The sequence below is a fragment of the Bos mutus genome, chromosome 28 (genome assembly GCF_027580195.1).
Source record: "Bos mutus isolate GX-2022 chromosome 28, NWIPB_WYAK_1.1, whole genome shotgun sequence".
NCBI lineage: Eukaryota > Metazoa > Chordata > Mammalia > Artiodactyla > Bovidae > Bos > Bos mutus.
In genome coordinates, this window is record NC_091644.1 from 30,258,003 (window position 1) to 30,402,181 (window position 144,179).

General features: G+C 41.3%; 2 protein-coding genes across 4 annotated transcripts; one reads left to right on the forward strand and one right to left on the reverse strand.

The window, feature by feature from the left end:
* Nucleotides 1-13,063: 13,063 nt before the first annotated feature.
* On the forward strand, nt 13,064-99,413 carry SLC16A9 (solute carrier family 16 member 9). Of its 3 annotated transcripts, none has more exons than XM_070364575.1 (6): nt 13,064-13,430; nt 48,099-48,331; nt 66,255-66,398; nt 87,097-87,192; nt 93,337-94,254; nt 95,185-99,413. In XM_070364575.1, exons 2-6 carry the CDS (start codon nt 48,136-48,138, stop codon nt 95,370-95,372), a joined length of 1,542 nt encoding a protein of 513 aa, XP_070220676.1. In that variant the 5' UTR covers nt 13,064-13,430; nt 48,099-48,135; the 3' UTR covers nt 95,373-99,413. The 3 variants fall into 3 exon arrangements, with proteins under 3 accessions (XP_070220676.1, XP_070220678.1, XP_070220677.1); XM_070364576.1 differs by lacking the exon at nt 13,064-13,430 and adding an exon at nt 43,847-47,002; XM_070364577.1 differs by lacking the exon at nt 66,255-66,398 and having other exon boundaries at nt 13,065-13,430.
* On the reverse strand, nt 36,115-37,821 carry LOC106700755 (centromere protein W). The gene has a single exon (XM_070364513.1). It carries the CDS (start codon nt 37,502-37,504, stop codon nt 37,238-37,240), a length of 267 nt encoding a protein of 88 aa, XP_070220614.1. The 5' UTR covers nt 37,505-37,821; the 3' UTR covers nt 36,115-37,237.
* Nucleotides 99,414-144,179: the final 44,766 nt, after the last annotated feature.

Genomic DNA, 144,179 nt, shown 5'->3' on the forward strand with positions numbered 1-144,179 from the left:
CTGTGACATTGTACAGGAGACTGGGATCAAGAGCATCCCCATGGAAAAGAAATGCAAAAAAGCAAAGTGGCTGTCTGGGGAGGCCTTACAAATAGCTGTGAAAAGAAGAGAAGCAAAAAACAAAGGAGAAAAGGAAAGATATAAGCATCTGAATGCAGAGTTCCAAAGAATAGCAAGAAGAGATAAGAAAGCCTTCTTCAGCAATCAATGCAAAGAAATAGAGGAAAACAACAGAATGGGAAAGACTAGACATCACTTCAAGAAAATTAGAGATACCAAGGGAACATTTCATGCAAAGATGGGCTTGATAAAGGACAGAAATGGTATGGACCTAACCAGAAGCACAAGATATTAAGAAGAGATGGCAACAATACACAGAAGAACTGTATAAAAAAGATCTTCACAACCCAGATAATCATGATGGTGTGATCACTGACCTAGAGCCAGACATCCTGGAATATGAAGTCAAGTAGGCCTTAGAAAGCATCACTACGAACAAAGCTAGTGGAGGTGATGGAATTCCAGTTGAGCTATTCCAAATCCTGAAAGATGATGCTGTGAAAGTGCTGCACTCAATATGCCAGCAAATTTGGAAAACTCAGCAGTGGCCACAGGACTGGAAAAGGTCAGTTTTCATTCCAATCCCAAAGAAAGGCAATGCCAAGGAATGCTCAATCTACTGCACAATTGTGCTCATCTCACATGCTAGTAAAGTAATGCTCAAAATTCTCCAAGCCAGGCTTCAGCAATATGTGAACCGTGAACTTCCAGATGTTCAAGCTGGTTTTAGAAAAGGCAGAGGAACTAGAGATCAAATTGCCAACATCCGCTGGATCATAGAAAAAGCAAGAGAGTTCCAGAAAAACATCTACTTCTGCTTTATTGACTATGCCAAAGCCTTTGACTGTGTGGATCACTATAAACTGTGGAAAATTCTGAAAGAGATAGGAATACCAGACCACCTGATCTGCCTCTTGAGAAATTTGTATGCAGGTCAGGAAGCAACAGTTAGAACTGGACATGGAACAACAGACTGGTTCAAAACAGGAAAAGGAGTACATCAAGGCTGTATATTGTTACCCTGCTTATTTAACTTATATGCAGAGTACATCATGAGAAATGCTGGACAGGAAGAAGCACAAGCTGGAATCAAGATTGCCGGGAGAAATATCAATCACCTCAGATATGCAGATGACACCACCCTTATGGCAGACAGTTAAGAGGAAATCAAAAGTCTCTTGATGAAAGTGAAAGTGGAGAGTGGAAAAGTTGGCTTAAAGCTCAACATTCAGAAAACGAAGATCATGGCATCTGGTCCCATCACTTCATGGCAAATAGATGGGGAAACAGTGGAAACAGTGTCAGACTTTATTTTTCAGGGCTCCAAAATCACTATAGATGGTGATTGCAGCCATGAAATTAAAAGACGCTTACTCCTTGGAAGGAAAGTTATGACCAACCTAGATAGCATATTCAAAAGCAGAGACATTACTTTGCCAACAAAGGTTTGTCTAGTCAAGGCTATGGTTTTTCCAGTGGTCATGTATGGATGTGAGAGTTGGACTGTGAAGAGGACTGAGCACCGAAGAATTGATGCTTTTGAACTGTGGTGTTGGAGAAGACTCTTGAGAGTCCCTTGGACTTCAAGGAGATCCAACCAGTCCATTCTAAAGGAGATCAGCCCTGGGATTTCTTTGGAAGGAATGATACTAAAGCTGAAACTCCAGTACTTTGGCCACCTCATGGGAAGAGTTGACTCATTGGAAAAGACTCTGATGCTGGGAGGGATTGGGGGCAAGAGGAGAAGGGGATGACAGAGGATGAGATGGCTGGATGGCATCACTGACTCGATGGATGTGAGTCTGAGTGAACTCCAGGAGTTGGTGATGTACAGGGAGGCCTGGTGTGCTGCGATTCATGGGGTCGCAAAGAGTTGGACACAATTGAGTGACTGATCTGATCTGATGTTTTCATTTCTCTTGGGTATACATCAATTTGTGAAATTATTGGGTCAGACTGAACTGGACAGAACTGATGGTAACTCTTCCTTTAACCTTTTCAGAAACTGCCAGACTATTTTACAAAGCAGATGCCCCACAACTATAATCTTTGAGAAGGTTGTCTCCTGATCTCTAAAGGAAAGAGAACATTTTTGTCATCCTGATAATCCTCAGGATTTCAAATATTAAACAGGTAGGTTATGAAATAAAGGCTAAAGATGAAAGTATTTACTCTTTTCCTCTTCATTACAGTTTTAAAACCTTCATCGATTTTCTTTAAATCTCTATTTTATGCTGTCTGCCTATCAGAACTCATTATTTGGTCTCCTTAAGTACCCATTCCATATCAAAGAATTCATTACATAAGAAATCTATCACATTTCTTTCAAGTACCGTAGGTCAGATAATAAAGATCCAAGTTAATATGAGTTAATTTTTAATTGATGAAGATTAGATTTATTCAATTAATTTTCACTGGATACGTACTCTAAGCCAGGTATGTTTGAGGTGCTGGATATTTTCTGTGCTGTTTTCAATTCTAGGAGGTTCAACTTCATTCAGTTCAGTTCAGTCACTCAGTTGTGTCCAACTCTTTTCGACCCCATGGACTGAAGCACACCAGGCTTCCCTGTCCATCACCAACTCCCAGAGCGTACTGAAACTCATGTCCATCAAATCAGTGATGCCATCCAACCATCTCATCCTCTGTCGTCCCCTTCTCCTCCTGCCTTCAATCTTTCCCAGCATCAGGGTCTTTTCCAGTGAGTCAGTTCTTCGCATCAGGTGGCCAAAGTATTGGAGTTTCAGCTTTAGCATAAGTCCTTCCAATGAATGTTCAGGACTGATTTCCTTTAGGATCAACTGGTTTGATCTCCTTGCAGTCCAAGGGACTATCAAGAACCTTCTCCAACACCACAGTTCAAAAGCATTAGTTCTTTGTGCTCAGCCGAAGAATCAGACTTCTTTATATTCCAACTCTCATATCCATACATGAGTACTGGGAAAACCATAGCTTTGATTAGATGGACAGACCTTTGTTGGCAAAGTAATGTCTTTGCTTTTTAGTATGCTGTCTAGGTTGGTCATAGCTTTTCTTCCAAGGAGCAAGTGTCTTTTAATTGCATGGCTGCAGTCAGCCATCTGCAGTGATGAAATCAACTTCATTAGTCATATGGTTATGGTGCAAATGACTCTTAAATGTCATTTTCCATGAACAGTCTTTTTGCCAGTTGAGTTTTTACCCTTTGATATCTATGCTGCAAACTTCTTATAAAATATGCTCTTTGGCCACACTCAGTAAATCAAACATGTTGTAGATTATAATTATCAGCATGATAGGAGTTCCATTCTGTATTTCTTTTTCCACCCACAGCAATATTCATTTTTTGATTTCTTTGGAGCTATACTGTAACCCTGTCCGCTAAAGAACCTGTTGAAAAATAATCTTGACCAGCCAAAGAAAAGTTGAACTAAGAGTCTTGCCAAAAAACGGCATCTGAGTCAAACATCTTCAGTTCATTAAGACCATAGTTGACAGAAGATGGACTCAAGTTGTAGAGATATTCATGTGATGTGGAGTGAGGCTAACACTTGAGGAGCAATTAGGATCTACTTCTTAAAAAGGATCATTTTCAGACTTTGTTGGTCACTGGACTTTATTGATTTCCTGGGTTGGTTATCATACCTGCCTGTCACTACAGGAGCTCTTCTTGAGTGAATTTTAAGAACTCAAATGCGGGTTTTGATAAGACATCCTTAAAGGATATTATATATGACAACTATCTGTAATCATTGTAAATTTGCCACTAGGTAAAAATTTCCTCTTTTAACTATGTGTAGGGAAGGTAGGATCAGTTTCCCAGTTGAAATGGGGTCATGAATATAAACATTTATATGACACTTATTATGTGTTAGGAATACTTTATGTGGTTTAATGCACTGATCCTTTTTAACTATCATACGAGATAGGTATCATTCTCTGCACAGGGAGAAGGAAACTTGTCCAGGTTACAGAGCTAGTCAGTAGTCTGGCTTCAAGTTGTGCGCTCATATCCTCTACACTTTCCACCTCATCATTCAACCTCTTGGGGCCTCTGTTTCTTCATCTGAAAAATTATTAGATTAAATGCTACAGCAAGTATGATAGTCTATCTGCTAATCTTCAAGACCTCTTCCAGTTCTTAGACTCTGATTCAAATTCAGCTGTCTCTAAAGAAGCATTCTTGACTGTGTGTAACTAAGAGAAACAATGAAGACACAAAGTATGTTGTTGAAATACCCAGGAGCAGCCTTTTTGGCTCTCCAACAGGGTCAGGAGGAGCAGGTTCAATGGAAGGAAATGCCTGCAATTATTATTGTCCGTGATATTGAGAGCTAATTCAGCTTTCACTTGGTGAGCGCCAGGGTCTGTTTGATGAGTCCAAGCATTTATACTGTGGGTCATACCACACCAGATTTAGAAACATAGATTTTTCTTTACATACAGACTGATGGCTTTGGTTGTGGATATCTTGTTTGTTGATGTTAGTGTTGGCATGTCTCCATCTGAGCCAGCTGTACATCTGGTATTTTATCGATGTTTGCTTGTTGCTGCCAAAGGATCTGGCCCCTTCCTTCTAAGGTCTCTTTAACCTGATAATCAACCCAGATTCTTCTCAGTTAGGATAAGCCTGTAAAACCCTAGCATATACCTTGCAGGCACCACTACTCATTATGTGTGTGTGTGTTAGTCACTCAGCTGTGTCCGTCTTTTTGCAACCCCATGGACTGTAGCCCACCAGGCTCCTCTATCTATGGGGTTTCCCAGACAAGAATACTGGAGTGGGTTGCCATTCCCTTCTCCAGGGGATCTTCCCAACCCAGGGATCAAACCCAGGTCTCCCACAGTGCAGTCAGATTCTTTACTGTCTGGGCCACCAGTGAAGCCCACTACTCACTATACTGATATTGAATGTTTCCTGCTTTTTGTTTCTGTTGCATATATTCACTCATCTATGATCATATTATCCATACCAGAAGTCAGGAGAGTCAGACCAAAGAACTTTGAACCGTACCCAACTGCAAAAGGAATGTTGGAGATGTATTTTAACTTGAGGTTTCTTGAAAAATTTTTAATGTTTTATTGGAACAATGAAATACAGTGTTTGAAATTTGGACTATTCTAGAGGATTATGGTTTTTCCAGTAGTCATGTATGGATGTGAGAGTTGAACTATAAAGAAGGCTGAGTGCCAAAGAATTGGTGCTTTTGAACTGTGGTGTTGGAGAGGACTTTTGAGAATCCCATGGACTGCAAGGAGATCCAACCAGTCCATCCTAAAAGAGATCAGTCCTGGGTGTTCATTGGAAGGACTGATGTTGAAGCTGAAGCTTCAATACTTTGGCCACCTGATGCGAAGAACTGACTCATTTGAAAAGATCGTGGTGCTGGGAAAGATTGAAGGTGGGAAAAGGGGACAACAGAGGATGAGATGGCTGGATGGCATCACTGACTCGATGAACATGAGTCTGGGTAGACTCCAGGAGTTGGTGATGGACAGGGAGGCCTGGCGTGCTGCGGTCTATGGGGTCGCAAGAGTTGGACACAACTAAACGACTGAATTGAACTAAGAGGATCCTGCAGTGTGAGGCATAGTTCCTTAATTTTATAGCAATTCTTTACAAGCTCTTATGGGAAACCTAGAAGCCATTCCCAACCTTTCTTTCTACTCATCCCTGTATCCATCAGTCATGGCACTTAATTTCATAAGTGCATTAAGAATTTCACTTTGAATTCTTAATCTCTCAAATTGATCCCCTTATTTTGAAATTTTCTAGGTATTAAATTTTCAAATATGTATTTTTGCCTCAGCTATTAAAGCAGACTCTGACTACTTCTTTCCCAATCTGTCTTTTAACATGGTTTCTAAGAGTGATGGTTTTGAAACAAAGCCAACCATATTATTCCAGTGTTTAGAGTCCTTCAATGGTTCCTCTTTGCTTCCTGGAGAACCCCTTCATAATAGAGACACAGAGTCTAACCAACTGAAGAGGACATTTACTATGTTTAGGCTAGGTGGCATTCCAATTTGCTTTTGGAGTGTCCTCTCAAAGTGCCTCCTCTTCCTCTGAGTGATGGTTATATTGCCCACACCAGGCCAGTCACACTCTTTCTTCTGGGACTTAATCTTAACAAAATCCTGTAAGGCTGGAGAAAACAGACAGAGCTCATTCATTTCCTGCTGAGGCAATGTAGCCCCTGCCCTGTAGATCTCCAAGTACACCAGAGTTCTCCCCAGTTCTCTATTTATGTTGTCCTGCCAAGAGATAGGAGCTGTTGCTGATGATCAAAAGGCCTCTTCCTGTTTACCTCCCACTTCCTATAAGTACTCTGACCTTGAATCACTTGTGATTATCCATTGTATTTCCATAGTCCAGGAGCATTTTACACCATTAAGACTTTGCAAGTGTTCTTCCCTCAGTCCTGGAATGTCCCCTTCCCAACTCAAGCAGTGTTTCCTCCTCTCTGCTCTCTTAACAGAGCCTAAGTACCTCAGCTGAGGTACTTAGCACATTCTAGTGATTGTTCACCTGACGCTCTTCCCTCCTAGATTGCAAGACTCTTTGTTTTCATTTACTGCTGGCACAGCATAAATGATTAAGAGTTATTTGGATGAATGAACAAAGAAGAATTGACTGCATAGTTTGGAGTCCCTGTGTGGAGATTTATCTTCCAAGCAACAAGTGAGGCACATTTCCAGAATTCAAGAAATGGCTTGTAAGTTGCAGTTCACAGAATCAACATAAAATGCATGAAACTCCCCGTAATCTAAATTGCTGACAAGATTAAGGCACATTGATCAAAGTAGCAATGATAAGGTCACAGTCACGTGATAGATGCAGAGCTCAGTTAAGTGCCTGGTGGGCCTGGTCGTTCTCCTTTTGCCACTCTCCCCAGACCAACCCAATGTCTACCTTCTTTGCCCTGCTCTGTGGGCCAGAGGCTGACCCTGGATGGGCAGCATTTTCTGGACTCCCTCAGTGCCTGGCTTCTGCCTGGCTTTGGCCAATGATAGATGCCACCAAGAAATCTGAAAGCAAAGAAAGAGGTGGGAGTATTCTCTCCACACGCACCTGGACTCTCTGTCTCTGGCAATAAACCAAAATCTCTTCCAAATTCCAGCTCCTGCTGGGTGATCCCTGCTTTGCAGGTTCTGCTCTCCCAGGCATTGGTAACACTAGATCTTCCTTTTATTACTTAAAGCCCAGAATCAATAATCACTGCCCACTGTCCAGTCTGGGTGCCTCTTGTTTACTTGTAGGATACACTTGTAGGATTTCATGAGTGAATTTAAATGTGGGAAAGGGTCTTAAACTGTCCTGGAAACATGAGGGAATTTCCTCCTTTTCTTGGTTAATACCTTTGTAGAGAGTCAACTATGTCCCAAGCACCATACTTGACCCTTGGCTAGAGTAAGCTGTGAACTAGCAGAGTAAGGAGCCAAGCATGCATCCTGGACTTATCTACCTGTGTTTACCTGTCTCTGCCTCTGCTTTGGTGCCTCACCTTGGGCAGCTCACTTAACCTCAGGGGGCCTTAGTTCCCCAACTATAAAAGGAGTGAAAAGTAGTAGTTGCCCTATGAGATTCAATGAAATGATTGTAATAATTACTTAGAATTGAGCTTGGCAGAGTAAGGCAACTGAAGAATTTCAATTATCTGCTATAGCAAAAATATGCCCATACTTCGAGCATGCATTTGTTCCTTTGCTTGTTCGATCCTTTCTTCCTTCAACAAAAGCTCATTAAGTGAAGTTCTGTTCTGCTGCTGCCACTGTGTTCTAGAGAACAGTGATGAACAGGACTCTTCTGGTACCTGCTCTCAGGAGGTTATAGTTTTGCTACACAAACAAGACAGTGAGGACATTACAGATGCTGTCAGTCCAACACCGGGAGATACACTGAGGGTTTTGGAAATGGTATGCATAAAGATGTAGGTTCCTTTTGGTTATGGCCTTGAAACCATGCAACACAGGGCAGGAGGATGTAAAGTGGATATATATGTACACATACACACACACAGAAGGCATGTACATTCTATACAATTTTACATTTCTGATTTCCATTTTCATGAAACAGGGTAGTGGTTCAGAGCTTGGATGCCTGGATTTGAACCCCAGCCTACCCATCATTGGGCTTCCCAGGTGGCTCAGTGGTAAAGAATCCACCTGCAATGCAGGAGCTGCAGGAGACGTGGGTTTGATCCCTGGGTGCGAAGATCCCCTGGAGGAGGGGATGGCAACCCACTCCAGTATTCTTGCCTGGAGAATCCCAAGGGCAGAGGAGCCTGGGGGCTACAGTCCATAGGGTCACAAAGAGTCAGACATGACCGAAGTGATTGAGGACTCACACATGTACTGCTGCTGCTGCTGCTGCTAAGTCGCTTCAGTCGTGTCCGACTCTGTGCAACCCCATAGACGGCATTAACTGTGTGATTGGGGGCAAGTTATTTAACTGCTCTGTAGTTCATTTTTATCATTGACAAACTGTGGGTAATCATAAGAGCTCTTCCTTTTTAGGTTTACTGTGAGCCTCAGATGAGTTATTACCATTGAGAAGGCAGTCCTCCATTAGCTCATCCAAGCCTTGATGCATTTTTCTAAGGTAGATTGGGGAGAGCACAGGCTTAGCCATCAGCCAGACCAGGGCTTGAATCGGACTCCATCACTTACCTACTGAGTGACTCAGCAAGTAACTTAACAGCTCTGAATTCCAGTTTCCTCATCTACAAAGTGAAGATAAGGATACAAGACTACAATAGATTACTTTGAGGAGTCAATGAGATAGCATAGTTCTTGACGATTACCAGGCACTTAAAGAACAGTATTCACCTCTCTTTCCTCCTTCCTCTAAGATTTAAAATTGTTTAAGCCAGATAAATTATAAAAGAAAAGGCAAGAAAAAGATGAAACAGTACTCTGGAGGACTGCAAGAAGAAAGTGATATAGTATGTTCTTCAGGTAATTTTTGACATTTGAAATTGTGTCCTTTTCAGTAAAAGCTCTATAAGCATGAGGGGAAGGATTTATCCACTTCTATCTACTCTTTTCTGATCTTTTATCAGTTAGAGCATCAGTCCTCAACTTTTTTGGCACCAGGGGCCAGTTTTGTGGAAAACATTTTGTCTACAGACCCTAGGGTCGGGGGATGCTTTCGGGACCTGGTTTCCCAGATCATCAAGCATTAGATTAGATCCTGCTAGAGGGGGAGTGAGTGAAAGGGAGTTAATAGAATGATCTTTAGATCTCTGAGCTATAAACATGCTAAAGTCTATTTGTGTGCGTGTGTTATTTTTATGTGAAAGTGTAGTGTCTATGTAGCTGTGCTGAGTTGCTCTGTCGTGTCTGACTCTTTGTGACCCTATAGACTGTAGGCTGTCAGGCTTCTCTGTCCATGGGATTCTCCAAGCAAGGATGCTGAAGTGGGTTGCCATGCCCTCCTCCAGGGATCTTCCCGACCCACGTATTGAACCCGTGTCCCTTGAATCTCTTACGTCTCCTGCGCTGGCATGCAGGTTTTTTACTGCTAGCACCATCTGGGAAGCCCTATGTGGCTGTGCTGTCATTCATAAACAGGGGACGAACAAGACTTACAAAAGAAACCTGCCCTGATGTACTAACATAAGTCGGGAACAGAAGTCCAGTCAGCCAGGCAGGCGGTGGACCTGCGTCTCAGGGGCTACCCTCATCCTAACCCTTCCCTACCCACTGATACCTGCCTCTGCCGGCATCTGTATTTCTGGCTTCCTTGCTGGGCTGATTTTAGGTTAATTTCTCTATCTTACCCTCTAAAAGCTTAAGGCAACAGATAGTCTAAGAACTGGGGAGCTTAGAATATTACACCAACCACAGACTTCTTAACAAATGCTCTATAAGGACAACACAAGACAACAGATGTCTTCCTTCAGGGCACCACTTCTGTATCATTTTTCCTTAAATGCTTTCCCTTAGGTCTCTTTCTTCCCAAGGGAGGCTCATTTAAATCCAATTTATTTCACGATCCACCTTTTTCTCTCACTCCATCATGTTGAAAGTACACCAACTTCTAGGCCCAAGAGAAACTCAAAGGGCAGGGGCTGCACAGAGCAACAATGTTGAACTTGTCTGACCCTCACCTCTCAAGCAGATCTTGCATCTTCACTTCACTGGGAATAAAAACTCTGGGTGGTCAGGAGGTCATTTTGGTCTTTACCGACCGAAAGTTTTAGCAAGTAACATCATCCGCAAAATGGAGCTAACATACTTGACCACTTGAGATTGCTTTGAGGAGCAAAGGCGGTAACCCGTCTCTGTCTGCCACACCTGTTCCCCACCCCACCACTCTGACCTGGGGTTGATCAGGAACTCATCCCTGGCTTCTCTGGGTCAAATTCCATTCATAGGTAAAGTGTCGGGTTTAGACTAGATTTTTGAGTTCTCAGTATGTCTAAATGCTCTGCTGAGGTATGACTGAATAATAAACCTTCATCAGTGGCAATTTTCACATTCCAGCCAGGCAATAATCCCTTAAACCAGGTGGCTCCCCACCCCATCCCCTACCCCATATCCCCTGGAGCCAGCTTCTATGCTCCCAGTTTGCATTCTGCCCGCTTCATTCACAACATTATGAGTCTGGACCCTAAGCCATTTGAGTTTTTGACTCCTGGGATTTGGTTTTACACTAAAGTTGGAACCATGCTGCATGGAAGAATGAGCTAATTTTTGCTTCTTAGGTGATAGGTGTGGACTGGCTGAGCAGATAGGAGAATGCTGATTACATCCTCTCTTTAAAAGAAATCTGGGAACTTGGTGAAGATGAGAACAGGGACAGAGCAACTTCAGTAGCCAGCTGGTGAACAAAGAAATATTTTTCAAGCAGGGTCTCCTTGTCCCCCAAATATAATTTCATACATTTTGATCGGGCTTCCTTGGTAGCCTAACAACAAAATGCATTGATTGGTTCAACCAACTGTCAAGATGACATTTGCTCTAGTAGTTAGGGGGTATTTGAATCAAAGAAAAAACTTTCTAAAAATACCTTTTATTGAAATATATAGAGAAAAGTACAAAAATTATCAGTGTACAGGTCAACACATTATTACAAAGTGAATGTACTTGAGTGTGGTTGCAAACCAGGTCAAAAATAGAAGAGGATAAGAAGTCCCTATTGGATCCCCTCTCCTCAGAAATTTTGATGGTGTTGACATCACCACCTCTCCATTTTTCCTTCCAGAAACTTTCTAGGACCACCTTCCTATTATTCTTACTGTTACTCCCCGACTCCCCTCCTTAACCTTTCTTCATCTTTAAAGTGAAAGTTGCTCAGTCATGTCTAACTCATGGTGACCCCATAGACTGTAGCCCACCAGGCTCCCCTGTCCATGGAATTCTCCAGGCAAGAACACCTGTGTGGGTAGCTGTTCCCTTCTCCAAGGGATCTTCCCCACCCAGAAATCAAACCCAGGCCTCCCACATTGCAGGTGGATTCTTTACCATCTGGGCCACCAGGGAAGCCCAAGAATACTAGAGTGGGTAGCTTATCCCTTTTCCAGGGGATCTTCCTGACCCAGCAATCAAACCAGGGTCTCCTGCATTGCAAGCAGATTCTTTACCAGCTGACCTACCAAAGAGGACAAAACAAAGTAATAATTAACCATTAACTAATAACTGGTCATTCTCTTCCCCATTGGGGCTTCCCTTGGTAGCTTGGCTGATAAAGAATCTGCCTGCAATGCATGAGACACAGAAGATGTGGATTCGATCCCTGGGTTGAGAAGATTCCCTGGAGGAGGCCATGGCAACCCACCCCAGTATTCCTGCCTGGAGAATCCCATGGATAGAAGAACCTGGTGGGCTACAGTCTATGGGGTCACAAAGAGTAGGACAGGACTGAAGCAACTTAGCACGCAGGCATGCACTCTTCCCCATGACCTGAATAAAATTCAGTAAACTGCAGGGAAACGAATGGTGTGAGGCAAATAGATGGAATACTATTTTCCTGTCTGTAAGAACATTCACCAACGTGGCCAGGGTCCACAGGTTTTTTTGTTGGAACTTTCATCTCATAGACTCTTTGATGCAGAAAAGATGAAACAGGGAGGCTGAGGAAGCTTATGCAGCTTCATTTGGACTTCAGAAACCAACCCTTGGCAAGGTGTAGAGTCTTTGTCTAGGTCAAAACTGGAGGAGATTCAGTGTATAAAGGAAATTTGCATCTCAGTGGTGGATGGTCACAGCCCTCTTTGAGAAGCTAGTAGAATGTATGGTGTCCCTTCTCAGAAATACCTATATATACAGGAACACAAAAATTGCACATCGCTTTAGGAGGTTGCCACAGCTGGTAAGCACTAGATACCTACCTATGGACTGGCCCCAGTCTGCTGCGGCGACTGGAAATCTCAGCGCCATGCCTGTTACCTTTTAACTGAAGACAGGAGAGTATCTTTAGTGCAGCGCATCTACCTTATAGACAGAACGTGCTCAGACGCAGCCTCTCTGCTTCAGCACACTTTGTGCACTACAGGGGCGCCCCTCCTTTTCCTTGGAACTGTCACAAAGGACAGCACTTGGCATCCTCACTCCTCACTGCCCAGGAGCACCGACTCCTCAAAGTTCTGGTGCCCGTTTCTCTGGGATCGCTGCCAGCTCCGGCTAGGAGGGCGCCCGGCGGCCCAGGAGCCTGGGAGACCCGGGGGGCACTCGCACTCATCTCCACACTCGGGCTCGCTCCAAGTGCGCACGGTCCGGACCCGCCGGCGCGAGCACGCGGTGGGCGGCGGGGGCGCAGCGGCGCCGGGGGACGCGCGAATGTGCGCACCGAGAGGGCGCCTGGCCGGCGGTGCCCAGCTCTCCCGCGGCTTCCGTGGCTCCGGGCCGGGCCGGGGCCGCGGCCCCCACACCGCCCTCCCTCCGCCCGGCCGCACTGGCCGGGCTGGGCGCCGCGAGAGCAAGAGCAGCGCCCCTACCGCCCGCTTTTCCACCTCCATCTCCTCTGCCTCCTCCTCCTTCCCCCAGCCACCCGCTCAGTCACAACCGGTTCAGACTGGCCAGGGTGCCCCGCAAAAGAGAGAGACCGGGGGGAAACCACGAGAAATAACTTCCCAAGGAGAAGGAGGGCGAGAAGGTGGAGCCCACTGGAGGGGCCGGCTCCCTCCCTCCATGTGGCCGCCGCCGCCGCTGCCGCGGGGCTCGGCGCGGGCAGAGGGCGGCGGCTCCCGGGGCAGCCTGTAGCGGGACGAATTGCCCAATACTCCGGCAGGGGCCGGGGCCGGGGCCGAGCCCCCGGATAAATAGCCTCCCGGCAGGCCCGGAGCTGCCGGGGAGAGCGGCGGCCGCGGTTCTCCCCGCACCACCCGCCTGGGCAGTGCGCCCTGTGCTGCGCCCCGGAGACGCCGCTCGCTGCGGCCGGTACCCAGGTAAAAAGCTGGAGCTCGCGGGGAGGGTCCGGGGGTCGGCGGTCCCCCGTCTGCCTCCCAGAGGCTAGGAGAAACTCTTCGGTCTCCGAGCGGCCGGAGGCGGCGGGGGCGACGCTGTCATCTGGGGCCAAGCAGCTCGGAGCCGGTTTCTTGTTTGGAGTGTGTGCGGGGGAGCTGAGAGCGTCTTCGGGGTGTTCGCGCCCACCGCGTGACAAGTCCCAACCCTTTGGTAGGGTGCTGCCCTGCAGCGGGCCAGTTTCCCCAGCGCTCTGAGGGCGGTATTGTGCACGGAGTTGGACGGGAGAGAGGGAGAAAGGAGGTCCTGTGCCCTCGGATTGAGTTCGGGTTAGAGATCTGCGCCGGGACTGCTGGTGGCAGAGCAGGGTGGGAGTTGGGGGGGAAGCGACTCAGGTGAGCCCCTGTTTCCTAGGGGGCACGAGGCCTCCAAGTGCCCTGGTTGGGAGCTGGTGCACGCAGATGACCCCGGGAGGGTCTCACTGGGGCGCCCAAGGGTTCCAGGCGCGGCGCCAGCTTCAGCACCGCGGGGTCAGCTCGGGCGAGCGCAGGAGGCACGGGCGCCTCGGCCGCCTGGACACAGAGCCGGAACTTGCGAGGACCTGGTGTTTCACGCTCCATCTGTGGCTCACTCTAGGTAACCACCTCTAGCCTCAGGAGCTCCTAGAGGGTTCGGAGAGAAATAATAAACGCTTAAAAACTTGGTCATCAGAAGTAGATCAATGCTTCTTAGGTTGCCATGTCTAATCCAGCCCAAAGCAATCAATATATCCTGGAGGTAGGGTAGGATTTACACTAAATAGACATACTACTTACACAGTAAGTTATTTAATATCTTGTGTTTTTGGATCAGTGTCTTGGGTCACAGTTAGTTTGGATGTATTTTTTTTAATCTTGAATTATCTGGATAGTAGCTCAGGTTGCAGGTGAGTTCCTCCCAGCAAATCCTGTTAATTTGATATGTCCTAACAGTTTATCAGATTTGAGTTGGTTTCAGCTGTGAGAAATTGTTCTGGCTGGTTCAGGCAGAGGACTGAGGAAGCCCGACAAGATTCTGAAGTGAAAGCACCAATTATTCATTTCTAGGATCACACCTTCTTTTTAAATACCTTGTGGATCATAACAGGGTTATCCATGTCATTGCTAGAAAGAAATGTATTTCTTTTCAGGCCCTAGAAGTGGAAATTACATAATAAAAATTATTGCAATTTTGCAATAACTCATACTTGTAGCAGCACTGACTGCCCAAGAACACACTTCTCTGTTTCTTCCCTTTTGTGTGTGGGCAAGAGGGGGTAACAAGGACCCTTTTTCTCTGTGGGATGCCTATAGGGAAAGACAAAAGATACGCAGAGGTAGATCAGGACACTGGGAAGCCTTCTCTAGTTTCTGACTGAGACTCTGAAAAGATGGTGGTGATATGTGCATTGATTGGTGTCTGAATCTGTATCAAGGCAGAGCTTGGTGCTTTGGGTGTGGTTCTGGTCATAAAACTAGAGCAAGAGAATGACAATTAGATGTAGTTAGCTTTTCAAGCTTTATTTTCTCACCTGATATTTTGAGCCTGCAATTTTTTTAGTCTTTCTCTTGAGCGAGTCATTACTTGAACTTACTTCATACAATGCAATTGGGTATAGAAAGCCAGTGGGTAGGTACAAAAGAAACAGTGTCTTGCTTGCTTAATTATTGCTTTACGAGAAAGTATCACCTAATGACTTTAATTTTAATTAAAGTTGGCCAGAATGCATATATTTTGAGCTAGCTGGCCTTTTCTTTGGGAGGTTCTTTGTAGACATTCGAGTGTTCCCTGCAGATAATGAGCTTGAAGTGTGACTTAAAACTGAGTTCAAGGAAAGAACACATGACCGCTGCCTTCAAAGCATTTAGTCTGGTGGGAAAGATAGGCCTGTTTATAAATATCTATAGTACATGATAGTAAAAATGTAGTCATATGGCAGTGACATCAATAGTGTATGACTGAATGGCAGAGAGGTTCATTCAGGGTTAAGAAATGAGAAAAGTTATGTGGTGGGTGTGGCATCTGAGCTAAGACTTGAAGAAGGAAGAGGATTTCCTTGATGCAAAGGAGGGCTGCTGGAACAAGCATGTTGCATGGAGGTGTGCAAGTCTGGTGTGTTCAAAGGTAGCAGAGCAGTTTGGAATGGCTGGAGTCTGGAATTTTAGAGAAGACTGGGAGGTAGAACGGGGCTAGATTATAGAGATGACAAGCCATGGTAAGAAATTAAAGTGTGATTGAACATTATTATTGTATTTATACTAACAGGGTTAACATCCTTCACTGTAGTTTATTCCTTGAAGTTCAATTTTGTGAGCTTCCCCTAATAAGTAAATGAACAAGATCTTAATAGCATTTACTTTCTATAAATGTGAAAAAGTAATGTGTTTTCAAGTAGATTTCAATGCTTTATTCAAATCCAACAATGATTTCCCCTGAATTTGCAATCTTGTGATACAACAACTTTTAGTTTGATTAAAACTTTGGATAGGAAAATACCCCCACTTTCGTGGGTCAATATGCAGAGTAAAGTCGCTTTCTGTTCACTGTTTTGATTATTGACAGTAATAATAATTATTATTAATCTTTATTAAACATGACATATTAAGTGAGCTACATACCTTCTTTTATCTAGGGAGACATAATTTTAAACTTATTCTGAGAATTTCTTTTTGGCCTCATTGCACAGCATGTGGGATCTTAGTTCCCTGACCAGGGATCAGTCTGAAGCCCCTGGCATTGGAAGTGCAGAGTCTTAACCACTGGACCACCAGGGAAGTCACATTGATCTCTTGATCTTGAGAATTTTAATAAGGTCACTCACCTAAGTAAATGGTAGAACCAGGTATTGAACCCAGGAAGTTTGTCTTGATAGCCCATTCTTTGGGCAGGGGCATAATATATGTTAACTGTTATTCACAGTAATTAGAAATTGGGCCTGCTACCTGTAGGAGAAGTTTTTCTCTGTTTTTCCTTTGCATCCTCATTTCTATCATTTTAATTTTATTTTTTAATTTATATAATTGCCATATAAAATATTACTTTTAGGTGTACAACATGATGATTCTATATATATACTGCAAAATGGTGACACAGTAAGTTTAATTAACATGCACCACCGTAGTTCTAATTTCTTTATGTATCTGATGAGAACTTGAGGATTTCCCTGTAGCTCAAATGGTAAAGAATCTGCCTGCAAAGCAGGAGACCAGGGTTCAATCCCTGGGTCGGAAAGATCCTCCGGAGAAGGGAACGGCAATCCATTCCAGTATTCTCTCCTGGAGAATCCCATGGACAGAGAAGCCTGGTGGTCTACAATTCGTGGGGTTGAAAAGAGTCGGACACTAACACACACAACAGAATGAGAACTTTTAAAATTTACTCTTTTGGCTACTTTCAAATATATACCACAGTATGTTACAGTCACTATACTGTACATTGTCTGATTATTTTTACTTTATAGGTTCAGTGATGACCCATATTTCAGTGTTTTAACACATCTTCAAACTTGTTTCTTAAATTAATCAGTCTATTTTGGGCTGTGCTGGGTCTTCATTGCTGCGTGGGCTTTCTCTAGTTGCAGCAAGCAGGGGCTACTCTCTCGCTGCAGGCTTCTCATTGTCCTGGCTTTTTTTTTTTTTTTTTTTTTTTTTTACTTATTGCAGAAAAATGGGCAACAGGGGCTTCAGTAGTTTCCGCTTCTCAGGCTCTAGGGTACAGGTTCAATAGTTGTGGCGCATGGGCTTAGTTGCTCCAAAGCATGTGAGATCTTCCAGGATCAGGGATCAAACCTGTGTCTCCTGCATTAGCAGGCAGATTCTTTACCTCTGAGCCACCAAGGAAGCCTCATCTTCAAACTATTATATGATCTTGTGCTTTTATGACCCACTCAAAAGAAACTCTTAAGCTCTTTGAGAAGAGATGGGATATGAGATGAGAAAAACTTTAGTGAATCTCACAGCCTTAAATACAAAGACGCAGTTCAGTTCAGCCGCTCAGTCGTGTCCGACTCTTTGTGACCCCATGAATCGCAGCACGCCAGGGCTCCCTGTCCATCACCAACTCCCTGAGTTCACTCAAATTCATGTTCATCGAGTTGGTGATGCCATCCAGCCATCTAATCCTCTGTCGTCCCCTTCTCCTCCTGCCCTTAATCCCTCCCAGCATCAGAGTCTTTTCCAATGAGTCAACTCTTCGCATGAGGTGGCCAAAGTACTGGAGTTTCAGCTTTAGCATCATTTCTTCCAAAGAAATCCCAGGGCTGTTCTCCTTCAGAATGGACTGGTTGGATCTCCTTGCAGTCCAAGGGACTCTCAAGAGTCTTCTCCAACACCACAGTTCAAAAGCATCAATTCTTCAGTGCTCAGCCTTCTTCACAGTCCAATTCTCACATCCATACATGACCACTGGAAAAACCATAGCCTTGACTGGACGGACCTTTGTTGGCAAAGTAATATCTCTGCTTTTCAATATACTATCTAGGATGGTCATAACTTTTCTTCCAAGGAGTAAGCGTCTTTTAATTTCATGGCTGCAGTCACCATCTGCAGTGATTTTGGAGCCCAGAAAAATAAAGTCTGACACTGTTTGCACTGTTTCCCCATCTATTTCCCATGAAGTGGTGGGACCGGATGCCATGATCTTCGTTTTCTGAATGTTGAGTTTTAAGCCAACTATTTTACTCTCCACTTTCACTTTCATCAAGAGGCTTTTGAGTTCCTCTTCACTTTCTGCCATAAGGGTGGTGTCATCTGCATATCTGAGGTTATTGATATTTCTCCCAACAATCTTGAATCCAGCTTGTGTTTCTTCCAGCCCAGCATTTCTCATGATGTACTCTGCATATAAGTTAAATAAGCAGGGTGACAATATACAGCCTTGCCATACTCCTTTTCCTATTTGGAACCAGTCTGTTGTTCCATGTCCAGTTCTAACTGTTGCTTCCTGACCTGCATACAGATTTCTCAAGAGGCAGGTCAGGTGGTCTGGTAGTCCCATCTCTTTCAGAATTTTCCACAGTTTATTGTGATCCACACAGTCAAAGGCTTTGGCATAGTCAATAAAGCAGAAGTAGATGTTTTTCTGGAACTCTCTTGCTTTTTCCATGATCCAGCGGATGTTGGCAATTTGATCTCTGGTTCCTCTGCCTTTTCTAAAACCAGCTTGAACAGAGGAAGAAATTGAGGAATTATTAAGATTAGGGGCAGTAAGTTCTCTAGGTTCTCCCAGGGCTGACTGGCCTCTTAGAGCAGCAGACCAGGGTGGGAAGTGGGGAGGGCACAGGTGAAACTCCAAGGCAAGTCAGCCTTGGTCCTGTGAAAGGGTGAGGAGGGAGTGGAAGGAGCTGGGGAGAACATGCCCATTCATGAGGGCCGGAGCTACCCAGTTCCAGCCAATTGTTATGTAAGAACAAGAGCCCAGTGTTGCCAGATCTTCAAGAGAATCCAGAAATTCAGATTTTGATGGGAAAACATTGACAATTCATTCAACATGGCTAAAAATAAAAGAAAATAAGAATTGAGCAGGCCAAACAAAACACCTCTAGAGATCAGATTTGGCTTTTTTGCCACTAATTTGCTAGATGACTTCCAAGCTTTCTTCTGGTTTCAGACTTCCATGATCCTACACTCAGTCCATCTGATCTCTAACCCACTTCTTCTGTACTGACACATATTCCAGTACTCACCGGATCTAAAGCATGATAGCTTTGGAAGATCTCTTTGGTGAGTGCTGGACCATGATAGATTTATAAGGCCTTTAAGATCAAAGAATGCCCTTTTTCGATGGCCATGCTGTTGACATAATTCAGAGGCCCCGGCAGTTAATTGCTTGTGTTAATTATCCCTTTCAGGGACAGTTAGTTTGGTTTAATTCCGGGACCCAGAGCTGTTTCTCTAAATATTTTCCTTCCTGTTCTTTCTTCTCACTCAAACGTAAGAAGATAATGACAGCTGGAAAATAGATCCTGGTTTTCACTTGGACAAGGTGTATTTATAAGCTTAGTTTTTTCTTTTCTTTATTTTTTGCCATGCTACTCAGCTTGCAGGATCTTAGTTCCCTGATTAGGGATGGAACCCAGACCCCTGGTCTTGGAAGCTTGAAGTCCAAACCACTGGATCGCCAGGGAATTCCCAATAGGCTTGTCTTACAGTGCTTAGACAAATCTTCATCATCTTTACCTGAGCAAGAGTCTGCCCTGTAGTCTGTCTCTCTTCTTAATCTGGGGATGTTCTTCAATTGCAACAAGGTGAATAAGTTAAGAGTTTGGCTCTTATGTGTTAATATGGAAGTTTAGGGTTTTTTTTAAAAGCATATTTATATGGATCCCCAAAAATAAAAATGAGAACAAAAGTAGTGGACTTGCATGTGATTCCAATCTCCAATTCTTTTGAATAACTCATTCCTGGGGGAACAGTACAGTTAAATTCTATAATATAATATTTTTAAAGCAGAGTTTCATGAATGTGATGAGCTAAGATGTATTCTTTGCTTTATGCTAATAAGCTGCTTTACAAACAAGTGGGCCAGCCTCTACCTGAAAAGCTCAGAGCAGATACTGACAACAGGAAGGAAGCATCTGAGTAAAAGAAGCCTGGCGTTTTCAGAGAAATCACAGACCTTACTGTGACTGAGCTGACAGAGAGGACCAGAGGAAGGCTGTCAGTGACAGTTGTGAGCCACACTTTGTCCTTGTCCCTGCTCCAGTGGTGAGTTGACCCTCCCTTGCACCTATGGGAGTTTGTCAGCCAATCCTGGATGTTTATCATTTAAAACAAACCTGCAAGAATCAGGTAATTGTCTGATCATTAAAGACATACCATCTGATCTTATACTGGTAACAACTTTAAATTAAAAAAGTCGATTCTATGTTTACCCAAGTATTTGGCTAGCCTTTCAGGTTTAATGATGGAGGCAGGCTCTAAGCCCTTTGGAGGAAGGAACCAGATCCACCTTTGGTCCACAACACCTTCCAGATACATTCATTTTCTTCAAAATACATTCATTTTCTTCCAAATACACAAATACCTCCCAAATGTACTCAATTCTTTCTGTTGAATGAAAGCTGTATGGTTAATCATTTTGATATACAGGAGATTTAGGTCAGTAGGCTTTCTATGCATTCATTTATTCATTCATTTCATAAAGACCTGTTGAGCCTTTACTATGTGCCAAGCGCAATTCTTAGTGCTAGGGATGCAGGATAATCTTGTTGGTTACATACCTTAATGAATAATAACGTATTGTGATAAATGTTATAAGAACAAGATTGCCCAAATTATTGTGAAACCTTCGAGAAGGAATGACTAACTGTTGAAGGGTTTGGATGGCATCAAATAAGAGGAGACATTTAGGCTAAGTCAAGAATTGATGCTTTTGAACCGTGGTTTTGGAGAAGACTCTTGAGAGTCCCTTGGACTGCAAGGAGATCCCACCAGTCAATAAAGGAAATAGTCCTTAATATTCATTGGAAGGACTGATGCTGAAACTGAAGGTCCAATACTTTGGCCCCATGATGTGAAGAGCTGACTCATTGGAAAAGACCCTGATGCTGGGAAAGATTAAAGGCAGGAGGAGAAGGGGACAACAGAGGATGAGATGGTTGGATGGCATCACTGACTCAATGGACATGAGTTTGAGCAAACTCTGGGAGATGGTGAAAGACAGGGAAGCCTGATGTGCTGCAGTCCATGGGGTTGCAAAGAGTTGAACACGCCTGAGCAACTGAACAACTTGAAGCAGGAGTTTCAGAAAGGATTACAGCCTCTCCAGCAGCTGGTGGGGAGTGAAGAATCTAAGGCATGCAGAAGGAGAGGAGCGTGGCTTAAGGGATGAATTGTGACAGTGGTTTGGAGAGCCCAGGTTTTGGTAATCCTGCAGAGGTAGTTGGGGCTGAATTGTTGCAAATCTTTAGGGAAAATAGAAAGAATCAGGTAGCTAGCTGGGTATTGAAAGATCTAAATACCAAATGTCATATGAACAAAATACATATTTGTAAAACCAGTTTTTATTTTTTATTTATAATTTTTTATAATTAAAAAATTTTATTTATATATTTTTGGTTATGCTGAGTCTTTGTTGCTGCACGGGCTTTTCTCTGCAACTATGCAGACAGCAGGGCTACTCTCTAATTGTGGTGTTCAGGCTTCTCACTGTGGTGGCTTCTCTCGTTGCAGAGTGCAAACTGTAGGGCACATGGGCTTCAGTAGCTCCAGCTCCCAGGCTCTAGAGCACAGGCTCGATAGTTATGGCACACAGGATTAGTTGCTCCATGAAATGTGAGATCTTCCCAGATCAGGAATTGAACCTGTGTCTCCTGCATTGGCAGGTGGCTTCTTTACCCCTGAGCCACCTGGGAAACCCTATTTATAATTTTTGGATCACACTGTTCATTGATGCCTGGCTTGAATCTCCATGAGGGCAGGAATAATCATCTTTGATTTTGTTTTGCACTTAAAAGTTAAACATCACAGTAAGGACATTTTTTTTCTCTGGATGCGTAGAAGCCAGGAAACATTGAGTTGAAGAATGATTAGGAAATGAGAAAGTGAAGGGGAGGGAGGTACTCATTCAAGTTTTTCTAGAAAACCTTTAGAACATGCCACAACAGTAACAGTATTGGTAAACATTTGCTCTGTGCCAAGTATCAATGCCTAGTATTTCATAGAGATTATTTCGTATGTTCCTCATAAAATTCTATGACAAAGGAGTTCTTCCTATCCTATTTTCATTTTATAGATGAAGAAACTGAGGTTTTTTACCTTGCTTAAATTCACATGGCTAATGCTCTGCTATTAATTGTGGTCTAACCTCACCTAGGTACCCAGGTTGAACATGGACCCTTCTGGACTAGGGGCTTTCAGTGTTTTTGACTGTGACTCATAGTGAGATTTATTTTACAGCCTGACCCTGCCAGCAAACACAGGCGCACATGTAAACTGAAGCCAAGTCTCTCAAAGTAGTGCTCAACCCTTAGCAGCGTGCAGGAGGGCTTATATTTGCTACTGTAACCGATGTTATTCTAGTCTGAATTTCAGTTTTTTAAACATTGCTGCTCAGGACCGACGATGTACTACAGAGTTTGGACCACACCCCTCTAGCCCGCTAGCTACTTTATGTTGCTCCCTGAACTATATAGCTTAATATCTTTTTCTATTAACATCAGCAAACATTTATTCAGTGCCTACTGTTTGCAGAGATGTGGAAGGAACATAAAGAACATATGGTATCCCTTAACCCCAAGGAATTTTCAGTGTAGTGAAGGGAAAGACAATTAATGGCTAATGATAAGGCAGACCAGCAAAAAAAAAAAAAAGAAGAAGAAGAGAGGGGCAAGCCATGTAGAATGGCTTGTGGGTCATAGGGATAATGATGGATACTGGTGTGTGTGTGTGCTGCAAGAATGTTAAAAGACTTTTATGAAATAAATAGAAATGTTTTTGGTAAAGACTTTTAGGACTTAGGGCCAAAGGAGATCTGAAGACCACAGTATTCTATGTATTATTCTCAAAGGTCCTTGAAATGGTCAAGCTATCGTTATTATTATGTAGACATTAGTTTGTCCACTATAAGCCCTTGAAGGATGCTAGCATGTCCAGTTATGTTAAAGAGTATCCATTAAAAAAAGTTTAAGATAACTTCCCAAAGTAAAAGAATGCAAACTTACGAACCATTTATGAACCTCCATTAGGTGATCAATCCTAGGGTTAAATGGAGAGAGAGAGCCTTAAGTAGAATCTAGCAAAAATTCTGTGGACATTGGAGGTAGAAGGAGGGTTATTAATACTTTTCTAATTTATCTTACGTAGATTAAAAAGATAACATCTGAAAATCCTGGCACTGTGTCTGATACATAGAAAGTGTTCCGTTTAGTTCAGTTCAGTCGCTCAGTCGTGTCCGACTCTTTGCGACCCCATGAATCGCAGCACGCCAGGTCTCCCTGTCCATCACCATCTCCTGGAGTTCACTCAAACTCACGTCCATCGAGTCGGTGATGCCATCCAGCCATCTCATCCTCTGTCGTCCCCTTCTCCTCCTGCCCCCAATCCCTCCCAGCATCAGAGTCTTTTCCAATGAGTCAACTCTTCACATGAGGTGGCCAAAGTACAGGAGTTTCAGCTTCAGCATCAGTCCTTCCAATGAACACCCAGGACTGATCTCCTTTAGGATGGACTGGTTGGACCTCCTTGCAGTCTAAGGGGCTCTCAAGAGTCTTCTCCAACACCACAGTTCAAAAGCATCAATTCTTCAGTGCTCAGCTTTCTTTATAGTCCAACTCTCACATCCATACATGACCACAGGAAAAACCATAGCCTTGACTAGACGAACCTTTGTTGGCAAAGTAATGTCTCTGCTTTAGAATATGCTATCTAGATTGGTCATAACTTTCCTTCCAAGGAGTAAGCGTCTTTTAATTTCATGGCTGCAGTCACCATCTGCAGTGATTTTGGAGCCCAGAAAAATAAAAATAAAGTCTGACACTGTTTCCACTGTTTCCCCATCTATTTCCCATGAAGTGATGGGACCAGATGCCATGATCTTCGTTTTCTTAACGTTGAGCTTTAAGCCAACTTTTTTACTCTCCTCTTTCACTTTCATCAAGAGACTTTTCAGTTACTCTTCACTTTCTGCCATAAGGGTGGTGTCATCTGCATATCTGAGGTTATTGATATTTCTCCCGGCAATCTTGATTCCAGCTCGTGCTTCTTCCAGCCCAGCGTTTCTCATGATGTAGTCTGCATATAAGTTAAATAAGCAGGGTGAAAATATACAGTCTTGATGTACTCCTTTCCCTATTTGGAACCAGTCTGTTGTTCCATGTCCAGTTCTAACTGTTGCTTCCTTACCTGCATACAGGTTTCTCAAGAGGCAGATCAGGCGGTCTGGTATTCCCATCTCTTTCAGAATTTTCCACAGTTTATTGTGATCCACACAGTCAAAGGCTTTGGCATAGGCAATAAAGCAGAAATAGATGTTAGATCAGTTTAAATAACTAAAATCAGTCAAGTCTTTCAATTTAGGCTTGTCTGGCAAGAGGAGCAATTATGTAAGCTAGTGCAGTGGTCCACTCCTTTCTTTTAGAAGCTTCACATTGAGATCACCTGGAGCCCTTTAGCAATCTGGCCTCAAGCCCAGAGATCCTGTTTTCATGTGTCTAGAGAAGTCTCAGACATTGGTCATTTTTAAGCCCCTAAGGTACAGCCAGGTTTGAAATGAAAATTGTTAGTTGCTCAGTTGTGTCCGACTCTTTGCGACCCCATGGACTGTAGCCCACCAGGCTTCTCTGTTTTTGAGATTCTCCAGTCAAGAATACTGGAGTGGGTAGCTATTCCCTTCTCCAGGGGATCCTCCCGACCTGGGGATCAAACCCTGGTCTCCTGCACTGCAAGCAGATTCTTTACTGTCTGAGCCAACACAGCCAGGTTTGAAATCCCCTGAAAAGTATATGCTTTAATGATTAGAAACATGCTTGTGTGGAGATACAACCTTAAAATTGGATCCTTTGTTTGCTTTTTTAATGCTCACAGAGTCATCACCTTTTCTTAAGAACTAGTTTAGAAAACAAGATCTTAGGTATCTTTATGGTCACACCTCACGGCTTTCGGGATGTTAGTTCCCTGACTAGGGACTGAACCCTCACCCTTGGCAGGGAAAGTATGGAATCCTCACCACTGAACAACCAGGGTGTCCTCAAGATCTTTGGTACATTTGAAGTCAGAAAGGGGTATCTTTGAACTGGGGAAGAGTAGAAAACTGGGTATGAAGACTGTCAAGGTGAACTTGACTTCCTGCAGTGTTCAGGAGACAAAGGAATTGATTTTGTCCTGTTATCTTTGAGGATACATCTTCACCTCCATTCTACCAACAAGTACCCTGGTAACTGGAGTAGCATGCGGCAAAGAGGTGTGCATAAGTTACATAGCTCCCTGAGTTGATAGGAAAAAGAAGGAAGGAAATGAAAGAAAGGAATGAAAGTAAGCCTCTCTTTGACTTCAGTGGCTCTTTGTTTTGTCTTCCTTGGGCTGTGGGTGATCTGATGGCTCTTTGGGACCTAAGAGCAGACTGTCATTGTCACTGGGGTCTTTCCTCACCGAGACTTCTCTCTTCCCTTTTTTTAAAAAAGTTTATTTTATTGAAGTATTGGTGATATAGAGTGTTGTGTTCCTTTCTGTTGTACAGCAAAGTGCTTCAATTATACATATATATCTATTTTAATTTTTATTTTTGTATTGGTCCATGGGGTCACAAAGAGTCGTACATGCTGAGCATGCACACACACACACACACACATACACACACTTATTTATTTTTGGCTGCACTGGATCTTTGTTGCAGTGCTCGAGCTTCTCATTGTTGTGGCTTCTCTTGTTGCAGAGCGTGGGCTCTAGGCACATGGGCTTCAACATTTGGGGCACAAAGGCTCAGTAGTTACAGCTCCCAGACTCTAGAGCACAGGCTCAATAGTTGTGACACATGGGCTTAGTTGCTCCATGGCACGTGGGATCTTTCTGGATCAGGGATTGAACCTGTGTCTCCTACATTGGCAGCTGGATTCTTTACCACTGAGCCACCAGGGAAGCCCCTGCCTGGAGATTCTTGAAGCTGCTTTTCCCAGGTCTTTCCCTGCACTTGTAGTAGCAGGACGGCATTATGGGTGGTGAAGTGATGCTCTAGAGGCAGTGCACCCAGACTTGGCCATCTGGGACAGTGGGAGAGATGGGAAAAGATTCTTCCCTCTTCTATCTGGCAGTGTGTGTGTTTGCCCTCTCTGGAGCCGTCAGGGTGAAATTGCTCCTTCTCTGGCCAGAAACCAGCCAACAGGTTTTGGGCACTTGCCACATCAAAGGGTGGGATTAATAACGTTGCCACCGCCAGTGGGGACAGCGCCAGATGTCACAAGTGAAGAGGGAGCTTGCAACCATTCATTCCTTCTTTTTCCTTCTTCTACACTCCAGGGGGCTTTAGAAAAATGAAAGTCATGCTGTCCTGAGATGGTCCAATTATTCTGCTCTCTTGTTTGGTAAACTTTTGATTCTTTGGAGAGAGATGCTGACTTTTCTATAACTTTCAAGTCACTTAGGTGCATTAGCATGGTAGGCGTGTTTATTTATTTTTTGCATTGTTTGATATACTTTCTTATACCACGTTCTCTTCTTTTCATTAAAAAAAAACAGATAAATGGATGTAATCATCTTTTAAATTTTTTATTATAGACAGTGATCCTCTTCTGCATTTTTTCTGCAAGCATTTATAGAAAATCAAGAAACTAACTTTTGCCATGGTTATCACTGCTGTAAGAATTTTTGCTTTTGTTTCTATTTGAAACCAACATAGACCTGATGATCAGTAGAGATTTAGGTGTGGGGCTGAGTAAGCTTTGTCTTTGACAGGGTAAATGACAGAGTAGAGTCAAAGGACAGCCAAGTGCTGGATGCTGCATTGGGGTGGTGGGCTCCAGGCAGAGTTTCCACTTGCTCAGTTCACTATCGCCAACTGCTTATCTTCTTCTCTGTCTCCCTTACCTGTGTCTTTCTTCCACTGGGGTGGAAGATGGGACGGTTGGTCAGAAGGTGTTCTATCCTCTAGGACAGTGATGCTCAGCCTAGCTACACATTAGAGTGGCTGGAAGTGTTAGGCTCCACCCCAGAGCAGGCTGGTGGTGGGACCTGGCATCAGGGATATTTAAAAGCTTCCCAGATAGCTGCAGTCCATGGGGTCGCTGAGAGTCGGATACGACTGAGCGACTTCACTTTCACTTTTCACTTTGATGCATTGGAGAAGGAAATGGCAACCCACTCCAGTGTTCTTGCCTGGAGAATCCCAGGGATGGGGGAGCCTGGTGGGCTGCTGTCTATGGGGTCACACAGAGTTGGACACGACTGAAGTGACTTAGCAGCAGCAGCAGATGATTTTAGTGCAGTCATGGCCGAGAATCACTGTGGTTGGGCAGCAGTTTTCAAGGTGTATCTGTGGATAACCTGTATCAGAATCATTGGGTGGTTTTTTTTTTGGCTGCACTGCGAGGCTTGAAGGATCTTGGTCCCCTGTCCAGGAACTGAATCTGGGGCCATGGCATTGAAAGCTCTGAGTCCTAACACTGGAATGCTGGGAGTTCCCCATAGGGTGACTTTTTAAAAATGCAAATTCTGGAATTCCTAAACTTGAAACCAAATCAAGTTTTAACAGGAGTAAACACGGTTTTGAATCATTCCAAATGCAACCTGCCAGTATCCAGATCTTGGTTTCAAGGTCCTTAGTATTAAGAAATAACTAAAGATTAAGAAATAACTAAAGATCAAAAAGTCTTAGAAGCCCTAGAGTGAGAAATGATTCAGTAACTAGTTGATCTTGAATTCTGGTGTGAGTAACAAGGAACTACTTCTGAGAAAGTGGCTATCAAGTCCCCAGAAATCCTTTATAGGAATAAAATCATAGCTAATGCTTAGTAAAATGTTTTATTGTGTACCAGACACTGAGATTTGAACTTAAAATTTTTTTTATTGGAGTATAGTTGATTTACAATGTCGTGTTAGTTTCGGGTGTTCAGCAAGGTGGATCAGTTATACATATAGCTACTCTTTTTTTAGATACTGTTCCCATATAGGCTATTACAGAGTATTGAGTAGAGTTCCCTGTGCTATACAATAGGTCCTTATTTTTTATCTATTTTATATATAATACTGTCTATATGTCAATCCCAGTCTCCCAATTCATCCCTTCCCCTCTTCTCCCCATAACCTCAAGTTTATTTTCTACATCTGTAGCTCTATTTCCATTTTGTGGATAAGTTCATTTGTACTCTTTTTTAACATTCCGCATATAAGTCAACTTTGTACTTTAAACTCATTATTTACCATTTTCAGTTCAGTCACTCAGTTGTGTCCAACTCTTTGTGACCCCATGGACTGCAGCACGCCAGGCCTCCCTGTCCATCACCAACTCCCGGAGTTTACCCAAACTCATGTCCATTGAGTCAATGATGCCATCCAACCATCCCATCCTCTGTTGTCCCCTTCTCCTCCCGCCTTCATTCTTTCCCACCATCAGGGTTTTTTCAAATGAGTCAGTTCTTCAAATCAGGTGGCCAAAGTATTGGAGATTCAGCTTCAGCATTTTACAGATGGGGAAAACTGAGGCTCACAGACATTAAGTACTTAGCTCAAAAACATATGGTAAGTACTGTAGACTGGTTCAGAACCAGATATACATGTGATAACAAAGCTCATGTATGGCATCATGGATGACATCACCGATTTGAAGGACTTGAGTTTGAGCATGCTCCGGGAGTTGGTGGTGGACAGGGAAGCCTGGCGTGCTGCAGTCCGTGGGGTCGTGAAGAGTTGAACGCGACTGAGCGACTGAGCTGAACTGAATAAAGCTCATGACCTTAACCATTCCTCAGTTCCTTCTGCTGTGCAACCAGATACTGGCAAAACCTCTCTTCCTCTCTACCCTGTCTTTATGGTGAAACTAAGAGGAAAAAAAGGAAGCTATCAAACAAGTGAAAGTATTGACTTGCTCCTTATCATTTTCTGTACATTCTTCTATACGTACACAAAGCAGCCAGGGATCACTGACGTTTACTTTAGAAGCCCTGAACCTACATTTTATTTTCATTGCTTAGATTCTTCTTTTATGATGTGTAGTCATTCCTGCACTTGAACTGGAGCTTTGTTACTGCTTTATTTGAGGAGCTACAATGCAAACAGAATAAGCAAAGCATAATCTCCTGATTTTATTGCCCTTGTTTAAATCTGTACCTAGGTTAGAAATCTGGGTGTGATCAGAAGTGAACTTGATGCTCTGACTTAGGAAGTGACCGTGTCTGCATTAGTTAAGTTACATGAAAGAATCATGACCTGGAGGGGTCATCACAGAAAAAAGAAATCTGTGTGTGTGTGTTGGGAGGTGTGTAGGAGGGGAGGGAACCTCACGTTTATGAAAGACCTTAAACAGATATTGTTGATTTTATCTCCAAATCAGGTCATAGAGCAGTCATTGGAACCATATGTGTGTTTATAGCATTAATAATTTGTCTTTATAAAGTCAACTTTACTGAGGTATACTTTATATACAATAAAATCCAACAGGTCTAAGCATACAGTATGATGAATTTTGAGAAATATTGCAAATATTGAGAAATAATGCAAACAGTTGGGGTTTGCATTAATTTTTTGACAGCTTTATTAAAACATAATTCACAAACCTTATGATTCACCTATTTAAAGTGTACAAGTTGATGGTTTTCAGTGTATTCACAGACATGTACCACTATCACTGTAATTAATTCTGAAATATTTTCATCAGCCCCCAAAAGAAACCTTATACCTGTCAGCAGTCATTTCTCTTTTTCTCCCGACTCTTTTAGTCCTAGGCAATGACTCACCTACTTTCTGTAGACTTGCCTGTTCTGGAAGGTTCATAGAAATGGGAACCATGTAATATGTAGTCTTTGGTGATTGGCTGCTTTCCCTTAGTTCTTAATACAGTGTTTTTAAGGTTCATACATGTTGTAGCATGTGTAATACTTCATTCCTTGCTGAATAATATCATTGTGTATGGAAATAGACTCACAGAAATGGAGAACTTGTGTTGCCAAGGGTAAGGGTGGGGAAGGGATGGATTGGGAGTTTGGGACTATCTGATGCAAACGATTATACACAGGATGGTAAGCAACAAGGTCCTATTGTATAGCATAGGGAACTATATTCAATACCCTGTAATAACAATAATGGCAAAGAGTATGAAAAAGAATTACACATATACAGAAATGCTTCATTGTAAAACACTTCATTGTACAACAGCAACACTTCATTGTCAACCAACGATACTTCAATAAAATGATTTTTTTTAAATTAAAGAATAAAACAACCTACCTCCTCAGTTAACTTGGAGACCAAAAGCTAAATACAATTTATAGTAAAGAAAAAATTCCATTGTGTAGATATACCACATTTTATTTATTATCAGTTGTTGGATATTCAGGTTGTTTCTACTTTTTTGGCTGATAGCATTGATTTCTTTTAGGATTTTTTTTATAAGGACCATTTTTAAAGCCTGTTGAATTTGTTACAATATTCTTCTGCTTTATGTTTTGGTTTTTTGGCCGCAAGGCATGTGGACTCTTAGCTCCTGACCAGGAATTGAACTCAGATTGTCTGCATTGGAAGATGAAGTCTGAATCACTAGACCATTAGGGAAGTCCCCTAGCACTGATTTTTAAAGAGTAAACCTTTAATAGATACCTTGATTTTTAAATCCTCATTTAGGCTTTTTTTCCTTCACTAATATGCCAGGAGTATAAAGTAGCTTGGACTTGCCAGGTGGTGCTTGTGTTGAAGAACCTGCCTGCCAGTGCAGGAGACACAAGAGACCTGGGTTCGATCCCTGGATTGGGAAAATCCCCCATGGCAACTCCCATATTCTTGTCTGGAGAATTCATGGATAGAGGAGCCCTGGTGGGCTATAGTCCATAGGGTCACAAAAAGTCAGATACAACTGAAGCGACTGAGCACACATGCAGGAAGTCCTCCCTTGACTACTGAGACAGTCTGATTAAGGTCGAAACAACTGGATTTACAGTTGTACTAAAATTCTTGCTTGGAGTTAATTCTCTTTTATAGCTATTAATACTGTGGAAAATGCATATAGAATTGTGCTGCTGCTACTGCTAAGTCACTTCAGTCGTGTCCAACTCTGTGCGACCCCATAGACTGCAGCCCACCAGGCTCCCCCATCCCTGGGATTCTCCAGGCAAGAACACTGGAGTGGGTTGCCATTTCCTTCTCCAATGCATGAAAGTGAAAAGTGAAAGTGAAGTCGCTCAGTCGTGAATGACTCTTAGCGACCCCACGGACTGCAGCCTATCAGGCTCTTCTGTCCATGGGATTTTCCAGGCAAGAGTACTGGAGTGGGGTGCCATTGCCCTCTCCATATAGAATTGTAGATATAGAAATATATATACATATGTATATATGTGCATGTGTGGGCTCAGTCTCTGAGTTGTGTTTGACTCTGTGACCCTATGGATTGTAGCCCGCCAGACTCCTCTGTCCATGGGATTCTCCAGGCAAGAATACTAGAGTGAGTTTCCATTTCCTCCTCTAGGGGATTTTTCTACCTAGGGATCGAACACATGTCTCCTTCGTCTTTTGCACTGCAGGCAGATTCTTTACTGCTGAGCCATCAGGGAAGCCCTAATATATATGTGCGTGTATCTGTATAAAATAAGGATAACTCATATGGTTTTACAAGGAGTTTTAAAGTTAATTTACGAAGACAACATGTAGTTTTTCTTTTAAAAAATAATATTGATATATAACAAATTATTTTACTTTAGAAATCATAAACTGTGCTGTTTATGAAATGTCACTGGTAAGTGTCAAAACTGATCCAACGACTATTACTTTTGAAGGACTAACATTGGTGTTCAGTTGGTTCAGTTCAGTTGCTCAGTCGTGTCCGACTCTTTGCAACCCCATGAATCACAGCACGCCAGGCCTCCCTGTCCATCACCAACTCCTGGAGTTCACTCAGACTCACGTCCATCGAGTCAGTGATGCCATCCAGCCATCTCATCCTCTGGCATCCCCTTCTCCTCCTGCCCCCAATCCCTCCCAGCATCAGTCCTTTCCAGTGAGTCAACTCTTCGCATGAGATGGCCAAAGTACTGGAGTTTCAGCTTTAGCATCACTCCTTCCAAAGAAATCCCAGGGCTGATCTCCTTTAGAATGGACTGGGTGTATCTCCTTGCAGTCCAAAGGACTCTCAAGAAGTCCAATTTCTCCAACACCACAGTTCAAAAGCATCGATTCTTCGGCGCTCAGCTTTCTTCACAGTCCAGCTCTCACATCCATACATGACCACTGGAAAAAGCATAGCCTTGACTAGACGGACCTTTGTTGGCAAAGTAATGTCTCTGCTTTTCAATATGCTATCTAGGTTGGTCATAACTTTTCTTCCAAGGAGTAAATGTCTTTTAATTTCATGGCTGCAGTCACCATCTGCAGTGATTTTGAAGCCCAAACATTGGTGTTAGGGTTATTCTATTCAAAAATATATAAATCAATACATAGGAAGTTTACGTTTTTGACCCAGAAGAAACTTACATTATTTTAAAGCTTTATGCTACTCATAAATTATCAAAAATCAGTCATAATAGTTTTGACACTCTTGTAACTGCAGATGTTACACTTCTCACCCCTAAAACACATCATAGAACTAAAGTGCTTGAGAAATAGGAAATGAAAGTAGATGTGAAATGATAGGAGAAGTCAAGAACTAGGTACAGGCATCATTACTTATACATCTTTTTAAAAAATTTTAGTTAATAAGACTTTTAAAAATGGAGACAGGGCAGAGATGATGAAGGACAGCGGAGCCTGGCATGCTGCAGTCCATGGGGTTGCAAAGAGTCGGACATGATGGAACAACTGAACTACAACAAATAGTTGATTTACAATGTTGTATTGGTTTCGGTTGTACAGAAAAGTGATTCAGTTTTATACTGTATATATAATATATATGTATAAAATGTATATATATACACACATAAATATGTATGGAGCATTCAGAGTCAACAAAAGAGTCTGAAATGCAGTGCTTGGGTACAATCTCAAAAACAACAGAATGATCTGGGTTCCTTTCCAAGGCAAACCATTCATCATCATAGTAATCCAAGTCTATGCCCCAACCAGTAATGCTGAAGAAGCTGAAGTTGAATGTCTCTATGAAGACCTACAGCACTTTCACCAACTAACACCAAAAAACAGATGTCCATTTCATCATAGGGGATTAGAATGCAAAAGTAGGAAGTCAAGAGATACCTGGAGTAAAAGGCAAGTTTGGCCTTGGACAAAATGAAGCATGACAAAGGCTAACAGAGTTTTGTCAAGAGAACACACTGGTCATTGCAAACACTCTCTCCCAACAACACAAGAAACAACTCTGCACATGGACATCACCAGATGGTCAATACCAAAATCAGATTGATTCTATTTTTGCAGCCAAAAATGGAGAAACTCTATACAGTCAGCAAAACACAAGACCCAGAGCTGACTGTAACTCTGACCTTGAGCTCCTTAGCAAAATTCAGGCTAAATTGAAGAAAGGAGAGAAAGCCACTGGGCCATTCAGGTATATTATACAGTGGAAGTGGCAAATAGATTCAAGGGATTAGATCTTGTAGACAGAGTGCCTGAAGAACTAGTCAGGAGGCAGTGACAAAAACCATCCCAAGGAAAAAGAAATGCAAGAAGGCAAAGTGGTTGTGTGAGGAGGCTTTACAAATAGCTGAGGGAAGAAGAGAAGTGGAAGGCAAGGGGGAAGAACTGAATGCAGAGTTCCAGAGAATAGCCAGGTGGGATAAGAAGGCCTTCTTAAAGGAACAGTGCAAAGAAATAGAGGAAAATAATAGAATGGAAAGACTAGAGATCTCTTCAAGAAAATTGGCAATATCAAGGAAGCATTTCATGTGAGGATGGTCATGATAAAGGACAGAAATGGTAAAGACTTAACAGAAGCTGAAGAGATTAAGAAGTGGCAGAAACACACTAAAGAACTATACAAAAAAGGTCTTAATGACCCAAATAACCATGATGGTGTGGTCATTCACCTACAGCCAGATATCCTGGAGTGTGAATGACGTCAGGTGGGTCTTAGGAAACATTACTACGAACCAAGCTAGTGGAAGTGATGGAATTCCAGCTGAGCTATTTCAAGTCCTTAAAAATGATGTGTTGAAGTGCTGCACTCAATATGCCAGCAAATTTGGAAGACTCAGCAGTGGCCACGGGACTGTAAAAGGTCAGTTTTCATTCCTGTCGCAAAGCAGGGCAATGCCAGAGAATGTTCCAGCTATTATTCTTAAGGAGACTGAAATAAAACCAGACCACCTTACCTGTCTCCTGAGAAACCTGTATTCAGGTCAAGAAGCAATGGTTAGAACCCCACATTGAACAACAGACTGGTTCAAAACTGGGAAAGGAGTATACATTAAGGCTGTATATTGTCACCCTGCTTATTTAACTTATATGCAGAGTACATCATGCGAAATGCCAGGCAGAATGAATCCCAAGCTGGAATCAAGATTGCCAGGAGAAATATCAACAACATCAGATATGCAGATGATATCTTTCTGATGTCTAAAAGTGAAAAGGAACTAAAGATCTTCTTGATGAAAGTGAAAAAGGAGATTGAAAAAGCTGGCTTAAAAGTCAGCATTCAAAAAATTAAGATGATGGCATCCAGTCCCATCGCTTCATGGCAAATTGATGGCGAAAAGTGGAAGCAGTGACAGATTTCATTTTCTTGGTTCAAAAATCACTTTGAATGATGACTGCAGCCATGAAATTAAAAGACACTTACTCTTTGAAAGGAAAACTATGACAAAGCTAGATAGCATGTGACAAAGCAGAGTCATCACTTTGCTGACAAAAGTCCATCTAGTCAAAGCTATGGTTTTTCCAGTAGTCTTGTATGGACGGAATGTTGGGCCATAAAGAAGGTTGAGCATGGAGGAATGGATGCTTTAGAACTGTGGTGCTGGAGAAGACTCTTGAGAGTCCCTTGGACAGCGAGGCGATCAAACCAAGCAATCCTAAAGGAAATCAACCCTGAATATTCATTGGAAGGAGTGATACTGAAGCTGAAGCTCCAATAGTTTGCCCAGTTGATGGGAACAGCCAGTGCATTGGAAAAGACCCTGTTGTTGGTAAAGATTGAAGGCAAAAGTAGAAAGATGAGATGTTTAGATAGCTTCACTGACTCTGTGGACATGAGTTTGAGCAAACTCTGAGAGAGAGTGAAGGACAGGGTATCCTGATGTACTCCAGTCCATAGGGTCACAAAGAGTCGAACATGACTTAGTGACTGAACAACAACAATGAACTTTAGTATGTACAGTATTCTTGCCTGGAGAATTCCAAGGACGGGGAAGCCTGGTGGGCTGCCGTCTATGGGGTCTCACAGAGTTGGACACGACTGAAGCGACTTAGCAGCAGCAGCAGCAGCAGCAGTATATATTTCTTTGTCTGTATTTTAATAAGCATAATTCACAGTAATTCACAAAGAATTATTTGCTTACCTTCTTTTTTTATCACAGCACCCAAAGACTGATTTGTTTACCTACGATTTTACTAGAATTCCCAGTTCTCAGAATCCCTTTCTCCCAAACTGTGGTAGCAGGCAATAAATGATGTATGTTTGGGACAAAGGCACAGTGGGGAAAGAACAATATGAACACTAGAACAGCTCTGGCAGAGCAGGTCTGCTCTTGAGTTTATAAAACTTGTTACCTGTATTGGAGTCAGAACTAAAACACAATTTCTAGGAACTTCTAAAAATTTAATTCTTATTGGAGTATGGTTGCTTTACAATGTTGTGTGAATTTCTGCTTTGCAGCAAAATGAATCAGTTATACTCTAGGAGCTTTTGAATGTGTTTTCTTTTGACAGATAAAGATTCACATGTGATAAAATTCACCCACCTACTGTGTACTGTTGAATGGATCTTATTCAAGAGTTGTGCATACTATACCAAAATCTAATTTTAAAACATTTAAAAATAATTGTAGGACTACGCTGGTGGTTCAGTGGTTAAGACTCTGAGCCCCCACTGTAGGGGATGTGGGTTTGATCCCCGGTCAGGGAGGTTCCATATGACAAAAGGTTCGGCCAATGAATAAATAAAAATAATTGTAAAACATTTTTATCACTCCAAAGAAACCTTGTCCCTTTACCAGTCATTCTCCATTTCCACTCCTCAAACTTTTCCGGAGTGGCCACTGCCTTTGCATCCCCGCCAGCAACACGGGAGGCTGTCTGTGATCTACCTCCTTGCCCATCCTTTAGAGCTGCCCACATGACTGTGGCATTAACGTGACTGAGGAAAGGTCATGAAACCCAGGCTAATTCAGACTTTTGACACTCCTCACGGATGGATGCCTAGATGAAGATAAAATCAACCTGGAATAAACTGCTTTCCCCCAGGATGTAGCCCATGATTGTAGGCCCTCAATTAAAATAAAGTAATAATTCAGCACCACATAATTTGGTAGTGATTGAGATTCAAATAAAAATTTGCTGTTTTTGCCTACTTTTGTTCAAGTAGAAAATGTATCTAGGAATCCTTAGACAGATATTTAATGGTAACATTCAAAAAGGAGTTACTAGAGAAAAATTACTGAGGCAGCTATGACTGAAAATAAGACCAAACAGTTGTAAATCACTCTGTATTTGACAAAAATAGTGTAGAACATTTGTATACATTTCAGGGACAGGAAGCTTCTGTGTCAACATTAAGTGTTCATAAATGTCAAATACTCAATTCTGACATCCCATCCTATATCCAGGAGAATAGAAATTTTCAGCCAGTGTAGAGTTGAGGAAATAACAAAGACTTGGCATCACTTGAACAGAACTGAATGCCATCTAAGATGTTAGAGCTTAAAAGTTTTCCATGAGTGTAATGTAGACTTTCATCAACAGTCCTTTTCATTTTCTGAAGCAAATGTCTTGCAATTTACATAACTCTCCTTTTCCTTTAACAGAACAAATGATAACTTTAGGAGTACATGCTATCCTTTATACTAATGATAATCTAATTTTGTTGAATGGTGTGATTTTATTATGGTTCATTTTATTTATTGTTCTTCTTTTTTTTTTTCAACTAGCCAATGTTTTAATACACAATATTAACTACTTTATAAAAAGTGCTTTCATGATCTGTTACCACCTAAAATAATACATCATACAATTTTCAAATATGTGTTCTTTGACTTCTAACCTCTGCTCTTCTTTAGAATTACCTTTGCTGCAGCCAGTACATGCTCCTTTTTAATGACTCCACACTTACTCCCACAAGCATTTATCCGTGACTCTTCTGCTAATCGATGAACAAAGAGTAAACAGTTCAGATGCACCAGTAGGTCGCTACTCGTCTCCAAACGAAGGTGAGGCTTCTGTCGTTTGAAAATGCGCTTTAGAAAGCCGCGAGGAGCCTTGCGCCTTATCATCTTCCTCTGCGAGACCGTGGTGGAGAGTGCCATTCTCACCCTCGAGTTTTGGCAGCAGCCACCTCAACTTCCTGGGTCTTCCCTGCGCAGCACTGAAGCTCACGCCAGCGAGTACACCAAGAACCCCGACTCAGACGCTCCCACCATTGTTCTTCTTTCTTGTCCGAGGGAGGTTTATAATAATATGTGGGATAGATATATTTTTAAAGACCAACATTTTTTACTTTATCAGGCATTTTATTTAAATTTTAAAAAGTCATATAATTTTTAAGGATACTTTCCATTTACAGTTATTACAAAATATTGGTTATATTCCCTGTGGTGTACAGTACATCCCTGAGCTTATCTTACACCCAGTTGTTTGTACCTCCTCCCCCAACCCCTATATTGCCCTTCCTCCCCACTGCTGCTGCTGCTGCTGCTAAGTTGCTTCAGTCGTGTCCGACTCTGTGCGATCCCATAGACGGCAGCCTACCAGGCTCCCCCGTCCCTGGGATTCTCCAGGCAAGAACACAGGAGTGGGTTGCCATTTCCTTCTCCAATGCATGAAAGTGAAAAGTGAAAGGGAAGTCGCTCAGTCATGTCTGACTCTTAGCGACCCCATGGACTGCAGCCTACCAGGCTCCTCCATCCATGGGATTCTCCAGGCAAGAGTCCTGCCCACTGATAAGCACTATTAAAAGTTCTCTGTAAGTCTGCTTCCTTTTGCTGGGTTCACTAGGTGTATTTTTTAGATTCACATGTAAGTGGTATCATATAGTATTTGCCTTTCTCTGTCTGACTTATTTCTCTAAAACATAACACCCTCCAGGTCTATTCATGTCACTGCAAATGGTAAAATTTGGCAGTTTTTTGTGGCTGGATAGTATCTCATTGTATACATACTCCACATCTTCTTTCTCCAATTATCTGTTGATGGACTCAATTAGATTACTTCCACACCTTGGCAATTGTGAGTAATGCTGCTCTGAACATTGGGATGCATGCATCTTTTCAAATTAGTGTTTTTGTCTTTTTTGGACATATACCCAGTAGTAGAAATGCTGGCTCATATGCTAATCTTATTTTTATTTTTTTGAGAAACCTCAATACTGTTTTCCACAGTGACTGCACCAATTTGTGTTCCCACCAACAATGTACAAGGTTTCCTTTCCTCCACATCCTTGTCAACATTGTTATTTGTGTTCTTTTGGATGACAGCTATTCTGACATAAGTGAGGTGATGTTTAATTGTGGTTTTGATTTGCATTTCCCTGATAATTAGCAATATTGAGCACCCCTTCATGTGCCTGTTGGCCATCTGTATTTCCTCTTTGGAAAAATATTTATTTAGTCCTTCTGTCTAGTTTTTAATTGACTTGTTTTGTGTTTTTTTTGATGTTGAATTGTATGAGCTGTTTATATATGTTGAATACTAATCCCTGATCTGTCATATCATTTGTAGATATCTTCTCCCATTCAGTAGGTTGATGACTATCTTTAGTGTTATGTTTGGATTTCTTTTTCTTTTTTGTGTGTATATTTATTACAGATTTTTGGTTTGTGGTTACCATGAAGTTTTTAATATAGAAGTCTGTATTTATATGTGCCAGTTTTAAGTTACTGATCTCTTAGTTTCAAATTCATTGTAAAAACCCTGCATTTTTACTCTCCTCTCCTTATAATTACTGTCTTTGATATCATATTTTACTTTTAATTTTTTGTGTATTCCTTAACTGTTTCTTACGAATATAGATGATTTTTACTACTTTGGTCTTTTAACCTCTCTTGGGATTCCCTGGTGGCTCAGATGGTAAAGAGTCTGCCTGTAATGCAGGAGACCTGGATTTGATCCCTGAGTCAGGAAGATCCCCTGGAGAAGGAAATGGCAACCCAGTCCAGTATTCTTGCCTGAAAAATCCCATGGACGGAGGAGCCTGGCCAACTACAGTCCATGGGTCGCAAAGAGTTGGACTCGACTGAGCGACTTCACTTTCACTTTCACTAGATTGTAATGTGTAGATAATTTCCTACCTTTACTGTGTATTTCCTTCAGTGAGCTTTTTCATTTTGTGATTTTCTTGTTTCTAGTTCAGGCCTTTTCTTTTTCACCTAGAGAAGTTCTATGAACATATGTTGTAAAGCTGGTTTGGTGGTTCTGCACTCTTCTAGCTATTGCTTGTCTGTAAAATCTTTGATTTCCCTATCAAGTCTCTTCAAATTGTCTTTCAAAATAGCTTCTGATTTTGAGTTTTATAAGATGTCATCAGAGTCTGAAGTTAATACAGGTTAAAAGATTCCAAACTCTCAAAGAGTGTACTAGAATATACAACAATACATGTAGTATATAGAAGCATATTTTCATACAGTTATATGAACAAGAGTCCCAAACTTTGAGTATACTCATGGAACACTAGTCCAAATGTTCTGGTACTTATTGCTCTTGTTTCTTTTTTAATTTGGCTGCACTAAGTTTTAGTTGTGGCATGCAAGCTATTAGTTACAGCATGTAGGGTCTAGTTCCCTGACCAGGGAGTGAACCCCAGGCTCCCTGCATTGGGAGTGGGGAGTCTTAGCTTCTGGGCCACCAGGTAAGTCTTGATCTTGCTATATTTTTTGGGAAAAAAATCCACCATTTAGATTATATAATGGGTTATTAATGCCAGGATTTATTACAAAAAGTGTGAAAAGAATCCTTTCTTGGGGCTCTAAACTCAAGCTTCTTGGGATACTTTGCTCTTAAATTTCAGTGGAAACTGCTGTCTTTCTAATATTTTCCTCTGTAAGCCTTTGAAGATCCACTCTTTTCACTTTACACCAGAGCTGCTAAGCTTGTTCCTGATTCCAGACCCGTATTTGTCTTGATCCTCTTGCTGAGCCACCCTTTAGTGAGTTTCTACATTATTTTTTAGAACTGACCTGCTTTCCCACTTCCCTAGTTAAGACTCCACTGTCCAGTGCAGGGAGTGTGGGTTTGATCCCTGGCCCAGAAACTAAATTCCCACATGCCGTGCTTCACCCTATGCTGCTGCGGCTCAGTTGTGTCCAACTCTTTGTGACCCCATGGACTGTAGCCCCCCAGGCTCCTCTGCCCATGAAATTTTCCAGGCAAGAATACTGAAATGGGTTGCCATTTCCTACTCCAGGGGATCTTCCTGGCCCGGGGATCAAACCCACATCTCTTGCACCTCCTGCAGGTTGGGTTGGCAGGTGGGTTCTATACCACTAGCATCACCTGGGAGACCATATCGTTGGGAATGGCCAAAAAAAAGAAAAAGAACCATTCATGAGGCCTTCCACTCCCGCTCCTGCCTTGATTGCCTGCATTTCCCTATGACTCCTAAACATTTACTGCCCACCCAACCTCTGTGGCACTTCCCCATATACTCTTGTGGATGCTTCTTACCTTCCTAATGGGCGTATAAGCTCCTAGGTGGCAAGGCCTATGCCTTATATTTCGTCTGAGGTCCCTTGGTATCTATTGCAATATAATTTAAATTGAAAGTGATCAAAAAATTTCTGGAATGAGGATCCCATTTTTATAACACAGCATTTCTGTAAATATTAGGATAAACAGGCCTAGTGGAAATTGCAGTGACTTAATTTTTGGTTACCTTTTATTGGAATATAGCTGCTTTACAGCAAAGTGAATCCACCATATGTATACATAGATTCCCTCCTTTTTGGATTTTCTTCATTTAGTTGCTCCCAGAAAGCGCTGAGTAGAGTTCCCTGAGCTATACCGTGGGTTCTGATTAGTAATCTATTTTGTACACAGTACAAATAGTGTATATACGACAGTCTCAATCTCCCAATTTGCCCCACCTGCCTTTTCCCTCTCTTGGTGTCCATATGTTTGTTCTGTACATCCATGTCTCTATTTCTTTTTTTTTTTTTTCCACGTCTCTATTTCTGTTTTGCAAATAAAGTTCATCTATACCATTTTTCTAGGTTCCATATGTATGTATTAATATATAATATTTCAATTAATTTAAGCTGTTTATTCACAAGAATACCAGGGAAGACATTTTATCATATTGGATCATAAGCTATGAAGAAGAATTAGTAAGATGAAATTTTCAGAAAAAAATGGTAATTCCTATCTATATTTCCTTATTTTGTGGTCATAGACTGTACACCTAAGGTTAACCTTTGACCCAAACAGGATTAAGCTGGGTGTGGATAGTTAAAATAATCAACTTGAAATTACTGCACACTCACAGCACGTTTATTCTGTTGCACTTAAAAGAAACAAATGCCAGCTAACTTGAAATAATTTACTAGGTTAGCTCTGAGAATGAAATGGAAGGCTGGAGGAACCAGGCCTGGGTATCCCTTGGGAGCCAAGGTAGTAGGATTAGACAGAGGCTTTCTTTAATGCACTGCCACTAGGATCAATAAATCCCAGATATTTTTCTTTTATTAGAACTTGCACTCAAGTTCAGGATCCTGGGGAAGAGGTCCTACTGGCCTTGCTTGGTTCAGGTTCTACTTTATAGGTCAAGATCAAAGACCTCTTGATTAACAGTCCCACCAACCATCTATCCATGAGGAAAGACCCCCCAAGTGCTCCAAAGAAAATTGGTTACCATTACAACAAAGAGGAAAGGCTAGTCTAGTTGTGAAGTCACCTTATGGAATATAGAAAATCAGAAAAAGCAGGTGAGAGACATCGAAAGGATAGCAGATTACAGGAGAAAGATGTTGCCCTGACAGAAAATAAAAAATCACTAAATGGTATTTTTCACCATGTTCTGTTCAGACTACCTGTGTCTCAAATTCTGAGACAATGAACAGTCAGAAGCTCTTAGCCAACTCTTTAAAAAAGTTGTCATTCTAGTCCCGGTTGATACATATGGGAGCTTTGTATTTCAAAGATTTGCTCTCCCAAACATTTACTGTGAGAAGAATTTCTCTGGCTCTTGTCCTATGTGTTGAAATGTCACTCAAGGCAAGGCAAAGCAAAGCAAGGCATGGCCACAGGTATTTGGTGTATAAAGGCATTTCTGTCTACTTCAGTTTGAAAACTTGCAAGGGAGATACTCCTTACCTTTTCACTCCCCTTCCCTTTCCCTCCAGAAAACTCTGACTTTTTTTAAGATCATGGTGCTTTGCCTTTGTAAATGTGTACTTTTCCTGGACACCTGTACCTTGAAGATTTAAATGAAGGACAATCTCTTATACATTAAAAAAATTATTTATTTGTTTATTTATGACCGTGTGGCTCAGAGGGTAGAGCGTCTGCCTGCAATGCAGGAGACCTGGGTTCGATCCCTGGGTCAGGAAGATCCCCTGGAGAAGGAAAGAGCAACCCACTCCAGTACTCTTGCCTGGAAAATCCCATGGACAGAGAAGCCTGGTAGGCTACAGTCCATGGGATCGCAAAGAGTCGGACACGACTGAGCGATTGCTTGCTTGCTTGTGCTGGGTCTTCGTGGCTGCGTGGGCTTTTCTCTAGTTGCAGCAAGCGAGGACTACTCTTGAGTTGTTGTGTGCAGGCTTCTCATTGCAGTGGCTTATCTTGTTCTGGAGCAGGGACTCTCAGGTGCGTGGGCTTCGGTAGCTGTGGCTCCCAGGCTCAAGAGCACAGGCTCAGTACTTTTGGCCCACAGGTTTAGTTGCTCCTTGGCATGTGAAATCTTCCAGGATCAGGGATCAAACCTGTGTCTCCAGCATTTGCAGACAGATTATTTACCACTGAGCCGCCAGGGAAGCCCTGCATTTGGTTTTTTATACAACCTTTTGGCTTCATTAGGTATTTGGTTGTTGAAGTCATACATTACCTGGTTTATGGAATTAAGACTTATTTTTTCTTTAAAAGGTACTCTAAATAGGAATTGCAGACACCACTATGTTGTCTCTAGAAGGAACAGAATTTATTATTTACTTTTACAATAGAGTAGGTACTGGAGAGAATAGACTTCTCAGGTAGGGGCATATCTGAATACTTCAAAGGATTTTCATATTTGCAAGTATTCTGTCTGCTAACACAGTCATGTGGTCTGAAAGACTAAATTTTAGACTCTACAGTTTTGTGCACAAATTGTAATATTTCTTGGTTTTCAGTTATGAAATATTGAAAGTTAATTTGTACAAAAAGCTGTGGCAGGTGGTGACGTGATTTTTGCCCAGTACTTTGAATGTCAAAGTGAAGAAATTCACCGAGTCGCAGGTAAATTGATGGGTATAGCTATGGCTCTCTTGAAAAAGTGAAAGTGAAGTCGCTCAGTCGTGTCCAACTCTTTGCGACCCCATGGATTATAGCCTACCAGGCTCCTCTGTCCATAAGATTTTCCAGCCAAGAGTACTGGAGTGGGTTGCCATTTCCTTCTCCAGGGGATCTTCCTGACTCAGGGATCGAACCCAGTTCTCCTGCATTGTAGGCAGAGGCTTTATTGTCTGAGCCACCAGGAAGTCTCTTTTAAGGTAGCCAAATTCCTCACCATATAATTAGGGACATGCATGAATGGAAGAATGATATTCCTACTCTCTTCACCTATTTGTTGATGAAACTACAGCCAAGAGAATGGTTTGGCAAAATCTGTGGATGAAGAAGACTCTTTGAACCTGACTGTGAAACTGGCATGGTGAAGGGAGACAGAAGGTAAAGATGCCTGGGAGGCCCTGTTGAGGGCGGGAAGCTCAGGCCTTGGGCCTCCAAATCCATTACCATATAGACTACTTCAGAATTTATAAAGAATGAATGTTTTCAAATTTTTTAAAAATATAATTTTGATACCAAAACCCAGTCAAAACTAAAAACAAGAGACAAATCTCACTTACGACTTTAACCCTCCCCCAAAGAGACTGACATAATCAAAATAGAGCATGAACCAGGGAAGTTTTAGTCTACTAATTCAAGGATGATTCAATAGTAGAAAATAGAGATTTTATTAAAATTAAAAAGAGAAAAAAATCACAATCATCTCCATATGCACTGGAAATGCATTTGAGAAAAACATAATACACATTCTTTATAATAACACTTGAAAGTAGAAACTTTTGTCCTTAAGTTTGTGGAATATATCTATCTGAGCCTCAGAAGCAATACCATGGCACTTGAAGGCTTTTCCATTAAAGTTAGAAACTGGACAAAGATATATACTCTGATTATTTAACATTATTCTGTATGCCTTGTCTCACACAAAGGCAAAAAAAAAGATTAGACATATGAGAATCCAAAGTAAGGGGTTTGTAGATGGCTATATGACTGTATTATATTATCAGTTGTATATACCCAAGAAAATCATCGAAGAATCTAATTCAAACAAGAGATTTTATAGTAAGGTAGTAGAATCCAAAATTAACATACAGATAATAATAGCTTTTATACATACAAACAGAGGTAAAGAAATAAACCTAATTATAATGTTAGCAAAAAGAATAAACTATATAAAAATAAAAAGAAACATTGAGGAAAACTTTAATAAACACTAGAACACAAAATAGATTGGACAAATGCAAAGATATGAAATGGAAAGTAGACTCAACATCATAAAAGGAATTTTCCCCCTTAAATCAATTTATAATTTAATTCAGTCATAATGAAAGCACTATCAGATGTTAGAATCAAACTGATTCAGAAGTTCATATAAAAAAGTAAACAAACAAGTGAAAATCTCTCAGTCGTGTCCAGCTCTTTGCAACCCCATGGGCTATACAGCCCATGGAATTCTCCAGACTGGAATACTGGAGTGGGTAGCCTTTCTGTTCTCCAGGGGATCTTCCCAACTCAGGGATCAAACCCAGGTCTCCCACATTGCAGGCAGATTCTTTACCAGCTGAGCCACAAGGGAAGCCCAAGAATACTGGAGTGGGTAGCCTATCTCTTCTCCAACAGATCTTCCTGACCCAGGAATCAAACTGGGGTCTCCTGCATTGCAGGTGGATTCTTTACCAACTGAGCTATGAGGGAAGCCCAAACAAACAAGAGCCAAGACAATATTGAAAAGGTGTGCAGTGATAGACAGGAAAGAAAGTATTTGCACTGAAACTTGAAATATATTAAAAATGCTTAAGGAATAATTCTCTGGTGCTCAAGTGGTTAATTCTTTGCACTGTCACTGCTGTGGGTGCGGGTTCAAGCCCTGGTCAGGAAACTAAGATCCCGCAAGCCACATGGATGGGCCCAAAGAAAGAGAAAGACTTAATAGTTAAACAAATTTGATAATGATGGGTGACTAGACAGATCATTGGAACAGAAAGAAAAATCCAGAAACACCCATATATACCCAAGAATTAGATAAGAATTACAACTGACTTTTCACCTATGAGACAACACATATCATTCAGAGAATGCTGAGAAATGCAAGTTAAAGCCAACAAATTGACAAAAATCCTGAAGTTTCACCGCACACCCAAAGTTGCTGGGGCTCAGATAAATTGGTTTAATCCCTTGAAGTCAATTTGCTAATACTAATTACAATTACAAATCTATATTTGTAGTTGGCTCAGCAATTCTTTTTAGATATGTATAAAGATATATGTGAATGTGAGGTTATTTATTACAGCATTGTTTTTGTTTGGGAGCAGTGGTTAAAGAATTTAGAATTACTGGAACACAACGTAGCTGAAAGAAAGGAGTGAGGATGGTTATTACGCATTGATGTGAAAGATCTTCAAGGTATTTTTCAAGTGAGAAAAAGCAAGACACATACCAATATAAATATAACATGCTATTTTTTGTGTGTCTAAAAAAATTAGAGGGAATCTATATTTGAGTTAGCTTAGACCCGGGTTCGATCCCTGGGTTGGGAAGATCCCCTGGAGAAGGAAATGGCAATCCACTCCAGTACTATTGCCTGGAAAATCCCATAGACAGAGGAGCCTGGTAGGCAACAGTCCATGGGTTCGCAAAGAGTCGGACACGACTTAGCGACAGGGCTATAAGGCTATGTATTTATGTTAATTCTGTGTTAGTGCGTGCTAAGTTGCTTCAGTTCTAGAAAGATACAAGAGAAACAAGAAGCTTTGGTTACCTTTGAAGGGTATGGAAATTAGACAGGAACTAGGTAGAGGGAGACTGTATATCGTCTGTCATTTTTTTTTTTTCCATTTTGAACCAAATGAATGTTTTGTTGAAAAGAGGATATCTAAGACTATTTGCTTGTTTTTGCTTGTTATATTCATAAAGAAACTCTTGAAGGGGACTTCCGTGGTAGTCCAGTGGTTAAGAATCTACCTGCCAATGTGGGGGACACGGATTCCATCCCTGATCTGGGAAGATCCCACGTGCCATGGAGCAACTAAGCCCGTGTGCCATAACCACTAAGCCTGTGCTCTAGAGCCGGGGAGCAGGAGCCACAATTACTGCAACCCAAGTCTGGAGCCTGTACTCTGCAGCGAGAGAAGCTCCTGCACTGAGAAGCCTGCGCAAGGAAGACCAAGTGCAAAAAAATAAATGAATATGTTCTTTTGAAAGAAAGGAAACTCTGGAGGGATACTTGAGTTGGTGAACATTGTGCCGTGCTGCCTATCCTCCCTCCAGACTCCCTTTAGGAATGAAAGGTTTCTTGCCCCTGAAACTGAAGGGCTGCTGACAGATGGCTTCAGGTAACAGCCCCCAGGGGTAATGGTTGCCCCTTTTGAATAGAGTCACCACACCCGAGGTCACGCCCCCTTCCCAGGGGACCTGCAATTGGTGAGTTATCAACATGGGGCTGTGAAGGGCCAGCTCCTCTTGCCCCACTCAGGGCAACTCTGAGAGGTCAGCTGGCTTTGGAAATCTCCTTAGCCCTTAACTCGGTATGGTGGCTTGCCTTCTCTTGCTGCTCTCTGTTCTCTTCCATTGAGAACACTTTTAATAAACCTGCTCTTGCTAAGAGTCTTCTTCATGGGGAACTCAACATGCAACAAGAATCCAAAACAGTCATTTCCTGTGGCTGGCTTGGGGTGGGAACCTGGTGAGTGGGGATAAATTTGGGAAGGAGACTTTCCACTCTATGCCTTTTTAAAAAATTTTGAAGTGTAGTTGATTTACAGTGTCATGTTATACAGCACTGTGATTGAGTTGTACGTGTGTGTGTGTGTGTGTGTGTATATGTATGTATATATACACCTACATATGTATATACATACACACACATATATATATTCTTTTTAGATTCTTTCCCTTATAGGTTATTACAAAATATTGATTATAGTTCTCCATGCTATACAGTAGGTGCCTGTTGGTTATCTATTTTATATATAGGAATCGGACACAACTGATCGACTTCACTTTCCCTTTTCACTTTCATGCATTGGAGAAGGAAATGGCAACCCACTCCAGTGTTCTTGCCTGGAGAATCCCAGGGACGGGGGAGCCTGGTGGGCTGCTGTCTATGGGGTCGCACAGAGTCGGACATGACTGAAGCGACTTAGCAGTAGCAGCAGTGCATATGTGTTTATTCCGAACTCCTAATGTATCCTTTTTATAATATAAAAAACATTTTTTGGAAACATGTGGATATAGTACTTATTCAAATCAGAAATAAAAATTTTAAAGTTAACTTGATATGTCAGTGATCTCTTATCCTTTTCCTTGTGTATTTTTAGGGAACTTTTTAATATTTTAATTTAAGAGGAGCTATTTTAAATCTAAAATACCATGCCTTACCATACTCTAAATATGCTTTTTCTTTTTTCTTTTTTTCTTTTTTTTGCGTAGGACCCAGTGAGAGACGCCTGCTTGACTTCACGTTACAATGGAATTTAAAAAGCCACCTGATGGTGGCTGGGGCTGGGTGATTGTGGTTGTCTCCTTCTTTACTCAGTTTTTGTGTTATGGGTCACCGTTAGCTGTTGGTGTCTTGTACATAGAATGGCTGGATGCCTTTGGTGAAGGAAAAGGAAAAACGGCCTGGATTGGATCCCTTGCAAGTGGAGTTGGCTTGCTTGCGAGTAAGTGGATAACTTTGTGCTTCTCCTCACTCATTAATCGTTTAATTATGTAATTGTTTCCTGGCTCATTAACACTGTACAAGGCATAGGAGGCTACAGTTTTTTTTTAAAGTATAATACCTACTTTTCTGCTTTCACTGAGATTATAAACCTCTCCTTCACTGTTATAGTGTGTCTGACAGTCATGTCTGACTTTTTGCGACTCTATGGACTGTAGCCCACCAGGCTTCTCTGTCCATGGGAATTTCCAGGCCAGAACAGTACAGTGGGTTGCCATTTCCTTCTCCAGGAGATCTTCCTGACCCAGGGACCAAACCCAAGTCTCTCGCATTGCAGACAGATTCTTTAACATCTGAGCTACCAGGGAAGCCATCACAGTACTAAATCGTGTGAAAATACAGAAATTCCATAAGATATTGAAGAATTCATAACTTTATTCATTTATTTGCTGCTGTGTACTAGGCACTGATGCTGGATATGAAAGGATGAATGGCTAACACATCATTTATTTCTGTCTTAAAGAGGTTCAGTCTAGTAAGACACAAATACTTCCACAAGTAAGAAAGATACAAGGGTGTGAGGACAGTGATCCACGTCTGTCCGATGAATGCTGGTGACCAAAAGGCCAAATGTTTTGCATTAGTCCTGGAAACAGTTCCTCTGTGATTCATAGTTACTCCTCTCTGATTCAGATATACTGTGATCAAATTGCATGTCCTACATTTGTGTCACCTTCTTAAGAAAAATTTGACATGGCAAAGGATAGTCCCATCTCACATTGATGATGCCATTAAGGATTTAAATGCAGTGTTATGTATGTGATGCATTTTGTGTGACCTTTTTGTAATGTATCCAGAAGTAATATTCTTGATTAGCACTTATCAAGTATGGTACAATAGTGATTCTTAACATCTTTAGAGAGCGTAGTGGAGGGGCTTTTTTTTTTAAGGGTTATATGCACTTCAATTTCTAGAGTTGCAGTTTGAACTCCGCAGTATATTTAGTGATTGTCAGTCTAACTTACTTGGAACTGGTTAAGAACAGACATGCTAAAACGTAGCCCTGGAGTCTCTTTCTGTGCTTTGAACTTGACATGATGATTCATTGAGCAAATCACAATCTGTTCTTATGGGAAAATAAGGACAACGCATGTGGTGATTTATAAGATCTTTTTGCAGCTCTACAATGATTTCCAAAGAAAATGCAATGGCTATTCCTTCTTTTAAATTTGTTGTCTTTCCTGATCACTAAAGGGGACTTCTTAGAACAAAATAAAACATAAACAGTTGCTTCCAACTGATTCATTACCTTGTTAAATCAAAAACAAGACTTGAAAAACAATGCTGGATCATCTGGCCATGTCAGATAAGATAACTAAGCATAACTAAACAAATGAAAATAACACTCGTTATAAGCTTAAGAAAAACAGGAAACATTTGCCAAGATTTGTTTGAAAGAATTTTTCAAAATGTGGGCTGTTTGTAAAGCTGTCAGAGGACAAGTGAATGGTGGTTGATATGTTTGAGAGTATGATTTTTAGAAAATGATCTGGTGAGAAGAGAATTTTTAAATGTTTTCCAATTAGTCATCATTTCTATTAGCAAATTCAAAGTTAAATAGGAATGCAATTACTTGCCTTCCAGCCAGAGTCAAAGGGTAATTGAAATACTACCTCTATTAGCACATACCTGGAGAACAGCTCTTTTTCATGAAGTTTGTCCAGGTAGGACTTGAGGGTTTGAGGGTTCAGGGAAGCTAAGATCATCTTAGGGATGGGTAGGGTGGTCAGAGCTGACCTTGAGATTCTGAACTGTGGCTCTCCACTTTCTGCAGGTTCCCCAGTGAATGATTAGTTTGTCTCAGGGCCACGAGCAGCCCTCTTCACTTATAGGCAGGACCAGATACGTAATTTGCAAGCCCATGTGCGAAATGAAAATTCAGGACCTTCTGTTAAAAAAGTTAAGAATTTCCAGATAGCAAGAGCAGGGCAGCAGACCAAGTGCATGGCCTTTTTTAAAGCCAAGTCCTGTCCCGCTGGTTGGGCTGGAGAGAGAGCATCCCACTAAATGTCCAGGGAGTGAACAAGTACTGAGGGAAATGTTGGGCTGAAGTCAGAGTTAGTCTGAGCCCTGGCTCCACTACCCTGTAGCTGAGGGACCACATGCAAATCACTTATCTTCAGTGTCTACAGCTAGATGAGGAGACACTTAGACCAGCTAATCAAAACTTTTGAAGATAAGCGTAGACTGTGGAGACCAGAGGGTTCCAGAATGAGGAAGCAGTGAGAAGAAAATGCTGACAGGAGACCTAAGACTTACGGGGGTGTGTGTGTGTGTGTGTGTGTGTGTGCGTATGTGTGCATTTGCACGTGCCTGTGTGCACTTTAGTTAGTGGTCACTGAATATCCACGTTGTTGGCCTCTCTTGGCTCTTTATAGCACAAATTAGAGGACAAATCCTGAGAGCTATGGTAATACAATGTGAGCGAGAGGTGTTGAGCAGTGTTTGAGCCACATTCAGCTTCTACTTCGTCTACCACTTTGTCCTACGCAGAAACAAACAGATCGGTACTACCTTGGAAACAGGAAAAGTACACCTCACGATGTTTATCAGTGATTCTTTTTCTTTTAACTCTATTAACTTACTTACTCTTGGCTGTGCCGAGTCTTCGCTGCTGCACATGAGCTTTCTCTAGTTGGTGGAGAGTGGAGACTACTTTCCGACTTCTCATTGCAGTAGCTTCTCTTGCTGCGGAGCTCGGGCTCAGCAGTTGTGGGGCACAGGCTTAGTTGTCCCGTGGAATGTGAGATCTTCCTGGAACAGGGATAGAACCCATGTCCCTTGTCTTGGCAGGTGGATTCTGGACCAGTGGACCACCAGGAAGTCCTATCAGTGATACTAAAATAGGGAGATAATCAGAATCATTGGCAGAAAATTTCAGCATATAAACGCCTAGATTAGACCTTAGGTATTCTAATTCAGTTTATAATGGGGCCCACATACATGATTTTTTTTTCAAGAAGCTTCCAAAGTGATTTTCAAGTTGGAACTACCACTGGCTTAAGCCCTCTCCACTTAGATTTCATTCTGGCACTTTTTTGATGTTTTTCAAATATATGATTGCTGTTGACTTATTTAGAAAGAGAAACACTGTAGGTTTGTGCTTGAATGTGTCACTGTGCTCATTCTGTCTAAATCATGACAAATAAATTGTGTCCAGTGTCTGCAGTCTGGTGTTTGCATCCTTTTTGATAAAAATTAATATAATTTGTACATATATATGTGTGTGTATGCATATATGTATTTATATAAGTACATCTTTGATAGTTGTTCTTCAAATTTAGGAGCATATATGAATTACTTGAGCTTTAAAAAGCCCATTTCTTACTCATCAGTGCTGTGAGGGTGGAGATGGTCCCAAGAATCTTCATTTTTTATCATTAAAAAATATATATGTATTTATTTATTTATTTGGCTGCTCAGGTATTAGCTGAGGCACACTGGATCTCTGATCTTTGTTGCTACATGTGGGATCTGGTTCCCTGAGCAGGGATCAGGCCTGGGCTCCCTGCGTTGGGAGTGCAGAGTCTTAGCCACTAGACCACTAGGGAAGTCCTAGGAATCTTCATCCTAACTAGCTCCCCAGATGATTCTTCTGCAGCAAGTTATATCATAGCCAAGAAACACGAGTTGTTTTCTTTACCCAGTTTTGTCCAGAGAAGGTCTGGTAGGTGTCATCCTTGACCAATTTTGTGATCCAACCTCTGGAGATGACAGCTGAGCAAGTATATCTACACATGGACATCACCAGATGGCCAACACCAAAATCAGATTGATTATATTCTTTGCCGCCGAAGGTGGAGAAGCTCTATACAGTCAGCAAAAACAAGAACAGGAGCTGACTGTGGCTCAGATCATGAACTCCTTATTGCCAAATTCAGACTTAAATTGAAGAAAGTGGGGGAAACCACTAGACCATCCAGGTATGACCTAAATCAAATTCCTTATGACTACACAGTAGAAGTGAGAAAGAGATTTAAGGGACTAGATCTGGTAGACAGAGTACCTGATGAACTATGGACGGAGGTTCGTGACATTGTACAGGAGACAGGGATCAAGACCATCCCCAAGAAAAAGAAATGCAAAAAAGCAAAATGGCTGTCTAAGGGGGCCATACAAATAGCTGTGAAAAGAAGAGAAGTGAAAAGCAAAGGAGAAAAGGAAAGATATAAGCATCTAAATACAGAGTTCCAAAGAATAGCAAGATAAGACAGCCTTCCTCAGTGATCAGTGCAAAGAAATAGAGGAAAACAGTAGAATGGGAAACACTAGAAATCTCTTCAAGAAAATTAGAGATACCAAGGGAACATTTCATGCAAAGATGGGCTCAATAAAGGACAGAAATGGTATGGACCTAACAGAAGCCAAGGATATTAAGAAGAGGTGGCAAGAATACACAAAACTATACAAAAAAGATCTTTATGACCCAGATAATCACGGTGGTATGATCACTCACCTAGAGCCAGACATCCTGGAATGTGAAGTCCAGTGGGCCTTAGGAAGCATCACTACAAACAAAGCTAGTGGAGGTGATGGAATTGCAGTTGAGCTATTCCAAATCCTGAAAGATGATGCTGTGAAAGTGCTACACTCCATATGCCAGCAAATTTGGAAAACTCAGCAGTGGCCACAGGACTGGAAAAGGTCAGTTTTCATTCCAATCCCAAAGAAAGGCAATGCCAAAGAATGCTCAAACTACAGCACAATTGAACTCATCTCACATGCTAGGAAAGTAATGCTCAAAATTCTCCAAGCCAGGCTTCAGCAATACATTAACTGTGAACTTCCAGATGTTCAAGCTGGTTTTAGAAAAGGCAGAGGAACCAGAGATCAAATTGCTAAAATCTACTGGATCATGGAAAAAGCAAGAGAGTTCCAGAAAAACATCTGTTTCTTCTTTATTGACTATGCCACAGCCTTTGACTGTGTGGATCACAACAAACTGTGGAAAATTCTGAAAGAGATGGGAATACCAGACCACCTGACCTGCCTCTTGAGAAACCTGTATGCAGGTCAGGAAGCAACAGTTAGAACTGGACATGGAACAACAGACTGGTTCCAAATAGGAAAAAGAGTACATCAAGGCTGTATATTGTCATCCTGATTATTTAACTTATATGCAGAGTACGTCATGAGAAACGCTGGGCTTGAAGAAGCACAGCTGGAATCAGGATTGCCAGGAGAAATATCAATAACCTCAGATATGCAAAGGACATCACCCTTATGGCAGAAAGTGAAGAAGAACTAAAGAGCCTCTTGATGAAAGTGAAAGAGGGGAGTGAAAAAGTTGGCTTAAAGCTCAACATTCAGAAAACTAAGATTATGGCATCTGGTCCCACCACTTCATGGGAAATAGATGGGGAAACAGTGGAAACAGTGGCTGACTTTATTTTTCTGGGCTCCAAAATCATTGCAGATGGTGATTGCAGCCATGAAATTAAAAGACGCTTACTCCTTGAAAGGAAAGTTATGACCAACCTAGATAGCATATTCAAAAGCAGAGACATTACTTTGCCAACAAAAGTCTGTCTAGTCAAGGCTATGGTTTTTCCAGAAGTCATGTATGAATGTGAGACTTGGACTATAAACAAAGCTGAGCGCTGAAGAATTGATGCTTTTTGAACTGTGGTGTTGGATAAGTCTCTTGAGAGTCCCTTGGATTGCACAGAGATCCAACCAGTCCATCCTAAAGGAGACCAGTCCTGGGTGTTCATTGGAAGGACTAATGTTGAAGCTGAAGCTCCAATACTTTGGCCGCGTGATGCGAAGAGCTGACTCATTTGAAAAGACCCTGATGCTGGGAAGGATTGAGGGCAGGAGGAGAAGGGGATGACAGAGGATGAGATGGTTGGATGCCATCACTGACTCAATGGACCTGGGTTTGGGTGGACTCTGAGAGTTGGTGATGGACAGGGAGGCCTGGTGTGCTGTGGTTCATGGGGTTGCAGGGAGTTGGACACGACTGAGCGACTGGACTGAACTGAACTGAAGTATAGCAGGAGTACCTTTGCCAAGCAACATACAAATTCTACTTTTTAGAAAATTTTTGTTTAACTGTATTTATCTGGCTGTACCAAGTCTTAATTGTAGCACGTGGAATCTTTAGTTGTAGCGTGTGAACTCTTAGCTGTGGCTTGTGGGATCTAGTTCTGTCACCAAGGATCGAACCTTGGCCCCCCTGTATTGGGAGCATGGAGTCTTAGCCACTGAACCACCAGGGAAGACCCACAAATTCTGTTTTTCATCTGTTTGTCCCTTTAGTTTGGAAAGTGCCCCTTGTGTGTCTGGCAGTCACCTTTGCTTACTTGATCCTCGTAACAATACACGGTGTGTGTGTCTGTGTGTGTGTGTGAAAATCACTCAGTCATGTCTGACTCTTTGCAACCCCATGGACTATACAGTCCATGGAATTCTCTAGGCGAGAATACTGGACTGGGTAGCCTTCCCGTTCTCCAGGGGATCTTCCCAACCCAGGGATCGAACCCAGGTACAATACACTGAAGTAGGCATTATTGTCCTTAGGGTTTAGTGACCTGCCCAAGGTGAAGTACACTATCTAAGGGTTTTTTCTGACCTGTTAAGTCTGTTTCTTCATCTTTAAATGGGAGATAATCAAAGTACCTACTTCATAGGATTGCTTTGTAGAAAAACAGAGATGGTGCTTGGCAGCAGAAGACATCTTCTCTGCTATGAGTCGTTTATAATCTCAGGAAAGAGGGAAAAAGAGTAGTGATCCTGAGATATCACCACAAATACCAAGAATAGCAAGAACAAGACAGTCTGTATGGGCTGGGCAAGGCAGATGGGCAGAGAGAGGGCAGTCTATGCAGAGGCCATGTATGCAGAGCCCTGGTGTCTGCACTGCACGTGACATGGTCTGGTAGAGTAAATTTGGCTGGAGAAGGAGAGATTGTGTTAGGTATGACACAGATGTGTTAGGTATATAACATTGTGTTAGATGGGGGAGCCTGATGGGCTGCCGTCTTTGGGGTTGCACAGAGTCAGACACGACTGAAGCGACTTAGCAGCAGCAGGTATAGCCAATAGGTGTGACAGTTGGTGTCAACTTGGCTAGGCTACATTCTGTGGTTGTTGAAACACTCATGGAGGTGTGGCTGTGAAGGTGTTTTATAGATGTGCTCTAAGTCCATAGTCAGTTGACTCTAAGTCAGAGAGATTATCCTGAATAAACTAGATGGATCTGATTCAATTTGTTGAAAGACTTTATGAGCATAAGGGAGCTTTTCAGAAGAAGAAATTCTGCCTGCGGGCTGTGGCTTCATCCTGTGGGAGAGAGTTCCAACCTGCCCTTACTGATGCCTATCCCGTGGACACCATGCTTGCCTCACCAAGCCCCACAACCACATAAGCCACTTCGTTGCAATAAATCTCCTAACGTACGTCTACTTCTGGTTCAGTTTCTCTGGTCAGAATCTGAAGGATACAGAAGGAATGGAAGGTCAGTGAACTAAAGGGCAATCATGGCCTTATATATACATATTTTGTTGTTGTTGTTGTTGTTGCACTGGATCTTCCTTGCTGCACACAGACTTTCTCTAGTTGCAGAGCTTGGGGGCTACTCTCTAGTTGCCATGCATGGGCTTCTCATTGCAGTGGCTTCTCTTGCTGTGGAGCAAAGGCTCTAGGCGTGCAGGCTTCGATAGTTGTGGTTCGTGGGCTCTAGAGCTCAAGGGCTCCAGTAGCTGTGGCACATGGACTTAATTGCTGCTCCATGTGTGGAATGTTCCCGGACCAGGGATCAACCCCATGTCTGCTGCATTAGCAGGCTAATTCTTATCCACTGTACCACTGGGGAGGAAGCCCCTTTATTAATTTTTATTGGAGTATATTTGTATTACAATACTGTGTTAATTTCTGCTCTACATATATACAGTGGAATATTATTCAGTCTTTTATTAAATTGAGAGAAAGCACTCTTTGGTTAGATGTAATTCCTCAAATTCAAGGAGAAGGGTGGGGCCATTTGTCCAACAACAGAGATGCTGATGGAGCAGAGAGATCTTTTGTTCTGCAGTTTTGTACTCCAAATAGATTGAAGAGTCCCTTCCCTCTCATTTTTTGCCTTATGCTATGCTATGCTATGCTATGCTAAGTTGCTTCAGTCGTGTCCCACTCTGTGCGACCCCATAGACGGTAGCCCACCAGGCTCCGTCGTCCCTGGGATTCTCCAGGCAAGAATACTGGAGTGGGTTGCCATTTCCTTTTCCAGTGCATGAAAAGAGAAAAGTGAAAGTGAAGTTGCTCAGTCGTGTCCAACTCCTTAGTTCCTTTAAAGGTCTTCAAATTGCTAAGGAGTCAGTACATCTATCCCTGGGTTAATATAATGAGTCAGTATAGCCAACAGATTTGCTGCCTGAGTTGCAAATGTTGGCAGAGCTGAGTTTGAGTGTATCCATACAATTTTACCCCCAAGTACTGTAGACTCCTTTGTGTAGGGCTGAATTTCTGCCTCCTGTTACATTGGCCCGCTCCCAGCGTGCTAGGTGGGTCTACGGTTGATTGGTGCGAATCATGTAGGTTTTGCTGACTTGAAAAAAGCAAATGTGTGTAATATGCCAAACCAACCCACAGGCAAAGGTGATCAGTATACTTGACAGCAAGGATTTGAGTGGGTGTGGCTCCGTAGTGCCTTTCTCTTCCTCAGGAAGATAAACTTAAAATTTCTGGTCTCAGCAAGAATGAGGAAGGAGGAACCTGCATTGTTGGGCTCCCTGCATTGTAAGTGAAGGAATGGGAGTCCTGAACCCAATCAGTCTACTCTGTTAGGGAACCTTTACAGCACTGTGAGCACACAGCCTGGTTATAATTTCATTATACACACACACACACACACACACACACAAAATATATGTTCTCAGTTGCTTCAGTCATGTTCCACTCTTTGTGACCCCATGGACTGTAGCCTGCCAGGCTCCTTTGTCCATGGTATTTTCCTGGCAAGAATACTGGAGTGGATTGCCATGCCCTCCTCCAGGGGATCTTCCCGACCTAGGAATCGAATCCGTATCTCCTACGTTGTAGGCAGATTCTATTGCTGAGCCACCAAGGAAGCCATATATATATATATATGTCAAATTTCAACCTGCTATAATTTCATTCTTTTTTTTAAGATTTTTTTTGATGTGGATCATTTTAAAAGACTTTATTGAATTTGTTTCTGTTGTTTGTTGAAGCAAGAATAATATTGCTTCTGTTGTTTATGTTCTGGATTTTTAGCCTGGAGGCCTGGGGATCTTAACTGTCCAACCAGAGATTAAACCTGCACCCCCTACATTGGAAGCACAGAACCTTAACCACTGGACCACCAGGGAAGTCCCTATAATTTATTTCTCACTCTAATATGAATAGAGTGAGATATTTCTACGCCCTGTGGCAGGCCAGGCTATCCTACCACTCTGGGGACTCTCTGAATCTTTTTGGGAGAGAGAAGTTCATGGAAGTTGATTTATTTTTCAAAGGAGATAATTCATTTCCCAAAGCTTTCTTACAAAATTTATAAACTGGAAAACTGCATCATGGGTCTGTTGCCTCCACTCAATATAACCATACTTCACAGCCCAGTTCAAGACTCGGTTCGTTGGCCCATGATGATCTCCCTTTTCTGAAATTCCCAAACACGTGATCTGAAGCTTTCTTTTGGGACTTCATCACCCACGGCCTTAGGTTTGGACCTTCGTTTGTTTTGCCTTTTGGCCTTGCTTGGAAACTGTGTGTGTTCTTCTCTGTGTCCTTTCCTCCCATGATACGAGACCAGGTGCCATGAGACTGCACACCAGGGCTGTGTGGTCCAGAACAGTAACTCGCCATATGTACCTGTTGGGTACTTACGATGTGGTTATTTCAAGATGAGATGTGATGAAAGTGTCACAAAGACATACTGGATTTCAAAGACTTAGTACAAAATAAAGGAGTGTAGAATATCTCTAATGATATTGAAGTGCTGAAGTGATAATGTTTTCGATACAGTCGGTTAGGTAAACTATATTATTGACATCAATTTTACCTCTTTTTCTTTTGCTCATGGAGCTACTAGAAACTTTAACATTCCACGTGTAGCTTCTTATTTTTCTGTTTTGCAGCAGTGCTTCTCTAACGGATGCTTGGTAAATAGTGGGGGAATGGTAATGGTCAAATATTTACTTTTTTGTGTGCTTCACGCAGCCTTAAATTCATGTTACTATTCATAGCAGATTTTAAAATTTTAATCAGTGTATTCTTCCTCCTTTCTAATCTCAACCACCAGCAAAAATTTAAGTTTCTTCCCACATCACCCTGAAGGGCTAAAGGAAACAACTTCATCCCTTACTAGTAGTTCATTCTGACTTCCTTAAAACAACGCATCCTTCTCATTTTCTAATTCACCCTTGATCATAACAAAACACTTTTTCCACTGGAGTTTTCATTTTCATTTCCCTCTTGACTGAGAATAATATCAATCAGTCGGATCTTCAGATGGCTATGAACACATGGTTTTATATTTTTGTTTCATTTTGTATTTAAGAGGTTGTAAGGCTTCCCTTCGGAGAAGGCAATGGCACCCCTCTCCAGTAGTACTCTTGCCTGGAAAATCCCATGGACGGAAGAGCCTGATAGGCTGCAGTCCATGGGGTCGCTAAGAGTCAGACACGACTGAGCGACTTCACTTTCACTTTTCACTTTGATGCATTGGAGAAGGAAATGGCAACCCACTCCAGTGTTCTTGCCTGGAGAATCCCAGGGACGGGGAGCCTGGTGTGAGGCCGTCTATGGGGTCGCACAGAGTTGGACACGACTGAAGCGACTTAGCAGCAGCAGCAACAGGGCTTCCCTGGTGGCTTAGATGGTAAAGAACTGCCCACAATGCAGGAGACCTGGGTTTGATTCCTGGGTTGGGAAGATCCCCTGGAGGAGGGCATGGCAACCCACTCCAGTATTCTTGCTTGGAGAATTCCATGGACAGAGGAGGCTGGCAGGCTACAGTCCATGGGGTCACAAAGGGTTGGACATGACTGAGTGACTAAGCACAGCTGTCTTAAAACTCATCTGTATCCTCCTTTCATTCTTCATTGCTCACTTTGGTTTATAGGGCTACTCCCTAATATGTAAGTTCTTACCTCTTTTGAAAATTTTATTTATTTTTAATTAGAGGATAATCGCTTTACAATATTGTGTTGGTTTCTGCCATACATCAGCATGAATCAACCATAGGCATACATATGTCCCCTTCCTTTTGAACCTTTTCCCCACCTGCCACCCCTCTAGGTAGTCACAGAGCCCTGGTTTTGAGCTCCCTCTGTCATACAGCAAATTCTTACCTTTTTAGAGGGAAAGTGTCAGCATCGTGCCAAAGATGTTGCCAGGCCACTATGCAAAAGAGTGGAATATCTTTTAGGACCCTGCCTACCAGAATCTCATGGACAGAGGAGCCTGGTGGGCTACAGTCCACGGGGTTGCAAAGAGTCGGACATGACTAAACAACGGGGCATGCATACATGCATACCTCTTACCGCCCCACCTGTCACCTGCTATCCTCAAACCATTCTTCTGTGCTGACTGCCAGCCCTACTACTGAGCATTTTCAGTTCATCTAAGCAATCAAGATTAATTACCCAAACAGAAGGTAGTAATAATGGCTCCTAAACCCCAATACATATAAAACTATGAGTTCAAGAAAACTTTTCATGGGGTCTTCCATAGAGGTCCAGTGGTAAGACTCTGAACTTCCAATGCAAGAGGCACGGGTTTGATCCTTGGTAGGGAAACTAAGATCCCATATGCTGCATGGTAAGGCCCAAAAAGAAAAACAAAACCAAAAAAAGAAAAAAGACAACTTTTCACAAAAGACAAAATGAATATGAAGACAGTGATACATTGTATGTGTTTCCCACTATCGTACTGGCTTCCATTTTACTCTGAAAATATACTGCTCACTATTTCCTTATTAAAATATTCCTTCTTCTGCTTTAATGATGAGGCAATGAAAACAGATGGTTATTACATTTTAAAAATGTTTTTATTTGTCAAAGTAAAAAAATCGGCAACCCAATGATGGTGCTCCTCCCTCCCTTTTTTCTAAAATTTTACAGATCCCAAGCAGTGGAATTACTGGTTCACATTACAAGTTAACTGACTTTTGTTCCAAAGGTTCCTTCTGCAAAGTAAAACACTTGAGGCCTCATCAGTCTCCCCTGAGAGTAGTCGTTTGATTTATTTAGTCTCTTGAATAGAAACTAGTACAGTGCTGAGGAGTAATCTGTGGTTTATCATCTTGGAGAACTTGCCTGTTACTGTAAAGAGCTAAACACGTAAATGTGTCAGGTTTTGTGGGTGTGACTTACTGGTCACTTCCAGTGTACTTTGCCCTAATTGTTATTGATGAAACCTGGGGCTGCTGTGGTTTAAAGCTGTGTAAATCAAGTCTAGAAATACCCTGGTTCTGAGGATGAGAATAAAATAATTTGTTCTAAACCTTTAAGCACTAAAATGAGCATAAATGTCATGTTTTCATCTTCCAAAAATTCATTAAGCTACTTAAACTGTGAGATAATACAAAAGTATGTTGCTGTTTTTTAAACATATTTCTAGAAAACCATTAAGGTGCCAATGGAAACACTTCTTAGTTGGGAAGAATGTTGGGCTGACTTTGGCCTTAGTTCTGTCATTGATTAGCTATGGATTCTTGGTCAAATCACATGATCCTTCTAAGCTCCAGTTTCATCATTTTACCTTTGGATCCTTTCCAAGGCCTCTTTCAGCTCTAAAATTCTTTGTCTTTAACCTCTGACATCAAGATTTTTTTTCATTTCACTTAGCAGCAGTTGATGGTGTGAAAGTAGAGAATTTTTTTTCTTCTAGTTTTATGCAGGAATAATTGACATAAAGTGCTGTATAAGTTTAAGGTGTATAGTATGATTTAACTTACATTTATCATGAAACGATTACCACAGTAAGTTTAGTGAACATCCATCATTTCGTATATGCACAGCATTAAAGAGATAGAAAACATTTTTTTTCCTATCATTATGTTTTAGTTTCGTGAACATCCAACATTTTATATATGGACAGCTTTAAAGAAGTAGAAAAAATTTTTTCCCTTGCAATGAGAACTGTTAAGGAGAGGATTCACTCTCTTAACAACTTTCATATATAAATACAACAGTGTTAATTATATTTATCATGTTGTACATTTCAACCCTAGTGCTCATTTACCTTATAACTGAAAGTTTGGACCTTTTGACCACTGTCCTCCACTTCTTCCCTCTACCCTCTACCTCTGGTAACCACATACTTGATTTCTTTTCCTATGAGCTTTTTTGTTGGCTTGTTTGTTTTTGAAGTATAACTGACTTACAGCACCATGTTAGTTCTAATACACAGCATAGTGATTTGCTATTTCGATGTGTTTTTAAGTGAGCTTCCCTGGTGGCTCAGGTGGTGAAGAATCCACCTGCAATGCAGGAGACCTGGGTTTGATTCCTGGGTTGGGGTGATACCCTGGAGGAGGGCATGGCAACCCACTCCAGTATTCTTGCCTGGAGAATCCCCATGGACAGAGGAGCCTGGTGGGCTACAATGCATGAGGTCACAAAGGGTAGGACACAACTGAGCGACTAAGCACAGCACAGCACATGTTTTAAAATGATCACCATAATAAGCGTAATTACACTCTGTTACCATACTAAGACACTCTATAATTATTGACTGTATTCCCCACGCTCTACATTTCATACCTGTGACTCATTTATTTTGTAACTGGGAGTTTGCATCTCTTAATTTCCCTGATCTAGTTTTCTCTCCCTCTACACCACTCCCCTCTGGCAACCACCAGTTTGTTCTCTGTATCCATGACTGCTTCTGTTTAGATATGTTTGTTCATTTTACTTTTTTAGGTTACACATATAAGTGAAATCATAAAGTATTTATCTTTCTCTGTCTGACTTATTTCACTTAGTATAATACTCTCTAGGTCCATCCATACGGTCACAAATAGTAAGATTTCATTCTTTTTGATGGCTGAGTAACATTCCATTGTATATATATAAATATATATATACACACACACACACACCCCACATCCATTTATCTATCGATGAGCACTTAAGTTGGTTTCATATCTTGGCTATTGTAAATAATGTTGCACTTAACATGGAGATGCATATATCTTTTTGAATTAGTGTTTTTGTTTTCTTTGAATGAAGACCCAGGAATGAAATTGCTGGATGTTATGGTAGTTCTATTTTTAAGTTTTTGAGGAATCTCTATATTGTTTTGCATTGTGGCTACACCAATTTACATTCTCAGCAACGGTGCATGAGGGTTCCCTTTTCTACACATTGTAACCAGCACTTATTTGTTATCTTTTTAATAAAGTCAGTCAGGTATGAGGTGAGAATTTCTTTAAAAACAGTTTCAAATTGCTGTTTTCATTTGTTAAAGAATCTCTGCTTGCTTCTTCCTTAAGCTTAAGTTTTTTCAAAGAATCATGTATTAGACAGCATGATAAAATAATTTATCACAAAATTGATAATAATATCACATATTTTATAAAGTAGTGATTTTTGACTGTACATGCTATGAAATTTATTACCCTTCATCCCACTCCCAGCTTCCCAAACTCTGGGTTTCCTTGTAGAATTCACATGCATTAAGGAGAATAAATTTAAAGACTTACTTTGAGGGTGAAACTTGAAACTTTTCAAGTATGCCAGTTACAATCTCTGTTTCAATTCCATGTGACTGATGAATTTGTAAACACTGACTCTCAATGTCAGTACAATTTGGTAAACAGCAGAAAAGGGTCACGACTTTATCCATTTATGAAATTTGACTCTTAAAATCATTTCTATTTTTGAAGTATCTAAGTGTTTCTTTTTTGGGTATACACATAGCTCAATAGCTCAACTGTCAGATAAAAAGTATGGTCTTTCAAATGGCTTTTTCTCCTAAAACACTGGCATATAATATTCTCTTCTGTCATGTAAATATATCAGTTTTCTTCTCTGTACTGGTTCACAGAAGAGGTCCTGAAATGACCAGGGAGGAATGTGGGATGTCTGTAGGCTTTAAAAGCTGGTAATATCTCAGTGATCATAACCTGGTCTTAAATATGTGCTTAACACATTGTTGACTGGGGGATTTTTGCAGAAACTAATCCCTGTGGCCATAATACACTATATGTATGTCTCCAGTTAATAACGTGTTGAATAAGAATGGGTCTGGTATTGGTAAGCATGGGCCTGGGATCGTCAGATCCTGGTTCCACCACTTATAAGACTGTGGATGGATGACACCATCTCTCCATTTGCATTTTCTTAAGAACTTTTAAGATATGTACAGAAAAGTGAGCATGTCATGAGAATATAGCTCTGTAATTTTTTTTTTTTTTACAAACCAGACACACTCATGTAATGAGCACATTCACATCCAGAAACAGGACGTTAGAGCACCTAGAAGTTGGGCTGCGTTCCCTTCTGGATACAGCTCCCTAACTCCTACCAAAGATAACTGCTGTCCTGACTCTGACTAGATTAGTTTTGCCTCTTTTTGTACTGAGAAGGACTAAGTACTGGGACTTTCTTGGCAGGTCCAGTGGTTAAGACTTTGCCTTCTAATGTAGCAAGTGTGGATTCGATCCCTCATTGGCGAGCTAAGATGCCACGTGCCTTGTGGCCAAAAAACCCCAAAAATGTAAAACAGAACAATATTGTAACAAATTCAATAAAGACTTAAAAAATTATCCACATCAAAAAAAATCTTAAAAAGTGCTGAAAATAATTGAAATTACCGAACGTGTACTTTTTTCATGTTGGGTCTTCCACTCCGCATTCATTTGTGAGATTACTCCTGCATTGCTGTTGCTGTGTGTAGCTGTAGATCATTCATTCTCATGGCTTTATCATAGTCCGTTGTTTGAATCTCCTCATACTTTCTACTACTGAAGAACATCTGTATTTGTAGGCACTGGCTACTATGACTGCTGCTGCTGCTGCTAAGTCGCTTCAGTCGTGTCCGACTCTGTGCGACCCCATGGACGGCAGCCCACCAGGCTCCCCCGTCCCTGGGATTCTCCAGGCAAGAACACTGGAGTGGGTTGCCATTTCCTTCTCCAATGCATGAAAGTGAAAAGTGAAAGTGAAGTCGCTGAGTTGTGTCCAACTCCTAGCGACCCAATGGACTGCAGCCTACCAGGCTCCTCCATCCATGGGATTTTCCAGGCAAGAGTACTGGAGTGGGGTGCCATTGCCTTCTCCGGCTACTTTGACTAGTTTTGCCATAACCATTTATGTTTATGACTTTTGGGTGTAGGTAGGTGGCGCTAGTGGTAAAGAACTTGCCTGCCAATTCAGGAAACTAGACACAGGGGTTCCATCCATGGGTCGGAAAGATCCCCTGGAGGAAGACATGGCAACCCACTCCAGTATTCTTGCCTGGAGAATTCCACGGACAGAGAATCCTGGTGGGCTACAGTCTATGGGGTCACAGAGTCAGACACAACTAAAGTGGCTTAGCATGCACACTCACATGCCCGGAAGTAGAACTTCTGAGTTGTACGGTGCTATGTTCCGCTTCAGAAGATCATGTCAGCACTGTGGGAGCTGTGATTGCTCTACATTCTTGCCAATACTTACTGTTGTTTATATTTAGCCATCCTGATGAGTATGTGTTTTAAAAATTGGGGATAATAGATTGTACCTTGAAAGGTTGTTGTGAATTCAGTTAAGGTGTTTCTCTTTGCTATCCAATATTAGACTCTTTTTTCGAACCATGGCCATGGACAACCCTTCTGGGCTTCAGTTTCCTTGAGTGTAAATGAGACTGTTGAGCTATAAGTAACCCTTCATGTCCTTTTATTTCTAATAATGCTAAGCTCCGTAGTTGTAGATACTTTGAAGATACGGCACTAGTGAGAACAGATTTCACTATCACTTAAATCTTAGTTCCTGAGCAATTGCCCACCTCTGCATAGGATTGGTCCAAATGATGGTCCTCTTGCCTGTCAGTGAACAGTGCACTTCCTCCCCCAAATTCCAGGTTGCATGTGGTATGTAGGACATGGTACTGACAAACTCATGCCTGGGTGAGTAAGGTCGAAGCATTGCCACCGCACCCCACCCCCCCAAACCCCTGCCAGAATATTCTCTAGGAGGGGAGTAACCTCACTCCTCACTTCGTCTGTCTATAGGGTTGCTATTGACTGCATTGAGTGAATCATCAAGTTTATTTTTGTCATCAATTATATGACTGGTCTTGTGCTGGATAGGAGCTTTGCATAGAAAAGATGTATGGCCTGTCTAGGAGACCAAAATCCTCAGAAGAGTGTGATGGTTAAGATGGTGGGCTCGAGGGGCTTCCCTGGTGGTCCAGTGGTTAAGACTCTGTGCTCCCAGTGAGGGGGCGCAGGTTGGATCCCTGGTCAGGGAACTAAGATCTCACATGCCATATGGCATGCTACAAAAAAAAATAATAATAAAACTGGTGGACTCAAAGAGTCAGACAGTCTGGGTTTTTATTTCTTTATCACTACTCTGTGGCTGCTGCTGTTACCCTCATTGAGAATTTAATAAAGTCTGACTCCAGAACCCCAGTTTCTTAACTATATGACCTTACTCTTCTGCAAGTTTAATTTCCTTATCAAAAAAAAAAAATGAGGATAACAAAAACACCTAGCTCCCAGGAATGCGGTGAAGTGAGATTGTTTATGTGAAGTAGCAGAGTGTCCAACCCATAGTGAATATGCAGTGGCTTATTGTTATTTTGTTGTTTTATGATGGAAAGAATCATTTTAAAGTTCCCATGGGATGGATAATAGGATTGTGGAGAGGAGGTTGCTGTTAAATAAGTGAAGGTTTCGTTTATGATTTTAGGTCCTGTCTGCAGCGTGTGTGTCTCATCTTTTGGAGCGAGAGCCGTGACAATCTTCAGTGGCTTCCTGGTGGCAGGAGGCCTGATGTTGAGCAGTTTTGCCCCCAATATCTACTTTCTGTTTTTTTCCTATGGCATTGTTGTAGGTAAGAAATCTGGTCACTATGACGCTTTTCTAAGCTTTGAGAGTTAAATATCGTTTTAATGAATGACGTTAATGTAAGGAGTGAAAATGCTCAGGAATAATTCACTTTCAACCACCACTTCGCCAAAAATTGTTGCTTTAATGAAATGCCCACCCAGTGAATTACAGTATTTCAAGGGATAAGTGTGTTTTAACAACGCACATTATGTTTTCTTGCAAGGCATGGGAAGGGTTTTTTAAATTTTAGCACTCGTCTCTCTAGCACAACAAAGGAAAAGAGAGAGGAAAGAGTGAAACTTAGGTGTCACTGACACCTGCCACTTCTCACTGATGTGGGAAGTGGTCCCTTTCATATCGGTTGGTTGAACAGGGCTGTGTTGAACTGTTTGTGTTCTAAACATCCTGCTGTTCCGCAGTAGCTATCACCAGGGCCTCAATCACAAGGTCATAGCAGAAGTAAAAAGTAGATTTTCAAGTACATCAGAATAATGATTGTTTTTGTGGAAGATAAGGCATGAGCAGATAAAACCGAGTGGTTGATGATGATCTTGGTTATAGGAGAGGAAGGGGTACAGGACTCAGGGCCTGAGAACACTGACAGTTTTGGGGGAAATACTTTTGTGATGTATTATACTTGTTGTATTCTGTGTTAAACATCACCAGACTCATGATTCCTAGGAGCTGTTGGCAGGGAATTTTTTAAAAACACCAGCTTTCCAAGTTTCTTCTGAATATCTGAAAGACTTAATTACTTTTCCTTCTAAATATTAAAAACGTATTTTGTAAATCAAATAGTCACTTTCAAATGTATCGTCTCTGTAAATCCAAACGTTCAGCTATTAGATTTTTTTTAAAAACAATACACCAGTGTTATATAAATTGGAGGGGAATCGTAGTTGAAATATAGTGTAGGCAGAAGTTCTAGTTTTTCATGTTAAGTTTGAACAAATAGAAATGTGTATTAGTCACGTAGAAATATTTTATTATTCATTTATTTCTTATTTTTGGCCATGCCACACAGCCAGCACGTTCTTAGTCTCCTGACCAGGGATGGAACCTGGGTTCTTACCAGTAAAAGCGCAGAGTCCTAACCACTGGACCACCAGGGAATTCCTTAAATATTATATTTTAGATTGTAAAAATATTATGCCCACTCTTATTATCTAGTAAAATGTAATTGAATATTTGTTTAAGTAATGAAATGGTTAAGAGTTATATTTGAGTTATAATCAGAGGAACATAAGTTATACATCTATAGGAAGATTGACATTTTCCAAATGAAATTCCAGCAAAAGGCTAACCAACCTCAAACATTTGATGTAAAGAATGGGTTATTCCTGATTAACATGTTTTTGCTTTACTGTCAGAAAAGTTACAACACATTTGATTAATGTATGTTGAGAGCCTGTTTTCTAGACAGGAGTTCTATAGTGCCATCTATATGACATTGGTTCAGAAGTGGTGCCAAAATTCTTAGAACACAGCGTATTTGGGTGGAGGAAGACGTGCCTGCCAATGCTGACACAGCTAATTAATAGGAGGAGAGGCTGCAAGGGAATAGACTGGAACAGGGGGAAGATCTCATCACTACATGTGGCAGCAAAGGAAAGAGCACAGCTGGGCCGGACATGACCCACACAGGGACTATAGTTAAGGATTTTGGTGTATAAGACTTCAGAGACAAATTCCAGCAAAATGGCTGGTTTGAGTCAAACCTGAAAGAACCTAATTTTGTTGACAACCAATATTCTTCTTTTTCACATAGGAATATTTCCCTAATAATAAATGATGGAAATAATAACCTCTAATATCTGAGTTCATACTGTGTGTTCAGCTCTGTGCTTTATATGCTTCCCTGGTGACTCAGTGGTAAAGAATCTGCCTGCCAAGCAGGAGATAGGGTTAGATTCCTGGGTCAGGAAGATGCCCTGGAGAAGGAAATGGCAACCCACTCCAATGGTCTTGCCTGGGAAATCCCATGAACAGAGGAACCTGGCAGGCTCCACGGGGTCACAGAGAGTCAGACATGACTTAGTGACAAACAACAACACCGACAGCTGTACGCTAAGCTCTGTGCTTTATATGATCTCATTCAGTCTTCATATGAACACATTTTACAGACAGGGAAAGTGAAGCTCAATGAAGTGAGATTACTAACTAAAGCTGCAAAGCTGGGAGACTTGGGGTTAAATCCATTCCATCTGACATCAGGTCCTAACCTCTTCTACGTGTTTGTAATTGTTTTTAATGCTTTTAGAACTCTTAAAGTTTATTTTGAATTTAACTCCATACTCAGATTCTACTCAGATCATAATCTAAATAAGTAGGTTACTTGTTAGTTCTTTGAGAACAGGTTATATATGTGATATTTTATATTACCTAATCACTATAGTGTTTATATTACAGTTTAAACCTGTACATGCAAATATGATTATCTCTGGTGTAAAATTTGAAAATATTCATTGAATAGTCATCTTGAATTCTTTTCTAAAATCATGAAAATAAAAATATTGCTATTTGTGCATGGACATTTGATTACTCCTTGTAGGACAAACCCCTTTTAACATAGAAAATTAAATCATTATGTTATTGGTATGATTTGGGCATTTTCTCCAAAATTTTGGACTAAGCATTTAAAATTTCGTGGGGTTTTATGTCTCACATGATTTCAGAGTTAAGGTATAGCCTTTGTGAGTACATATCCAAAGTTGTCACTGACTTAAAAAAAATGATCTAAAGTGGGTGATACCATAGTATTTGTATTACCATAGATAAAAATGAATTTTTAAAAAGAAAAAATGTGAGTGTAGATTGTCCAAGATTTTATGTGCATTTGATTGTTGGAAGCATATCTAAGGGTATATAGAAAGACAGAGACAAAATTAAGTAACCCCTATAATTAAATTTCAAATTTTCTGTGGCAATGGAAAGGGCTTTATCAACCAGTACAACTGATTTTGATTTGGCTAATGGTGTTGTAACCTTTCAGTAGCTAATCCTGTTCCCTCTCCTCCGTGAATCCATGATCTTCTATTCATTAGATAGGATTTGATACTTTTCTTGATTTATTCTGGGATTCCCTGATGGCACAGACAGTAAAGAGTCTGCCTGTAATGCAGGAGACCCGGTTTGATTCCTGAGTCAGGAAGATCCCCTGGAGAAGGAAATGGCAACCAAGTCCAGTATTCTTGCCTGGAAAGTCCCATGGACAGAGGAGCCTGGCCAACTACAGTCCATAGGTCGCAAAGAGTCAGACACGACTGAGCGACTTCACTTTCACTTTTTGATTTAGCCTGCTGGCTGCTGCTGGTGGTTGACTTGCAGATGTTCCACATGGCTTTCTCCACTATGGTAACTTTTACTCCCCTGGGCAAAGAGCAATGTAGAAAGAAGGTTATGCCAAATATCATGTACATGGGCTTCTCATGTGGCACCAGTGGTAAAGGGCCGCCTGCCAATGCAGGAAACACGAGAGACTCAGTTTCAGTCTCTGGGTCAGGAAGTTTCCCCGGAGTAGGAAATGGGAACCTACTCCAATATTCTTGCCTGGAGAATTCCAGTGACAGAGGAGCTTGGTGGGCTGCAGTTCATAGGCTTGCAGAGTCGAACATGACTGAGCTCCCTCAAGTGCCCACACTGCTGTTGAATCTATAAGCACCTTAGTGCTCCAATTAAATATTAGGAACTGGGTAAATAACTGTATGATGTGCCCATGGACTCAGTGGACTCACTGTGAGCAAGACCAGAGCCATGATCCCATATATTCCCTGGCTCCCATGAGATCCCACTCTAAGGGGAGGCCATGTAAGTGCCCCAGGCCCCTAGCTAACAGTGCCATTTCCTGTATCCTACCCTGCTCAAAGGCATCCCACTTTCTCTAGTGTATGATATCTAAATAAGTGATTGTAGTTCTCTTTGGGGAATGATCCAAGATGTTATTATCTATATATTTGTCATAGTGTGTTTTGCAATGTCTTTCCTTCTGGAATCCTGGCCTCTCCTTCACGTAATGGAACCTGGGGCAGAAAACACGTCTATGGGGACTTCTCTGGCACTCCAGGGATTAAGACTCTGCACTTCCATTGCAGAAGGACAGAGTTCAATCCCTGTCCAGGGAACTAAGATCCTACATGCAGCATGGCCAAAACATAAAAACAAAAACAGTCACAAGTCTGATTAAAAAAAGAGCAAAACAAGCTATGTCTGAAGATTGTATATGACTCTGATTTGGCAGCAGATTCTGAATCTCTGTGGCTAGGAGAAAATTATAAGCTCAGGGAGAGAGCACTGAGCTTTGGGTCAGGAGATACAGGTTCTGTGAGTTTGTGCAAAGCCCTTGATCTCCAATAGTGACTGTCTCCTCATCTGTGAAGGCAAACTAAGAAACCTGCATCACACAGGTCTTGTAAGGACTAGGAGAAATCAGGCAAAATAAAAATAAGATATATAAGAGTGTTGAGTTGGATTTCAACAGCAAAAAATCAGTTGAATTTTCATTTCAATAATTATTTTGTAATTTCCATTTTAAATAATTAAAATTTTTTCAAGTTTTAATTTCAATAATTAAAAAGTCACTCACTGTAGTAATAATTGGACCTCTTTGCTGGCAGATTATTAACAGTTCATATCATGATTGACTTCTTTGTGGTTTTATTTTGTCAGTAAGCTCAGAGTATAGGGCTCATAGAATATTCGTGGGATAAAGAAATGGGAATTTAATGAACAATGACACTTTCATCTGTTCCCATTGAAAGCAGAGTATCCAGTTGAAAAGGAAGTGACAGGAAATTATAACACAGTCTAAACTTACAAGTTGAGACTGCGTATTATGAATTCTTTTGAAAAAACAAGAAAGATTCAGTCTGACGATAACATATATTGAGCACCCATTCTGTGCAGTATTCTAAGCATTTTCCTTCATCTGGAATGAACCAGATGGTCTCTTGAAAAAGCAGTATGGCATACACAGGAGCAAGCAGTAACAAGCCCAGGCTCTGGGGTTGGACCATGCGGGTTAATCTTATCTTACTCACTTGCTAGCTGCATGGATGACAGACAAGTTGCATATTGTTTTCTCATTTTTTGAACGGAATATATCAATAGTATCTACCTTAGAAGGTTTTGTGGATGGATGAGTATTTTGCCAAAAGTTCTCACTTTCGTCTCAGGTTCAAAGGATTTGTTAACAAATAAGCCACTCGTTATATACAAATAAGTAATACAGATATTTATTAGAATTATCTAGCTTACTTTCAATATGCTAAGATTAAAAGAAAAGAGGAATAGAGCAGAGGATACATCACCAAATTAAATTTTGACCAACATCCAGAGTTAATCAGCGCTGAGAAGTACCGTGCCACTGCACATCTGGAGTCCCATTGGGAAAGGGTCTCAGGCAGCGCATCCACTCCGTGGGTGAGACCTCAAAGATTGCAGTTTGGGGTTCCTGCTTATAATCCCAGGATGGTAGCAAACTGATATCATCCTTAATCTGTGACCAAATTGCAGCTCTGGTTTCCTGTAAGTGCTGTTTGTTTTGTTATGTAAAACTTGGAATGTAGGTAAGCCTGGGGCTTAGTTAGCCAGGCCCCCTCCAGGGGTTCAACAATCGCAGGATTTCTCCCCCATCTTATCTATGGTGCTGCAAGTCCTGCACTCACAGCAGGCAGTCACTCACAGTCACTCTCAGGTAGGACAGTATCCAGGTAGGTTAGAAGCAAGGTCAGAGGCCTGCTCTGCTTTGTCTCTGAAACCTAAACAAGACTATTTTTTAAATTTCCCTAACAATGAGTTTTCCAAATTTGCTGGCATATTGAGTGCAGCACTTTCAGGATTTGAAATAGCTCAACTGGAATTCCGTCACCTCCACTAGCTTTGTTCGTAGTGTTGCTTTCTAAGGCCCACTTGACTTCACATTCCAGGATGTCTGGCTCTAGGTCAGTGATCACACCATCGTGATTATCTGGGTTGTGAAGATCTTTTTTATACAGTTCTTCTGTGTATTCTTGACACCTCTTCTTAATATCTTTTGCTTCTGTTAGGTCCATACCATTTCTGTCCTTTATCGAGCCCATTTTTGCATGAAATGTTCCCTTGGTATCTCTAATTTTCTTGAAGAGATCTCTAGTCTTCCCCATTCTGTTGTTTTCCTCTATTTCCTTGCACTGATTGCTGAGGAAGGCTTTCTTATCTCTCCTTGCTATTCTTTGGAACTCTGCATTCTAATGGGAATATTTTTCCTTTTCTCCTTTGCTTTTCACTTCTCTTCTTTTCATAGCTATTTGATTGGCCTCCTCTGACAGCCATTTTGCTTTTTTGCATTTCTTTTCCATGGGGATGGTCTTGATCCCTGTCTTCTGTACAATGTCACAGACCTCAGTCCCTAGTTCATCAGGTATTCTTTCTATCAGATCTAGTCCCTTAAATCTATTTCTCACTTCCACTGTAAAATCATAAGGGATTTGATTTAGGTCATACCTGAATGGTCTAGTGGTTTTCCCTACTTTCTTCAACTGAAGTCTGAATTTGGCAATAAGGAGTTCATGATCTGAGCCACAGTCAGCTCCAGGTCTTGTTTTTGCTGACTGTATAGAGCTTCTCCATCTTTGGCTGCAAAGAATACAATCAGTCTGATTTTGGTGTTGACCCTCTGATGATGTCCATGTGTAGAGTCCTCTCTTGTGTTGTTAGAAGAGGGTGTTTTCTATGACCAGTGCATTCTCTTGGCAAAACTCTCTTAGCCTTTGCCCTGCTTCATTCATTTGAGAATGCTCAAACTACTGCACAATTGCACTCATCTCACATGCTAGTAAAGTAATGCTCAAAATTCTCCAAGCCAGGCTTCAGCAATACATGAACCGTGAACTTCCAGATGTTCAAGTTGGTTTTAGAAAAGGCAGAGGAAGCAGAGATCAAATTGCCAACATCTGCTGGATCATGGAAAAAGCAAGAGAGTTCCAGAGAAACATCTATTTCTGCTTTATTGACTATGCCAAAGCCTTTGACTGTGTGGATCACAATGAACTGTGGAAAATTCTGAAAGAGGTGGGCATGCCAGACTACCTGACCTGCCTCTTGAGAAACCTATATGCAGGTCAGGAAGCAACAGTTAGAACTGCACATGGAACAGCAGACTGGTTCCAAATAGGAAAAGGAGTATGTCAAGGCTGTATATTGTCACCCTGCTTATTTAACTTATGTGCAGAGTACATCATGAGAAATGCTGGACTGGAAGAAGCACAAGCTGGAATCAAGATTGCCGGGAGAAATATCAATAACCTCAGATATGCAGATGACACCACCCTTATGGCAGAAAGTGAAGAGGAACTCAAAAGCCTCTTGATGAAAGTGAAAGAGGAGAGTGAAAAAGTTGGCTCTAAGCTCAACATTCAGAAAACTAAGATCGTGGCATCCAGTCCCATCACTTCATGGGAAATAGATGGGGAAACAGTGGAAACAGTGTCAGACTTTATTTTTGGGGGCTCCAAAATCATTGCAGATGGTGATTGCAGCCATGAAATTAAAAAGCGCTTACTCCTTAGAAGGAAAGTTATGACCAACCTAGACAGCATATTACAAATCAGAGACATTACTTTGCCAAAAAATGTCCGACTAGTCAAGGCTATGGTTTTTCCTGTCGTCATGTATGGATGTGAGAGTTGGACTGTGAAGAAAGCTGAGCATCGAAGAATTGATGCCTTTGAACTGTGGTGTTGGAGAAGACTCTTGAGAGTCCCTTGGACTGCAAGGAGATCCAACCAGTCCATCCTAAAGGAGACCAGTCCTGGGTGTTCATTGGAAGGACTGATGCTGAGGCTGAAACTCCAATACTGTGGCCACCTCACGTGAAGAGGTGACTCATTAGAAAAGACCCTGATGCTGGGAGGGATTGGGGGCAGGAGGAGAAGGGGATGACAGAGGATGAGATGGCTGGATGGCATCACCGACTCGATGCACATGAGTTTGGGTGAACTCCGGGAGTTGGTGATGGACAGGGAGGCCTGCCGTGCTGCGATTCATGGGGTCGCAAAGAGTCAGACGCAACTGAGTGACTGAACTGAACTGAACTGAACAATGAGTTAATGAAATAAGTATTGGTTAGCATAACCATCCTTATCAGTTTTGTGACCTTGGAAAATTATTTAACCTCTCTGAGCAGTTCCGTTTGTATTTCTTAAGAAATGAGACTAACAAGACTTCTCAGAGTTATTGTGACTATTCATGAAATAAGGTGTGTAGAGAGGCACAAAGGTGTTTAATGCATACTTGTTCTGATTTCCTTATATTCCTTTCTAAGGAAAGACCTTTCTAAGACCTCTTAGTTTAAGACCACAGCAGTAGATTTTTGCAACTGAAGAAGCTCTATTGAATCAGAAATATTTGTATAACAGATTAAATAATATGAAGAAATTAATGTTATGTAGAAGGAAATGGCAACCCACTCCAGCGTACTTGCCTGGAGAATCCCAGGGATGGAGGAGCCTGGTGGGCTGCCCTCTCTGGGGTCGCACAGAGTCGGACACGACTGAAGCGACTTAGCAGCAATAGCAGCAGCAGCAGCAGTATGTTTATAATGTAAAACATCAAAAATAATACTTATGTGTATTAGTTAGCATAATTCTGTTTTACCATTTAAAAAAAATACCGTTTTGAAAATAGAAGATTCTCTTGTTTGGTGTTTGTAGCTGGAATAAAATGACAGCTTGCTTGGTTTTCAAGTGGCTCTATGTCACACTGCCAACAAACCCAGTAATTCAGGCTCCTGTTTTCTCAATAACTTTCCTAAAATCAGGAAAATCAGGGACTTCCCTGGAGGCACTCTATGCTTCCAGTGCAGAGGATGCAGGTTCCATCCGTGGTCGGGGAGCTAAGATCCCACAGGCTGTGCAGCCAAAAAACATAAAACAGAAGCAATACTGTAAGAAATTCATTACAGACTTTAAAAATGGTCTTCAAAAAAAAAAAAATTAGAAAAAAGAAAGTGTAGTGGGAGATGGGAAGGAGTGGGAGCAGGGACCGCAATATTCCATTAATGAATTGCTCAAGCTTCTTCCCAATTAATTTTCTTTGCTTTTCTGAAAAGCACAGCTGAAAAAATCAATTTTTTTCAGTCTCTTTTCTTTATATTATACTGATACTTGGCTACCCGATTACTGTTTTCTTAATAATATCTTCTCGATTTTGGAAAAATTCAATTTTCTCTTCCTTCATTTTCTTGGTCATATCTTCATGGTCCATTGAGCTTGAGGAGGGCATAGCCCACATTCATAGACAATCTCATTCCCCTCTAGGGATGGCAAATTAGGTAAAGGTCATTTTCTGGATATTCACTTTAGCAGTTAGACTTTTATAAGCCTTTTTTGGTTTGTTTTTAATGGTTATGCCATTAAAGATCTTCTTTTGTCTCTCGTGGATGTTCAGTTATAATAAGGAACTCTGATTTTCTAATTAGTCTGAGGCTATATAGCTATGTAATTCCATAATACTCAGGTGAAAACTAAAAAAATATATCAGTATAATGTCTATTTCAGGATATTTTATTATAGTCCAAGCACAGATATGAAAATATTTTACATTTTTTAAATGTCTCTTAATCTTTGCAACTATCCTATGAGATTGTTTTAAAGATAGGGAAACTGAAAGTCACACAGCCAGTTAAGTGTTAGAGTTGAGATTTGAATCTATACCTGCTTGATCCCAAACCTGTGCTTTTGACCAGCTAATATTATGTTCAGAGTACTCATGTTAAGCATATAAAGTTTGTGCTTTAATCAAGTCAGTGTCAAAACCACATGCCTGTATAAAACCATGCCAATCAGAAAGCTAGGCAGTTGCTTAAACTTTTAAACTTTTTCTATGCAGATGTTTTAGGCTAGAAGCATAACCAGTAATTATATTTGGATGCTCTATACTTATCTTTTTTAGCATCTGAAGGTCCATTCTCACAGATTCATTTCTTTTTTTTTTTTTTTAATTTTAAAATTGTTTATTTTCCAGTTTTTTTTTTTTTTTTTAAATTAAAAAAATTTCAGGTATACACGTGCTCCCCATCCTGAACCCTCCTCCCCCCCCTCCCCATACCATCCCCTGGGCCGTCCCAGCGCACCAGCCCCAAGCATCCAGCATCGCACTGAACCTGGACTGGCATCTTGTTTCATACATGACATTTCACGTGTTTCAATGCCATTCTCCCAAATCTTCCCACCCTCTCCCTCTCCCACAGAGTCCATAAGACTGCTCCATACATCAGTGTCTCTTTTGCTGTCTCGTATACAGGGTTATCATTACCATCTTTCTAAATTCCATATATATGCGTTAGTATACTGTATTTATGTTTTTCCTTCTGGCTTACTTCACTCTGTATAATAGGCTCCAGTTTCATCCACCTCATTAGAACTGATTCAAATGTATTCTTTTTAATGGCTGAGTAATACTCCATTGTGTATATGTACCACAGCTTTCTTATCCATTCATCTGCTGATGGACATCTAGGTAGCTTCCATGTCCTGGCTATTATAAACAGTGCTGCGATGAACATTGGGGTACACGTGTCTCTTTCCCTTCTGGTTTCCTCAGTGTGTATGCCAAGCAGTGGGATTGCTGGATCATAAGGCAGTTCTATTTCCAGTTTTTTTAAGGAATCTCCACACTGTTCTCCATAGTGGCTGTACTAGTTTGCATTCCCACCAACAGTGTAAGAGGGTTCCCTTTTCTCCACACCCTCTCCAGCATTTATTATTTGTAGACTTTTGGATCGCAGCCATTCTGACTGGCGTGAAATGGTACCTCATAGTGGTTTTGATTTGCATTTCTCAGATTCATTTCTAAAAGTAAATATTTCTGGAATTCTGTATGCAATTGCCTATCTTAACCTTTGATCAAGATGATAAATCCTACTGGCTCAGCTATTTTAAGAGGTGCTCAGGTGCTTGTTTCAGAACATGGAGAGGGGGCATTCTCCCAAATGACCAAGAGACAAGTCCTTACACGTGGTGACCAGCTGTTCTAGTTTGCCCAGGATGAAGGGTTTTCCAGGATATCAGACTTCTAGTGGCCAAGCTGAGAAAGTCTTAGGTGCTACCCCTGACCCTTGTTTCATATGTAGAATCTGGATTCTCTAACTTGACCCTCGTCACTTTTGAAGATTGCTGTATTAAAATGAACTAGTACTAAACCATTTCCTTTTTGTAAAGATAATACTGCAGGGAGAAATTTTCATATGTAAGTACAGGGGCTCGATAGATGTCCGTTAAGTTAGGTATATACAAAGATATGCATATAATGAAAGAATAGTTTAAAATAATTCATAAACAATTTTCAAACTGTGTGCACAATTTCCAATATTTTGTTGCTTGTCCTCCTAAAATAAATGAAAATTCCATTCAGTTATATAGTCTTGTGATATACATATCTCTTATCAGTTTAATTGGTCTGGGTGTTTTTTAGTTGTAGATAAGGACTAAGAAAACTGAAGGGGACTTCCCTGGTGGTGTAGTGGCTAAGACTCAGTGCTCCCAATGCAAGGAGATGAGGTTTGATCCCTGGTCAAAAATCTAGATCCCAAGTGCTGCAACTAAGACCCAGCACAACTAAATAAATAAATACAAAATTTTTTTTTAATTTAAGAAAAATGAGAAAATGAGGCTGTTTAGTAAGATTTGCTCAGACCATCACACTATAATGCATACAAGTTGTAAATCCTTTTTTCAAACCATATAATTCTAATTCTGTATTTCTAATGATTCTATCCTGTTACATGAATTATTGTGAAATAAAATAATCTTTAATATTTTTTAAGCTAAGATGTATTTTCTGGCCTAACTTAAAAAAATCAGCACAATTTAGTTGGAAAGCAGACATCAGTTCAGTTCAGTTCAGTCTCTCAGTCGTGTCCGACTCTTTGTGACCCCATGAATCGCAGCACGCCAGGCCTCCCTGTCCATCACCAACTTCCGGAGTTCACTCAGACTCACGTCCATCCAGTCAGTGATGCCATCCGGCCACCTCATCCTCTGTGGTCCCCTTCTCCTCCTGCCCCCAATCCCTCCCAGCATCAGAGTCTTTTCCAATGAGTCAACTCTTCGCATGAGGTGGCCAAAGTACTGGAGTTTCAGCTTCAGCATCATTCCCTCCAAAGAAATCCCAGGGCTGATCTCCTTCAGAATGGACTGGTTGGATCTCCTTGCAGTCCAAGGGACTCTCAAGAGTCTTCTCCAACACCACAGTTCAAAAGCATCAATTCTGGGAGGGCGGGACCAACCTGCGGTGGGCGAGGCCGGCGGGGCCGCGCTGCGGCGCGCTTCCGGGTATCCCCGGCAGAGGGCGCCGGCCGCCGCGCCCCACGCGGAGTCAGAAAGAATTTTTCTTAAAAAAAAAAACAAAAAAAACAAAAGCATCAATTCTTCAGTGCTCAGCCTTCTTCACAGTCCAACTCTCACATCCACACATGAGATACTTTAAAATATATATATATTCACACACAAGCATGCATGTATGTAGTTTGTGTATGTTTGTTACATGAATAGAGAAAATGAGACAAAGAGAGGAAGAGAAAAATGCAAGAAAGAGTGACAGCCAGAGTAAGAATAGACAGAAATGGTTGAAATTAGCCAATGTAACTTAAAATTGGGAATTCAAATAAGGTTGATGGGAAAAAGAAGAAGAATAACTTTAACACTGTGCCAGGCTCAGACCTGGAACCAGAAGGCTCAAATGATTAAGACACAGCCTGCCCTCAGGTAGTGGCTTGGCTCATTGTCTAGTTGGGGGACGAGACTTGTAAATATGTAACTCGTAACATAGTAAAATTAAGTGCAGTAATAAAATGAAAGCAACATTCGGTGCAGGTATAGTATGTCATGGGGTGGGGGCATAGAAGAAGGCTTCGTGCAGGAATTGGTGCTTGAGCTAAGTCTTCAAGGGCAGGTGGGATGTGATCAGGGGGCACAAGTTGGAGGAGTGAGGGTGGTGGGAGGACATTCCAGGAGCTCAAATGCTGCTCAGGGGCATGAGATATAGTGGTCTTTGTTGGGATATTTGTTTAACGAACACACAGATCGCGAGTGGACTTGCAAATAGGTCAAAGCTTTGTTTGCTTTATAAATAAGATCGTCTATACCAATTTTTTCAGATTCCATATAGATCCAATAATATATGGTATTTGTATTTCCCTTTCTGACTTTAGTCTGTATGACAGTATCGAGGTCTATCCACATTGCTTCAAATGATAGAAATAAAGAGACAGACAAGAATAAGCATAGAAATACCAAGGCGGAAAGAGGGTGTGGGGTGAATTGGGAGACTGGGATTGACATATATACATTACTATGAATAAAATAGATAACAAATGGGAACCTACTTTATAGCACAGGAAACTCTACTCATTGCTTTGTGGTGACCTAAAATGGGAAGGAAATCCAAAAAAAGAGGGGATATATGTATATGTATATGTATATGTATAGCTGATTCACTTTGCTGTACAGCAGAAACTAACACAGGCTTCCCTGGTGGCTTAAACAATAAAGAATCTGCCTGCAGTGCAGGAGACATTGGTTCAATCCCTGGGTCCAGAAGACCCACTGGAGATATTCCAATTCTAAAATATAAAACCTAAAATAAAAATATAAAAAATAAATTTAAAAAAAAGCTTGATTTGTAGCAGAGACCTGATGATGAAGGGTCCTAATGCAGGAGAGTGATGTGATGAGAACTGTATGATAATTAGAAGGTAGATTGGTGGACAAAGTACTGGAGGCTGAGACAGCAATGAGGAGGCCATTTGTTCAGAAGAGAAAAGATCTGGAGGAGATGAATTGAGGCAGTGGCGGTCCACAGAGTGGGAGGTTGATAATTTAGGCAGTGGGTGTGATAAAGAACTTGATATCTGGGGGAGGAGATGAAGGAAAAAAGGCCTCTGAGGTTATGGTCTACCCAGAGATACGTGAAATAAACATAAGGTATGGAAAAGAAATGTAAGAACATGTAAATATGTTTCAGTTCAGTTCAGTTCAGTCACTCAGTTGTGTCCGACTCTTTGCAACCCCATGGACTGCAGCACACCAGGTTTCCCTGTCCATCACCAACTCCTAGAGCTTGCTCACACACATGTCCATTGAGTCAGTGATGCCATCCAACCATGGCATCCTCTTTCATCCCCTTCTCCTCCTGCCTTCAATCTTTCCCAGCATCAGGGTCTTCTCCAAGGAGTCAGTTCTTCACATTAGGTGGCCAAAGTATTGGAGCTTCAGCTTCAGCATCAGTCCTTCCAGTGAATATTCAGGACTGATTTCCTTTACGATTGACTGCATCTCCTTGCAGTGCAAGGGACTCTAAAGAGTCTTCTCCAACACCACAGGTCAAAAGCATCAATTCTTTGGTGCTCAGCTTGCTTTATGGTCCAACTCTCACATCCATTCGTGACTACTGGAAAAACCATAGCTTTGACTAGACAGACCTTTGTTGGCAAAGTAATGTCTCTGCTTTGTAATATGCTGTCTAGGTTGGTCATAGCTTTTCTTCCAAGGAGCGAGCATCTTTTAATTTCATGGCTGCAGTCACCATCTGCAGTGATTTTGGAGCCCCCCAAAATAAAGTCTCTCACTGTTTCCATTGTTTCCCCATCTACTTGCCATTAAGTGATGGAAGTAGATTCCATGATCTTAGTTTTCTGAATGTTGAGTTTTAAGCCTACTTTTCCACTCTCCTCTTTCATTTTGATCAAGAGGCTCTTTAGTTCTTTGCTTTCTGTCATAAGGGGGTGTAATCTGTATATCTAAAATTATTGATATTTCTCCTGGCAGTCTTGATTCCAGCTTGTGCTTCATCCAACCTGCCATTTCTCATGATATACTCTGCACAGAAGTTAAATAAGCAGGGTGACAATATACAGCCTTGACATACTCCTTCCCAATTTGGAACCAGTGTGTTGTTTCATGTCTGGTTCTAACTGTGGTTTCTTGACCTGCGGACGGATTTCTCAGGAGGCAGGTAAGATGGTCTGGTATTCCCATCTCTTGAAGAACTTTCCACAGTTTTCTGTGATCCACTCAGTCAAAGGCTTTGGCATAGTCAATAAAGCAGAAGTAGGTGTTTTTCTACAATTTTCTTGCTTTTTTGATGATCCAACAGATGTTGGCATTTTGATCTCTGGTTCCTCTGCCTTTTTAAATCCAGCTTGAACATCTAGAAGTTCATGGTTCATGGACTGTTGATACCTTGCTTGGAGAATTTTGGGCATTATTTTGCTAGCGTGCGAGATGAGTGCAATTGAGCAATAGTTTGAACATTCTTTGGCATTGCCTTTCTTTGGGTTTGGAATGAAAACTGATCTTTTCCAGTCCTGTGGCCACCGCTGAATTTTCCGAATTTGCTGGCATATTGCATGCAGGATTTTAATAGCATCATCTTTTAGGATCTGAAATAGCTCAACTGGAATTCCATTACCTCCCCTAGCTTTGTTTGTAGTGATGCTTCCTAAGGCCCACTTGACTTCACCTTCCAGGATGTCTGGCTCTAGGTGAGTGATCACACCATCATGGTTATCTGAGTCATGAAGATCTTTTTTGTACAGTTCTTCTGTGTATTCTTGCCACCTATATTTATGTTTAGTTTCACTATATAAGTAAAATATAGCAATTATATTTTACTAATGATTATGCTTTGAATTGTTAGTAGTATAGATATTTCATTAAAAAATTATTATGCTATATTGGAGGTCGATGCTCAAAATTTTTTCACTGGTCACAGTCTAATCAGAAATGATTTGAGACCAAGAAAGGCTTTATCTTTATGAATTTATTCTTTTCATTAGAGCATAGTTGATTTATAATCTTGTGTTAGTTTCAGATATACAGCAAAGTGAATCAGTTATACATATACATATATCCACTCTTTTTTAGATTCTGTTCCCATATAGGCTGTTACAGAATACTGAGTAGTATTCCCTGTGCTATACAGGAGATCCTTATAAGTTATCTATTTTATATATAGTAGTGTATATATGTCAATATTGATTTCCCAATTTATCCCTCACTCCCCAAGGAAGGCTTTAAGGCAGCGGTTTATTCTTCAGACTCAGTCTATTCTTCAGACTCTTTACACTCTTTTATTTAGAACCCCAGTTCAGTTCAGTTCAGTCGCCCAGTCATGTCCAACTCTGCGACCCCATGAACCACAGCATGCCAGGTCTCCCTGTCCATCACCAACTGCTGGAGTCTACCCAAACCCAAGGAACCTTTAATTATGTGGATTATACTTATTTAGACTTATTTTGTCTGGGGTGGTTGCCATGCCCTCTTCCAGGGGATCTTTCCTACCCAGGGACTGAACCCGCATCTCCTGTGTCTCCTGCATTGCAAGTGGATTCTTTACCCACTGGGAATTCTTTACCTGGGAAAAGTCACGTTCTTTACCTGAGCCAGGGACTTCCCTGGCTCAGATGGTAAAAGCATCTGCCCACAATGGGGGAGACCCGGGTTCGATCCCTGGGTCTCGAAGATCCCCTGGAGAAGGAAATGGCAACCCACTCCAGTACTCTTGCCTGGAAAATCCCATGGACTGGGAAGCCTGGTAGGCCACAGTCCGTGGGGTCACAAAGAGTCAGACACGACTGAGTGACTTCACTTTCATTTTCAGACTTATTTTGTTTCTGTATTAGCAGTTGAGAAATTTAAAAGTATTTGTTTAGTAATTCATTTAAAGATAATAATAACAAATCCAGTACATTTTAGCATAAATAACATGTGCTATGCTATGTTCAGTTGCTTTAGTCATGTCTTGACTCTTTGTGACCTTATGGACTATAGCTTGCCAGGTTCCCTTGTCCATGGAATTCTCCAGGCAAGAATGCTGGAGTGGTTGCCATGCCCTCTTCCAGGGAATCTTTCCTACCCAGGGACTGAACTCGCATCTCCTGCGTCTCCTGCATTGCAAGTGGATTCTTTACCCACTGGGAATTCTTTACCTGGGAAAAGTCATGTTCTTTACCTGGGAAAGGCATCAATAACATACTTATTACAAAAACCAATTCTATTTTCCAAAACAAAACAAAGTTTAATGAGAAGAATGGCATTGTTTTACATTTTTGCAAATCTCTTTAACATCTGGTTTCATGGAAGGAATCTGGATTATCTGATCTGTTCAGTACTCAAATCTGTTGTAATATGTTTTTTTTTTAATTGAAGTGTGTGAATAAAATCTCACACAAAGGTGTACTTGAAAAAGGGAGAGGTATATAATACTCTCCTCACGTCACTGTATATACTTTTCTTTGATCCTATTCAAAAACTTGATATATGATAGTTTTCCAAGGGTTAATTGCAATATGGGAATTGAAACCACATCAGTATACTTTTCATGCTCTGTAATATTAAATCAATTTATTTAAATCTGTAACTTTGACTAGGTCAGCATTCAAGTCTGATTTTGTAACATTGTGAATTTGATATGTGAAAAATATTGGTTCTCTGAGTTAGGCAGGAACTTTTAAATGTTCACACATTTTATTAAACAACAGCTAAAAAAATCACTTCTGTTAGTATCACCAATAGGCTTGTCAGGCGAGTGTATGCTCCTTGGTTCTGTCTCGTCACAACAAAGATTTGGAGTGACGGACATTAAAGCCCTCGACGTGTCACAGCTCTCGGGTCTTGGACAGACTGTGTTATAGCTCTCAGGTCTCGAATGGACCGTGTTATAGCTCTTAGACAAATCAGTGTTACAGCTCCATGTTACAGCTCTATTTTATTTAGATAATAGCAGGAAAATCCATCCTTGAGGCGTGAGGGCATGTCAACCCAAAGACACGAAGAGGAGAGCTCCGCAGCGCACAGGAGAGAGACCCCCAGCCCTTTGGCTCCTTTTTTTGTATGTTTTTTCTCCCCCCCGGGCCTGCCCTATGTAAATTGGGCTAGCCAGGAGTGTTGTTTGTTCTACCTGAGGTCCTCACTCTGGTCCTCGGACCTTCCTTTGTTCTATTTTCGCAGGCTTTTCTCTTCCTTGTCTTTTAGCCACCGCCATTCTGGACTCCTGTTTCCTATTCTAAGTACCTAACAGGCTCATCAGAAAATATTTATGTTTTGGGAAATTGTCAAATCATGGTGTTGGATACAAGTTTCCAAAAATTCTAATTTTTACTGGAAAATTCTAATTTTATCATTGGTAACCATTATTGTCAATTATTTTCCTTGCTTGTTTTCAAGAAAATGTCTGCCCAACATATAAGTCTGAGTAACCATAGTTTGTCTGTCAGACATTCTTTCAAATACATGCAGGGTTACGTGGAAAATTTGGCTACTTTAGCTGGCTACTAAAACAGTTGAGTAAGTGCTTTTTCTTGCCTCAATTGTTGCAATTCAGATGAAGCATTTAAAAAAATTTTGTTTGTTTTTACTGTGAATGAGTGATGATGAAACATATAAGATAAGAAGCTGGGTACCAATACCTTGATTTGTACTAAGGCTCTTCCAGCTTTACTCACCATCTCTTTTGTAACAATAACATAAATGTGAACACAGTGGAAAAAAGCCAAAAATATGTTAGTATCATTATGAAAATAGTTCTGACTTCACGAACTCCGAGAAAGACCTTGAGGGCTATCTCCTTAATAACTGATGGTTTAAGGTCATCCTAATCCTTCTGTGTTTTGAAAAGTTTAGAGGAAAAGCATTTAAAATTTCTGCTATGTTAAAAAAAAGTGAGGTGATCTTATCTGAAACCCATGACCTTGAAATAATTTTTTAAAATTTCTTTCTTTTTAGTCTAAGGGAAAACATTTAAAAGTTACTGTTTTAACTTTTCTGGCATTGGCAAACAGAAATGTCCCTTTTATGGAGCCCTGACAACCAAATTACCCAAAAGTAAATTCATTCCCTCTCCAAAGCTTTTTGAATTACAATTTTAATTAAGGGTGGCATTTTTTTGGTTTCACAAAATTGATTGTTCAGGAACAGGTCTTATTTTATTGAAATATATTATATGTGATAATGATAAGTATATAAGTCAATCCAAGTCATGTTTTAGTTTATGAGATATAGTATCTCTTCCCTTAAATCATACAAAAGGGTGCTGTATTTGAAAAATTTAATAATATTTAAAGTGTAATTATTTTAATCTACCTTGTTTCTTTAAGAGTATTTTTTAATACAGTCATGGATGATCATCTAAGTCTTGAGTTGTCTTAAGTGCTAATTTCATAAAATGTTTATGCAGCATATTTGTTAAACTCATGTATTCTTTCTAATCATAGTCCAGGTGGCAATCGAAAGTAATGAAACTGACTTTAATAACCCACCTAATGAGTCATGGTTAAAATTAGTTTTTAGACAGTGGCTTTTATGTTGTTTATAGAGTGACCCTCAAGAACGGATGATATTGCAGAAAGAGGGCACATGTTATAAGTTAGAAGTCAAGAGGAATGCTTTATGGAAACCAAAACTGGGGTTATTAGATCCTTAATAGGGAGAAAAAGATTAAGCTAACAGACAAGAGCCTTAAATGTTGCCCTAGGGTCTAAAGAAAGGGATATTGGGTTGTAAGGTATTTTTTTCCTAACCATAAAAGAATTTCAAATTCACAGAGAAATAAAGAATAGTATAGCAAGCAACCATAATGCTTAAATGTAACTGTTGTTAATATATTATTATATTTTCTTCCTCTTTTTTTCAAACAGATTTTAAACTAAAGACATGACATTTTATTCCTATATAAAACCATTTACATCTGTAAAAGATTAAAACTTACAAATACACATTTTACAGTGGTGGGATGATCTGAGAGCCCCAGAAGGCCTTTGTTTTGTAGACTGGATGTGTCAAGCTATGAAGTCTAGCAAAAGAGCTTGGAATGATGAAGGGGATTTTATAAAATTGTTTAGAGGACTTAGAGGAGGAAGAGCTGAGGGTAAACATGTGGAAGAGAGCCAGAGATAGTTAATGGAGAATTTTGGTTAAATTTTGCTATTTGGTGTGTGATTTAACAATCTTCTCTCTCCAGAATGTCTTAAATTAAATTTACATTACTCCTTTGTGCTTTAGAAATTGGATTTTTTTGACCCTGACCTTAAGGGTGGGTGGGAGTGAAAACTGAGGCTGGCCAAAATGTATTCATTGGAGCTGCACCGCTAACATCAGAGGGATCTAGGAACACATACTTTGAAGAGTTTTAGCCAATCAGTAACAGAATGTCCTATAGAGTTATTTATTTATTTTACAAATACATTTTTTTATTGGAGTATAATTGCTTTACAATGTTGTGTTAGTTTTTGCTATACAACAGTGTGAATCAGCTATATGTATACATCCCCCCTCACTTAAGATATATATAATTACATGTATATTCCCTCCTCTTAAGCCTCCCTCCCACCCTGCCATCCCACCCATCTAGATCATTGCAGAGCGCTGAGCTGAGCTCCTGTGCTATATAACAGTGTCCCGTTAGCTATCTATTGGTAGTGTATATACATCAGTACTAATCTGTCCATTCGTCCCACCCTTCCCACCCCTTGTCCACAGGTCTGTTCTTTACATCTCCATCTCGTTTCCCTCCCTGCACATTGGTTCACCAGTCCCAATTCTCTAGATTCCGTATATATGCGTTAATGTACAATGCTTGTTTCTCTCAGAGTTATTTAATTATCCCTCTTTGTTTCTTGCATTGAAATAATATAGTCTGCCTTCATTTATGCAATGTCTTCTTGTGTATAGGTCTCGGATGTGGTTTATTATACACTGCAACGGTGACCATCACGTGCCAGTATTTTGACAGCCGTCGTGGCCTTGCCCTTGGCTTGATTTCAACAGGTACATTTTCAACATAAGTACAGCACTGCCGCTGTTCAGCCTTGTAATCAAAGTTAAAAGTTACCGAGCACCCCCCAGCTACCACTCAGGAGCACAACTTTTTTTGTGTTTTTTTTTTTTTTTTTACTCTAATCCTAGAAGGAAATTATTTTCCACTGTAACTATGGGTATAGCTTTCAAAACACTCTGCTGCTGCTGCTAAGTCGCTTCAGTCGTGTCCAACTCTGTGTGACCCCATAGATGGAAGCCCACTAGGCTCCCCCGTCCCTGGAATTCTCCAGGCAAGAACACTGGAGTGGGTTGCCATTTCCTTCTCCAATACATGAAAGTGAAAAGTGAAAGGGAAGTCGCTCAGTCGTGTCCGACTCTTAGTGACCCCATGGACTGCAGCCTATCAGGCTCCTCCGTCCATGGGATTTTCCAGGCAAGAGTACTGGAGTGGGTGCCATTGCCTTCTCCATCAAAACACCCTAAAGATACATATATAAAAAAAGCTAGGGCATTAGATGTCCAATATAACATAGGAAAAGAAAACTTACGGGTCCAATAATTTGAGAATCACATCCTGGTGAGAGCCTTGCTAAAAGAAGCAGAGAGCACTTAAGTAAAGCACCTGAACCCTGAGCAAGACAGGAGAAATGAAGGAAAATGGAGATCCTTTAGGCCACTGTCAAGAAGACCAATGCTGACACCTCTCCGACTCCATTTATTGTGGAACTTAGTTTTTCTAAAGTACTGATTTGTGAATACATCCAACTAGTCTATGTGCATATCCAAACGACAGACTGTTTATCCTTATTATTCCTTTAATAATCAAGACCATCACTGGGCTGGGGGCAGAGTGTAAGTATAAAACCTTCTGGACTTCAAGTCTCTGATATTTTTGAGTGGTGTTTTATTTTTCAGATGTATTTTTTTTCCTAAGCCATTTAGAGAACTTATCAAAATTTCTGTGGCCAATATTTTATGGGTTTGTTTAGGAGATAAAGTGTCCAGGCTTACTGAAACTTGTGCGTTTACATTGCTACTTGCTAATGGGTGGCTGCTCCTGAGGGGTCACACTTTCTGATAAGCTGAATTACTTCAGTAGTGTATCTGGCAACAGGATCCAAACTAATGTTTTGTTCCCAAGGCCAGTGCAGCAAAGTGACTCCAGATCAGATTCAATTAAGCTGGATATTTCCCCGAGGTGGTTTTAGAAAGCTTTACCAGGTAAGAAATGTGAATCATGGCCCAGGAGGAGAGAGGACCACGGTCTGAGGGCATGGTTAAGGTAGAACTGAGAGAAGAAAGAGAAAAAACAAAAAGATGGAGAATCCAGAGCAGTTCAATAGCAGTTTAAAGAACTGACAGCATCTTCCACAAGTGTGGGAAGGACTGTGAGACAGGCATGGCACCTTCAAGGACAATAGGTCTTACCTATACTGTATTTTTTTTTGGCCATGCAGCATGCGGGATCTTCCCTAACTAGGGATCAAACCTGTGCCCCCTAGCATTGGGAGTTTGGACTCTTAACCACTGGACCACCAGGGAAATCCCACCTATACGGTATTTTTGTTTTGTAATGTAGTGACAAACCCAGACCCTGAAGCCAAATCACCTGGTTTTGAATCCTCTGTCACTCAGTAGCTGCCTGTTGACAAGTAACCTAACTGCTCTGTGAAATTAACTGTTAAGCCTCAGTTTTCTGAACTGTAAAATGAGGATAATAATAGTTCCCATCTATTGGACTCCTCCACCCTGTACAGCCTGTATTTGCCCAGCTTCATGACTGAAGAAAGACCCCAGTGACATGTGAGTAGGTATAAGTGAAGCAGGCACTGGTCAAGCAGGGGATGTACAGAGAGCAAGAGAACAGCCACTTTGAGTGACCTGAGCATTCACCATCCCACTGGGATATTAGGAATATTAAAGGAACATATGCATAAGGCACATAGCAAGGGCTGTAAAAGTGTTAGCTGTTTAAAAAAAAAAAAGTGGTAGCTGTTAAAACTATCACCTAGGTTTCCCTTAACATCCAGATTTATCTGGGATGAAGGTGTTAGAAATCGTATGCTGAGAGAGTTGCTCTTGCTTTCCATTCCGTCTAAAGAGGATAAGGGCCTGGACCTTAGCACGCTGAACCAAAATGGACTGACTGTGGACAATCCAGATTTGGCAGAATTAGGGAGTTTTCCGGAGAAGGCAATGGCAACCCACTCCAGTACTCTTGCCTGGAAAATCCCATGGACGGAGGGGCCTGGTAGGCTGCAGTCCATGGGGTCGCTAGGAGTCGGACATGACTGAATGACTTCACTTTCACTTTTCACTTTCATGCATTGGAGAAGGAAATGGCAACCCACTCCAGTGTTCTTGCCTTGAGAATCCCAGGGACGGAGAGCCTGGTGGGCTGCTGTCTATGGGGTCGCACAGAGTCGGATACGACTGAAGCGACTTAGCAGCAGCAGCAGCAGCAGCAGCAGCAGCAGGGAGTTTTCAGTTACAACACATAGGAAGCCAGGTGAGGCAGAAATCAGGGAGTAGTATGAATCCACTGTCTTAGTCTGTTCAGGCTGCTCTAAAGTATCTTAGACTGAGTGGTTTATAAACAACAGAAATGTATGTCTCAGAGTTCTGAGACTGGCAGTCTGAGATCAGGGTGTCAAGGTTAGCTGGGTTGGGCTCTGGTGAGAGCCTTCTCCTAGGTTGCAGACTGTCATCTTCTTCCTTTGTCCTCATATTACAGAAAAGGGAGATCTCTGGGGTTCTCCTTAATAAGTGCATTCATTCCATTCATGGGGGCTCCACCCTTTGACCTAATCACCTCCCAAAGTCCATACCTACTAATTCCATCATGTTGGGGGTTAAGATTTCAACTAACAAATTTTGGAGAGACACAAACATTCAGTCTATAGTATCTACCATCAGTGAAAGAGGTGACAAGAAAAATAAAACTCACAGTAGAAATTTTTAAAAATTGAAAAAGAACCCCAAATCAAAATAACTGAATTAATGTGACTTAGTTTAAATATTGTGACCTAGATGAAAGAAAGAAACATGGGCATAAAATGGGAATAGTCTTACTCCCTAGTGAACAGGGGTTGATAAACTAATGCCCATGGACCCAGTCTGATCTACTAAGTGTTTTTTGGACAGGTCATGCATAAAGAATGGTTTTTACGTTTTTTATTGGTTGAAAAAAGAATATTTCATGGCACATGAAAATTATGTAAAATTAAAATTTCAGTGTCTATAAATAAAGCTTTATTGAAACAGTCATACTCATTCCTTCACTATTCTTCTCTGGCTGCTTTGGTGTTTCAAGGGCAGAGTTGAGCATTTGTGACAGAGCTTGGATGGCCCACTGTGAGTTAATTATTTCCTCTCTAGCCCTTTTATAGAAAAGTCTATTGACCCCTGGTCTTGAAGAAGAGTTCATCAAGATGTACGCGTGTATCTTACCATTTCAGGTTCCCTGAACATCAAATTCATATTTTGCCTCTTTGTGATCATGTATACTATAGACATTATGGAGAAGGCAATGGCACCCCACTCCAGTACTCTTGCCTGGAAAATCCCATGGATGGAGGAGCCTGGTAGGCTGCAGTCCATGGGGTCACTAAAAGTCGGATACGAACTGAGCGACTTCACTTTCACTTTTCACTTTCATGCACTGGAGAAGGAAATGGCAACCCACTCCAGTGTTCTTGCCTGGAGAATCCCAGGGACGGGGGAACCTGGTGGGCTGCCGCCTCTGGGGTTGCTGAAGCAACTTAGCAGCAGCAGCATACTATAGACATGCATGGAAGCATAATTAGTGCTTTATTTCACTTTTTCCTTTACATTGATGATTCTAAAATTGGGATTTTCTTTTTAAAGATTAAAAATTATAGTTTTACAGTTTACACAGTTCCACAAGAGAGCTCTAAGTACTCTTCATTGCCCTGAAAGAATTTCTGCATTTTGTTTTTTGGCTGTGACACATGGCTTGTGAGATCTTAGTTCCCTGACGAAGGATTGAACCCAGGCCCTTGGCAGTGAGAGCATGGAGTCCTAACCGCTGGACCACCAGAGTATTCCCTGCCGTATCTTCCTAATCCATGACTACATTCTCACGGGATGTGGGCTGAAAACACTAGTGTCCAAAGTGGGATTTTATTTTGGTGCCCTGTCATACACTTAGCATATCATAGGTTTTTGATAAACCACCTATTGAAGTGATTTGATATGCTTCCCTTAATATTTCATAATGTTGATAGATAAACTTGGTGAGCAATGGGGAATTGTTTACTTTCTCAAGATCAAAATATTTAACTTTCAAAACATCAAGAATATTTTAAAGTAATTATATGATACTTTGTTAGAATTTCTACAAAGAAATGGTGTTCGAGAAAATATGAATTAATAGTAAATGGATGCTAATCCACTATGGAAGTACATGAAATATACTTTTCAGTTCTTTCCATTTGTTTTCTGAAGTGCTTTTAACCTTTGAAATATGTGCCACTTTTAAAAAGAGAAGGAAGGATTCAACTTGTCTACTTTTATTACTTAATAGTCAGCACAGGGATATTTCCTAAGTAGCCACAAAAAGATACTGTATTAACTGCCATTACACTAATGTGAACTATTGATTAATGTTTGTAAGCAAAGTTTTTTTCTTTCGGGATGAAGGAGTTAATTTTAAATATGTTAGGAAGCGACAACTGTGGTACCGTTTTTTTTTTAATAATTCTAAGAGTCATTTGGTTATTTGTAATTTTTACAATAAGCTTGGCATCCTGTTGGGATTATGATGTAATTTGGTATACACCATTTAAAAAGTATGATTAACCTCTTTAGACTATTTTTTTAAATTACAGATCACTTTCTTTTCCTTTTTTTTTTTTTGAGTTGACATTTCTCAATGATATTTAAATGTTAAAATACTCATTAACAACTTGAAATCAGAACCACATAAGAACACTTCAAATTAAATGGGCTGATGTAATTTGCCATTCCAGTGTGGTTCATGTGATCTACTAAAAAAGGGTATATTTACAGTGTTGCACAAATGTACAAGCAGGCATACTTTGTAATTTTAATATCCTATCGAAGTTCACTTTACTTTCTCATAGTTTATTAATATCAATCATTCATTCTGATGATTAGCAATGGATTTGAGCTTTCCTTGTGTCTCAGATGGTAAAGAATTAGTCTGCAATGCTGGAGACCCAGGTTCGATCCCTGGGTTGGGAAGATCCCCTGGAGAAGGAAATTGCAACCCACTCCAGTATTCTTGCCTCAAGAATGCCATGGACAGAGGAGCCTGGCAGGCTCCATGGGTTCGCAAAGAGTCAGACAAGACTGAGTGACTAACACACTTAAGTTATCAAACCACTATAAATATCCTACAACTAAAATATTAATATATTCTTCATCTCAAAAAATAAAATATGAAAACTTTTCTTTTCCAAAAGGAATACATATAAAGCATGTAAGTACTAAAAATGTGGTTGTATAAGGTATTTGTTAAGAACATAGGTTCCGGGGGTCAGACTGAATGTGAATCCTACTTACGCCACTTGTAGCTTTCTGATCTGTGGCAAATTTCTCAACCTTTCTAGCCCGAGGTCACTTCAAGTGTACACTGGGAATAATAATAGCACATACCCAATAGGAGGGGCTTCCCAGGTGGCGCTAGAGGTAAAGAACCCACCTGACAATGCAGGAGACACAGGAGATGTGGGTTTGATCCCTGGGTGGGAAGATCCCCTGGAGAAGGAAATGACAACCCACTCCAGTATTCTTGTCTGAAAACTTCCATGGACAGATGAGCCTTGTGGGCTACAGTTCATAGTCACAGAGAGTCAGACATGACTGAGCAAACACAAGCACTCACACGCACCCAATAGGATTATTGTAAGGAAACATTGTTGTGCCATGTAAAGTATTTAACACAGTGTCTGAACTGCAAATGCTAATTTTGAAAATAGATCGATCAGTGTTACTATTGTTGAGGTCATCATGGTCATCATCTTCAGTTTTCTTGTTGTGATTTTAATATGAAGACACACTCATGAATGCCAGTGTGAAAAAGAAATTGAACTGTAGTACTAATAATGCTTGTTCTGAGAGTCCTGATGATAAGAGGTTAAGATTAAACAGTTCCCATTTCCTTTTTAGGTTCAAGTGTTGGACTTTTTATATATGCTGCTTTGCAGAGACTGTTGATTGAGTTCTACGGACTGGATGGATGCCTGCTGATTGTGGGTGCTTTAGCTTTAAATATATTAGCCTGTGGCAGTCTGATGAGACCCCTCCAGTCCTCTGATTTCCCTTTACCTGAGAAAACAGCTCTGGAAAATGTACCAGATAGGTACTCGATTTACAAAGAAAAAGAAAAGGACCCAGAAGAAAACATAAACATGCTCGAAAAGAGCTACATTGGGGAGGAAACATGCAAGAGCACCTTAGCCAATGGTGACTGGAAATCAGAGAGTCTGCTTCATAAAAACCCAACAACAATGGCATGCACAAAAGAGACTGAAACCTACAAGAAGAAAGTTGCAGAACGGACATATTTTTGCAAACAGCTTGCCAAGAGGAAATGGCAGTTATATAAAAACTATTGTGGAGAAACTGTGGCTCTTTTTAAAAACAAAGTATTTTCAGCACTCTTCATTGCCATCTTTCTCTTTGACATCGGAGGGTTTCCACCTTCGTTACTTATGGAAGACGTGGCAAGAAGTTCAAATGTGAAAGAAGAGGAGTTTATTATGCCTCTTATTTCTATTATTGGCATTATGACAGCAGTTGGTAAACTCATTTTAGGGATACTGGCTGACTTCAAGTGGATTAATACCTTATATCTCTATGTAGCTACCTTAATAATCATGAGCCTGGCCTTGTGTGCAATTCCATTTGCCAAAAGTTATGTTACGTTGGCACTACTTTCTGGGATCCTAGGGTTTCTTACTGGTAATTGGTCCATCTTTCCTTATGTGACCACGAAGACAGTGGGAATTGAAAAATTAGCCCACGCCTATGGGATATTAATGTTCTTTGCTGGACTTGGAAATAGCCTTGGACCACCAATTGTTGGTAAGATATTTATCTTATAGTAAGCCCATTTTCGGAGAAGGTGATGGCACCCCACTCCAGTACTCTTGCCTGGAAAATCCCATGGGCAGAGGAGCCTGGTAGGCTGCAGTCCATGGGGTCGCTAAGAGTCGGACACGACTGGGCGACTTCACTTTCACTTTTCACTTTCATGCATTGGAGAAGGAATTGATAACCCACTCCAGTGTTCTTGCCTGGAGAATCCCAGGGACAGCGAAGCCTGGTGGGCTGCCGTCTATGGGGTCGCACAGAGTCGGACACGACTGAAGCCACTTAGCAGCAGCAGCAGCAGCAAGCCCATTTTACTGTTCTTCTTAGCAATGTCTCTGAATACAGGAATTGCTTTTGTAATAATAGCACAGATTTATACAAAATAAATCTGCTTGGAATGCCTCTTGATCATGATTTATTCAGAATCACTTTGCTATAGTTGGAAAAGCCAATACACTTGCTCAGGAATTTGTGTTTATTCTTCATTTGGGAGAAACCCAAAATGCTGCTTAGTCTTGTCCAATTATTTAAGAAATTCTCCTCTAACTCCCATTAGGCCACTTTGGGAGTAGAGCTGGGTAATTTATATCCTAATCCAAACTGTATATAAATTTTTTAATTAACTTTTTTATTAGGTTATAGTTGATTTACAACGTTGCATTAGTTTCTGCTGTACAGCAAAGTGAGTCAGCTATACATATACATATATCTACTTTTTTAGATTCTTTTCCCATGTAAGTCGTTACAGAGTATTGAATAGAGTTCCCTGTGCTATTAAGTAGGTTCTTATTAGTTCTCTATTCTATATATATAGTAGTGTGTATATGTCAGTCCCACGAACTGTATATAAACTGATGAGATTAGAGTATTCCTATACATACTATGTCTATCAAACTCACTTTTTTCTTACTCTCTTTTCAGGTTGGTTTTATGACTGGACCCAGACCTATGACATTGCATTTTATTTTAGTGGTCTCTGCGTCCTGCTGGGAGGTTTTATTCTGCTGCTGGCAGCCTTGCCTTCCTGGGATACATGCAAAAAGCAACTCCCCAAGCCAGCTCCGACAACCTTTTTATACAAAGTTGCCTCTAATTCCTCTAACGTTTAGAGGAATATTGGAAGGCGCTAAAGACTGTTTTCACACAGCGAAATTTCACTGTGTCTGATCTGAATGATTTTTTTTTTTACATATCCTTTATGTACTGTATATGTAGACTCGATCTCCTATATTTTTTCTTTTTTCCCCCCTTTTTCCAAAAAGTTGGACTACTCTGTTTTACTACTATTCATGAGTTCTGGACATTGTGAACATTTTGGCCAGCCTCAGAAGGCTTTCTCTGTGTAAAGAAATATCATTTCTCTGCCGACTCCATTAGTTCCTTTGCAGGGCAGCCAGAGGAGACTCTGGCTATTTTAAACTGATGCAAGCAGCGTGATGAGTTATGTGTGAAGGCCGCCAGGGACTAAAACACTCTCTTCTCTCTGTTAGACTCACTAGTACATAGAAGACTTCGAGCCAGTCAGGAAATGAAAGTGGTTCCTAAAACAGCGTTAAGAATTGCCATGGCACCAACTGGTCATTTTTTAAAAACATGATTTTTAAATTACCATCCCCCATTTTCATGATTCTGTTTACCTTGATGAAGCACTAAATGTTTGGTGCCCACCAAGGACACGTCCTTCCAATTCCTAAGGTGTTTGCTGAGATCCAGGCAGTCTCCAAACAAAGGGGTCGTCACCATAGCCTTTCTTCCTGGTTGGTTGCTGGAACCTCACTCACTTTTGTCAGCAGCCACTCAGTGATGTTTTCCAAGAAGTGCTGACTTTACCTGTTTCCAAATTGGAAATGCATATTTAAAGCATTCCATTCTGGCAAATGGGAAACATCCATTTGCTTCGGGCACAGTGGGGATGAATTGCCAGTCTTTGCATATCTTCTCAGTGAGGCATTTATTTGCAACTATCAGATTTTACTGCTATCCAATTTTAATTCAAGGGCAGAACTAAAAAGTGTGTGGGTGGTGTGTGTGTGCATGCATGTGAGCATTGTGCTCTGTGTCTGTGCACTCTATGGAAAGGGAAAGGGGGAATAAGATATTGATACCCTCACCCACCTTTATTCATTTGTAAGAAAAATATTCTAGGAAGGAAATCAACATTTAATAAATTGACTTTTTTCTAAAGAAATGTTTTTTTAAACTTTGCTATGCATCAGAGTCTTCTATAGATCCTTTTTAAAATGTAGTTGTCTGAGTACCACTGGTAGAGATTTTAATTATGTACATCTAGGCTGTGGGCTAAGCATCTATATTTTTAATAAACTCTTCAAGTGATTCTGAGAGCACAGCCTGAATTGAGAATGACTGCTATAAGACTGGCAATAGAGAAACAGTTTTTTCTCTTAAAAAAATAAAACCAGTAAACCATTGAGGTGAGGGTTTTTTAATAAATAGCCAAGTTTGGGTCTTTAAATAGGAGGCACTCTGCCCATTGTGCCAAAATTGTCTTTTCATTTCTTTTGAAATAGGTAAGGTTATTTTATACGTCTATGTTGCCTTTCTTCGAAGGCGCCTGAAGCACTTTATAAGCTTGAATCCCCACAAAACCTCAATGAGGTCAGTAAATAGTGCTTTTCTAGGCAGGAAACCTGGAGTTGTGGGAACTTCATACCTGAGTGAATCCTACTCAGTAACCCAATCGTGGGGCTCCAAAGCGCCTTGGACTTCTGCTCCATATTCCGACTTCTGGAAAGTTTTCTGTACCTCATTCTTTAGTCACTGTCAGGGTAGTAAGTAAAATAAGCAACATTCAAAAAAAAAATTAACTGAAATGTTTTTGTGATAAAAGTTTTTTTTGCCAATATCATGTTCAGGAAATCCTATAACCTTTTTTTATTTTTTTAAATTTTTATGGCATCCCCACATTCATCAACGTTGATACCTGTCCAAATGCGTCATTACCGTGTCTACTAATATCATCCAATGTGTGCATTATCCATTGTCTTAGGAATAAATTTTAAGTTACAATAAAATTTTTTTTGTTTGTTTTTTATCATTGTGGTTGCTTTTTCTCTTCTTAGCCGCCATACCCCCAGCACTGAATTACAGTCACATTTGAATGTAAAAATACAAATTCTCTGATTTCACTTCAGATCCAGAATCTGGTGATTTAGACATTAGCATATTCAAAATCACTTCATGGCTAATAGATGGGGGAAAAGTTGAAACAGTGGCAGACTTTATTTTCGTGAGCTCCAAAATCACTGTGGACAGTGACTGCAGCTATGAGATTAAAAGATGCTTGCTCCTTGGAAGAAAAGCCATGACAAACCTAGACAGTGTATTAAAAAGCAGAGAGGTCACTTTGCCAAAAATGGTCCATATAGTCAAAGCATGAGTTTTCCAGTAGTCATGTACAGATGTGAGAGTTGGACCATAAAGAAGGGTGAGTGCTGAAGAACTGATGCTTTTGAACTGTGGTTCTGGAGAAGACTCTTGAGAGTCCCTGGCACTGCGTGGAGATCAAACTAGTCAATCCTAAAGGACATCAACCCTGAATACTCATTGGAAGGACTGATGCTGAAGCTGAAGCTCCAATACTTTGGCCACTTGATGGGAAGAGCTGACTCATTGGAAAAGATCCTGATGCTGGGGAAGATTGAGGGCAGGAGGAGAAGGGGATACAGAGGATGAGATGGTTGGATGGTATCACTGACTCAGTGGATGTGAGTTTGAGCAAACTCCAGGAGTAGTATAGGACAAGGAAGCCTGGCGTGCTGCAGTCCCTGGGGTCACAAAGAGTTGGACGTGACTTAGCAACTGAATAACAAAATTATTTTGATCATTAGTTTCCAAAAAAGCTAAAATGTCATTCCTACAGAATCCTTTTGAGGAAAGGGGAATGGACTCCCTTTTGGAATTCTTAATATTGATCTTGCTAATCCTTAATGGAATTCTTGGTATGTTCCAAGCACATTATGTTATTCATCCCTCATAATAGCCCTGTGACATGGGGATTCTGACCTTCTTTGTATGGTATAAAACATAGTTGACATGGTACAAACGATGTACAGAAGTCATTTTCAAAAGCAAAATGAGAAATATTTCTAGTAAGCCCTTTGATTTCTAACATGGCTAGGATAATAGGGCCTAGCTGGGAAGATTGCTGTAAAGCCAGTCCTGTAGTGAATAGATGAATCATGTTTATGAAGACAATTATTCATGACTTGCCTATTTCCCGAGTATTTAAAAACACCATTTAATAAAATTTTATTGATTAGAATATGATCTTTCTTTTGTGACTCGGAAGATATTTCCTGACATTTCAAGTGCCTAGGGTTGATTTTGGGAAATGTATGAAATAAGAAAGTTTGTTAGGGACCCTTTTCCCTGACTTGAACAGCTCCTCATTCTCCTTTCTGCTTCCTGCCTCTCTCTTTCTCTCTCTCTCTCTCTCTCTCATGAGCCTCCTAGGAGCCAGTTGATGATCTAATTTTCTCTAGGGTGACTAGGTCTTCAGAGGAGAAGTTTCAGCCACCAACTTTTAAAGGCCTCATGAGGAACAAGCCCAAGAATCAGGAGTTCCAGAGGTCATGATCGAGCAGGATGGCAGTTTTCTTGTGCTGGCTGAAAAGTCCTGTGACCTGAGATAGCCTCAACTTCTAGCAATCATCATAGGATTATCTCAACCCAGGATGTTACGGGAAATGAAGAACTTTGTTTTGAATAAAAGAATGGCTCCTTTTTTCTTTGACTTGGACACAGTATTATATTGAACATGTAAAATACACAATTTACATGAACAGTGCTGTACAATTCTTCTTTTGTTAGTAAGAATCTTGGGACCTTTTGTGCTACCGTCAATTGTGTGTGAAGAATGTCAGTAAGATGCCTCTTTGAGTAAGGAGTTTAACCACAATCAGTTAAAGATCCAAGATCTATAAATCATACATGGATAATATTTGGGACGATGGTGTACATACTTATTAAGGTTGTGATTCCAGTTCCTGTGGCTGGGTGATTGTGAGCAAATTATTTAACCTCTGAAAGCCCATCCCCCTATATGTATAACTGGCCTATGTTCATAAATATTAGCTATTATTATTTTTGTTATAGTCCTTACTCTTGAGTGTGTGGCTTCTAAGTACTGGGGCAAGTATCGAGTATTCCCGGGCATAGGAGTGGGATAAATGTATTGAAGGGTCTCATTTAGGAGAATAAACCTTCGGTTATCTACAACTTGTACAACTGTCACAGTTCTTGCCCTCCCCCAAGCATGTTCTTCTCAAAATCTTTTATCCTTAGGGATTCATGACTCAGCACATTTTTCTGAAATTGCCATTCAGAAGCTTTGACACAGAACGGAACAAAACACACGCTGTTCTTGCACAAATCACATAGAATCCACTTTGTAAACTGGGAATTTGAACTTTTTTTTTTCCCTTAAGAACTCATCACCCAAGCTGCTTGGAAGGCGGGACTGAAACTGGGCAGAAAGCAAAAGGCTCCCGTTTGTTTATTGAGCGCTAATTGGCTTCAGCTCAGAGCCTTTACCTCTCTGCCTGCCCAGTATGCCTTTGAGATTTACCCTTGAGGGAGTGCAATTCCTTGCCAGGTCCTCTGGGATTCTGTTCCTAGCAGGTCTCAGTCACATTAGTAGCTTTTTGCTACATACATTCCTTGTTTCATAAAATTATTTACTTTTGTCTCCCTTCAAAAATAAAAAAACGTACTTTTAAAAATGTTGTCAGTTTCCTCTAAGTGATAGTCTAAAACTTTCGGTAAACATCACGTTTTCAAAAACGAATAATGAACTGTGGTTAAGGTGTTGAATTGCCATAGGTCACCTTAAAACTACATAGCCACAGAGCTATGCCTGTTTTTTCCTTCCTGGGAATCATTCCCAGTGTGATAAGACGAATTATTATTTTGGATCTGGATTCCCAAACATCTACAGTTTTCAGAGGCAGTTTCTAAGACTAGTCCAGATAACTCTAACACCTAAGGGGACCAGGTGGGACTGGTTTGATCAATCTCCAGGGAAGGATGGAACAGGTTCAGCAACTCATTTGCAAATAGCCACTAAGGCTGCTGGGAAGCTGCCATTTTGGAGTCCTGGGAAAGGTTAAGCGAGAATAAGAACCAGGTGGAGGAATCATTTGAAACCAGTGAGAGGGCCATGGTACACACAGAGCCAGGATGAGCTCAGGTCCCTGGACAGAACTATAAGTAGAATATAGGTTTGTTCCCATGAAATGGGAACGTTCACTGTCCAAGACTGAAAAGAACTGTAACTTCCGAGGGGCATTTTAGCAGTCACCAGCTGAGGGGAGTAAGAGGAAAAAAGCTCTGTCTTTGCCTTGTTCTCAAAGCCCTGGGAAGCGGTGTGAACCAAGGAAAGGTAAACAGAAGCAGCAAAGAACCTGAGCAGTCAGCTTTGATGTGACTAGGAAGGGATGTGCCTAAGAAATGTGAGAGAAAGCGTGTGTGTTTGTGTGTAGCCACGCAGGCACGCATGCGCACGTGCGTATGTGCTTGCGTGCCTGCGTGTGGTGCATGCGTGCGTGCGTGCGTGAAAGAGGTTGAGAGAGACAGGGAGGGATGGGTCTTCATTACCTCAGCCTACAGCCCACCATGAAATTTCTCAGGAAGATCTTGTTTCAGGACCTGGAGCCTCGCAGTCTTTCCAGAAAGACCTGAAGATTGAAGACCTCTGGGTTGTTTCTAGGCAAGAGGAAGATTCTTTTTAGCTGGGCTTCTTCAGGAAGTTCAAGATATTGATAGATTTTCTCTGTGGGTCATTGACTTTGCCTTAGGAGGAGTTGCCTCACCCCACCTTCAGGGGATCTTCAGGAAGGGCGTGGGCTCTGGGTAACAGCAGAGACAGTGGCTCAGCGCCTAGTGAGCTAGGACTGGTCTGTGAGTAGGCGCATCCTCCCAGGGCATCTGCTGAAACTGATGGCAGTGGTAACTCCCCAGGTCCTGGTAAGCTAACCATTGGATATAGGTGGTAATAAGAAAATAGCTTGGCATGGGGGAGGAAGCATGGGATCTGGAGTCCCGCAGAGCAGGCTTTTACTTCCGAGCTCCTCCAGTTACCACCTCTCTAGATGGGTACTCTTTGGTTTGTTAAGCTTTCTGAGCTCAGCTTTTGTTACTGGTGAATTGTACTGTCGGAAGGTTTAGACATAATAGATGCAAAATGTCCAGTGTGTAATTGTTTCTAAAAAAGAAATTATTTTTAATCCCTGCTCCCACTTTTCTCTTAAAGGAAACCTCAGTATCATAAAAATAAGTATAGGGTAAAGTAGTAGATACACAATATACAGTAGATTGAATTCTAAGCGATTGTTCTGCAAAACAGTTTTGTGTGTGATGGTGGGACCATCGTTTTTATAGTAGTAGGGGACAGTGTATTACTACTAGATTTTGCCCTGCTGCTGCTAAGTCGCTTCAGTCGTGTCCGACTCTGTGCGACCCCATAGACGGCAGCCCACCAGGCTCCCCGGTCCCTGGGATTCTCCAGGCAAGAACACTGGAGTGGGGTGCCATTTCCTTCTCCAATGCATGAAAGTGAAGTCACTCAGTCATGTCCGACTCTTAGCGACCCCATGGACTGCAGCCCACCAGGCTCCTCCGTCCATGGGATTTTCCAGGCAAGAGTACTGGAGTGGGGTGCCATTGCCTTCTCCGAGGTTTTGCCCTAGATGCTAGGAACACAGGAATAATTAAGAAAGCTTCTTGCCCTGAGGAGTTAATGGTTTAATAGGAACAACTAATATCCAATTAAGTATAAATGCAGAAGCCACTTTTAAAAACTTGTTAATTTATGTATCCATTCAACAAATTTTTATTTAGCACTCATTGTGTGCTGAGTATGCAGGGCTTCCCAGGTGGCGCTAGTGGTAAAGAACCCGCCTGACAATGCAGGTTAGACGTAAGAGACGGTGGATCGATCCCTGAGTTGGAAACATTCCCTGGAGAAAGGACTGGCAGTCCACTCCAGTATTCTTCCCTGGAGAATCCCAACGACAGAGGAACCTGGCGGGCTACAGTCCATAGGGTCGCACAACTGTTGGACACGACCGAAGCAACTTAGCACAGCATAGCGTGCTGAGTATGCAGACGTTGAAATAATGGTGAGGAACAAGACAGACGTAGCCTTGTGTTCACAATTATTTCTTAGAACACAAAGTAGATCCCATGCCAACACAGTATTGTGAAGCAGTTGTCCTTCAATTAAAAATAAATTGTAAGAAAAGTTCATTCCGTGGTATCAATATTCTAACCAGTGCTTGTGCTGTAAGGTCAGTTCTCTCTCTGATATGTGTCTAGGGGAAGAAAAAGGTATCTGTGTTTGTTCTGCTGTGTCACTTCAGTGTCTCTGCAGGACCTTGGCACTCATTGCCTTGGGGGCCAGGATTGGTTGCTAAGGGCCCACAGCTGAGTCGTGCTCTGGGCACTGCCTTCAGCTGAAGGAATTACCTCCCTCCTTAGGAGAAGCTGACTTCCCTGGTGGCTCAGACAGTAAAGCGTCTGCCTACAATGCAGGAGACCCGGGTTCACTGGGTCAGGAAGATCCCTTGGAGAAGGAAATGACAATCCACTCCAGTACTCTTGCCTGGAAAATCCCGTGGACGGAGGAGCCTGGTAGGCTACAGTCACAAAGAGTCAGACGTGACTGAGTGACTTAACTTTCACTTTAGGGGAAGCTGAACTCCAGTAACCCTGGCCTCAATGACTAATGAATGGCTTCGTTGACTCTATTGGGATAACTCTGAAGTGCTAGCCTCTCTCTAGGGTTTTCTGTAAGAACTGAGTCCTCTGTTGCAATTGCATCACAGCTCAACTTTTTCTGTTTTCCCTGTTTTCCCTGTTCTCTGGAAGGTGCTTTTCTACATGCCAGTCAACATCCTGCATACAAACTCCATTGCATAGTCAGCTTTTCACCAGGAAACCTGACTGAAGATACCCGTGATTCCAGTACAGTGAGAGAATGCCCTGCTTACAGGGTCATCAGAGCAGAGGGAGAAGGGAGACATCCTTCTTGGGGGCCTATATGTGCCTAGTATTGTTGCAGATACTTCACAACCAAATCTTGACCTGTTTAAGTTCCTAGGACTTTGGCAAAGATCAAGTATTAGCAGGCAAAGCCTGCTGCTTAACTATCAAGATGCCACAAAGATGCTTTTTGTTTTTCCTAATTTATGTATTTGGCTGCACCGGGTCTTAGTTTTGGCACACGTGATCTTCATTTGCAGCATGTGAGCTCCTAGGTGGGGCACGTGGGGTCTAGTTCCTTGACCAGGGATTGAACCTGGACCCTCTGTGTTGGGAGCACAGAGTCAGCCACTGGACCACCAGGGAAGTCCCGGCACAAACATGCCTTTTAACTTGGTACATTGAGGGCCCATGTTTCTTGTGGCAGATTCAGATTCTTCGTTTTTTATTCACCCAACCCACATTAACCGAGCACCTACTATGTGTCAGTTACTCTCCCAGAGACCAAGGATGTAACTGTGAGCAAGGTAGACAAGGTTCCCACCCTCTTTGAGCTTGTCAGAGCCCTGGAGCTAGTTGCAGCAGAAGTCTCAGGTGTTACGGGAAGCTCTAGGTGGGCTGGCTCTTTAGCATTGTCCCATTTTAGTCAAGTCACCTCTGAGTTGCTACGATTCCCAAAAGAATGGATATCGGGGCCAAAATGCCAATTTATTAATTTGTATGAGAACTTTCCAGTTCACTTACTAGTCACCCTTTCCCGGTAGGTAAGTCCAGGGGGAAGCCAAGTACTAATCAGAAGGTGTTTGAGGTTCCTGGGATCAGGGCCATGGTGGCTCATTGAGTGACAGGTGTGTTTTTAACAGCATCATGAGAGGACAGCCTGATTCTGCTTTCACCTCTCTAAGCACTGCCTCTGGACAGTGCTTGTTGGGCACAGATGCTATTTGCCTCCATGGCAACAGCACCATGGCTGACCAATCAGTGTTCTCTCCTCTGATGTGTTAATACCTTTAGTCAGGTTACAGCCAAGTGCTGCTGGTCAGAGCCACTGTGCAAATGTCTGCTCAGAGGCATGATGTTTGATTCATATTGCTCAGAGGACAGTCTACTTGGGCAATACACAACTTTTACTGAGGGAGCCACCATCACCAAGGACAGTTGCAGAAACCGAGGAATCAAGGAAATCAAGCCGTGTGCTTCAGGCAGAGGCCCAGCTCCTATCTACTGACAAAGGTGGGGAGGTGAGGGTACATTCAGATGTGATCTGACCCACCCCTCTGACCTCACAGAAGAAAACACCATGGGCCAGAAAGAGACAGGTCCCGAACAGAACTCTCCTTCCTCACTCTTTATACCTAGAAATTCATGGCATCACTCCCTTCCCTTGAAAATAAACATGTATTTAATATGTAGCAAGAATGTCATGATTAGTAAGAACCTTTTTTGTTGTCCAATATGGTAGTCACTGGTGAACGTAGCTAGTCAGCTCTTGAGATGTGTGAAATTAAGGCACCAGTTAATTTAAAACATTGAGTATATATTTGATGATTATTTGATAATTAGATAATATTTGGCTATATTAGGTTAAATACATTATTAAACTAATTACATATGTTTCTTTTTATGTTTTTAATGTGGCTGTGAGAAATTTTAAGATTACACATATGGCTCATATTATATATTTACTGGGCAGTACTATTCTAGATGCTATCATCTAAAAGCATATTTCACAATTTTAAAGAAGATGGTAAATAATCTGCCTACAATGCAGGAGACCTGGGTTTGATCCCTGGGTTGGGAAGATCCTCTGGAGAAGAGAATAGCAACCCCCTCCAGTATTCTTGACTGGAGAATTCCATGGACAGAGGAGCCTAGCAGGCTACAATCCATGGGGTCACAAAGAGTTGGGCACAACTGAGTGACTAACACTTTCACTTTTTTTCATCACATTATATTAGGTTGATATAAATCTTCAGTCTCTCTTAAGATTTTTCTTTAATTTACATATTTTGTTGCTATGAACCTTAAGATTTTTCTTCAATTATTTGGTAAATAAATCAGATTTATTTGGCCTGTAGAGTTTCCCATATTCTTGATCTTGTTGATTGCACCCTCCTTGTTTCATTTAATATATTCTTTTGTAGCTTGATACCTGGAAACTGGGAGTTATATCTAGAGGCTTGGTCACATTGAGATTTGATTTTTCAGGGAAGAAAAATTCATTGGTGGTGTGTACTTCCGTCTAAATATCTGGTTGCCTCAATTTTTTGGTGTTAAGATTGAGCTGTGCATTCAGCATGATTATCCATTGTACATTTCCCCATAATATTTTCTTCATATAATGGTTTTTGTACTTTCTTATGGTCATTGCTTATGCTCATTATTTCACTAGAGGTTGCAAAATGGTGAATATTCTTTGATTCCTTCATTTGTTAGCTGACATCCGTCTATAAAGAGATGATTTCCCCTTGTCAAATTATCAACTTCCTCAAGGAGCAGCAGATACAAGAAAGGTAAGATACATACTTGATTCTTTGTCTTTATTTATCAGTTGCAGAAAGATAGGTTGGCTTTCTGGAATCCTCCAAATGTCCCTAGTGAGTTCCCCTGCCCTGCCTTGAGGGAAGACTGCATTATGAACTCATAGATTTAAATTTTCGGGGGTAGTAGATTTCCAGCAGTTGCAGAGTTTTCTTTTTTGATGCTCAAATTTTCTTATCAAGTTGCCTCCTGAGTCCCACTGATAAAAATTCAGTAGTCTTTATTAGTTTCTTTACTTTTTGACATGCCACAATATTTTAGGCTGATCTTTCACATTTTCTGCCCCAGATCTGGAATTAGTCATTCCAAGGAGTCCTGTGGGGTGGTTTTCAGACCACAGTCTTGGCAGTAGGAATGTTCATCAATAGTGGGTTGAAAATTGTTTCTACAAAATAATATATTTATTTTTCAATAGAAAGTGCATCATGAGTTAATAATAGCTCTTATTTAAATTGAGGATCACATATTTTTGCCCGATTTCATTGATTTTATTTTTTTGTTGAATTATAGTTAATTTCCAATGTTTAATTTCTGCTGTTCAGCAAAGTGACTCAGTTATATACATATCTACATTCTTTTTTAAATATTCTTTTCCATTATGGTTTAGCATAGGATATTGAATATGGTTTTCTGTTCTATACAGGAGGACCTTGTTTATCCATTCTGTGGATAAAAGCTTACCTCTGCTAATCCCAACCTCCCAATGCACCCCTCCCCCAACTCCTTGCCCCTTGCTAACCACAAGTCTGTTCTCTGTGTCCGTGATTCTGTTTCTGCTTCATAGCTAGGTTCATTTGTGTTTTAGATTTCACATATAAGTGATATCATATGATATTTATCTTTCTCACTTCACCTAGTATGATAATCTCTAGTTGTATCCATGTTGCTCAAATGGCATTATTTTATTCATTTTTATGGCTGAGTAGTGAAAATTCTGACTTTCTAATGATAGAATTTATTATATCTTAGCATGTATATATTATTTTAAAAATAATGATAAAACTATCATTGTGAATTACATGATTACTGAAAACACTTTAAGATTGCTTTGTAGCTCTTTTTGTCCTTAGGGTAACCTAATCGGGATGTGAAATCAGATTGCTGTGTTTTAGTCCCTTGAGATAATCCCTCTGCGTGTGATTAAGTGACAACTAGTTACTAGGTTTGTGCAGTACTATTAATAATGGGTGTTTCTCCTATTGTGAGTCAAGTTGAACATCTTTTTGTATGTGTAGGAGACATTTGAATTTCTTTGTGAACTCTGTTTTCCTATAGAGTTACTGGCCTTTTTATTCTTTATTTTTTGAAACTTTTTATATTTGAGGGCTGTTTGCACTTTGTACTGTAAGCTGAAAGTGATTTTTCCCCAGTTTGATATTTGTCTCCTTACTTTGTTCATGACACCTTTGCTATGTTGAAGCTTTTAAATGTTTGTGTTTGATTCATTTTTTTATTGGATATTCTCAAATTGATTTTAACTAAGAATTTGTATGTTTTAGATATTAACTATATGCATGTTTTAGATTTTTATTTACTTATTTTTGTAATTATAATATAAAGTTTATGTGTCATGGTCTGAATATTATGAATATTTCTGTTTATGCCTTATGAGTTTTGTGTCATGCTTAGGAAGGCCTTCTCAACTTCGAGATGGTTTTTAAAAATGTATCAGAATATTTTTGACTATAGGCTGTAGAATGTCAAATTAAAGGTTGTGCATATGTGAAGAATATTTATTTTGCACAGCAAAATAAAGATCTGGCACTAGGAAAGTCAGAGCATTAATTTTGTAGCCTAACAATGTCATCAGGGACTCAGTCTTTACATCTTTTTGTTTTGCAATCTTGAGCGCAATAGTTTATCCTCGTAGGCTGAATCTTCTGGCCTCAGAGAGCCACCACTGTTCCAGGTATCACATGCAAACAATTACAGACATAGGGAAAGGAGGTACCTCCTCAGATTTCAGGTTTTGAGAATATGAAAATCATTCTCAAGAAGCCCTGTGGCAAGTCTTAAGTCTAAATTGTGTCCTATACACATTTCCAGCGTAATCACTGGCATTGGAATTTAAATTGGCAAAATGACTTAATGAAGATTTAACCCTGGGACTTGAGAAGAGCCTAAGGCAAATGATCATGAGCAAGAAAGAAGGAAGGAATCACTTGTGTGGTTTTGCAGATTTACTTCTAATATATGAATCTTTGATCCACCTAAAATATATGTTGGTATAAATGAGCTAGGATTAAGCTTATTATTTTTTCCTTGAACAACTAGTTAAGTGTCTGACTTGTTAAATAATTTATGTTTTTAATCAGCTATCTTATGACAGTTTCTAAGAGGAAACATTGAGGAAAATGTGCTGACACTATGAGAATTTGGGGTCAAGGATTTTCAGTCCACGATCTCATATAAAACTTCGTGAGACAGCACTTTCAAATCACTTTTTCTCACATGTACGAAATCCATGGTGTAGGAACCTGATTTAGGATATTCTCTCTCCATCTAAAATCTAGATAGACAATATGGAATACAACTTAAAAATCTGAAATCGTCTGCTAAGAAGTCACATGCTATACTAGCTTCAGAATAATCGAATGCTTAGATGTGTGTGTGTTAAGTTGCTTCAGTCGTGTCTGACTCTTTGCGACCCTATGGACTGTAGCCTGCCAGGCTCCTCTGTCCAAGGGATTCTCTTATTTGTTATAAAACAAACTAAATGGCCACTCTGTGTCTGCCATATGCCATATTTACACATACGGTGGAAAAAAGAGTAAGAGGGATGAGAGTGGTTTTAAATACAGTTGTTAGGGAAGATTCCACTAGGAGGTGACATTTGAGTAGAGACATTAGGCAGAACAAGCTGTACGGCTATCTAGGGAGAAATCAGCCTGGGTGAAGGAACAAAGTGCTGAGGCCCTTAGGCAGGACTCTTCTCAGGACTGATGGGTGGAATAGGTGAATTGAAGAGGTATAGAAAGAAAGTGGAGTCGCTCAGTCGTGTCCGACTCTTTGTGACTCCATGGAGCCTACCAGGCTCCTCCATCCATGGGATTTTCCAGGCAAGAGTACTGGAGTGGGCTGCCATTTCCTTCTCCAGGGGATCTTCCCGACCCAGGGATCGAACCCAGGTCTCCCGCATTGTAGACAGACACTTTACTGTCTGAGCCACCAGGGAAGTCGAATTGAAGAGGAGATGAGATCAAAGAAGTGAAGGAACTTACAGGCTTTCTTCTAGGGCCTTATAGACTCTTGTAAGGATGTTGGCTTCTCATATTGTCTTCTAGTCTGTGACATGCCTTTTCATCTCTTAGCAGTGTGTTCCAAGAGCCGAAGATTTAATAAAAATCACTTTTTTCTCTTAAAAAAAGGATATTGTCTTCTTCTCTCAATGAGGTTGCAGCAACACTAGTGATGAGGGATAGAGAGGGAGAAAGGAAAGAAAGGGAGGGAGGAAGGTAGGGAAAAAGGAAGGGATAAATCTGAATAATCTTTTCAGAGGATCATCCTGGTTCCTGTGTTGAGAATGGACTGTGGGGAGTCAAGGGCAGGAAGCCAAGAGATGAGGTAGGAAGCTGTTGTAGTGATTCAGTTGAGAAGTGACGTGGAACAGATGAGAGGTGTTGCGAAGGAACCAGATTCTGGTTTTACTCTGAAGTTAGAGCTAAGAAGATCTGTTGATGGATTTGGTATGAGGTATGATAGAGAGGAAGAGAGAGGCAAGGATGATGTCGAGGCTTTTTGCTTCAGTAGCCAAAAGGATGGAGTTACTGTTTGCAGAGGTGTTTTGTAGGCTGTGAAATAAGCATTCTTCTCTGGACGTGTCAGGCTTGAGAAAACTACTCTGCACTCATGTGGAGCTGCTGAGCAGGCAGTTGGATGGAAAGGCACAAAGTTTAGGGTCATGTTTGTGCATTTGGAGTAAAGCCATGAGTCATGAGGAGATTTTTAGGGGATGAGTGTAGATAGAGCAAGGAGTGGGTCTGGATATTCCATGATTTTAGGGAATGAGTGTAGATAGAGCAAGGAGTGGGTCTGGATATTCCATGATTTAAAAATTTGGAAGATAAGATGGAACCAACAAAGGAGGCTGAAAAGGAGCAATTTCTGTAAAACAGGAGGTTTTACAGAAGAGAGAACAATGTCCCCTAAACTAGGATGTGATTTAAGGAGGAGGGAGTGATCAACTGGGTTAAATGATGCTGATGCATTGCTTGCTTGAGTGGCGTGGAGATCCTTTGGTACTCTTTTTTAAAAATTTATTTTATTGAGGTATAGTTGACTTGCGACATTGTGTTAGTGTCTGCCACACAGCAGAGCGATTCAGTTATATGCATATATTCTTTTTCACATTTTTCCATTATGGTTTATCATAGGATATTGAATATAGTTCCCTGTGCTGTTTAGTAGGACTTTGTTTTTTACCCATCCTATATATGATAGTTTGCATCTGCCAATCCCAAACTCCCAACCTGCCCTCTCCCCCTCCCTCCATCTTGGCAACCACAAGTCTGTTCTGAATGTCTGTGAGTGTATTTCTGTTTTGTGGATAAGTTCGTTTATGTCATGTTTTAGATTCCACATATAAGCGCTATCATATGGTATTCGTATTTCTCCTTTTGACTTGTTTCGCTTAGTGTGATAATCTCTGGGTCCATCTGTGTTGCTGCAAATGGCATTATTTTTTCTTTTTTATGACCAAGTAGTATTCCATTGTATGTATGTATCACTTCTCCTTTTCCGTTCATGGATGCTTAGGTCGTTTCCATGTCCTGGCTATTATAAGTAGTGCTGCAATGAACATAGGGGTGTATGTATCTTTTCACATTATAATTTTGTCCAGATACATGCCCAGGAGTGGGCTTGCTGGACCATATGGCAGTTCTATTTTTAGTTTTTGAGGAACCTCCATACTGTTTTCCATAGTGGCTGCACCAATTTACATTCCCAGACTCTTTGGTGGTCTTGATAACTCATTTGGAGAAGCAGTCAGAGAATGGGTGATGGGAGATCATGAGTATAAATGACTCTTAAGGAGATTTATTCTTATGTATGGTGAATAATCTTTGTGATCCCATGGACTACAGCCCACCAGGCTTCTCTGTCCCTGGAATTCTCCAGGCAGGAATACTAGAGTGGGTTGCCATTCTCTTCTTCAGGGGATCTTCCCAGCCCTGGGTCTTCTGCACTGCAGGCAGATTGTTTCCCAACTGAGCCACCAAGGAAGCCTGAAGTGACTTGGGCCTGGTGTTAATTAGCCCCAAATTACTGTTTTTGTCCCTCTGTGAGCCTTCAAGACAGGGCCAATTAGTTTTGCTTTGTTTTGTGGCCAAAAACAAATTCCTGACTTTGATCATACATGTTAGTCACCTCTGGGGATAACATGAGAGAGCTGTGCACAAACCATTACAAACTCATCCACAGTTCTGGAGAACCAGCTTGAAGTGTCTGTCTGACTAACGAGTGGCTGCTGGCCTTCTCTGCTCTGAAAGTTCTCTCTACAACGTGAAGTAAACTGGGGCAAATCATTCTGCCTGGGCCTGCTGAACGGCAGGTGCCCTGGATGAGGGTAGAAAATAGTAGCCCCCTTTGATTGTACAGCACTGCCTGGTTTATAGACTGCTTTCCTATCCGGTATCTCACTGGATCCTCATAAAAGCCGTGTGATGTCGCCCAGGCAGATGATGCTCTCAGCATCTCACAGAGGAGGAAACCGAGGACTCCACTTCAGTGACTGAGGGTTGCTCTAGAGCACAGAGCTGGGAGTAGCACCTAGGACTTCTGACTGTTTCGTTCAGTCAGATTCCGCTGGCCACATCAGCACTATTGTACTTGGGTGGAGTGATCAGAACCTAGATCTGCTTCCCTGTGTCGTGTGCTCCTGGTAAGAGGAAGGGAAAGAAGGGCAGCACGTGGCTCTTACTGTGGTCCTTGAACAGCCTGAGGCTGCCCTGCCCTGCCTTGGTTTCTGACAGTCATCAGCTCTAAGCTCTGCTCTCTTCTCTTGGGCTCTTCCAGGTTAGATTGTCTGTTTTCCACTGGTTGTGTCTCAGCGTTTGATGGGCTTTGACAAGCCTCTCAGCTTATGCTGGATGATTCCACTTCTGTTAAAATCAAACGTAGCTCCTTTTAAAAGCAAGAGATTAAAGCATTAGATAAAATGACAGGAGGCCCTTCATTTTATGTTCCTGAAATTAGATAACTTTTCTTCCATTTTCCAAGAATGTTCCAGAACTAATTTTAGAGAGTGTAATTTACATATCAGTGTCCCCAGTCAAAACAAATGAAATGCAGCTATATGTTATGCTTGGATAGGAGGGCATTAAAGGGGGAAATTTGGAGCTGAGGTGGTGGAATTGATGAAGCTGAATTTTTTCTGCCATGGATCATGCCTCCTTTAAGATGTTGTTATTTAAAAAGGCATCATTGTGAGATTGCTAGTATCGTCAAGCAGCAAACCCATATAGAGTGTGAGAGAATGCGTAGAATGTGGGGCACTGGTCTGATCACTAATTACACAGTATGGTGCATTTCTGCATGCCAGGTTTCATTCTTCCAGGTGAGCTTCCCGTTTTCTGGCTCTAGACACTTGATGGAATTACTAAGTGGATCTGAACTCTGAGAGGAGAGAGAACAGATGGAAATTCCTTCACTCATCACACTCAACACATGGCCTTGAGGCCACAGTCAGCATCACAGGTCAGTCTACATGAAGGAAAGACAAAAAGATGCTGGGAAAAATGGCTGGCAAATCTGTGCTTGTCTTACTGGGTTCTCCCTGCAGGCCAGTAATAAGGATGTATCCAAAAAAGTCATGTGGGGCAGGTGAGGAAGGAGAAGGGTAAGAGGTAGATGTACTTGGGAGATCTCAGATCCAACCGGCTGCCTTGAAAGTAGTGAACACATGTGGTACTGATATGACCACTCTCATATACTCACGACAACAGATAATGAAGTAAACTATTCATGGAGGCAATATCTATCACAATTAAAAGGTACATACTCTTTGATCCAGTAGTTTCACTACGAGGTATTTATCCTTTTCTTGTTGGTGTGTACAAAAGCTCATTGCAGAATTGTTTGCAAGAACAAAGCTGGAATTAGCCTCAGTGTCTAAGAAGTTGGTAATTGCGTTATATTCTGTTGAAGCAGTGAATCACAGTGTGGCCATTTGATAATTATAGTCTGAGATGGAATGTGTTTCAAGGCATATTAAATGAAAGTGTGAGTCTGTGTGTGTGAGTAGAGGCAGGGGTTTCATGTATTGTAGGTGTGTTGGCCAGGATCCCATCGGGAAACAAAAATTTCCCCAGCTGGTTGTTGAGACTGTAATGAATGGACTGTATAGAGGTATGGGCGGAGGCACTTAGACACCAGCACCAGTGGGAGAAGCCACTGCCTCCTTAAAGTGGAAACTGAGTCTCTCCACCCAGGTCTCCTTTCTAGGGCTGATGCACCTGTTCCCAGGGGCTGGGAATACCAACTGCTGTTGGCTCGCAGCTGTTCGCTCACTTGGTTGCCTTCAGCCATCACAAGGGACAGCCTCTTTCAGGTTTCTCTCCCGGGGATGGCCATGGCCAATGACTGTCTGATGCAGGCCTACAAAAGCCCAACCCCCTTTTCTCAATTTGGGACATTTCTGAAGGACCACCACAGTTCCAGAGCTCCCTGTAGCATCATTGGAGATCTCATTGAACTGTATTTCATGTTAACTTCTTCTGGCCAGTCCTGCTTTCTTCCTTTCCTTACAGTTATGTCTCCTAAGATGCTTCTCATTAAGCTATGCATGTACCTCTCCATGTCAGTCTGTTTCCAGGAAACCTAGATTAAGGTACATCCTTGGAGCTAAAGGGGCTGAATGCTGGAGCCTGGAGTGTGGGTTGCATGTTGGTGTGGAGGTGTGCAGCTACCATCAGGGACAGGGGGCCAGAACAGGGAAAGAAGCGATACGCAAACCTCTCTCTCTTTCTATCCTCCAGCTTCCTTCCTTCTGTGCCAGTCATTAGAGACTCAACTGGAAACCAGCCAGCAAGGGAGACTGGGTAATGAAGTACGCAGGGGCCACCTCTTGGGGGCAGATAGGATGTAAAATGGCTTGAGACTGGGAGTGGCAAATGGAGAATAAGTAGCACAGTTGTGTAGTCGCCAAGTTGTGTCCGATTTTTGCCACCCCATGGACTGTAGCCTACCAGGCTCCTCAGTCCATAGGATATCCCAGGCAAGAATACTGGAGTGGGTTTCCATTTCCTTCTCCAGGGGATCTTCCCAACCCAGGGATTGAACCCATGTCTCCTGCATTGGCAGGTGGATTCTTAAATGCTGAGACACCTGGGAATCCCAAGTAGCACAGTATCTTTCATTTATATAAATGGGAGGAATATGTGGATATATACATATATGCAGGAATATATATATTCGTAATATATATGCATATAATTCATGTATATACATAAGACATGCTTCTTATGCATACATTTCTGGAATGATCTAGAATAAGATGTAGTGACTATTTCTGAAGGTTAGGGCTACTGTGCAACTAGGATGTGAAGGAGACTTGTCCTTCATTCTTTTCTGACCATTTGAAAATCTTTTATGTGTGTGCACGTGTATTTAATACTGTATTTGGAAAAAGTTTAAAGTATTGAACTTCTTGTAGGGAATTAAGAGATTGGAGTTGGTTCCTTCTTTTGTGGATGGTTATAATGGGTACTAGGTGCTTTATATTTATTGCATGTGTGAGTTCAAAGAGGAGAGATCTTTGCCCTCCAGGAATTTACAGCCTAGGGTAGTGTAGATGATGACAGTAATACAGTGGTGTTGCCAAAAGGGGAACCCCTTCTAGGGCCTAAGAGTGGGCTCTTGTCTAACAGTGGAAAATGAGTTGTCTGAGGAGACACATACTGACAAAGCAAAAGACTTTATTGGGAAGGGGTGCAGGGTCATATGGTTTGAGAAAGGTCTCTAGAGCAGCCATCTGTTCTTGGGATATTGTGTCCTGAGTTGGATCCTTTCTTTGCTTCTTACTGTGTGAACAATTCCAAAGTCAGCCTCTCTGGGCCTCTGTGCTGTGAAGGTTAGATTGAAGTGGTGTGTGCTGGGGCTGCTAAGTCGCTCCAGTCGTGTCCGACTCTGTGTGACCCCATAGACGGCAGCCCACCAGGCTCCTCCGTCCCTGGGATTCTATGTACCTTGATAAGCTTTCTTTTTCTTCCCTTCTTCTGTACCTTTCACCAGTTGGTGACCATAACTGTCTTTCTCGTTCACAATTGATTGGCAGGTATCACACTCATCAAACAGCCCCCCAGTCAGCCACATGAATTCAAAGAAGAGTCATCAGGTGTTAACTTGACCCCACACTTGCAAGGTGGTACCCTTCCCCTCCTTCAGCACAGAGTCTCATCCTCTCCACATCACTTGTGTAGAGAGATGCTGCTGAGACTTACCTTTCTGCCAGGCATAGTTTTGTGTAGTCCCTTCTTGGCTAATCCATACTTCCCATGTATGAGGAGTAGCATTTTGTAGTGGTTAAGAACATGGACTTTGAATTTCGATACACCTCAGCACTGATCTGCTGCCTGATATTAAGCAAGTTGCTTAACCCCTCTGAGCGTCTGTTTCCTCCTTTGTAAAGTAGGGATAAATGAAAGTACTCATCTCTTTGGAATGATGATTGAGGTAAGGTTTGGAAATACGTTAGCAGGGATCTTGGGACCTCATGAGCACTTGATAAAGGGTAATAACTGTGAGGCTGGCCACAGCTGGGGTCCTATCTGGAAGGCACGATGTTCTTCCTCTCCACAATACTGAAAGCCTCACTGTGCTTGCCAGGTGTGGGGCCTCTGAGTCTCTGAGAGGTGCTTCTGTCTCCCCGAGGGGGCACAGTAATCCAGTCTTTTCAAGCTGACAAGGGATTCATCACTGGGGAGCAAGGGCAGAATCTCTGTTCTTCTTTCAAAGATCTAGGTTAACATGGCTTCATTTCTAAGACCTTTTGCTGCAAGGATTATTTCAAATTTACAGTCTGAGAAGTGAAAACTTAACTGTCCTGTGTCCTGGAAATTTTGAGTCCAGTGACAGCTTGGAGATATTACCAAACAGGACTTGCGTCCATTGGCTGACATGCAGCAAAACCAGTCTGCTGACAGCAGGTGTGGGGATGGAAAGTACAGTGTTTATCGCATGTGCGGAGTGAGGGGGTGGGAGATGAGCCTCAGGTCTACTCCACTTGGTCTTGGAGTGAGGAGTTTTTTTTTTAAGGGAGAAGAATATGGAGGCTGGGATTAATCATTGTGACATTTCTGTGACATTTCTTAATCGTGGTTTCAGGAGTCAGGATGTCTCTGGTTTAGGATTCTCTGGCTAGGTGGTCCATCACTCGTGGGCCTGTTAGCTCGTCTTGCCCTGTAGAAGGGACCTGAGTTTGTTAATGATGATGTCTGTAATAGCAACTTCAGTATATTAATGATGTTATCGGCAACCAACAATTTCAGTCATCTAACTCTTGATTGGTGCTCAGCGCAGGATTGAGGATAAGAATGGGAATAAGCTTTTGGATAGAGACATTAATCACAAACTCGGTTTTAGAGGGACTTGGTTTCAGAGAGACAACTATAGGTGGGAAACTGAACAGGGATTTGAAGAATCAGATTGAGACCTTGAAGTACAGACTAAAAGTGACTCTGTCATCTTATTCCATGAGGATTTTCAACACGACACACTGGTAGATTCTTTCTTCACCTTGCAAACCCTTCAGAGATTTCCCGCTCCTCGTTTTTCCCAGGAAGCATAACCCCAAGGGGGAAACTGACCTTGAAATCTCTTAGGGAGAAGTCAGCCTCCTTTCTGGATGTGGAGACTGATCTGAGGACCACCGTGTGGCCTCCTGATGCTGCTCAAGAGTCTTCCCATTTCTTACTTTCACCAACACATATGCAAAGAACATACGTGTGACATACATCTATGCATTTACTCCCGGTACTGAGAACATGGAATAAAAGGCTGGTTAAGACTTGCTCTGCCACCCATGAGCTCACGTTCTACTTAGGGAAATCAGCATATAAACAGAGAAAAATCACGATGGAGCTAAGTGCAAGCTTTATAGGTGTGGGTGAGATGCAAAATATTTGACAGGCAGAGTCACTGTGAAGTCTGCATTTCTCACCAACGACCAAGGCAGGATGACTAGGTGGAGGCCAGATGGACACGGGGCATTGGTCTGCAGGGGGCTAGCACCACCCCCAGGAGTGTCAACTCTCTTGTGGATCCAGGGTCGATCTGGGATTGCTGGGATGGACACAAGGAAATGAGGGGCTTATCACGAGCTGGCTGGGTGGCAGGCACTGCAAGACTGAGGGACTTGAGCAGCCAAGGCAGTGAGAACTCAAGGAGGAATTGGGGGACAAGGGCAGGGTTACCATTCCACTGATATTTCAGTATTTTACAAACAATACGGTTGTACGAGTGCCTCGCTCCTAGTGTTAATTGCTTGCTGGTATCTGACCCTTTGCAACCTCATGGACTGTACCCTGCCACAGGCTCCTCTGTCCATGGAATTCTCCAGGCAAGAATACTGGAGTGAGTTGCCATTTCCTTCTCCAGGGGATTTTCCCGACCCAGATATTGAACCCGGGTCTCCTGCATTGCAGGCAGATTCTTTACCATCTGAGCCACTAGGGAAGCTCTTGCTTATAGAGCAGCAATATGCAGTAGAAATACAATGAGAAGCACATATGTAATTTACAGTTTTTTTTAGGAACTAAATGGGAAATTAATTTTAATATTTGATTTCATTCAGTGGATCCAAAATGCTATCATTTCAAAATGTAACTAATACACAGTGTGCTTAATGAGATGGCTTGCATTTTTTTTTTTTTAAATCTAGTGTATATTTGGAAACTGCAGCCCTTCTCAGTTCAGAAAGTACCCAGTGGGCACACGTGGGTACTGTATGACAGCACAGGTCTAGAAAGACTGTGGGGAAAGCTGTTTTCTTTCTCTCTCTCCGCTTCCTGGATTGTGGGGGAGGTGACCTCCCAGTTGTCTATGATTTTCTGCAGGGTCTTCCCAGGGTTTTTTCCCCATCGTTCAGCTCACCTATATGCGCACACATCCCTTAACAGGTGTAGAATTTATGACAAGAGACTTAGTGGCTTTTTCAGTTCGGAGCTCAATTACATTAATTACCTGCCCCATTGCTTAGTGCTGGCTTCATTAACAAACCAGAGCATGACTTAATTGCTCTTTAAGCTTTGCATTTTCAGATGTCATTTACCTGCAGCCTGAAACTTGGGCACCTGTGGATTTAGAAGTCTAACTGGGAATTTGCTGCATGCTGAGACCTTCCTTGCTAGGCCTCCTGAGCTGGTGTCCTTCTTTTCAGTTCCACCACCTCAGATGAGTTGTTTGCTTTCCTTTTTCCCCACTGCTCCTAGCAGGTGACGCCCAAAGCTTCAGAAGCATTTCCTGTGTTTCAGCGCCACCTTGTGGTTTAGAGGAAAAAGTCCTGAAGTAGGCCGCATCCATCTTGGGATCCTTGAGCATAATTAACAGCCTTGAAGGGCCATCTGGCTTTTGTTGTCTCCTTGAGTCTGAGAGGAAATGAGATTTGTTATTGGATATGGAACATCTCCTACAGGCTAACTGCCTGCTGAGAAATCAGGCAGTGTAGTGGGTCCAATCTGAACTATGCAGAGTCACACAGAAACATAAATCCCGACTGCTACTGTTCTATTATTTAAATTGAATTGTGTCCACATTTCACAGATGACTTGGCTTAGCCAGGGAACTTGGCATCTCCAGCTGCTGTTACTGTAAAATGTTGAGCTCATGTTTTCAGTTGCTCCAAGTCAGGAGTTAGGCCCTGGCCGTTGATACACCCTGGAAACTGCATTTACTCGACCTGCAGATGAATTTTACTAAGACTTGTGGGTTTGGCCAGGACTGGTTGAAAATAAATGGCACTAGAAAACAGAAAGATGGGGTAGAAGCCTAGCCTCCATAACCTCACTTATTCCCTATTATCTGGCACCCATACTCCTTTATCCCTGTATCATTTACTTCTGGAAGAAAGGTATGGCCATTTGCAATTTCCTTACTGGTTCAGAGAGAGACAATTGATTGCCTGTGGTCACACCATTAGTCTCTGGCAGATTCTTCCTGAGTAACTTACCACTCTTAATGATTGACTGCTTCATCCCACAGATTTCTGTCAAAAATAAGTCCTCAGATTTTTTTTTTTTTTGCAGAGATATGCTCATACTAAAGAGCAATAAATACAGTCGGTATCCAGAGGCCCCAGTCTCCAAACACCAAAGCCTTAGGGACACATTTAACTGTTGTCACCCATTCAAATCCAAACTCTATTCTTCATTAGCTGTGTAACTTGGGCAGAATGTTTACTGGTGAGATTTCTGTGCCTCAATTTCCTCTTCCCATTAAATGAATTTATGAACATGTAAAGGCCTTTACTTGGACCTGCTAAGAATTCACTGATGTTGATAACTAGGGCTAGGACCGAGATGAGATAAGTGAGGTACAAAATGACTCTGAAAGTGGGTGCCTGATGATGGTGATGAAGCTCATAGTGACATGGTGTTTGCCTTAGTCAGTCTGGGCCACTGTATCTAAGGACCACAGAGCGGGTGGTTTATAAACAAGAAAAGTTTATTTTTTGTGGTTCTGGAGACTGGAAGTCTGAGATCAGGGTCTGTCTGGTTTGTGGATGTCTTGTTGGATCCTTTTAGGGAGGGAGAGATGGCTCTCCCTCTTTATATGGACATTAATCCCAACATGGAGGTTCCACCCTCACGACCCAGTCACCTCCCGAAGGCCCCACCTCCTCATACCATCACATTGGGGTGATGGTATGAGGGTTTCAGCATATGGATTTGGGGAGACATGCTCAGAGGAAGGCACAAACATGCTCGGAGGAAGGCACAGTGTGAGGCAGACCGTCAGTACGCTAATCGAGGATCAGACTTGGTGCCATTCACGTCACGCCAAGATATTTCCAGCCTCCTGATGCACCTTGAATCCGTTCAACCCTTCAGACTGAGCCTCTATTGTACAGGGACAGTTAAACAACACTGTAAGACAGCAACAAAGACAGATCCAAATCCAGAAGTGGGGGGGGGTGCATTTCCCAGGATATTTGGGGCCATCTATTTCATGTCAGCTAAGTTAAACGAGACTGAAGGGAAAAAGGAAAAGATGCAGTGAATCATCCTGGATTAGATATTGGTTTGAAAAAGCTGGCTAAAGGAAATTTTGGGGTCAGTTCAGAAAATTTGAATGTTATCTGGATTTTAGCTGATATAATAAAGATCGTTCATTGAAAAAATAGATAATAGTGTATAGTCTCATGTCAGCTAAAACATGCCAGCAAATATATGTAGAAAATGACCCCAAATGACTTGCCCTAAGGTGTAATAGGGGTGATCTCTGCATGGTAAAAATGTGATGTTTTTCAGTTTTTCTTGTTTGCTTTTTATTATTTTCCACTATGCATAGGTCATATTTCTGTAAATAACAAGTTGTTTTTAAAAATTATTAAACAAAATTGTTACAAGAAGAATTTTTAAAATTCTTTAAGGCAAAACCAGAATTTAAAAAATTTTTTAAAATAATAAGTCCTTTAAAATAAGAGGATGAAGAAGCCTTGCCTGTTTAATTCTTGATTTTGCTGAAATCTGGCTTGATCTGGAAAAGTAGCTATGAAAACTAGCTCTATTCTTTATTCTCACTGCCCTTTTCCCTTTAGGAGCAATCACTGAAACTGCTGGAAGTGGCCGCCCTAAATATTTTCTGTGACTGTCACGCAGTTGTAATCAATCTAGCTACTTCCACCCAGCAAAGGCATTTTCTCAGTAGGGTTCTTGGGACATATTTTAAAGCTTAAGAACATCCAGGGCAAGGTATGTTGAATGCTTTTGCTTTTAACAGCTGGAAAGAACTGCTTCTCTATATCCCTGCCCGAGAAAAACTGAAATCCTGATTAAGGAAATGATTACTCCAGGACAGACAACTGGTTAGAGGATGGGAACACAGGCTTCCTGACGCCTGAGCCTCGGTTTTCTTCTTCCAGTAATTTGTCATATATTTACTTATCATCTCTTCTTTGTGGGTGTGAGGGGTACGGTGAAGCAGGCGCCCCTCCTGCCCACAGTCCTGACCCACTCTTAGTGCTTTGTTTCTTGGAGGAATGCCCTCCTCTGGTTCAAAAGATCCTTGTCTTTTGGGTAATGATCTGAAAATCCAAATGTGCTTATATGAATTTTCACATGAGAAATAAGAGATTCTTAGTTCAACAGCAAAATTCAATGGCAGGGGCAAGAGTTTTGCCCCTTCCTCCATTTGCTGGGAAAGTCTACAATCTGATGGTTATAGGTGAGAGAATAGAGGAGAACGAGTTCTCTGCAAAATCAGGGCCTCTGTCCGAACCACAGTGTATCTGCCAGAAAATGTTCTCTGTCGCCTTGTCTGATACTCAGATGGTGCTCTTAAGAGATTTAGGGACTCATTCTTCTGTCGACTGGTCATTTTGCAAGTATTTCTTAAATGACTCCTGCAGGCAGAAGCCACAAGTCAGGTGTGGCTGGAATGAGAAAGGTTGGACTCAGCATTTAAATTTGTATCTTTTCTATTTTTCATAGTGAGAGAACCATCCCCAGAGGGATGAAGCTGGTCATGGAAACAGATTGTTCCAAAAAGCAACATCCATTGTTTCAGCATCAGAGGCAGGACCTGAATTCTCACTCCTATTTTCCTCGGGAAGACTGCATTTTATCGCTTTGTTAAAGTGTATTCCCTTGTTTATTTACAATAAATATCCATAAATTCATACTGATCTGAGTGAAGGATTGAATAAATTACGATATGAGGACAAAGAGGCAAGTCTCTGCAGAAGGATTCCAAATAATCTATAGAGATTGTCGTTGATGTTGTTTAGTGGCTAAGTAGTGTCTGACTGTTTTGTGACCCCATGGACCGTAGCCCTCCAGGCTCCTCTGTCCATGGAATTTCCCAGGCAAGAATATTGGAGTGGATAGCCATTTCCTTCTCCAGGGGCTCTTCCTGACCCAGGGATCAAACCCTCATCTCCTGTATTGGCAGGTGGGTTCTTTCCTGTCAGGCACCTGAGAAGCCTGATTTATGGAGATACTCCCCCCTCAATGAGGCGAAGTCTAGCATCCCCCTCTTTAACTGCAGACTCTGCCTGGTAACTTCCTTACAAAGTGAACAGTATAGAAAGGGAGAGGGAAAGAAAAGAGTAATTGTACAGTGGAGAAACCTAACAAATACTACTAATTTATCCAGATGATCAAGTCAACATCAGTATATGTCATGCTAATACTTTGTACCCTTGATACAGTGTAATGAAAATGTTACTTTACTTCTGAGATCCTCCTCAGCCAAACCCCATAACCCTAGTTGAATCATGAGAAAAACATTATACAAATTCTGATAGTGGGACATCCTACAACATAACCTGACCATTACTCCTCAAAACTGACAAGGTCATCAAAACTAAGGAAATTCTAAAAATTGTTACAACCTAGAGGAGCCTAAGGAAATACAATGTAATTTGGTATCTTGGATGTGATCCTGGAATAGAAAAAGAGCATTAGATAAAAACCTAAGGAAGTCTGAATATACTATATCCTAAAGGAAATCAACCTTGAATATTCATTCAAAGGATGATGGTAAAGTTGAAGCTCCAATGCTTTGGCCATCTGATGTGAAGAGCCAACTTATTGGAAAAGACCCTGATAGCTGGGAAGGATTGAGAGCAGAGGAGAAGGGGGCAACAGAGGATTAGGTGGTTGGGTGGCATCACTGACTCAGTGAACATGAATTTGAACACACTCGGGAAGATAGTGAAGGACAGGGAAGCCTGGAATGCTGCAGTCCATGGGGCCACAAAGAGTTGGAGATGACTTAGCAATTGAACAACAGCAACAATAATGTCTCGGTATTGGTTTATCAATTATAACAAACGTAACTACCCTGATGTTAAGTGTTTATAGAGGAAGCTGGGTCTGGGGTGGGTGTGTGAGAACTCTCTGTATTATTATTGTTTCAGTCTTTTTTTTTTGGTAAATTTGAAACTACTAAAAAAAACTTAAAAAAAAAAATACATTCTCTACCAAGTAGGTTTGGGGAGATCTTGTATTAGACCTTATAGGTGAACAGGTGTTCTGGAATAGACACTAAATACTTTGGTGGCCTCAGAACACTGTGTATGGCAGCACAGTGACTTTTTAATGGTTCTTTCTTTAGAAGATTAGCTTTATGGATGAAATACACATAATCTAAATAGTGCATATGAAAACAATGTGCTTATGTATAATTTATTTTTAAATAGTTTTTTTCTAATTGCAAAGGTAATATATATTTGTCTTAGAAAATATGAAAAATATAAAAAAGCTCAAACTGCATTAAAGATATTTGATATCTTCAAGAGCTGCAGCTCTTTCCATGGGTGATTGCCCACTGAAGTAGCTGTTCCATGAGTCTTTTCTCAAAGGTTGGGGCTGATAGGCCCTCCAGCAGAGAAGGCCCGAGGGCCCTCTGTCCTCTTACCTTGCTCTCATTGTCACACCCCCAGATCAGGGGGAAATTGTTCATTAAATTGTCTGCGGTTAATTTCTCTCCAGAGCTGAGAAGGTCAGGAATTAACAACATGATTGGCATTTGCCCTGTCTAGCAAGTAGAGTGTGTGAAAATTATAGTAAATCAGTTATTATCACACATTGTGCTAGAGCCCTGTGCTTATTTGGCTACTTTTTTTTAAAAGGTAGTCTTTCTCATTCAGAGTTCTTGTAGGAAAACCAGAGAGTATATTGAGAGATTCAAATAGGGTTATGGATAGGAAAGGAGTTTTAAAAAAATTCAATGTGAAGGATGCATTCGTTTCTATTTTCCTATTTTTACTACCTCTCTCAGGGGTCTTGTGAGAAGAATCAGATAGTATATCATTTAGGCTTTGAGAGTCATGTGGTGTTTGTTATAACTGTTCAGTTTTGTGGCATGAGATCACTCATAGACAATACAAATGAACATGGCAGGTTTCCAGTTAAACTTTATTGATAAAAACAGATGATGGGCTGGATTTGGACAGAGGGTCATAGTTTGCCTGGTCCTGATGGGCACACTTAGGGCCTGATCTATATCCAGCTTTGTGTGCTCTTCTGGACAAATCGGGTTTGATGGCTGTAACGCATGGGGTGATGCCTGATGTGGTGAATGGGAATGGTATGGACATGGAGTTGGGGAATGTCGTTATCACTCAAGTGACTGGGGAAACGAACCCAGAGCCTCAAGACTGCTCTGTAAGAGGATGCCTTTGTGAGGTGGCTGTCAGAAGCACAAGACTCCAACCCTTCCCAAAGCCTGACTTTCCTCTTGGGATCTCTTCCAACTCCCACTGCTGTTGCCATGCTCTCCATCTTCTTTTTAGAATTCCAGCCCACTGTGGACAACTGATCCTTCTGTTTATTTTCTCACAATACCTGCAAGATATAGCTGGGACAGTCTGAAGACTTCTCTAGAGGCTGGGGGGTAATAAGGGAGAAACATGTTACAGAGAGCACTTTGAGATCTGGACCCTACAGCATGCCTAATTGGTGCTTAGCCATGGGCATTTCTGCACAGTTCTAACCTGGGGGCTCCAGAAAAAGAAATCCAGGAAATGATTCTTTTATTTCTTCACCCAATTCTTCCTCTGCTTTTATTTGTTTTGAAATTGTCATTTTGACATAATGGTAAGGGGAGTGGTGGCTGCAGTGATGAGGGAGATTAGGCAAGAATCATCAGATGTGTATATATATACCCAAATCTCCCCAGGTAACACCATCATGTCTGCTTTTCACCCCATGAAGTCCTAGCACTGAGGCCCTCAGGAAGCTGGTGCCAAGGTAGGAAAAATCTGAAACCGGCCTTGACTTGTTATTACTTGGGAGTGGCATAGAAACATGTGTATGTATTTGTTTGCTGATTTATTTTTAGGGATGAATAACCTTTTAATATGACGGTAAGTATTTGCTACTTACTGTTTGACAAAGATATCTGAAGTTCTTTTCTTTTTTTCTTCTGTACCATCTGCTTCAAAATTTTAGACCCATTACAGGCATTATCCAAAAAAAAAAAAGAAAAAAGGAAAAAAAATTCTAGATCTTTAGAGACCCTGTATGGTGACTTACAGGTTTGATTCCCTTTGTGATAGTCATTTTAAATGTTGCCTGTTTATATGGTCATGCAAATCTTTGTCCTGTTTTGAACTTTAGAATTTATTTTAAAGATCATATTATATCAATCATCTCTTGCCTTGTAAGTTTCTAAGCTTTTCTTACCCTAAAATATTTGCTAAAAACTATTTTAATCAAAACCTTCTCTTGAAAGAATAATTTAAAAGGATTTCTACCAGATTCTCTTTTCATTGCCTGTATTGACTGGGGATAGCCTTCCCCTTTTCCAAAGTTCCTTTAAAACCTACCTATTTTAAAGGTATAAGCAAGAGGTACTGGGAATCGAGGTCCCTATGTTATAAGGTGTCCCCCAAGATTCCAAACATTGTGACTCAGGGTTCAAGAGAGAAGAAATTAGTGTCAGCCAGCCATGGCTCAGAATGTGAACACAGCAACAGTAATTGCAAGATAAAGTCATGGTTTGGCATTTTTAAAGCTCATAACCTTTTTGTCCAGATAAAAACCCAAGATGAAGAAAAACACTGAGGCCATGTCAGCATGTGCTTCCTCCGCTTTATAATTCATGCTGTGCTCTTGTTGAAAGCAGAGTTAAATCAGTGCAACGCATCCAGCAAGCAAATGTTCCTCTAATGATACAGTCAATGGGAATGAATTCAAGTTTTATTTTGACTGAAGAGGGAGGGAGTTCCTGGGAAAAGTCTGCTCTCCTAGGATGTTAACGTTGTGTGTGAGGGATGAAATCTGCTAGGAGATCTGAGAGGCTCTGGCATCGGGACATTTTGCTGTTTAAACAGATGTCTAAAGCTTCGTAAGTATGATTGAGGTCCTCCATCTATTTGTTAAAAAGAAAGGTTGGATCATGGCATATGATTCAGTAGGAGAAATATGAGAAAAGTTTTTCTTGCCTGCTGTAAAGTTAAATAAGATATTCAACTTTAAGGAGTTAGTAAGGAGGGGCATTCTAAATACTGATGTTTTAAAGGAAATTATGTTTGTGTTGTCTTATTACTAGAGGTGAAATCTAGCCTAGACTAGAAAGAAGTGAAACCAGACACAGCCTGTAGGGCTCCTAACTGCCGTGTAAGGTCATTTGCACTATTCTCTGTGGACTCTTGAACCGAGAGTTTCATGTGGACATGAAAAACTGTAAGTTCTTGTTGGAGAGCCAAATATGTTTTAATTCACTGCTGGGTCTCATTTATTTACGTAAAAGAAAGAAATGATCAACTTTGGCATCAAAATGTAAATAAGCTTCCCATCCATCATTTTGTGAAGGTAAAACTACATTTTAAGTAACATGAGTAAACATAAAATTTGCTATATGACATAATCCAATTCCACTGTATTAAAAAATTTTAACTTTTTATTTTGAGGTAATTGTAGATACATGTGTACTTGTAGAGAGAATGCCAGAAAAAAAAAAAGAATTCCAGAAAAACTTTATTGATTATGCCAGAGCCTTTGTGTGGATCACAACAAACTGTGGAAAATTCTTCAAGAGATGGGAATACCAGACAACCATACCTGCCTCCTGAGAAATCTGTATGCAGGTCAAGAAGCAATAGTTAGAACTGGACATGGAACAACAGACTGGCTCCAAATCGGGAAAGATATGCAGATGACACCACCCTTATGGTGGAAAGTGAAGAGGAACTAAACAGCATCTTGATCAAAGTGAAAGAGGAAAGTGAAAAAGCTGGCTTAAAACTCAACATTCAGAAAACTAAGATCATGGCATCTGGTCCCATCACTTCATGGTGAATAGGTGGGGAAACAGTGGAAACAGTGACAGACTTTATTTTCTTGGGCTCCAAAATCACTGCAGATGGTGACTGCAGCCATGAAATAAAAGATGCTTTCTCCTTGGAAGAAAAAGTGTGCTCAACCTAGACAGCATATTAAAAAGCAGAGACATTACTTTTGCTGACAAAGGTCCATCTAGTCAAAGCTATGATTTTTCAGTAGTCATGTATGGATGTGAGAGTTAGACTATAAAGAAAGCTGAGTGCCGAAGAATTGATGCTTTTGAACTGTGGTGTTGGAGAAGACTCTTGAGAGTCCTTTGGACTGCAAGGAGATCAAACCAGTCACTGGTAAAGGAAGTCAGTCCTGAATGTTCATTGGAAGGACTGATGCTGAAGCTGAAGCTCCAATACTGTGGCCACCTGATGCGAAGAACTGACTTCTTGGAGAAGACCTTGATGCTGGGAAAGATTGAAGGCAGGAGGAGAAGGGGGCAACAGATGATGAGATGGTTTGTTGGCATCACCGACTTGATGGACATGAGTTTGTTCAAGCTCTGGGAGTTGGTGATGGACAGAGAAGCCTGGCATGCTGCAGTCCATGGGGTTGCAAAGAGTCGGACACAGCTGAGCAACTGAACTGATGTACTCATAGGAAATATCACAGAGAGGCCATATACCCATCACTCAGCTTCTCCCCATGGCAACATCTTACATAATTTATAGTACAATATCATAACCAGGAAATGAACATTGATATGCACTATTGACCTTATTCAGATTTCAACAGTTTTACATGTACTCGTGTGTGTGTGTGTGTGTGTGTGTGTGTATTCAGTTCCATGCGGTTTTATCACATGTGTGTAATGGTGGGACTGCCACCACATCCAGCATAGAGAACAGGATCCATCACAAGGAGCCCTTGTGCTACTCTTTTATGACCACAGCCACTCTGCTTCCTGCCCTACTCCATAACTCAGGTTACCACTAATCTGTTCTTTATCTCTAAAATTTTATTATTTTGAGAATACTATATAGATAGACTCCTACAGTATATAAGTTTTTGAGGTTTTTTTTTCAGTTCTATCATAAGTCTCTTGAGATCCTTTCAGGTTTTTACCTGTATCAGTAGTCATTCCTTTTTATTGCTGAGAATTAAGGCACTAGAAATGGCAGGAACATTTAGAAGTACCTCAACATATCTGGTGGAAAAGGCAATGGCAACCTAATCCAGTACTCTTGCCTGGAAAATCCCATGGATGGAGAAGCCTGGTAGGCTGCAGTCCATAGGGTCTCGAAGAGTCAGACACGACTGAGCGACTTCACTTTCACTTTCATTATTCCATCATATGGATATACCACCACTTGTTTATTTTCTGATTGAAAAGCATTTGGATTGCTTCCACTTTGGTGATATTATGAGTAAAGTTTTTTTGGATATTTGTGTACACATTTTTGTGTGAATATAACTTTTCATTACTCTGAGATAAATGCCTAGTAATAACTGCTGGATAACATGGTAAGTGCCCAAGGATAACTGCTGGATCAAATGGTAAGCACATGCTACTTTTTGTAAAAAATTACCCTCCTCTTCTCCAGAGAGGCTGTACTATTTTACATTCCTACCAGCAGTGTATGAGTGATCCACATTCTCCACATTCTCGTCAGCATTTGGGGTTATCACTATTTTTTACTTTAGCTATTTTGGGAGGTGTGTAATGGTAGCTCATTGGGGTTTTAATTTGCATTTCCCTAGTGGCTAATGGCGGAGAAGGCAATGGCACCCCACTCCAGTACTCTTGCCTGGAAAATCCCATGGATGGAGGAGCCTGGTAGGCTGTAGTCCATGGGGTTGCAAAGAGTCGGACACGACTGAGTGTGTTCACTCAGTGAAGTGTTCACTTCACTTTCACTTTTCACTTTCATGCATTGGAGAAGGAAATGGCAACCCACTCCGGTGTTCTTGCCTGGAGAATCCCAGGGATGGGGGAGCCTGGTGAGCTGCCGTCTATGGGGTTGCACAGAGTCGGACACGACTGAAGCGACTTAGCAGCAGCAGCAGCAGCAGTGGCTAATGGGGCTGAACATTGTTTCGTGTGCTTATTTGCCATCTGTTTATCCTCTTCAGTGAAATGTCTGTTCATGTCTTTTGCCAATTTTCTAGATATTTATTTCTGTTTTTTTTAACTGAGTTTTAAGTGTTCTTCATGTATTCTAGATACAAGTCGTTTGTCAAATATGTGGTTTGCAAATATTTTCTTCCAGCTTATAGCTTATCTTTTCATGTTCTTCATAGGATATTTTACAGAGCAGAAGTTTTTTTTTTTCCTTTTGATGAAGTTTTTTTTTTTCAATTTTTTAATCAATTTTTCCTCTTATGGATATGTTTTGATATCACACTTTATTTTTATCCCTGTCTTTTTTCTTGAGTTACGTGTATTTGCAGCTAAAAGGAAAACTTTGAGTAAGGCATTATTGTGAGTTACCTGTGTTTCCATACTTTCAGCAATTTACACATGTTGGGTAGATTTAGATTATTTGCTTTATAGGAGCTGAGCAGTGCAGGTAATGAGTGGATTCTGGAAAGTACAAACTACATTTATTAAGACATTTTCCTCCTTGTTCTCACAATTGATATTCTTTCTCAGGCTTTTTAGCAGTCCTGGTTTTGGGGATTGCACTAGTTGGTCTGTGCTCCAAGCTACAAACCTAGGAGATGTACAAAGGCTGTTTTATTTTGTTGTAAGGAGTCTCTGTAGCATAGGGGAAAGTGCACGCATAGAATTACATGCCCAAAGGCAGTCATGCCCAAACTTGAATCTTCCAAGCTGTGTGGTTTCTCCATGCTTTTTCTCACCAGGAAAGTGGGGATAACAATCTTCACTGCTGCATAAAGTTGCTGTGAGAAGAAAAGGAAGTAGTAATGTATGCAAGGCATATTACAGAGGATCTGATATGCAAATGTGCTAAATGAATTACTTGTTATGACATAACCTTTCCTTTCTGCATGCATTCATGTTCAGATTATTTCCATCTAAAGTGAAAAATTTCAAAGTTCCATAGCTGCTACCAGTCCTTCATCGAGGAGAACATGGAGATCTAAAGGAAAAAGCTCCACCTGCATTTGGTCCCTTAAGGAGGAGATGAACAAATGAATTTACACATGAGAGAGGAGTGAATCTACTTTGCTTATTTACAGAAGGGATGTTATCCAGTAACTACCTCCTCCTTTGCAATTGTTTAGCAGAATATACATCCCTAACAAGTGTGTACCCCTCAAAAACAAATCTGAGATAAGAATTGAGGTTTATTTGGAGTATGATCAAAGCAAACACTTTGGAGGATTAGGCAAATGAAAGAAGGAAGTGAAAGTGAAAGTGAAGTTGCTCAGTTGTGTCAGACTCTTTGCGACCCCGTGGACTGTAGCCTACCAGGCTCCTCCTGTCCATGGGATTTTCCAGGCAATAGTACTGGAGTGGATTGCCATTTCTTTCTCCAGGGGATCTTCTCAAACCAGGGATTGAACCCGGGTCTCCCACACTGTAGACAGACACTTCACCGTCTGGAAGGGTCACCCAAAAAGGATGTGTTATCAACAGGATACCACCCAAGGCAGTATGAGTTTAATTCCTCGGAGAAGTCTGTGAGCTGGTGGAGAAGCTGGGACTCAGAGTTATCTCACTGGAGGAAGGAGGGATATAGGTATTTGTCTGCCAGTTCCCTTTGGTATTGGACGATGGGTGCTCCAGGGTGGGTTGGTTAATTCCCTGGCACGTCCCACATTTCTGCAGAGTAGAAAAAGCCCTCAGGCAGGGTGCTGACAGTTGAGTGAAAGAAATGGCTGATTCACGTCAATGTATGGCAAAACCCACCACAATATTGTAAAGTAATTAGCCTCCAATTCTAATAAATAAATTAAAAAAAAGAAATGATGTCAAGGGGGTGCAGCAAGGCCTTGATGGTTTCTGCTACAGTCAGTTCTTTGCCTCTCAGGTGTCCCATTTTAACTTTATCTCATACTGTTTCTTCAAGTTTGAGGCTGGTCACTAGGAGTCAGTGGACAAGCTATGGTCCCTGCTGTTGCCCTTGGTTTCAAGGACATAACTGCTATTTATCATCTCCTTCCTTCATCGTGCACTCTAGATCTCCCTTAGCCAGCACTTGAGAACATGGAGGTTGCTTAGAGAGTTGGGGAACCCACACCTTCCTTTCCTAGAGTCTGGGCCCCTGGTTAGAGTCTTAGTGCTTCAGTAGTTAAAACAGCTTGTTTACACTTCCTGGACAGCATGTGTATCAAGAGGGACTCTGATGAATTCTCTGGGTTCTAGACCTATTCTTTCATGCACCATTATGTAGCAACAACCCCAGCTACTTATAATTATCAGAGACAGTGAGCTCTGATGATGTAGACACTCTTTTCTTGACCTGCTCAGGAAAAGAGAGTTTGGTGGAACCTTTACTGTTTCTTCTGGTAGAAGCCTTCCCATCACCATTGGCCCATCCACATTCTTACTCACAGACCTAAACTAATGTGGGAGTTTTATCTAGGATAAGGATATCATCTTAATTACACATCTGGGAATGGAGACGACAATCCACTGAGAGACAGACTCGAGCCAGTTCTCCATTTGTCACCTAGTTTCCTCTTCGCTGCCTCCTCCCTACTAGGGGGTCATTTGGTGATTCACTCAGACCCAGTACCAAACAGTCTTTGAATGATCTGGTCACTCTCTTCTCCTCGGTGTACAGTTATGTGGGTAAATGGCTATAGGTCCTTTTGGGATAGGATTAGGGGAACTCTTCTTGTGTGCTTGCTCTGGTTTTGCAGGTCAAATGCCTTTAGTGGCTTCAATTGGTTGGCTCTGGATCTGAGAGCTGATTGGTCTAAAAATGAGGCCAGAGTTGGAGTGTCTGTTCATCAGCTCCTGTTAGTCATTGGTTGAAGACTGTCCTGGGGGAGCATCAATACCCTGGTATTCCTGGTTGGCCCAGCAGGAGCAGAGAAGGTTCCTGTGGTCAGAGAAAGCCCTCAGGCAAAGAGCTGTGGTGTTGGTGGTGGCAATCTGAGCAGACAGGCAACGAAATGGTTAGCAAGGAGGATCCACCAGGTATGGGGCACCAACCACATTGTTGACAAACTTATTCCTGCCAGTTTGGAATAATTTGCACATAGTATTACCCACTAGTATCAGAGAATTCAGTGGATTAATCTTTCAGCTAACTTTAGGATTTATCTTTCCTTACAATCCCAGTTTGTAAATACTTGTGGCTTAGAATTATTTTTTCCCCTCTAAATTAAAAAAAAAAAAACCCAGCTCACTAATAAAATCATTATAAAAGCCAAGTAAATTAGAAAACAACAACAAAAAAGAGACAAAGGAAATAAAATATATGTCAGTAAAGTTTAAAAAAATACATAAAGCAACACATAAGATCATTGAGAAAATACTGTAATGCAGGCATGGAGTAAGAGGCATAAGTGCACTGGAGATAATTTATTATTATGATGCACAAGTTAAAGGAAGGAAATAGGCAGAGACCTTGAGTATCTCTGCCGATTCCCTGGTGTCTGGCCTCATGTCCTCCAGCATTAGAACATCTCCAGGAGAGAGAGAAGACGTGGAATATCATTCTCACTTTATCGAAAGGGAAGATGAATAATAAAAAGTTAATATGTTTGAAGTTACATCGTGAATTTTAGGAACACAACTGTGCCTCTTGATTCCCAGTTTAGTATCCTGAACTGTTCTTTATGTCACTGCAATTTCGATCTCAAATTACATCGGTAAGCTCATACGCCACAGTCTGTTTTCTCTGGGGGAATGGAGAATGACAGCCTGTCTGTCATCCATCTTTGCTTTAGAATGAAATGTGACTTTTATGTAACTGCAGTAATATATGTACACTATAAAAATGCCTTGCAGTCTGAAAATGCTGCAAATAAATTGGGAAATGAAGACAAATGTGCCACTGAAAGGTTATAATTTTCAACTCTCTTAGCATGAGTCAGACTCCATGTGCCAGTGTTCTCTTGAAATGGGGCTGACAGTTCTTCAGTGTTAACCAGAAACATGATAGAATTAATCTCATACATCATAAGTGTCTCGTACTCACCACCACAAATGACACATTGGAACTTGGGACATTTTGTTGGAAAAGTGAACCCAAAAGCCATGTAGCCTGATAGCAATGTCTTTCTGTTAATTTTGTTCATACACAATTTGTTCTTACTGAAATTTTCCTTTCAGGAGTATTTTACATCAAATGGCCCTGGGATGTACTTTCAAGTATATTCCCATGTAGGATGCTGGGGGAGACTTGTGTACTGGGAGTGTCAGACCTTTATTCTCAATATTTAAAGTAGTTTTAGCAAAAGCTGCCATGTATTTATATATATGTATACATATATAAATGTGTGTGTGTGTATAAAAATTAAGTTCTCAAGTGCTTCATCTACTGTGTACTTACAGATGAGGACTTGGGGCTGAATGCTTATAATCATTCAATGCCCAGAGAGTTTCAACTGCTCAACAGCGATGGTTTTATGGATCTTTGCTCCAAATCCTTGCTTTCTGTGCAGACATGGAGTGAACTTCCACTTCCCTTCCTCTCTACCCACCCTGAAGGAACGGGTTTGATTTCATCTGTCACCTCCTGGCCAGCCACATAGCCATGGCAGCACTAGTAGACTGCATTAAGCCTTCTATTTCTCTTTGGGTATTTAAGCCACTTAACCCTTGTGGCTCAGACAGTAAAGAATCAACCTGCAATACAGGAGACCCAGGTTCAATCCCTGGGATTGAAGGAAGGAAATGGTAACCCACTCCAGTATTCTTGCCTGGAAAATTCTGTGGACAGAGGAGCCTGGCGGGCTGCAGTCCGTGTGGTCTCAAAGAGTCAGACACGACTGAGCAACTTAACGCAAACACTGGAGCTCGTAGAATCCACTCCTTTATTTTGTGAGAAAGGGGATGATAATTATACTTTTTCTTCTCTGATTCCTCAGAGGTTACCAACAGCAGTTCTCTGGGATCCCTGCACTGTTCTTTGTCTGCTTGAAACTCATTTAGAACACCTAGGTCCTCATCTACAACCACCTGATCCATCTGTGATTTCAGTTTCCTCTTAACAATGTTAGTTTCACCTTTCCCAGTGTGACAACAGTGCTTTTAGGTGGAGTAGATGGAGTAAAGCAGAAGCTGAATGAATGCATTTCTTTTTGTGGTTTGCTAGTATTAAATCTTTGCCCCTAGAGCAGATTTAAAACAACTTATTTAGTAACCTAAAACAAAGTGAGCAACAGAAAATTGAAAAATAAAAAGTTATTACCAACATTTTCTCCCCTCTATACCCCCACACCACAATTTGAAAAGAATCATCATTAGCTAATCAAAATATTCATTTCACTTTGGCTCTTACCTGTTCTTATTTATTAGTTACAGTTCTTAGTAAACCATTCCCCAATTATACATTTTTTAGTTTTCCCATTCTACTGAAGAATATTATGCCATCTTTCTTTTTAAATATTTTCAAAGCCTGCCACTGACCCTATTTTTTCATCCATTTATTTTGAATAATGATTAGTAATTGAAGCTGCTGAATGATTAGGACTTTATTATTCCAAGCGTGTGCTTTGGAATCTAAAAGACTATCTTCTCTGTTTTAAATGCTTGCATAACCTTTAGCAGACAGAGCAACATCTTTGAACTTTGGTTTCCTCCCGTATAAATAAGCTGTGAGGATTCAGTGAGATAACATGTGAAAGTCCTGCTCCATGTGCCTTACACAGGATAGAAAATCTGTGAAGTATCATCTTTCCTCAACTTTGAATAAACTGTGATGAGATTGAAACAATCAATTTTTATTATTTTTTATGGGAATATAGTTGATTTGAAAGTGAAAGTGTTCATTGCTCAGTCGTGTCCCACTCTTTTCGAGCACATACACCAGGGAAGCCCAAAGCCAACCAATTCCCCAGCAAGCAGGGTTCGAACCTGCATGGGGAGACTTCACTGGATTTCAAGTCTAATGCTTTAACCACTGAACCATTGCTGCCACCAAGGGGCTTCCCTGGTGGCTCAGATGGTAAAGAATCCACAGTGTGGGGTAACTGGGTTCAATCCCTGGGTCAGGAAGATCCCCTGGAGAAAGGAATGGCTACCCAGTCCAGTATTCTTGCCTGGAGAATCCCATGGATAGCAGAGCCTGGTGGGCTTCAGTCCATGGGGTGGCAAAGAGTTAGACATGACTGAGCAACTAAGCATGCACACGTAGATAGTTGATTTACAATGTTGTGTTAGTTTCAGGTGTATGGCAAAGTGGTTTACTTATGCATATATTGGTTTTGTTTTTTCCCATAAGATATTTCAGAGTATTGAGTAGAGTTCCCTGTGCTATACAGTAGGTCCCTGTTGATAATCTATTTTATATGTAGTGGTGTATATATGTTAATCCCAATCTCATTTATTCCTCCCCCAGCCTTTCCCCTTTGATAGCCATAGTTTGTTTTCTAAGTCTGTGAGTCTGTTTCTGTTTTGTAAATAAGTTCATGTGTACCATTTTTTAAAATTCCACATATAAGTGATATTATATGGTATCCGTCTTTCTCTGCTGACTCACTTTGGTTTGTGTGATAATTTCTAGGTCCATCCGTGTTGCTGCAAATGGTATTATTTCATTCTTTTCCATGGCTGAGCAGTATTGCATTGTTTATCTGTTTGTGTATGCTGCATCTTCTTTATCCATTCCTCTGTCAGTGGACATTAAGGTTGCGTCCATGTCTTGGCTGTTGTAAATAGTGCTGCAATGAACATTGGGATGCGTGTATCTTTTTGAATTGTGTTTTTTTCCAGATACATGCTCAGGAGTGGGATTGCTGGATCATATGGTAGTTCTATTTTTAGTTTTTAAGAAAACCTAGTATTGTTTTCCACAGTGGCTGCACCAAGTTTACTTTTGCACCAAAAGTGTGGGAGGGTTCCCTTTTTTCCACACCCTCTCCAGAGTTTATTGTTTGTAGACTTTTTGATGATGACCATTCTGACTGCTGTGAGGTGTTACCTCATTGTAGTTTTGATTCGCATTTCTCTAATAATTAGCAATATTGAGCATTTTTTTCACATGAAGCAATCAATTTTGATCATTATGGAGAATTAATTGTTTTTATAGATCTTTATCTGTAAAATAAAGGCAAGAAAAGTAAGGCAGCTTCATGGATCATTATTCTGAATATTTTGAATTCTGAAAAAGTGTCAGGACTTCAAGCTCTCAAGATGTATTACCCAATTTTTTCCTAACAAGACTCATTTTTCCAAGTTTATAATTTATAATGACTGATATCAACACTGAATAATTTGTCAGAGAGCCTTTTAATCAGTCTGTACTCTTTCTCATAACCAGTTCATACATCAAAGACTCGGATAGTTAAGGAAATAGTTTTAATTGCCAGATCTACCAAACTAACATACTTCACCCTGGGAAATTTTCTCAAAGGATGTAGAATGGAGATTGGTTCTGATCTCCTGTTATTGTTATAAATCAGGCTTGTGGGAAAATTCCTTCTTTTGTCTATTATGTTATTTTCATTACTGAACAAGAAGTATCCTAACACAAATATCTTGTGAATTTAACACAAAATGAGACTTCTTTTGAGTAGAGAATGAGTGAAAAAAGTAAACTTAAAATTGATACTTTAGCTCTTTAAAAAAATTGCCGATTAAAAATCCAGTTCATACCAGGTGAAGTAAAAAGACATTTATTTTTCAATGAGTACCAGGGTACTCACGGGAAAAGCAAACCATGTGGATGGTAGAAGTGCCATTAAGCCTTAGGAAGTAGCAGCTGGAAACAAGGACTGAAACACAGTCAAGACTCAACTGCTGTCTTCAATCCCTGATTCTCTGAGTCTCATCCTTTTCTCTTGCAATGACTCACTTTCTCCACATGGCATAAACCATGAGCTGGTAACTCCTGAATTTATATCTTATGGCTCCATCCAGCAAAGAAAGAATAACACTGCTCTCATCACCTTGACGGAGAAGGCAGTAGCACCTCACTCCAGTACTCTTGCCTGGAAAATCCCATGGGTGGAGGAGCCTGGTGGGCTGTAGTTCACGGGGTCGAGAAGAGTCAGACACGACTGAGCGACTTCACTTTCACTTTTCACTTTGATGCATTGGAGAAGGAAATGGCAACCCACTCCAGTGTTCTTGCCTGGAGAATCCCAAGGACAGGGGAGCCTGGTGGGCTGCCGTTTATGGGGTCGCACAGAGTCGGACATGACTGAAGCGACTTAGCAGCAGCAGCATCACCTTGAAGACCTGTAGTCCTAGGGAACGTGGTCATTGGTGCAGCTTGGGTCAGTGCCTGCTTCAGGACTAATCGACTGTAGAGAGGGAGTGGGATCTGGTGAACACAGGGCAGGTACTATAAAAATCATTTAGGTACAGTGAGAGGCAGGTTGGTGGTTACTGGGTAGAAAAAAGCAATAGGTATCTTTATGACTTGGCCCTGCTCTTTTTCCACGACTATCTTTCATAGCCTTCTTATGCTTTCAGCACTGTGAATACTGCCCTCGTGTCTTTCATTCATGGGCTTTTGCTCATAATGATCTTTCTGCTTGAAGTACTATTTTTCTTCCCTTCTCCTAGTGACTCCTACTTCCCCTTTTATTTGCCACTTAAATACACTGACCACAGAAAGCTTTCTGTGACCCTCAAGTTCAGGTTTCAGCTTAACCTGTGCTGCTGCTGCTAAGTCGCGTCAGTTGTGTCTGACTCTGTGCGACCCCATAGAGCCTGTGCAGCCCAACAGGCTCCTCTGTCCCTGGGATTCTCCAGGCAAGAACACTGGAGTGGGTTGCCATTTCCTTCTCCAATGCATGAAAGTGAAAAGTGAAAGTGAAGTCGCTTAGTCGTGTCCGACTCTTCTCGACCCCATGGACTACAGCCTACCAGGCTCCTCTGTCCATGGGATTCTCCAGGCAAGAGTACTGGAGTGGGGTGCCATTGCCTTCTCCGTAATCTGTGCTAGGGGATGCAATTATAGCCTGAATTTCTCACAGCAATTCAGATATCATACTGTATGGTCTTTGGTCTTCAACGCTAAATAGGCTATAAAATCATAAGGGTGGAGAACCTATTTATCATGTTTATAGCTATGTCTTTAGCCTTTGGCCCAACATCTGGCAAGAATAATTGTTCCATAAACAATTGTTAGGTAAATGAAGGCATAAACAAAAGAATAGGGAATGAGCACAATTTGAGAGCTGTGGTAGCCTGGAGAAAGGGGCAGTCATGGTAAACTGCATAGACAGTTCGAGGGTTTCTTGGATAATCCTTTTAGCCAGTTTAGAATATGGTATGTCTGGCACTGGGCCCAAGACTTAACACATACTATTTTATTTAATCTCTATGGGTTGGTTTTAGAATTCTTAGTTTACATTTGAGGGAGCTTAAATAATGTGCCAGTGGTTCCACTCAGAGAACACACAGTAGCTGGGTTTAAAGCTCAGTATCTGACTCCAATTCCTGTGTTCTTAACCATTACTCTGCCTTGATTCCTTTGCTGGCAGTTCCAGGTGAGAGAATGGATTCCTAGGTCTTCTAGCCCTTGAAGTCTGTATGTCACCCTTTTTTTAAGAAGGAAGTAAGTTTTCCCAATACCATTAATATATTGACCTGTAGGTTCTTTGGCAGTTGAGTAGATTGTTAAATTCTTATTCTTCCTGGTCATGATTGAGACTGTGAAAAACACAAATTAGCAGTCATAGTTTAACCATGAGAGAGAGCAAGAGAAGTTATTAACTGGTCATTTGCTGAAGCTTCCTGAGTTTCGATAGGTATAAATTATGTAGAATAAAAAATCTGCTAAATTTGATAATTATTTTCATTCTCTGATTCTATTATGGGCAGAAGTAAAACTTTCCAGAATCTCATAAATTACAAGCATGGAATGATTCTTAATTTGGAAGCAATGCCATAATTATCTAGGTCTTGAAATTTTCTCTACTTTCAGAGTACATGTTTACATATAACAACCTTGTTTTATGTAAAGTGACTCAGGTGACTCCTAAGTATCTGAAATTCTTCCAGTTCTATTCTTGGTTCAATCTGATGGAAAATTTGTCTTGAGTAGCTTTCCTAGGAGGAAAGTTTCTTCTATTTCCCTCTGTTCTGTCCATATGATGGAATTCAAAGCACAGGTGGGACAAGTGAAAATGTAGCCCATTATTCAGATACCTTTTCTTTTGGGTGCTGGGTAAATTCAGCTCTAGAATAAAACAGACTGATGAGCCTGTCATTCAGAGTGACATGCCATTATATAACTATGAAAGATAAAGATGGGCATGTGAATCGACTTCCCTCTGTGCATTAATATTTTTAACTGTGATCATTTCCTGATCTTGTAATTATAAACCACTGAGTTGGATGTTTGAGTGTAATTTACTAGAGGTATAATTCTTGCTGAAACCTCAACAAGCACAACAGCCTCTTTTATTTATCAGAGTATGCATTCGTGTCAGCGATCAAGCATATGAAGTCACATTTATATATATCTTTGTTTTTGTCCCATCTCAGCTATAAGTTCATAAACTTCAAGAGAAAAAGATTCATCCCATCCATTTCTTTTATATTCTGTTTCACAGCATTCCCCCTGGTGGTGCCTTAGCTCCCAAAGGACACTTGATAACAGTGAGTAACCAACACTTCTCTCTTTGGGGTGTAGCTGTCTTTGGAGAAGTAATGTGGCAGTCCCAGTGTCACATTCTAAGTGTGACACTAATCCGGAAACTTCCATATGACTTGACAGTAATTTCCTTTATTTCTCTCTCTTTTTTTTTTTCTTTAGCTGCCACCACCAGTTCAGTAGCAAGTCTGGTTAGCTCTGCGTTGAACATAGATCCAGAATCTTCACACTTATTTCCTTCTCTACTGTTATTAACCCAGACCAAGTCATCTTCTTAGGCTTATGTATTAGCTTTTTCCCTCCCCGCCGTAATGCCCAGAGGCTTACAGGATCTTAGTTTCCTGACCAGAGATTGAACGTGGGCCCTCCGCAGTGAATGCGTGGAGTCCTAACCACTGGACAACCAGGGAATTCCCTATGTTAGCCTTTTTTTTTTTTTTTAGTTTATTTATGGTTGTGCTGGGTCTTCGTTTCTGCATAGTTTTTCTCTAGTTGCGGCAAGTGGGAGCTAGTCTCTAGTTGTGCGTGGGCTTCTCGTTGTGGTGGTTTCTCCTGTTATGGAGCATGGGCTCTAGGGCACGCATGACTTCCATAGTTGCAGCTCCCGGGCTCAAGAGCACAGGCTCAGCAGCTGTGGTACGCGAGCTTAGCTCTTCACAGCATGTGGAGTCTTCCCAGATCAGGGATTGAAACTGTGTCTCCTGCATTGGCAAGCAGATTCTTTACCACTGAGCTGGAGGAAAGCCCTGTACTAGCCTTTTTGTCTGCTTTCCATGCCGGTTCTATTGCTTCCCTCCACCCCTCAGCGCACCCTACCCAAACCCTTTCATTTTTTGCACAGCAGAAAGAGAATGTAAATCAGGTTCTCACTGTGCATCAGATGTTTCAGGTTCATTGCATCCTGGAGCCTTTTCACCTATTCTTTCTGCCTGGACAGTTTGGGAAATTCTCCCCTTCTATGGCTGGCTCATACTGTCATTTACATCGAGCTCAAAAGTAATTTCTGGGAGAGATTCTGAAATCTTCTTTTTTCTCTTGTAACTCTTCTCTCATCTTTGCCTACTTATAAATATATATGTCATTCACTTAGTCCTATTTCAAGCAGAGAATAGTGAATTTCAGAGGAACTTACCTTTCAGTACTTTAGAACTGAAAACAACTTAAAAATTTTTTTCTAGTTGTAAGATTAATCCATGCTTATTAAGGAAATTTGAAAATGGAAAGTAAATGAAAATAATTAAATTACCCAAAACTCTGCCTTCTAGTTGTTGTTCAATCACTAAATTGTGTCTGACTCTTTGGGACCCGTGGACTGCAGCACCCCAGGCCTCCTTGTCCATCACCAACTCCCAGAGCTGGCTCAAACTCATGCCCATCAAGTCAGTGATGCCATCCAACCATCTCATCCTCTGTCGTCCCCTTTTCCTGCCTTCCATCTTTCCCAGCATCAGGGTCTTTTCTAATGAGTCGGTTCTTCCCATCAGGTAGCCAAAGGCTATTGGCGCTTCAGCATCAGTCCTTCCAATGAATATTCAGGAGTGATCTCCTTTAGGATGGACTGGTTGGATCTCCTTGCAGTCCAAGGGACTCTCAAGAGTCTTCTCCAACACCAGAGTTCGAAAGCATCAATTCTTTGGTGCTCAGCCTTCTCTATGGTCCTACTCTCACATCCATACATGACTACTGGAAAAATAATAGCTTTGACTATACGGGCCTTTGTTGGCAAAGTAATGTCTCTAATTTATAATATGCTGTCTATGTTGGTCATAGCTTTTCTTCCAAAGAGCAAGCATCTTTTAATTTCATGGCTGCAGTCAGCATCTGCAGTGATTTTGGAGCCCAAGAAAATAAAGTCTGTCACTGTTTCCCCTTTTTCCCATCTATTTGTCATGAAGTGATGGGACTGGATGCCATGATCTTAGTTTTTTGAATGTTGACTTTTAAGCTAGCTTTTATACTCTCCTCTTTCACCCTTATCAAGAGTCTTTTTAGTTCCTCTTTGCTTTATGCCTTTAGGGTGGTGTCATCTGCATAACTGAAGTTGTTGATGTTTCTCCCTGCAATCTTGATTCCAGTTTGTGATTCATTCAGCCCAGCATTTCCCATGATGCACTCTGCATATAAGTTAAACCAGCAGGTTGACAATGTACACCCTTATGTACTTCTTTCCCAATTCTGAACCAATCCGTTGTTCCATGTCCATTTCTAATCATTGCTTCTTGAACTGCATGCCGGTTTCTTAGCAGACAGGCAGGGTGGTCTGATATTCCCATCTCTTTAAGATTTTTTCACAGTTTGTTGTGATCCACATAGTCAGAGGCCTTAGCATAGTCAGTGAAGCAGAAATAGATATTTTTCTGGAATTCTCTTTTTCTATGGTCCAATGGATATTGGCAATGATCTCTGGTTCCTCTTCCTTTTCTCAACCCTGCTTGTGCATCTGGAAGTCCTCGGTTTACATACTACTGAAGCCTAGCTTGAAGGATTTTGAGCATTACTTTGCTAGCATGTGCAGTGAGCACAATTGTACAGTAGTTTGAGCATTCTTTGGCATTGCCTTTCTTTGGGATTGGAATGAAAACTGACCTTTTCCAGTCCTGTGGCCACTGCTGAGTTTTCCAAATGTGCTGACATATTGAGTGCAGCACTTTAACAACATCATCTTTTAAGATTTAAAATAGTTCAGCTGAAATTCCATCACCTCCACTAGCTTTGTTCATAGTAATGCTTCCTTAGGCCCACTTGACTTCAGACTCTAGGATGTCTGGCTGTAGGTGAGTGACCACACCATGGTCCTGGTTATCCAGGTCATTAAGACTTTTTTGTATAATTTTTCTGTGTATTCTTGCCACCTTCTCTTAATCTTCTCTGCTTCTGTTAGGTCCTTGCTGTTTCTGCCCTTTATTGTGCCCATCTTTGCACAGGTTTCTCAGGAGACAGGTAAGGTAGCCTGGTATTCCCATCTCTTTAAGACTTATCCACGGTTTGTTGTGATCCACACAATCAAAGGCTTTAGCATAGTCAGTGAAGCAGAAGTAGATGTTTTTCTGAAATTGTCTTGCTTTTTTATGATCGAGCAATTGGCAATTTGATCTCTGGTTCCCCCGCCTTTTCTAAATCCATCTATAGTCTATACGTAGAGCGTATGCTCTTTGCACAGAGCAGGTAGTGATATAATATTTCATCCATCCATCACGTGCTCAGTCGTGTCTGACTCTTAGCAACCCTATGGCCTATAGCCTGTCGGGCTCCTCTGTCCATGAGATTCTCTAGGCAAGAATACTGGAATGGGTTGCCATTTCTTCTTCAAAGGGATCATCCCGACTCAGGGATTGAACCCATGTCTCCTGTGTCTCCTACATTGCAGGCAGATTCTTTACCACTTAAGCCATTGAGGAAGCCCAATACAGTATTGTTGATTACTAAATATTAAGTCCATGTTCTCTCCTTCTTCTTTCTTGATATTTTCTCAGTCATGTTAACTCTGAATAATGAAAAGAGTTAAATGGTGATAAATATACCATTCCTTTGATTGCTCAAATAGCTGTTTTAAAAATACATAAATATGTTTTGAAATTTCATCTGAATGTTGCATATGTAATCAGTGCGTAGCATGTGTTTTATTGTAATGACAAGCAGCATCTGTTAAAAATGATTCTCCATAATGCCATTCCAGCTTGCCTAAATCTTAATGTATTCAGCATATTTCTGTTCAGATAGTGCTGTGCTTCACTATGGAAGCGCTGACCTGGTTACTCACTCCTACCCCAAAAGCAGCCTTGGTTTCTTGTCCCTCGGCTCTCCCTGTCTTTTCTACTGCCGAGGAGCTGTGTTCTCAAGCCTACCTTCCCTCTCCCCATTCTCAGTCCAAATCTTGGCTCTCCAAGAGGCCTCAGGTGAGTAGCCAGACCTGAGCCAGACCTCAGGTGAGTAGCCAGGCAGAGGGTCAAAACCAGCTACAGGAGAGAGAGTAACAAAGACCCTTCCAAGTCTGTGTGTGTGCATAGTTACTCAATCGTGATGGACTCTTTGCGACCCCATGGACTTAGCCCGCCAGGCTCCTCTGCCCACGGAATTTTCCAGGTAAGAATACTGGAGTGGGTTGCTATTTCCTCCTTCAGGGGTTCTTCTTGACCCAGGGATTGAACTCAAATCTCTTGCGTCTCCTGCCTAGCGATTCCTAATTTCTGAGAGTGGGGTTTAGGAATCTGAATTTAACCAGGAGCTCCACGGGATTCTGATGCAAATTAATGTTTGAGAGCCATCAATTCATTTGCCAAGATGGGTATACAGGATGGCTCAGGCTGGCCAAGCACTGCGGTGTGAGAATTACGTTAGGTGAGCTTCACAGTGGTTACACAGACTTCTTGGGCTGGCTGAATGAGTTTTTGTTTTTGCAGCCCCTTCAGTTTTGTGCCCCCCTAGTCCCGGCCCGGCTTGGAATCTGTACTTCCAGAGAAGGCATGATCAAACACTGCTAAAGAGCATGGAACCGGTGACACTGCTGCTTAGCTGTATTACCTTGCTGCTACTGCTAAGTCGCTTCAGTCGTGTCCGATTCTGTGCGACCCCATGGACTGCAGCCTACCAGGCTCCTCCGTCCATGGGATTTTCCAGGCAAGAGTACTGGAGTGGGTTGCCATTGCCTTAGGCAACTTATTTATATACTCTGTACGCCAGTTTTTCCCTTGGGAAAACAGGAGTAATAATCACACCAACTTTACAGAATTTGCTGTGAGGAATA

What these genes read in the sequence shown, in the direction of transcription:
- LOC106700755 (XM_070364513.1), bottom strand. Translation starts at nt 37,504, where the DNA reads ATGGCACTCTCCACCACGGTCTCGCAGAGGAAGATGATAAGGCGCAAG.
- SLC16A9 (XM_070364575.1), top strand. Translation starts at nt 48,136, where the DNA reads ATGGAATTTAAAAAGCCACCTGATGGTGGCTGGGGCTGGGTGATTGTG. An exon ending in TTCCTATGGCATTGTTGTAG is followed by an intron (nt 66,399 to 87,096) that starts GTAAGAAATCTG and finishes TCTTGTGTATAG; the next exon opens with GTCTCGGATGTGGTTTATTA. An exon ending in CCTTGGCTTGATTTCAACAG is followed by an intron (nt 87,193 to 93,336) that starts GTACATTTTCAA and finishes TTTCCTTTTTAG; the next exon opens with GTTCAAGTGTTGGACTTTTT.